The 137968-nt window shown below is 52.3% G+C and overlaps 12 long non-coding RNA genes across 12 annotated transcripts; all 12 read left to right on the forward strand.

The window, feature by feature from the left end:
* The first annotated feature begins 3205 nt into the window (after positions 1-3205).
* LOC129735121 (uncharacterized) lies at positions 3206-7787 on the forward strand. Its single transcript, XR_008730574.1, has 3 exons — positions 3206-3281; positions 4541-4738; positions 7407-7787. It is a non-coding gene; the product is annotated as an uncharacterized LOC129735121 (long non-coding RNA).
* An 8604-nt stretch (positions 7788-16391) lies between these two features.
* Positions 16392-18433, forward strand: LOC129735123 (uncharacterized). Its single transcript, XR_008730577.1, has 3 exons — positions 16392-16540; positions 16716-16860; positions 17849-18433. It is a non-coding gene; the product is annotated as an uncharacterized LOC129735123 (long non-coding RNA).
* A 1169-nt stretch (positions 18434-19602) lies between these two features.
* On the forward strand, positions 19603-24279 carry LOC129735119 (uncharacterized). The gene is made up of 3 exons (XR_008730572.1): positions 19603-19730; positions 20984-21181; positions 23850-24279. It is a non-coding gene; the product is annotated as an uncharacterized LOC129735119 (long non-coding RNA).
* A 15417-nt stretch (positions 24280-39696) lies between these two features.
* On the forward strand, positions 39697-44498 carry LOC129735115 (uncharacterized). Its single transcript, XR_008730568.1, has 3 exons — positions 39697-39772; positions 41026-41223; positions 43886-44498. It is a non-coding gene; the product is annotated as an uncharacterized LOC129735115 (long non-coding RNA).
* Positions 44499-54267: 9769 nt separating this feature from the next.
* On the forward strand, positions 54268-59069 carry LOC129735116 (uncharacterized). Its single transcript, XR_008730569.1, has 3 exons — positions 54268-54343; positions 55597-55794; positions 58457-59069. It is a non-coding gene; the product is annotated as an uncharacterized LOC129735116 (long non-coding RNA).
* A 10213-nt stretch (positions 59070-69282) lies between these two features.
* LOC129735128 (uncharacterized) lies at positions 69283-70993 on the forward strand. The gene is made up of 3 exons (XR_008730582.1): positions 69283-69431; positions 69607-69751; positions 70740-70993. It is a non-coding gene; the product is annotated as an uncharacterized LOC129735128 (long non-coding RNA).
* Positions 70994-72439: 1446 nt separating this feature from the next.
* On the forward strand, positions 72440-77214 carry LOC129735117 (uncharacterized). Its single transcript, XR_008730570.1, has 3 exons — positions 72440-72515; positions 73777-73974; positions 76602-77214. It is a non-coding gene; the product is annotated as an uncharacterized LOC129735117 (long non-coding RNA).
* Positions 77215-87433: 10219 nt separating this feature from the next.
* LOC129735125 (uncharacterized) lies at positions 87434-89320 on the forward strand. Its single transcript, XR_008730579.1, has 3 exons — positions 87434-87582; positions 87758-87902; positions 88891-89320. It is a non-coding gene; the product is annotated as an uncharacterized LOC129735125 (long non-coding RNA).
* A 1324-nt stretch (positions 89321-90644) lies between these two features.
* LOC129735118 (uncharacterized) lies at positions 90645-95751 on the forward strand. Its single transcript, XR_008730571.1, has 3 exons — positions 90645-90772; positions 92026-92223; positions 94892-95751. It is a non-coding gene; the product is annotated as an uncharacterized LOC129735118 (long non-coding RNA).
* A 9944-nt stretch (positions 95752-105695) lies between these two features.
* Positions 105696-107582, forward strand: LOC129735126 (uncharacterized). Its single transcript, XR_008730580.1, has 3 exons — positions 105696-105844; positions 106020-106164; positions 107153-107582. It is a non-coding gene; the product is annotated as an uncharacterized LOC129735126 (long non-coding RNA).
* A 1218-nt stretch (positions 107583-108800) lies between these two features.
* On the forward strand, positions 108801-113414 carry LOC129735120 (uncharacterized). The gene is made up of 3 exons (XR_008730573.1): positions 108801-108928; positions 110188-110385; positions 112972-113414. It is a non-coding gene; the product is annotated as an uncharacterized LOC129735120 (long non-coding RNA).
* Positions 113415-128766: 15352 nt separating this feature from the next.
* LOC129735114 (uncharacterized) lies at positions 128767-134139 on the forward strand. The gene is made up of 3 exons (XR_008730567.1): positions 128767-128894; positions 130155-130352; positions 132980-134139. It is a non-coding gene; the product is annotated as an uncharacterized LOC129735114 (long non-coding RNA).
* Positions 134140-137968: the final 3829 nt, after the last annotated feature.

Below are 137968 nucleotides of genomic sequence, written 5' to 3' on the forward strand. Positions count from 1 at the left end.
TATCTTATTAGTGAGAGCTTTAACTTGATACTTTCTTTCACGTGCCTCAAGGAAGAAAACCTGCGGACAATGCAGAGAAGCCTCCCCACGTGTCATCGCCAGACCTAGATGAATTCATAAAAGAGCTGTATAAAGCAGCACCAGGTGGGTATACGTCCCTCTGAACCAGAGAAGTTGGGAAGCTGAGGGCAGAGGCATGTGTGGAGAAGCCGTAGCCTCCACAAGCAGAAAGGGATTGATCATTTTTTGGACATTTCTAACCTCCTGTGAGATTGCCGTGACTGTGCAGGACTCACTAACGTGCAGATTTTTTCGACAGGAGTAGAAGGCCAGAGCAGCTCAGATGCTGAGGATCATAAAAGTTTCCGGAAGTACTGCATTGAAGGTGCTGTGGCAGTTTTGGGCTCCGTCCTATATGGGATGGTGTTGTGTTGTGTCATCATTGTGTGGAGGAAGAGGAGACGGTGAGTTGTTGGGGTTTTTTTCCCCAAACTTCCATATTAGCTGGCTGCTTTAAGCCATGAAGCATTTCGTGGTAGGGTCTTCTGGAATGCCGAGTTAGTTACTGGCCAAAGTCCGCTGAGAATTCTGCGGTGAGGTGTTTGACCGGGCCTCTCAATTCTTGGGTTAGCTACGTGTTACCTTGCTAACTTGCTAAGCAAGTGTTTGCTAGAAGCAACCCTGCCTCGACAAGAGCAGACCAGGTGACAGATATGGGCAGAGCAAGGTCAGAAAGTCAAAACAACGAGGGATGAGGCTGCCCCAGAAAGGGAGAAATGCCAGAGCGGCATCTCTCTCCCTACCAGTGAGCCTAGGAGAAGAAATCACCCTGCTAGGTGATGCCTTAGATCCCAGGTGTTCACCTCAGCCAAGATGTCCAAGCAACTGGGATTGGTGAGGAAGCTGTCAAGTTTTCTTTGGAGAAAGAGAGTCAATCTGTCCCATGTGCTTTCCAGCACTGCCAGTGTGCGTGTTGTCAGCACGGGCAGGGGTTTTGCCTGCGCAGGGCTCTGGATACGTATTCTGCAGAGAGCATCCTCTCTTCAGAGCACCCCACCGAACAGAGAGCCGAGGCTGTCCCCTTGTCTGGTCAGGGATGGACAGGGGAGCTGAGTGCTGGACTCCACAAGCATGCTGAGAGAGAGAACAGGAGGCTCTCCTAGCCCTGCAGTGCCGTGCCCAGCTTTGCTCCCCTCAGTCTGCTGGAGTCAGGTCTCCTTTCCAGCGTGGGCAGAGCAGGCAGGTCAGGATGGTCAGGGCCGAGAGGAGACAAGCCATGGGCAGGCGAGCAGAGCCCCAGCCGACGGGTGCAGGGAGCCCACTTTTTGAAGAGAGCTCTCTGTGCCCACAGCTCCCATGTGCACCCCACAGTGCACCGGGTACTGCCCCCACCCTAACCCCCATACAGCACCACAGCTGCCGTAGGGTCTCAGCAGCCTCCTCTCTCCACAGGCGCCTCGCTGCGAGAAAACAGGCCAACAGCAGCAGCTGACCCTTGCGCTCAGACAGCCGTCCTGCACATCCCAGCATGTACTGAGAGCCAGACCCGGCACCAGCACCCATCATCCATGCCTGGAAAACTGGACCATCTGCCACAGAGTACCAGGGAACTGGCCCCCTACCAGTTCAGCACAGCCACCAGGCTTCAGTGGTCAACCATGTATTGCTGAAGAACAGCACAAAAATAAACACAGAGCAGTAGCACAATTGCCTCGGTCTTAACAACAACAAAAGCAGGAACTTGCAAGTTGTGGGCTGTAGTCTGGGCTGAGGCATGGGGTTTCTGACAGGCCAGTCAGACATGCTCCCCACACCCATTGTATTGAAATTATGGGTGAGAGCATGTGAGGAAGTTGTGAAGAGGGTCTATACTCCCCCATCTGCAAGAGAGCCCTCGCTCACATTTGGGCTTTGAGCGGGCAGCTCTCCAAGTATAAAGCCATCACCTACCCATGCCGTCTCCCAGCCCGTCAGCCCTGGCACCCCGCTGGGAGGCTGCGTATCCATCGCCTGCAGCCAGGCCTGTAAACAACTTGAAGTGAGAACCACAAACAGAAGTCCTTCCTGGCACCTTCTCTGGTGGAGCTGTGTATGGGTGGTGCCATGGAGCATTTTGGCTCTGGCTGAGTGCACTGCTTTAGCTGCAGCCTCTCCGAGTGATTCTTTATAACTTAATCCTGTCAGCGAGGAGAAGCGTCCAGCTCTGCCACTGAAGGCAGCAGCCTCCAGTCACCAGGCTGCTCCCTACAGGAAGCAATCCCGACTGCCTGGATCTCGCCGCTGAGAGGCTGTATTTAAAAATGAAGTGTTTTCCAGCAAGGGAAACAAGGCTTGAGCACTCATACTCTGGCTGGTGACTCTCCCAGGCAGCTGCATGTTCCCAGTCCCTCAGCAGGACAGGTGTAGCCAGAGCCCCGTCGGAGTCAGCAGAAAAACACGCTAGCCCTATTCCTGCAGGACCTACAGACGCCGGGGCGGCTCCAGGGGGCTCTGCAAGTCGGGGTGCCCGGTGCCCGTGCCCGGGGCACCTGCCGGCGCCTCTTTCCCTCCTTAGCTCTCAGCTCCCCCCCAGGGCTGCCCCGGCCAACCCTGACTCCAGCTGCCCCGGGGCCTGGCACAGCGGGGGGCTGGAACCTCCCCACAGAACCCCCGGGCAGCCAGCAGGCAGCAGACACCCCTGTGCCAGCCCAAGGGGCATCCCTCACCCCACGGCCGGCCACAGGTCCCCTCAGCCGGGCCACAGCCCCAGCACAGGCTGTGCCTGCCCAGCCCAACATGGCTGCCAGGAGGCTGAGGGTGGGCAGTGGCAGCTCCCAGCATGCCCCGGGAACAGCCTGGCCATGGGGTGGTGCCAGGCCTACAGCTCCCAGCATGCCCCGGGAACAGCCTGGCCATGGGGTGGCCCCGGGCCTACAGCTCCCAGCATGCCCCGGGAACAGCCTGGCCATGGGGTGGTGCCAGGCCTACAGCTCCCAGCATGCCCCGGGAACAGCCTGGCCATGGGGTGGTGCCAGGCCTACAGCTCCCAGCATGCCCCGGGAACAACCTGGCCATGGGGTGGCCCCGGGCCTACAGCTCCCAGCATGCCCTGGGGCACGCCTTCTCCCAGCAGGCCATGGGACATCCCTGCCCAGCAGTCAGGCCTTGGGAGGACACCAGCCCCCAGCCCGGGCCCTGTAGGCCCCATGGCCCCTTCCCGGGACTGCCCGAGCACAGGCCCCGGCCCCGGAGCCCCCGTGGGCAGAGACGAGGGGAAGGGAGGCACTGAGCGGCAGGGAGAGGTGGGTCAAGGCGGAGGGGTGGCCGGAGAGGGGCAGGGAGAGCGGGGGGGGCTGGGCAGGGATGGAGAAAGGACAGGGACTGACGAGGAGCGGGCAGAGGGATGCAGCGGGACAGAGACAGAGGGGCAGGGGGGTGCCGCAAGGGATGCAGGATCAGCAGCAGGAGAGAGGGCTAGGGAGAGGAGCGGAGGGGCGGGAAGGGGGACGGAGGCACAGACCAGCAGAGGCAGGGCGAGGGGACAGGATCCGTGAGCGGCTTGTGACTTTGGCAGTGGGCAGCAAAGCTGCTTCTGTGGGTCTTTCCTTTCCCCCTCTGCCCTTATCCCCTCCCCACCCTTCCCCTCGGTGAGGCTGTGTCTGTGGTGTGCCTGCTCTGGTGAAAGGAGCTCCTGCACCAGCCTGAGGGCAAAAGAAGAGGGGCAAGGAGCGAGCTTAGTTTGTCGCAGTCCTTAGTTTGCAGGTTTCATGTATCGGCCCTCTTCAGAAAACACAGCGTGTCTGTGTGTCAGTGGTGCCGGCAGATTTTTATTCTTTATAGCAATTCCTTTAAATACCGGGCTTCATGCAGAAGGTTCACACGGTGCTGTGCTTGTAGTAAACGGAATTGCTTTTATGCATGCTGCATTCTGGAGGTGGCAAGTGCCAGGTTAGAGATGAAGATGGAAATGAAAGCAAGTGACGCACACGCAGTGGTGATCCTGCCACAAGCATGCTGTGTATTGGCCTGGGAGAACGCTGCAGGGACTCTCAGAAGTCAAGGTTTTCAGTGCTGTTTCTGTGTTTGATACCCAAGGGATGGCTTCCCTCTGCATGCGTTTCTGGGCAGGCGTGTGCGTGGAACATAGGGGTGTCTCTGTGCCGTAAGTGGGACTGATGGCAGCTTTTCATTTCATTCCAACTCAAAAGTAAAGAAAGATTGTACCTGCAAAAGAATTCAAACAGCCGTCTTTGTTTCCCAGAGCGAGCATACAAGCATGGGGGAGCGGTTTGCAGGTTCAGAACTTCAGCCAGCTCTGGATGGTAAACCCTCAGGAGAGGAAAGAGAAGCCCCACTTTTTTAACTACAGCTCTGCTTCCCTTAATGTGTCTTCTTGTTAGATTGTGTCGGTAGTCAGATTAAAAGCACATGATTAAACTGTGCTTGTTCATGAAGATATTTGAGGGTTATTTACGGCCTTAAATCCTCTTACGAGTGGGGCACTCTGTTGCCCTGTGGGCAGTACAATGTCGTGACTGGTAATTTTCCTTTTCTTGCCTAGTGTACGGATGCATTTCTGAAGGCGAGTGTTGGGTCTTATTGGCGCCGCACAAGAAACCAACGTGTGAAACCCAGACATTCACTGTTAGAAACAGGAAGAAGCTATGGGCCCTTGCTTCAGATTCTGCAAAAGATGTACCAAGGCTGAGGAAAGTGGCAAAAAGGGAAGAAATGCCGTAGCATAACTTTGGGATGGCAGGTGAGGTTTCCATCAGTGTTCCTCAAACGTAGCAGCCTCATTTGGTTTGCGGATGTGGTATTGAACTCAAACTGCGAGACTGGTTTCCTTTATTGCGGGTGGTACTGTAGCGCACGTACCTTTCATGTCCCAAGGAAGTTGCCAAGGCTGTAGTTAACCTTCCGCAGAACCACCTCAAATTTTCCGTAGCGCGTGATTTCCTTCAACAGTCAAGTCCAGGTCTGTGGCATACAATAACCCCTACCCCGTTTGGGATCTGGATGTGGTTGATTTTTAATTCAGACTTATCTGCTGTTAGAGATGTTTGGGTTTTGGTCCAAATAGGGAAATGCTGATTGTGTGCATTCTTTTGCTTTTTCCATAGTGTTGTTCCATGTTTAGTCATTTGTTCCTTACAAAAATAATGTATGGGTGTCTATGAAGCTGGAGGTGTTTACGTTCTTGTGGCTGAATGTAGCAGTGGAGCTATCTTGCTGTACTTAAAGCAAGAGCAGCTTAATGTAACTTCACTTAAAATCTGGTCTTGGTAGGCAAATCCTACCCTGATAAGCATTTAAAACAAGCAAACAAAAAATTCAAATCTGTGACAAGGTATAGGTGGAGCACCTGAACTGGTGCAAGGCAGCAGTTCTCTCGCTGATACCCACACATTGCAGGTTGCCATCACGACCTTGAAATAGTGCGCCATTAATGTTAACTACTAGCAGCGACCTTGAAATAGTGCGCCATTAATGTTAACTACTAGCAGCGACCTTGAAATAGTGCACCATTAATGTTAACTACTAGCAGCTTGTGAACCTAACAGTCAAGGTAGAAAATAATTTCCCACTGCCACCTTTTTTTAGTTTTCTTTTATGTTTTAAAGTGTCTGATTTGATACTTTCTGATGTATTTGAAACCTGTGTCATATCCTACGTAGTTTGTGACAAGTGTGTGGCAGATGGGACTTTTCTGCTTGGAGAGGTGGTGAGATGGAGAGTGGAGAATGGTTATATGGCACAAGCGCAGAAGTATAAAAAGGGATTAAGAGGCTTGTGTACCTTGCTGCCAGTTCAGTGGCATGAGAATTCCTGTAACGACAAATTCCTTCTGGCTCTGAAGGAAGGAACGTGCCAGCCTGCTGAGTTTCCAACCAGAGCAACACTAGCAACGGATGTTGTTCCCAAATGGTGAGGTGGTTGTAAGCTTCATCAGTAGTAGAAGCTGTGGAGAAAGTCAGGAATCGTCTGCCGTTCTGCAAGTCAAGTGCTTGGCTCTTTTGTCACTAGTGTTGATTTAAGGGTGCATCGCTTATAAAGAGCACTTGACCTTTGTAATTCTTCATACTGCTAAGTTCTGGGTGCCATCAGAGAACCACTGTGCTGTGAAGGCCCTGTAAACATACGGCGATGTTTGTGTTTATCCATTTTGCCTTCCCTTAGATGATGTTATTTTGTCATTTGAAACCTTAGTGGCAGGATTTGGGGCTTTATCCTGATCAGGCATCTAAGGGCCAGCTCTCGGCTGCAGCTGCAGCAGAAGTGTTCAGGTGGTTTGAGCACCAAATGAAACTTCCACTTGGCTGTCATTTTGGCTTTTCCCTTCCTCTTTAAAATTTATATTTTAATTAAGAGTTTTAAGTATTTGGCTTCCTTACAGAAAAAACCCCCAGTGCTATCCTTGTCCTGTTATGATAAGGCCCTAATCTGGAGGGCAGAAAGCGGAGACCACCAGGAAGATGTTGAGAGGAAGGGGAAGAATGTTAGAGCCATGAGTTGGGTGTTCTGAGATCTGAGGAGATGGAAAAGGTGCCTCCCAGGTAGCTAAAGGGAAGCACAGGAGAGCAGCTGGGAGCCAGAAGTGTGGTGTGGGCATATGGAAGTGCTACGCTGTGGTGTGTTAGGCAAATTATTTTTAGGAACTTTCTCATTTGTTGTCATTTCCCAGGCTCCTGAGGTGCAGGAATGCTGGAGGCAAGAAGCTGCCAGCATCAACTACGTGGAAAATGAACACTTCTATCTCCATTTCACTTTCCTCACTTCTGTGTTGCGGTGGCAGGGCAGTACAGACCCTGACCCGGACCCGGACCCTGACCCTGACCCTGCGAGTACGCAGGCAGCTTGTGTGGCCAGTGCCGGTGCGGTTCTGGCACAGAGGATCAAGCGCTTCCTGCTTCAGAGCTGTCAGGCTGACACTCTTCAGCACTCAATGAAGCTCTAAATTACAGCTAAAGGAGGACAGAAATTTTGCTTCAGAGCTTGATAATGTCGTTCTGATCCATCCTTTTGCTTGTTCAGTGGCTACAGAAGGGAACCACTGCCTTGGTAGGAGCATCCATTGAGTTCTTCGTGTGTGATATTAGAGGATCATTGTGTCTGTTTACGCATGAGACCATTACAGCAGGTGTTTTGAAGATGTTCACGTGTGGTACATAAAACCTTTGCCAGTAAAACAGTAAATCCACGCAGTGGGGTCTAAAGCACACAGATCCAGTGCGATCCTCCAAAGAGCTTTGAAAGTGTCTCCCCAAGGGTACAGACCTGGCTGTTGGTGATTCTGTTGAACTGCCAGTTGCTTGGTTGAAGTTGCTATGTCAGAAGTCATCTTCTGGGGGCCGAATGCTGCAAATGGTAGAATGTTTAAGGAAGCAAATGAATAACCTTCAGACTTGATTTTACTCTTTTAACAGATTGTACACAAATGGGAGGCCTGAGCAGGCTGCCTTTAGCAGGGGAACGTGACCTGACTGCACAGGAGGCAAGGAACTCCCTTCTCTCGCTGACCATGAGCCCTCAGTTTCAAGGCAGATGTGAAGAGGAATATTTGACCCGTGGGAAATGCAACTTCAGATACGTAAGCCAGGTGGGACTGCCATGTGAGCCCTGTGATAGGAGCCGTGTATCCCAACCGTGAACGTAGAGGCTGGGCCCAGTTTTTAGCTTGGTTCAATATGAGCTCTGCTGACTGATTCTGTGATCAAGAGCAGGCAAGTCTGCCCCCTGAGAGGATGTTGTCGTGGGTGGAAGGGTTGAAGTGCAGTGACTGCGTCAACAAACAGGTGGTTTGAAAAGTCTTTTGGGCAAGGATCTGGTACGCTGGCGTAATGCCTTTTCCCTTTACAAAGGTGTCCAGTAAACACAAGTGTTCCTGCATGTGTCCAGTAGCGCAGAGACCTCTGTACTTTCTTTGGACTGATTGTTGTGTAAGATCTGGGGGTTTGGGGACAGTTCTGAAAATTGTTCAGAAGGTGTCTTGAATGTTGGGTGAAATGGGTCATCACTTCCATAAACCTCTAGCCTGTAAAGAAGAGCCATGGATGTAAGGAGATTTTCTTTTTTTCTCTCCTTATTGTTACTGGGAGGAAAAGCAGTGATTAACTATTGACCTGTGATACCCCCAGGTGCAGACTGTGCAGTGCATTTGAGGTGGATCGCTCCTGTACTGCCAAGACTGAGCCCAGACTCCTCGATGCTTTGCACACTGGCACTGGAAGTCCTTGTGCAGCTGTGGGTACTGGCTTTCTGTGCTGCAGTGTGAAAAACACAAAACACCGGGGTTGGGGTTTGCAGAGAAGTGGGAAAAAGTTGATTATTTTGTGCTAGGAAGAGAATGTCCTGTAGTTTTCAGACTTTGCACCTCTCCACTTGGAATTTAAAAGCTGCTTTTAACTCTGCTGCTATGTTTCAGTGGGCGGGAAGGTGTCCGGTTGTCACAGATGATGCGTCCCATCAAGAAGGATCTTTCCCTTCTGAGTTGAGCTTTCTTTGCTTGGCGTGGAAAGTGCCTTAAGCTGAACGATTTCAGATGGCAGTGAAGGAATTACATCGACATGGGGATTTAGCAACAAACCCAAAGGTATGTCGTCTTACATTTCAGTATATGATTTTTTAAAATCAGGATTTGCTGGGTTTTGAGCAGGAGACCCATTTTGCATGTGCCTACATAAACCCCATTTTCATGGATAGATGCATGCAGTATGTTTTGTGATGTGATACTCAATTACGTATAAGCTGTTCTATGCTGTGCTCTTCTGGGCTTGTCGTAGTCCTTTGAAACACAGCCCTGTGCATCAAGGGGGCAAGCTGTGTCACCTGCTTTCCCCCACAACATAGAGCAATGTAACTGTCATAAATACAGGCTGAGCAAAACTAGTTGAGAGATTTGTGGGCTACTGTTAGCATCACAGTGGGCCAGGAATTAGCCCATGCTTACTAATAAGTTCCTGTATTTTAATTATCCTACGCCACCCGAGGGGCAGGACAGTGTCAGGGCACTTCCCCAGGGCATAAAACTGGACATGTCTGCTTCTCTCCGAGGGTCCGCTATGTACAAAGCATCCTTCAGCACTATCTGGGTGCCTGGTGTTCTCAAAGGGTCCCAAATGGATAAAGTTCACTCCTGCTGCCTGCTTGTCAGCAGGAACTCTGTCTGCAGCTGTGCTTCTGTGCGGTGAGAAACTTCCTCATGTTCTTTGCTTGGCAGACCTGGCGTGTCTTCTGTCTTCCTTTGCTTCCTTTCGATTCAGTGTTTCAGCGATGGTTAGATATGGAGCAAAGATTTCTTAGGCTTGTGTCTCGCCAGCTTTCAGTAAAGATACTAAACCTATTTAGACTTGGGTAACTGAACAGCTCTTCTGGCTTCCTATCCTCAGGAGTGTCAACAGGGGAGACATAGATGTTCATCTTTGCATACCTCTCGGACCACTGATGGTTGGATTTCCATGCTTGTGCTTGAGAACAGCTTCACGCTCAGGTTCTCAAGGCCAGTGTTTGGGAGGTTAACGGAACATGCTAGCGGGTGGTGTGGCAGGCTCTGTGAGGAAAGCTCAAGACTTAATTGCAGAACTGGTATCTCCAGTGGAGGTATTTCAGTTATGTTGCATTGGAGTTGGTATTGGCATGTGGCATGGGGTACTCACGTATTGAGGTATTTACTGTCAGTGAAGAGGTTCCGTAGTTGCTTTCTTATGGAAAAGACTGGTTTTCCATGCTTGTAATTCTATAAATAAGTCGTATATCTAAACCGCGGCATTTTTATTCAAAAAGAGGACAGATGCAGTCTGCTCTCTGGAAGTCCAAGGGAGCAGTTCTGCTGCCCCCCCTCCTTACTTCTCAAGAATCAAACCTCTTAACATGTCACGATGGCCATGGCCCAGATGGCCTCCAGCCATCACATCACCCACAAGTCCTTCTCTGTTAGCAAACAACAGCTGCAGGGTGCTCCTTCCCTAGCAGGCTCCCTCACCAGCTGGGTCAGGAAGGTCTCGTCCGCACAGCTCAGGAAGCTCCTAGAGCCTTTCCTCTCTGCTGTACTGTATTTCCAGCAGACATCTGGGAAGCTCAATTCCCTCATGAGAACAAGGGTAGCGATGGTGAGATTTCTCCCAGCTGCTGATTGATAGAATATTTCATCTGCCTCTTCATCCTGCTGTGGTGGTCTTAAGAGCCTCCCACCATGACATCTGCATTGCTGGCCTTTCCCCTCGTTCGTACCCATAAACACTCGGCCCTTTCATCACTATCATCAAGCTCTAGACAGTCAAAACACTCCTTAGCGCAGTGTCAGTCTCGGTCTCCACTGGAAGCCCTGCCTTCCTGGGGTGGGGTGTGCCAGGGGGGTGCTTGGGTGGGTGGCAGCATGCCGGGGGCATGGCTGCCCTGAGGAGGCTGGGCTGTGAGGTCACAAGCCCCAGTGTTCCACACCATGATACGTTGTGCCGTGGGCGTGGTCCATCAGTGCCAGCAGCAGCAGCAGCAGTGGTGACTGCAGCAGCAGCAGCAGCAGCAGCAGCAGCAGCAGCATGGTGCAGGCACAGGGGGCTGTGTCCCTCTCCTGCATCCTTATCCTCTTCCTCCTGGTGGCCCTGCAAGCCCAGGACACTTGGGCTGCTCCGTGGCGATTAGGTAGGTTGGCGGGTGAGGGCTGGAACCCAACCCTGGGCAGTGTGGTGTGGCAGCCTTCCCCGGCCTGCGAGTCGGGGCCAGAGCTGCACAGCAGGGCCAGGCATTAGTCCACGGGAGTGCTTGTCCTCTGGCTGGGTCACAGCCGTGCCTGGTGCCGTGACTCCACTGCTCCTGGGCTGCGCTCTGGCTATCAGCTTTGGGGACATCTGTCCTTGGGAGATGTCCATTCAGGAAGGCGGGAGCATTCCTGCTCTAGCCCTGCAGTGCTCTCCTTGGGCAACGCCAGGTCCCCAACACACAGCCCCATCTCGCAGGCCAGGGGAAGTAACAGGGCAGCTGTGGTGCAGCAGACTCTCAGTAGTCTCAGAAGTAGGCACTTCTCCCTGAGACAAAAAAAAAGGTGATTTTTTTTTTCCCTCCAGTCCTTTCCTGTGGGCTTCTTTAGTGCCCAGTAGAGTTGTCCCAGTAAGAATTCCTAAGAGGCTGTATGTTTGTCCACCTGGTCTTTGAAGGGTGTTGCACGTGGCCTGGAAACAGTACTTTGAAAGCTTTCCGGTCCCAGCCAACAGGTGTGTCACATTAAGAAGGGGGATTCCTCAAACCCTTCATATTTGATCAACCTGTCAATTTCCCCAGACAGACGATACCCTCATGGCCGACCAGCTAGCCCGCTACCTGCGTTTTGACAGCCCACTGTAGACGAGAGTGATTCAACTAACCTATTCAACGTCACTGAGCCAGATCCTTATATCAGTTATTCAGATCTCCAGAGACTTACACAAGCTCAAGATTTTTATTATACAAACTGCTAGTTTATGAAAGGATAAGGTTCAAAGACTGCTGGTGATAATATAGTAACTGCAAATCAAGCTTAAAACAACGCACCTAATAAAAGCTGGTATGAGATAGTCACTGAATATAGTTCTTACCCAGTTGGCATCTCTATGTGGGAGAAGACAGGTTCAGCCTGTCGACAGATCCCCGAAGATACGATGGAATCTTCCCACCCTTCCCCCGTCCAGTGCACACTTCTTATACTTCATAGTATATTGAACCTTCCTTATCATACACAGGACTGATTACATGTTTCTTGCTTCTACAGCAAAATTGTACCCATCCTGAGACAGCAGTGCTGAAGGTCTTTATGCATGCTCTCCGGGCAGGGTTTTGCCCTCTTCTGGAGGGACCTATTTGGGTTGGAGGTCATGACCTCCCACTGCCACATTTGTCTTTGTCCTATTTTCACCTAATTTTCTGTTGATGTCAGCGGATGGCAAGGTCTTGTCAGCTTGCATTCTCTCGCGACCAAAACTTTCCTCACTTGAAGGCTTCGATCTGCATTGCTTAGATAACGGTGTTCTTACTGCTCTCTGGTCTTTGTTTCCCGGCTTTTCTAAGGCTGCCTCCCTTCATGAGAAGTCCCTTCATGCATAACTGCTTCAGAGAGTGGGTCAGCTTGACCGGAACTTTGTGCACAGATTTGTTTTACGTGTAGTTACCCTCTAAACCAGAGTGTAGTAATTTGGGAGTTGAGACAACAACTTCCCCCTTTTGGGCTTATTTTGGTCCCAGACCAGTGCGTTTTCTTGACACTCAGGTGGAGCCTGAGTGACTCCAGCCCTACCCATTGTAGTTACTATTGGTATTGCGTGCCCTGTGAGGTGTGGCAGTACCTGGGAGGCGGGTGACTTTGGGGCGGAGGTGTGTGATTTCAGGGGAGCTTCTCTGTTCTGTTTGTTTACAGGCCTGGCTGCAGGCGATGGATATGCAGCTTCCCAGCGGGTTGCCAGGGCTGACGGGCTGGGAGACGGCATGGGTACGTGACGGCTTCTTACTTGGAGAGCTGCCCGCTCCAAGCCCAAATGTGAGCGAGGCGTCCCTTGCAGGTGTGGCAGTATAGACCTTTGTCATTGCGTGTGCCATGTCATGACATGATCCCCTCAAAGGTTCTGCTCTTCCGTTGTGCCAGCGTCTGTCACAGTGCATGTCACAAACTTCTCATGGGTGTTTGGTTGCAGCTGTGGCTCCAGCTCCTGGTCTGGATCCTGTGCTGGAGCTCACCTGGTATGCCAGGGGCGCATCGTCAGTCCTGGCTGAGTTCACAGACGAAGCACTCCTGCTAAGTATCTTATTAGTGAGAGCTTTAACTTGATACTTTCTTTCACGTGCCTCAAGGAAGAAAACGTGTTGGCAATACAGAGAAGCCTCACCACGTGTCATCGCCAGACCTAGAGGAAATCATGAAAGATCTGGATAAAGCAGCACCAGGTGGGTATACGTCCCTCTGAACCAGAGAAGTTGGGAAGCTGAGGGCAGAGGCATGTGTGGAGAAGCCGTAGCCTCCACAAGCAGAAAGGGATCGATCAGAGCCTTGCTGCACTGATGCTGGATTTCATGCCTTGCAAACACTGGTGAGCTGCAGAGATGGTCCGGAGTCTCTGCTGCGGCTTGTGGTTCAGGCTGAGTCCCAGGCACAGCTGCGGCCCTGGTGACACCGTTCCCAGCCAGAGCTGTTGTGGGCAGCTGTTGGTACCCAGCTGGCAGGAACTGGAGATGCTCGTGCCTTGCTGCCAGTTGCCGGAGGGGAGACTGCCCGTGGGTGGCCGAGAGGATGCACAGGCAGCTTGGGGTCACTGAGCCTGGCAGCCTTTGCTGCGTCTGTAGGCATGCCCTGGCCAGGATCGCAGCAGCCCCAGCTTCACAGCCTGGTTCATGCCCGTTGTTGTCCCTGACGGGTAGAAGACTCTCCGTGACACCTTGGGGGCAGGGAGAGGTGGGGGCTGGACACCCAGCTTCAGGCAGGACACCTGACTTGAAGGCAGCTAAACTGAAGGGCTGTGCATTGAGTCAGTGGTGCTTTACCTCTTTCTAGTTGTGGTTCTGGTACCTTGGTCATGCTTTTCCTCTTGTTTTGGGAGACCGTGGGCTCTTCTATGCCTCAGCTAACACTGGTGAAGGACTTTACTAAATACGCGTGCTTCCCAGGCAGGGTTTTGCCCTCTTCTGGAGGGACCTATTTGGGTGGGAGGTCGTGACCTCCCACTGCCACATTTGTCTTTGTCCTATTTTCACCTAATTTTCTGTTGATGTCAGCGGATGGCAAGGTCTTGTCAGCTTGCATTCTCTCGCGACCAAAACTTTCCTCACTTGAAGGCTTCGCTCTGCATTGCTTAGATAATGGTGTTCTTACTGCTCTCTGGTCTTTGTTTCCCGGCTTTCCTAAGGCTGCCTCCCTTCATGAGAAGTCCCTTCATGCATAACTGCTTCAGAGAGTGGGTCAGCTTGACCGGAACTTTGTGCACAGATTTGTTTTACGTGTAGTTACCCTCTAAACCAGAGTGTAGTAATTTGGGAGTTGAGACAACAACTTGCCCCTTTTGGGCTTATTTTGGTCCCAGACCAGTGCGTTTTCTTGACACTCAGGTGGAGCCTGAGTGACTCCAGCCCTACACATTGTAGTCACTATTGGTATTGCGTGCCCTGTGAGGTGTGGCAGTACCTGGGAGGCGGGTGACTTTGGGGCGGAGGTGTGTGATTTCAGGGGAGCTTCTCTGTTCTGTTTGTTTACAGGCCTGGCTGCAGGCGATGGATATGCAGCTTCCCAGCGGGGTGCCAGGGCTGACGGGCTGGGAGACGGCATGGGTATGTGATGGCTTCTTACTTGGAGAGCTGCCCGCTCCAAGCCCAAATGTGAGCGAGGCGTCCCTTGCAGGTGTGGCAGTATAGACCTTTGTCATTGCGTGTGCCATGTCATGACATGATCCCCTCAAAGGTTCTGCTCTTCCGTTGTGCCAGCGTCTGTCACAGTGCATGTCACAAACTTCTCATGGGTGTTTGGTTGCAGCTGTGGCTCCAGCTCCTGGTCTGGATCCTGTGCTGGAGCTCACCTGGTATGCCAGGGGCGCATCGTCAGTCCTGGCTGAGTTCACAGACGAAGCACTCCTGCTAAGTATCTTATTAGTGAGAGCTTTAACTTGATACTTTCTTTCACGTGCCTCAAGGAAGAAAACCTGTTGGCAATACAGAGAAGCCTCCCCACGTGTCATCGCCAGACCTAGAGGAAATCATGAAAGATCTGGATAAAGCAGCACCAGGTGGGTATACGTCCCTCTGAACCAGAGAAGTTGGGAAGCTGAGGGCAGAGGCATGTGTGGAGAAGCCGTAGCCTCCACAAGCAGAAAGGGATCGATCAGAGCCTTGCTGCACTGATGCTGGATTTCATGCCTTGCAAGCACTGGTGAGCTGCAGAGATGGTCCGGAGTCTCTGCTGCGGCTTGTGGTTCAGGCTGAGTCCCAGGCACAGCTGCGGCCCTGGTGACACCGTTCCCGGCCAGAGCTGTTGTGGGCAGCTGTTGGTACCCAGCTGGCAGGAACTGGAGATGCTCGTGCCTTGCTGCCAGTTGCCGGAGGGGAGACTGCCCGTGGGTGGCCGAGAGGATGCACAGGCAGCTTGGGGTCACTGAGCCTGGCAGCCTTTGCTGCGTCTGTAGGCATGCCCTGGCCAGGATCGCAGCAGCCCCAGCTTCACAGCCTCCTTCATGCCCGTTGTTCTCCCTGACGGGTAGAAGACTCTCCGTGACACCTTGGGGGCAGGGAGAGGTGGGGGCTGGACACCCAGCTTCAGGCAGGACGCCTGACTTGAAGGCAGCTAAACTGAAGGGCTGTGCATTGAGTCAGTGGTGCTTTACCTCTTTCTAGTTGTGGTTCTGGTACCTTGGTCATGCTTTTCCTCTTGTTTTGGGAGACCGTGGGCTCTTCTATGCCTCAGCTAACACTGGTGAAGGACTTTACTAAATACGCGTGCTTCCCAGGCAGGGTTTTGCCCTCTTCTGGAGGGACCTATTTGGGTTGGAGGTCGTGACCTCCCACTGCCACATTTGTCTTTGTCCTATTTTCACCTAATTTTCTGTTGATGTCAGCGGATGGCAAGGTCTTGTCAGCTTGCATTCTCTCGCGACCAAAACTTTCCTCACTTGAAGGCTCTGTTCTGCATTGCTTAGATAATGGTGTTCTTACTGCTCTCTGGTCTTTGTTTCCCGGCTTTCCTAAGGCTGCCTCCCTTCATGAGAAGTCCCTTCATGCATAACTGCTTCAGAGAGTGGGTCAGCTTGACCGGAACTTTGTGCACAGATTTGTTTCACGTGTAGTTACCCTCTAAACCAGAGTGTAGTAATTTGGGAGTTGAGACAACAGCTTCCCCCTTTTGGGCTTATTTTGGTCCCAGACCAGTGCGTTTTCTTGACACTCAGGTGGAGCCTGAGTGACTCCAGCCCTACCCATTGTAGTTACTATTGGTATTGCGTGCCCTGTGAGGTGTGGCAGTACCTGGGAGGCGGGTGACTTTGGGGCGGAGGTGTGTGATTTCAGGGGAGCTTCTCTGTTCTGTTTGTTTACAGGCCTGGCTGCAGGCGATGGATATGCAGCTTCCCAGCGGGTTGCCAGGGCTGACGGGCTGGGAGACGGTATGGGTACGTGACGGCTTCTTACTTGGAGAGCTGCCCGCTCCAAGCCCAAATGTGAGCGAGGCGTCCCTTGCAGGTGTGGCAGTATAGACCTTTGTCATTGCGTGTGCCATGTCATGACATGATCCCCTCAAAGGTTCTGCTCTTCCGTTGTGCCAGCGTCTGTCACAGTGCATGTCACAAACTTCTCATGGGTGTTTGGTTGCAGCTGTGGCTCCAGCTCCTGGTCTGGATCCTGTGCTGGAGCTCACCTGGTATGCCAGGGGCGCATCGTCAGTCCTGGCTGAGTTCACAGACGAAGCACTCCTGCTAAGTATCTTATTAGTGAGAGCTTTAACTTGATACTTTCTTTCACGTGCCTCAAGGAAGAAAACCTGCGGACAATGCAGAGAAGCCTCCCCACGTGTCATCGCCAGACCTAGATGAATTCATAAAAGAGCTGTATAAAGCAGCACCAGGTGGGTATACGTCCCTCTGAACCAGAGAAGTTGGGAAGCTGAGGGCAGAGGCATGTGTGGAGAAGCCGTAGCCTCCACAAGCAGAAAGGGATTGATCATTTTTTGGACATTTCTAACCTCCTGTGAGATTGCCGTGACTGTGCAGGACTCACTAACGTGCAGATTTTTTCGACAGGAGTAGAAGGCCAGAGCAGCTCAGATGCTGAGGATCATAAAAGTTTCCGGAAGTACTGCATTGAAGGTGCTGTGGCAGTTTTGGGCTCCGTCCTATATGGGATGGTGTTGTGTTGTGTCATCGTTGTGTGGAGGAAGAGGAGACGGTGAGTTGTTGGGGTTTTTTTCCCCAAACTTCCATATTAGCTGGCTGCTTTAAGCCATGAAGCATTTCGTGGTAGGGTCTTCTGGAATGCCGAGTTAGTTACTGGCCAAAGTCCGCTGAGAATTCTGCGGTGAGGTGTTTGACCGGGCCTCTCAATTCTTGGGTTAGCTACGTGTTACCTTGCTAACTTGCTAAGCAAGTGTTTGCTAGAAGCAACCCTGCCTCGACAAGAGCAGACCAGGTGACAGATATGGGCAGAGCAAGGTCAGAAAGTCAAAACAACGAGGGATGAGGCTGCCCCAGAAAGGGAGAAATGCCAGAGCGGCATCTCTCTCCCTACCAGTGAGCCTAGGAGAAGAAATCACCCTGCTAGGTGATGCCTTAAATCCCAGGTGTTCACCTCAGCCAAGATGTCCAAGCAACTGGGATTGGTGAGGAAGCTGTCAAGTTTTCTTTGGAGAAAGAGAGTCAATCTGTCCCATGTGCTTTCCAGCACTGCCAGTGTGCGTGTTGTCAGCACGGGCAGGGGTTTTGCCTGCGCAGGGCTCTGGATACGTATTCTGCAGAGAGCATCCTCTCTTCAGAGCACCCCACCGAACAGAGAGCCGAGGCTGTCCCCTTGTCTGGTCAGGGATGGACAGGGGAGCTGAGTGCTGGACTCCACAAGCATGCTGAGAGAGAGAACAGGAGGCTCTCCTAGCCCTGCAGTGCCGTGCCCAGCTTTGCTCCCCTCAGTCTGCTGGAGTCAGGTCTCCTTTCCAGCGTGGGCAGAGCAGGCAGGTCAGGATGGTCAGGGCCGAGAGGAGACAAGCCATGGGCAGGCGAGCAGAGCCCCAGCCGACGGGTGCAGGGAGCCCACTTTTTGAAGAGAGCTCTCTGTGCCCACAGCTCCCATGTGCACCCCACAGTGCCCCGGGTACTGCCCCCACCCTAACCCCCATACAGCACCACAGCTGCCGTAGGGTCTCAGCAGCCTCCTCTCTCCACAGGCGCCTCGCTGCGAGAAAACAGGCCAACAGCAGCAGCTGACCCTTGCGCTCAGACAGCCGTCCTGCACATCCCAGCATGTACTGAGAGCCAGACCCGGCACCAGCACCCATCATCCATGCCTGGAAAACTGGACCATCTGCCACAGAGTACCAGGGAACTGGCCCCCTACCAGTTCAGCACAGCCACCAGGCTTCAGTGGTCAACCATGTATTGCTGAAGAACAGCACAAAAATAAACACAGAGCAGTAGCACAATTGCCTCGGTCTTAACAACAACAAAAGCAGGAACTTGCAAGTTGTGGGCTGTAGTCTGGGCTGAGGCATGGGGTTTCTGACAGGCCAGTCAGACATGCTCCCCACACCCATTGTATTGAAATTATGGGTGAGAGCATGTGAGGAAGTTGTGAAGAGGGTCTATACTCCCCCATCTGCAAGAGAGCCCTCGCTCACATTTGGGCTTTGAGCGGGCAGCTCTCCAAGTATAAAGCCATCACCTACCCATGCCGTCTCCCAGCCCGTCAGCCCTGGCACCCCGCTGGGAGGCTGCGTATCCATCGCCTACAGCCAGGCCTGTAAACAACTTGAAGTGAGAACCACAAACAGAAGTCCTTCCTGGCACCTTCTCTGGTGGAGCTGTGTATGGGTGGTGCCATGGAGCATTTTGGCTCTGGCTGAGTGCACTGCTTTAGCTGCAGCCTCTCCGAGTGATTCTTTATAACTTAATCCTGTCAGCGAGGAGAAGCGTCCAGCTCTGCCACTGAAGGCAGCAGCCTCGAGTCACCAGGCTGCTCCCTACAGGAAGCAATCCCGACTGCCTGGATCTCGCCGCTGAGAGGCTGTATTTAAAAATGAAGTGTTTTCCAGCAAGGGAAACAAGGCTTGAGCACTCATACTCTGGCTGGTGACTCTCCCAGGCAGCTGCATGTTCCCAGTCCCTCAGCAGGACAGGTGTAGCCAGAGCCCCGTCAGAGTCAGCAGAAAAACACGCTAGCCCTATTCCTGCAGGACCTACAGACGCCGGGGCGGCTCCAGGGGGCTCTGCAAGTCGGGGTGCCCGGTGCCCGTGCCCGGGGCACCTGCCGGCGCCTCTTTCCCTCCTTAGCTCTCAGCTCCCCCCCAGGGCTGCCCCGGCCAACCCTGACTCCAGCTGCCCCGGGGCCTGGCACAGCGGGGGGCTGGAACCTCCCCACAGAACCCCCGGGCAGCCAGCAGGCAGCAGACACCCCTGTGCCAGCCCAAGGGGCATCCCTCACCCCACGGCCGGCCACAGGTCCCCTCAGCCGGGCCACAGCCCCAGCACAGGCTGTGCCTGCCCAGCCCAACATGGCTGCCAGGAGGCTGAGGGTGGGCAGTGGCAGCTCCCAGCATGCCCCGGGAACAGCCTGGCCATGGGGTGGTGCCAGGCCTACAGCTCCCAGCATGCCCCGGGAACAGCCTGGCCATGGGGTGGTGCCAGGCCTACAGCTCCCAGCATGCCCCGGGAACAGCCTGGCCATGGGGTGGTGCCAGGCCTACAGCTCCCAGCATGCCCTGGGAACAGCCTGGCCATGGGGTGGTGCCAGGCCTACAGCTCCCAGCATGCCCCGGGAACAGCCTGGCCATGGGGCGGCCCCGGGCCTACAGCTCCCAGCATGCCCCGGGAACAACCTGGCCATGGGGTGGCCCCGGGCCTACAGCTCCCAGCATGCCCCGGGGCACGCCTTCTCCCAGCAGGCCATGGGACATCCCTGCCCAGCAGTCAGGCCCTGGGAGGACACCAGCCCCCAGCCCGGGCCCTGTAGGCGCCATGGCCCCTTCCCGGGACTGCCCGAGCACAGGCCCCGGCCCCGGAGCCCCCGTGGGCAGAGACGAGGGGAAGGGAGGCACTGAGCGGCAGGGAGAGGTGGGTCAAGGCGGAGGGGTGGCCGGAGAGGGGCAGGGAGAGCGGGGGGGGCTGGGCAGGGATGGAGAAAGGACAGGGACTGACGAGGAGCGGGCAGAGGGATGCAGCGGGACAGAGACAGAGGGGCAGGGGGGTGCCGCAAGGGATGCAGGATCAGCAGCAGGAGAGAGGGCTAGGGAGAGGAGCGGAGGGGCGGGAAGGGGGACGGAGGCACAGACCAGCAGAGGCAGGGCGAGGGGACAGGATCCGTGAGCGGCTTGTGACTTTGGCAGTGGGCAGCAAAGCTGCTTCTGTGGGTCTTTCCTTTCCCCCTCTGCCCTTATCCCCTCCCCACCCTTCCCCTCGGTGAGGCTGTGTCTGTGGTGTGCCTGCTCTGGTGAAAGGAGCTCCTGCACCAGCCTGAGGGCAAAAGAAGAGGGGCAAGGAGCGAGCTGTCGCAGTCCTTAGTTTGCAGGTTTCATGTATCGGCCCTCTTCAGAAAACACAGCGTGTCTGTGTGTCAGTGGTGCCGGCAGATTTTTATTCTTTATAGCAATTCCTTTAAATACCGGGCTTCATGCAGAAGGTTCACACGGTGCTGTGCTTATAGTAAACGGAATTGCTTTTATGCATGCTGCATTCTGGAGGTGGCAAGTGCCAGGTTAGAGATGAAGATGGAAATGAAAGCAAGTGACGCACACGCAGTGGTGATCCTGCCACAAGCATGCTGTGTATTGGCCTGGGAGAACGCTGCAGGGACTCTCAGAAGTCAAGGTTTTCAGTGCTGTTTCTGTGTTTGATACCCAAGGGATGGCTTCCCTCTGCATGCGTTTCTGGGCAGGCGTGTGCGTGGAACATAGGGGTGTCTCTGTGCCGTAAGTGGGACTGATGGCAGCTTTTCATTTCATTCCAACTCAAAAGTAAAGAAAGATTGTACCTGCAAAAGAATTCAAACAGCCGTCTTTGTTTCCCAGAGCGAGCATACAAGCATGGGGGAGCGGTTTGCAGGTTCAGAACTTCAGCCAGCTCTGGATGGTAAACCCTCAGGAGAGGAAAGAGAAGCCCCACTTTTTTAACTACAGCTCTGCTTCCCTTAATGTGTCTTCTTGTTAGATTGTGTCGGTAGTCAGATTAAAAGCACATGATTAAACTGTGCTTGTTCATGAAGATATTTGAGGGTTATTTACGGCCTTAAATCCTCTTACGAGTGGGGCACTCTGTTGCCCTGTGGGCAGTACAATGTCGTGACTGGTAATTTTCCTTTTCTTGCCTAGTGTACGGATGCATTTCTGAAGGCGAGTGTTGGGTCTTATTGGCGCCGCACAAGAAACCAACGTGTGAAACCCAGACATTCACTGTTAGAAACAGGAAGAAGCTATGGGCCCTTGCTTCAGATTCTGCAAAAGATGTACCAAGGCTGAGGAAAGTGGCAAAAAGGGAAGAAATGCCGTAGCATAACTTTGGGATGGCAGGTGAGGTTTCCATCAGTGTTCCTCAAACGTAGCAGCCTCATTTGGTTTGCGGATGTGGTATTGAACTCAAACTGCGAGACTGGTTTCCTTTATTGCGGGTGGTACTGTAGCGCACGTACCTTTCATGTCCCAAGGAAGTTGCCAAGGCTGTAGTTAACCTTCCGCAGAACCACCTCAAATTTTCCGTAGCGCGTGATTTCCTTCAACAGTCAAGTCCAGGTCTGTGGCATACAATAACCCCTACCCCGTTTGGGATCTGGATGTGGTTGATTTTTAATTCAGACTTATCTGCTGTTAGAGATGTTTGGGTTTTGGTCCAAATAGGGAAATGCTGATTGTGTGCATTCTTTTGCTTTTTCCATAGTGTTGTTCCATGTTTAGTCATTTGTTCCTTACAAAAATAATGTATGGGTGTCTATGAAGCTGGAGGTGTTTACGTTCTTGTGGCTGAATGTAGCAGTGGAGCTATCTTGCTGTACTTAAAGCAAGAGCAGCTTAATGTAACTTCACTTAAAATCTGGTCTTGGTAGGCAAATCCTACCCTGATAAGCATTTAAAACAAGCAAACAAAAAATTCAAATCTGTGACAAGGTATAGGTGGAGCACCTGAACTGGTGCAAGGCAGCAGTTCTCTCGCTGATACCCACACATTGCAGGTTGCCATCACGACCTTGAAATAGTGCGCCATTAATGTTAACTACTAGCAGCGACCTTGAAATAGTGCGCCATTAATGTTAACTACTAGCAGCGACCTTGAAATAGTGCGCCATTAATGTTAACTACTAGCAGCTTGTGAACCTAACAGTCAAGGTAGAAAATAATTTCCCACTGCCACCTTTTTTTAGTTTTCTTTTATGTTTTAAAGTGTCTGATTTGATACTTTCCGGTGTATTTGAAACCTGTGTCATATCCTACGTAGTTTGTGACAAGTGTGTGGCAGATGGGACTTTTCTGCTTGGAGAGGTGGTGAGATGGAGAGTGGAGAATGGTTATATGGCACAAGCGCAGAAGTATAAAAAGGGATTAAGAGGCTTGTGTACCTTGCTGCCAGTTCAGTGGCATGAGAATTCCTGTAACGACAAATTCCTTCTGGCTCTGAAGGAAGGAACGTGCCAGCCTGCTGAGTTTCCAACCAGAGCAACACTAGCAACGGATGTTGTTCCCAAATGGTGAGGTGGTTGTAAGCTTCATCAGTAGTAGAAGCTGTGGAGAAAGTCAGGAATCGTCTGCCGTTCTGCAAGTCAAGTGCTTGGCTCTTTTGTCACTAGTGTTGATTTAAGGGTGCATCGCTTATAGAGAGCACTTGACCTTTGTAATTCTTCATACTGCTAAGTTCTGGGTGCCATCAGAGAACCACTGTGCTGTGAAGGCCCTGTAAACATACGGCGATGTTTGTGTTTATCCATTTTGCCTTCCCTTAGATGATGTTATTTTGTCATTTGAAACCTTAGTGGCAGGATTTGGGGCTTTATCCTGATCAGGCATCTAAGGGCCAGCTCTCGGCTGCAGCTGCAGCAGAAGTGTTCAGGTGGTTTGAGCACCAAATGAAACTTCCACTTGGCTGTCATTTTGGCTTTTCCCTTCCTCTTTAAAATTTATATTTTAATTAAGAGTTTTAAGTATTTGGCTTCCTTACAGAAAAAACCCCCAGTGCTATCCTTGTCCTGTTATGATAAGGCCCTAATCTGGAGGGCAGAAAGCGGAGACCACCAGGAAGATGTTGAGAGGAAGGGGAAGAATGTTAGAGCCGTGAGTTGGGTGTTCTGAGATCTGAGGAGATGGAAAAGGTGCCTCCCAGGTAGCTAAAGGGAAGCACAGGAGAGCAGCTGGGAGCCAGAAGTGTGGTGTGGGCATATGGAAGTGCTACGCTGTGGTGTGTTAGGCAAATTATTTTTAGGAACTTTCTCATTTGTTGTCATTTCCCAGGCTCCTGAGGTGCAGGAATGCTGGAGGCAAGAAGCTGCCAGCATCAACTACGTGGAAAATGAACACTTCTATCTCCATTTCACTTTCCTCACTTCTGTGTTGCGGTGGCAGGGCAGTACAGACCCTGACCCGGACCCGGACCCTGACCCTGACCCTGCGAGTACGCAGGCAGCTTGTGTGGCCAGTGCCGGTGCGGTTCTGGCACAGAGGATCAAGCGCTTCCTGCTTCAGAGCTGTCAGGCTGACACTCTTCAGCACTCAATGAAGCTCTAAATTACAGCTAAAGGAGGACAGAAATTTTGCTTCAGAGCTTGATAATGTCGTTCTGATCCATCCTTTTGCTTGTTCAGTGGCTACAGAAGGGAACCACTGCCTTGGTAGGAGCATCCATTGAGTTCTTCGTGTGTGATATTAGAGGATCATTGTGTCTGTTTACGCATGAGACCATTACAGCAGGTGTTTTGAAGATGTTCACGTGTGGTACATAAAACCTTTGCCAGTAAAACAGTAAATCCACGCAGTGGGGTCTAAAGCACACAGATCCAGTGCGATCCTCCAAAGAGCTTTGAAAGTGTCTCCCCAAGGGTACAGACCTGGCTGTTGGTGATTCTGTTGAACTGCCAGTTGCTTGGTTGAAGTTGCTATGTCAGAAGTCATCTTCTGGGGGCCGAATGCTGCAAATGGTAGAATGTTTAAGGAAGCAAATGAATAACCTTCAGACTTGATTTTACTCTTTTAACAGATTGTACACAAATGGGAGGCCTGAGCAGGCTGCCTTTAGCAGGGGAACGTGACCTGACTGCACAGGAGGCAAGGAACTCCCTTCTCTCGCTGACCATGAGCCCTCAGTTTCAAGGCAGATGTGAAGAGGAATATTTGACCCGTGGGAAATGCAACTTCAGATACGTAAGCCAGGTGGGACTGCCATGTGAGCCCTGTGATAGGAGCCGTGTATCCCAACCGTGAACGTAGAGGCTGGGCCCAGTTTTTAGCTTGGTTCAATATGAGCTCTGCTGACTGATTCTGTGATCAAGAGCAGGCAAGTCTGCCCCCTGAGAGGATGTTGTCGTGGGTGGAAGGGTTGAAGTGCAGTGACTGCGTCAACAAACAGGTGGTTTGAAAAGTCTTTTGGGCAAGGATCTGGTACGCTGGTGTAATGCCTTTTCCCTTTACAAAGGTGTTCAGTAAACACAAGTGTTCCTGCATGTGTCCAGTAGCGCAGAGACCTCTGTACTTTCTTTGGACTGATTGTTGTGTAAGATCTGGGGGTTTGGGGACAGTTCTGAAAATTGTTCAGAAGGTGTCTTGAATGTTGGGTGAAATGGGTCATCACTTCCATAAACCTCTAGCCTGTAAAGAAGAGCCATGGATGTAAGGAGATTTTCTTTTTTTCTCTCCTTATTGTTACTGGGAGGAAAAGCAGTGATTAACTATTGACCTGTGATACCCCCAGGTGCAGACTGTGCAGTGCATTTGAGGTGGATCGCTCCTGTACTGCCAAGACTGAGCCCAGACTCCTCGATGCTTTGCACACTGGCACTGGAAGTCCTTGTGCAGCTGTGGGTACTGGCTTTCTGTGCTGCAGTGTGAAAAACACAAAACACCGGGGTTGGGGTTTGCAGAGAAGTGGGAAAAAGTTGATTATTTTGTGCTAGGAAGAGAATGTCCTGTAGTTTTCAGACTTTGCACCTCTCCACTTGGAATTTAAAAGCTGCTTTTAACTCTGCTGCTATGTTTCAGTGGGCGGGAAGGTGTCCGGTTGTCACAGATGATGCGTCCCATCAAGAAGGATCTTTCCCTTCTGAGTTGAGCTTTCTTTGCTTGGCGTGGAAAGTGCCTTAAGCTGAACGATTTCAGATGGCAGTGAAGGAATTACATCGACATGGGGATTTAGCAACAAACCCAAAGGTATGTCGTCTTACATTTCAGTATATGATTTTTTAAAATCAGGATTTGCTGGGTTTTGAGCAGGAGACCCATTTTGCATGTGCCTACATAAACCCCATTTTCATGGATAGATGCATGCAGTATGTTTTGTGATGTGATACTCAATTACGTATAAGCTGTTCTATGCTGTGCTCTTCTGGGCTTGTCGTAGTCCTTTGAAACACAGCCCTGTGCATCAAGGGGGCAAGCTGTGTCACCTGCTTTCCCCCACAACATAGAGCAATGTAACTGTCATAAATACAGGCTGAGCAAAACTAGTTGAGAGATTTGTGGGCTACTGTTAGCATCACAGTGGGCCAGGAATTAGCCCATGCTTACTAATAAGTTCCTGTATTTTAATTATCCTACGCCACCCGAGGGGCAGGACAGTGTCAGGGCACTTCCCCAGGGCATAAAACTGGACATGTCTGCTTCTCTCCGAGGGTCCGCTATGTACAAAGCATCCTTCAGCACTATCTGGGTGCCTGGTGTTCTCAAAGGGTCCCAAATGGATAAAGTTCACTCCTGCTGCCTGCTTGTCAGCAGGAACTCTGTCTGCAGCTGTGCTTCTGTGCGGTGAGAAACTTCCTCATGTTCTTTGCTTGGCAGACCTGGCGTGTCTTCTGTCTTCCTTTGCTTCCTTTCGATTCAGTGTTTCAGCGATGGTTAGATATGGAGCAAAGATTTCTTAGGCTTGTGTCTCGCCAGCTTTCAGTAAAGATACTAAACCTATTTAGACTTGGGTAACTGAACAGCTCTTCTGGCTTCCTATCCTCAGGAGTGTCAACAGGGGAGACATAGATGTTCATCTTTGCGTACCTCTCGGACCACTGATGGTTGGATTTCCATGCTTGTGCTTGAGAACAGCTTCACGCTCAGGTTCTCAAGGCCAGTGTTTGGGAGGTTAACGGAACATGCTAGCGGGTGGTGTGGCAGGCTCTGTGAGGAAAGCTCAAGACTTAATTGCAGAACTGGTATCTCCAGTGGAGGTATTTCAGTTATGTTGCATTGGAGTTGGTATTGGCATGTGGCATGGGGTACTCACGTATTGAGGTATTTACTGTCAGTGAAGAGGTTCCGTAGTTGCTTTCTTATGGAAAAGACTGGTTTTCCATGCTTGTAATTCTATAAATAAGTCGTATATCTAAACCGCGGCATTTTTATTCAAAAAGAGGACAGATGCAGTCTGCTCTCTGGAAGTCCAAGGGAGCAGTTCTGCTGCCCCCCCTCCTTACTTCTCAAGAATCAAACCTCTTAACATGTCACGATGGCCATGGCCCAGATGGCCTCCAGCCATCACATCACCCACAAGTCCTTCTCTGTTAGCAAACAACAGCTGCAGGGTGCTCCTTCCCTAGCAGGCTCCCTCACCAGCTGGGTCAGGAAGGTCTCGTCCGCACAGCTCAGGAAGCTCCTAGAGCCTTTCCTCTCTGCTGTACTGTATTTCCAGCAGACATCTGGGAAGCTCAATTCCCTCATGAGAACAAGGGTAGCGATGGTGAGATTTCTCCCAGCTGCTGATTGATAGAATATTTCATCTGCCTCTTCATCCTGCTGTGGTGGTCTTAAGAGCCTCCCACCATGACATCTGCATTGCTGGCCTTTCCCCTCGTTCGTACCCATAAACACTCGGCCCTTTCATCACTATCATCAAGCTCTAGACAGTCAAAACACTCCTTAGCGCAGTGTCAGTCTCGGTCTCCACTGGAAGCCCTGCCTTCCTGGGGTGGGGTGTGCCAGGGGGGTGCTTGGGTGGGTGGCAGCATGCCGGGGGCATGGCTGCCCTGAGGAGGCTGGGCTGTGAGGTCACAAGCCCCAGTGTTCCACACCATGATACGTTGTGCCGTGGGCGTGGTCCATCAGTGCCAGCAGCAGCAGCAGCAGTGGTGACTGCAGCAGCAGCAGCAGCAGCAGCAGCAGCAGCAGCATGGTGCAGGCACAGGGGGCTGTGTCCCTCTCCTGCATCCTTATCCTCTTCCTCCTGGTGGCCCTGCAAGCCCAGGACACTTGGGCTGCTCCGTGGCGATTAGGTAGGTTGGCGGGTGAGGGCTGGAACCCAACCCTGGGCAGTGTGGTGTGGCAGCCTTCCCCGGCCTGCGAGTCGGGGCCAGAGCTGCACAGCAGGGCCAGGCATTAGTCCACGGGAGTGCTTGTCCTCTGGCTGGGTCACAGCCGTGCCTGGTGCCGTGACTCCACTGCTCCTGGGCTGCGCTCTGGCTATCAGCTTTGGGGACATCTGTCCTTGGGAGATGTCCATTCAGGAAGGCGGGAGCATTCCTGCTCTAGCCCTGCAGTGCTCTCCTTGGGCAACGCCAGGTCCCCAACACACAGCCCCATCTCGCAGGCCAGGGGAAGTAACAGGGCAGCTGTGGTGCAGCAGACTCTCAGTAGTCTCAGAAGTAGGCACTTCTCCCTGAGACAAAAAAAAAGGTGATTTTTTTTTTCCCTCCAGTCCTTTCCTGTGGGCTTCTTTAGTGCCCAGTAGAGTTGTCCCAGTAAGAATTCCTAAGAGGCTGTATGTTTGTCCACCTGGTCTTTGAAGGGTGTTGCACGTGGCCTGGAAACAGTACTTTGAAAGCTTTCCGGTCCCAGCCAACAGGTGTGTCACATTAAGAAGGGGGATTCCTCAAACCCTTCATATTTGATCAACCTGTCAATTTCCCCAGACAGACGATACCCTCATGGCCGACCAGCTAGCCCGCTACCTGCGTTTTGACAGCCCACTGTAGACGAGAGTGATTCAACTAACCTATTCAACGTCACTGAGCCAGATCCTTATATCAGTTATTCAGATCTCCAGAGACTTACACAAGCTCAAGATTTTTATTATACAAACTGCTAGTTTATGAAAGGATAAGGTTCAAAGACTGCTGGTGATAATATAGTAACTGCAAATCAAGCTTAAAACAACGCACCTAATAAAAGCTGGTATGAGATAGTCACTGAATATAGTTCTTACCCAGTTGGCATCTCTATGTGGGAGAAGACAGGTTCAGCCTGTCGACAGATCCCCGAAGATACGATGGAATCTTCCCACCCTTCCCCCGTCCAGTGCACACTTCTTATACTTCATAGTATATTGAACCTTCCTTATCATACACAGGACTGACTACATGTTTCTTGCTTCTACAGCAAAATTGTACCCATCCTGAGACAGCAGTGCTGAAGGTCTTTATGCATGCTCTCCGGGCAGGGTTTTGCCCTCTTCTGGAGGGACCTATTTGGGTTGGAGGTCGTGACCTCCCACTGCCACATTTGTCTTTGTCCTATTTTCACCTAATTTTCTGTTGATGTCAGCGGATGGCAAGGTCTTGTCAGCTTGTATTCTCTCGCGACCAAAACTTTCCTCACTTGAAGGCTTCGATCTGCATTGCTTAGATAATGGTGTTCTTACTGCTCTCTGGTCTTTGTTTCCCGGCTTTCCTAAGGCTGCCTCCCTTCATGAGAAGTCCCTTCATGCATAACTGCTTCAGAGAGTGGGTCAGCTTGACCTGAACTTTGTGCACAGATTTGTTTCACGTGTAGTTACCCTCTAAACCAGAGTGTAGTAATTTGGGAGTTGAGACAACAACTTCCCCCTTTTGGGCTTATTTTGGTCCCAGACCAGTGCGTTTTCTTGACACTCAGGTGGAGCCTGAGTGACTCCAGCCCTACCCATTGTAGTTACTATTGGTATTGCGTGCCCTGTGAGGTGTGGCAGTACCTGGGAGGCGGGTGACTTTGGGGCGGAGGTGTGTGATTTCAGGGGAGCTTCTCTGTTCTGTTTGTTTACAGGCCTGGCTGCAGGCGATGGATATGCAGCTTCCCAGCGGGGTGCGAGGGCTGACAGGCTGGGAGACGGCATGGGTACGTGATGGCTTCTTACTTGGAGAGCTGCCCGCTCCAAGCCCAAATGTGAGCGAGGCGTCCCTTGCAGGTGTGGCAGTATAGACCTTTGTCATTGCGTGTGCCATGTCATGACATGATCCCCTCAAAGGTTCTGCTCTTCCGTTGTGCCAGCGTCTGTCACAGTGCATGTCACAAACTTCTCATGGGTGTTTGGTTGCAGCTGTGGCTCCAGCTCCTGGTCTGGATCCTGTGCTGGAGCTCACCTGGTATGCCAGGGGCGCATCGTCAGTCCTGGCTGAGTTCACAGACGAAGCACTCCTGCTAAGTATCTTATTAGTGAGAGCTTTAACTTGATACTTTCTTTCACATGCCTCAAGGAAGAAAACCTGTTGGCAATGCAGAGAAGCCTCCCCACGTGTCATCGCCAGACCTAGAGGAAATCATGAAAGATCTGGATAAAGCAGCACCAGGTGGGTATACGTCCCTCTGAACCAGAGAAGTTGGGAAGCTGAGGGCAGAGGCATGTGTGGAGAAGCCGTAGGCTCCACAAGCAGAAAGGGATCGATCAGAGCCTTGCTGCACTGATGCTGGATTTCATGCCTTGCAAGCACTGGTGAGCTGCAGAGATGGTCCGGAGTCTCTGCTGCGGCTTGTGGTTCAGGCTGAGTCCCAGGCACAGCTGCGGCCCTGGTGACACCGTTCCCGGCCAGAGCTGTTGTGGGCAGCTGTTGGTACCCAGCTGGCAGGAACTGGAGATGCTCGTGCCTTGCTGCCAGTTGCCGGAGGGGAGACTGCCCGTGGGTGGCCGAGAGGATGCACAGGCAGCTTGGGGTCACTGAGCCTGGCAGCCTTTGCTGCGTCTGTAGGCATGCCCTGGCCAGGATCGCAGCAGCCCCAGCTTCACAGCCTCCTTCATGCCCGTTGTTCTCCCTGACGGGTAGAAGACTCTCCGTGACACCTTGGGGGCAGGGGGAGGTGGGGGCTGGACACCCAGCTTCAGGCAGGACACCTGACTTGAAGGCAGCTAAACTGAAGGGCTGTGCATTGAGTCAGTGGTGCTTTACCTCTTTCTAGTTGTGGTTTTGGTACCTTGGTCATGCTTTTCCTCTTGTTTTGGGAGACCGTGGGCTCTTCTATGCCTCAGCTAACACTGGTGAAGGACTTTACTAAATACGCGTGCTTCCCAGGCAGGGTTTTGCCCTCTTCTGGAGGGACCTATTTGGGTTGGAGGTCGTGACCTCCCACTGCCACATTTGTCTTTGTCCTATTTTCACCTAATTTTCTGTTGATGTCAGCGGATGGCAAGGTCTTCTCAGCTTGCATTCTCTCGCGACCAAAACTTTCCTCACTTGAAGGCTCTGTTCTGCATTGCTTAGATAATGGTGTTCTTACTGCTCTCTGGTCTTTGTTTCCCGGCTTTCCTAAGGCTGCCTCCCTTCATGAGAAGTCCCTTCATGCATAACTGCTTCAGAGAGTGGGTCAGCTTGACCGGAACTTTGTGCACAGATTTGTTTTACGTGTAGTTACCCTCTAAACCAGAGTGTAGTAATTTGGGAGTTGAGACAACAACTTGCCCCTTTTGGGCTTATTTTGGTCCCAGACCAGTGCGTTTTCTTGACACTCAGGTGGAGCCTGAGTGACTCCAGCCCTACCCATTGTAGTTACTATTGGTATTGCGTGCCCTGTGAGGTGTGGCAGTACCTGGGAGGCGGGTGACTTTGGGGCGGAGGTGTGTGATTTCAGGGGAGCTTCTCTGTTCTGTTTGTTTACAGGCCTGGCTGCAGGCGATGGATATGCAGCTTCCCAGCGGGGTGCCAGGGCTGACGGGCTGGGAGACGGCATGGGTACGTGATGGCTTCTTACTTGGAGAGCTGCCCGCTCCAAGCCCAAATGTGAGCGAGGCGTCCCTTGCAGGTGTGGCAGTATAGACCTTTGTCATTGCGTGTGCCATGTCATGACATGATCCCCTCAAAGGTTCTGCTCTTCCGTTGTGCCAGCGTCTGTCACAGTGCATGTCACAAACTTCTCATGGGTGTTTGGTTGCAGCTGTGGCTCCAGCTCCTGGTCTGGATCCTGTGCTGGAGCTCACCTGGTATGCCAGGGGCGCATCGTCAGCCCTGGCTGAGTTCACAGACGAAGCACTCCTGCTAAGTATCTTATTAGTGAGAGCTTTAACTTGATACTTTCTTTCACGTGCCTCAAGGAAGAAAACCTGTTGGCAATACAGAGAAGCCTCCCCACGTGTCATCGCCAGACCTAGAGGAAATCATGAAAGATCTGGATAAAGCAGCACCAGGTGGGTATACGTCCCTCTGAACCAGAGAAGTTGGGAAGCTGAGGGCAGAGGCATGTGTGGAGAAGCCGTAGCCTCCACAAGCAGAAAGGGATCGATCAGAGCCTTGCTGCACTGATGCTGGATTTCATGCCTTGCAAGCACTGGTGAGCTGCAGAGATGGTCCGGAGTCTCTGCTGCGGCTTGTGGTTCAGGCTGAGTCCCAGGCACAGCTGCGGCCCTGGTGACACCGTTCCCGGCCAGAGCTGTTGTGGGCAGCTGTTGGTACCCAGCTGGCAGGAACTGGAGATGCTCGTGCCTTGCTGCCAGTTGCCGGAGGGGAGACTGCCCGTGGGTGGCCGAGAGGATGCACAGGCAGCTTGGGGTCACTGAGCCTGGCAGCCTTTGCTGCGTCTGTAGGCATGCCCTGGCCAGGATCGCAGCAGCCCCAGCTTCACAGCCTCCTTCATGCCCGTTGTTCTCCCTGACGGGTAGAAGACTCTCCGTGACACCTTGGGGGCAGGGGGAGGTGGGGGCTGGACACCCAGCTTCAGGCAGGACGCCTGACTTGAAGGCAGCTAAACTGAAGGGCTGTGCATTGAGTCAGTGGTGCTTTACCTCTTTCTAGTTGTGGTTCTGGTACCTTGGTCATGCTTTTCCTCTTGTTTTGGGAGACCGTGGGCTCTTCTATGCCTCAGCTAACACTGGTGAAGGACTTTACTAAATACGCGTGCTTCCCAGGCAGGGTTTTGCCCTCTTCTGGAGGGACCTATTTGGGTTGGAGGTCGTGACCTCCCACTGCCACATTTGTCTTTGTCCTATTTTCACCTAATTTTCTGTTGATGTCAGCGGATGGCAAGGTCTTGTCAGCTTGCATTCTCTCGCGACCAAAACTTTCCTCACTTGAAGGCTCTGTTCTGCATTGCTTAGATAATGGTGTTCTTACTGCTCTCTGGTCTTTGTTTCCCGGCTTTCCTAAGGCTGCCTCCCTTCATGAGAAGTCCCTTCATGCATAACTGCTTCAGAGAGTGGGTCAGCTTGACCGGAACTTTGTGCACAGATTTGTTTTACGTGTAGTTACCCTCTAAACCAGAGTGTAGTAATTTGGGAGTTGAGACAACAACTTCCCCCTTTTGGGCTTATTTTGGTCCCAGACCAGTGCGTTTTCTTGACACTCAGGTGGAGCCTGAGTGACTCCAGCCCTACCCATTGTAGTTACTATTGGTATTGCGTGCCCTGTGAGGTGTGGCAGTACCTGGGAGGCGGGTGACTTTGGGGCGGAGGTGTGTGATTTCAGGGGAGCTTCTCTGTTCTGTTTGTTTACAGGCCTGGCTGCAGGCGATGGATATGCAGCTTCCCAGCGGGGTGCCAGGGCTGACGGGCTGGGAGACGGCATGGGTACGTGATGGCTTCTTACTTGGAGAGCTGCCCGCTCCAAGCCCAAATGTGAGCGAGGCGTCCCTTGCAGGTGTGGCAGTATAGACCTTTGTCATTGCGTGTGCCATGTCATGACATGATCCCCTCAAAGGTTCTGCTCTTCCGTTGTGCCAGCGTCTGTCACAGTGCATGTCACAAACTTCTCATGGGTGTTTGGTTGCAGCTGTGGCTCCAGCTCCTGGTCTGGATCCTGTGCTGGAGCTCACCTGGTATGCCAGGGGCGCATCGTCAGTCCTGGCTGAGTTCACAGACGAAGCACTCCTGCTAAGTATCTTATTAGTGAGAGCTTTAACTTGATACTTTCTTTCACGTGCCTCAAGGAAGAAAACCTGTTGGCAATGCAGAGAAGCCTCCCCACGTGTCATCGCCAGACCTAGAGGAAATCATGAAAGATCTGGATAAAGCAGCACCAGGTGGGTATATGTCCCTCTGAACCAGAGAAGTTGGGAAGCTGAGGGCAGAGGCATGTGTGGAGAAGCCGTAGCCTCCACAAGCAGAAAGGGATCGATCAGAGCCTTGCTGCACTGATGCTGGATTTCATGCCTTGCAAGCACTGGTGAGCTGCAGAGATGGTCCGGAGTCTCTGCTGCGGCTTGTGGTTCAGGCTGAGTCCCAGGCACAGCTGCGGCCCTGGTGACACCGTTCCCGGCCAGAGCTGTTGTGGGCAGCTGTTGGTACCCAGCTGGCAGGAACTGGAGATGCTCGTGCCTTGCTGCCAGTTGCCGGAGGGGAGACTGCCCGTGGGTGGCCGAGAGGATGCACAGGCAGCTTGGGGTCACTGAGCCTGGCAGCCTTTGCTGCGTCTGTAGGCATGCCCTGGCCAGGATCGCAGCAGCCCCAGCTTCACAGCCTCCTTCATGCCCGTTGTTGTCCCTGACGGGTAGAAGACTCTCCGTGACACCTTGGGGGCAGGGGGAGGTGGGGGCTGGACACCCAGCTTCAGGCAGGACGCCTGACTTGAAGGCAGCTAAACTGAAGGGCTGTGCATTGAGTCAGTGGTGCTTTACCTCTTTCTAGTTGTGGTTCTGGTACCTTGGTCATGCTTTTCCTCTTGTTTTGGGAGACCGTGGGCTCTTCTATGCCTCAGCTAACACTGGTGAAGGACTTTACTAAATACGCGTGCTTCCCAGGCAGGGTTTTGCCCTCTTCTGGAGGGACCTATTTGGGTTGGAGGTCGTGACCTCCCACTGCCACATTTGTCTTTGTCCTATTTTCACCTAATTTTCTGTTGATGTCAGCGGATGGCAAGGTCTTGTCAGCTTGCATTCTCTCGCGACCAAAACTTTCCTCACTTGAAGGCTCTGTTCTGCATTGCTTAGATAATGGTGTTCTTACTGCTCTCTGGTCTTTGTTTCCCGGCTTTCCTAAGGCTGCCTCCCTTCATGAGAAGTCCCTTCATGCATAACTGCTTCAGAGAGTGGGTCAGCTTGACCGGAACTTTGTGCACAGATTTGTTTCACGTGTAGTTACCCTCTAAACCAGAGTGTAGTAATTTGGGAGTTGAGACAACAACTTCCCCCTTTTGGGCTTATTTTGGTCCCAGACCAGTGCGTTTTCTTGACACTCAGGTGGAGCCTGAGTGACTCCAGCCCTACCCATTGTAGTTACTATTGGTATTGCGTGCCCTGTGAGGTGTGGCAGTACCTGGGAGGCGGGTGACTTTGGGGCGGAGGTGTGTGATTTCAGGGGAGCTTCTCTGTTCTGTTTGTTTACAGGCCTGGCTGCAGGCGATGGATATGCAGCTTCCCAGCGGGGTGCCAGGGCTGACGGGCTGGGAGACGGCATGGGTACGTGATGGCTTCTTACTTGGAGAGCTGCCCGCTCCAAGCCCAAATGTGAGCGAGGCGTCCCTTGCAGGTGTGGCAGTATAGACCTTTGTCATTGCGTGTGCCATGTCATGACATGATCCCCTCAAAGGTTCTGCTCTTCCGTTGTGCCAGCGTCTGTCACAGTGCATGTCACAAACTTCTCATGGGTGTTTGGTTGCAGCTGTGGCTCCAGCTCCTGCTCTGGATCCTGTGCTGGAGCTCACCTGGTATGCCAGGGGCGCATCGTCAGTCCTGGCTGAGTTCACAGACGAAGCACTCCTGCTAAGTATCTTATTAGTGAGAGCTTTAACTTGATACTTTCTTTCACGTGCCTCAAGGAAGAAAACCTGTTGGCAATGCAGAGAAGCCTCCCCACGTGTCATCGCCAGACCTAGAGGAAATCATGAAAGATCTGGATAAAGCAGCACCAGGTGGGTATACGTCCCTCTGAACCAGAGAAGTTGGGAAGCTGAGGGCAGAGGCATGTGTGGAGAAGCCGTAGCCTCCACAAGCAGAAAGGGATCGATCAGAGCCTTGCTGCACTGATGCTGGATTTCATGCCTTGCAAGCACTGGTGAGCTGCAGAGATGGTCCGGAGTCTCTGCTGCGGCTTGTGGTTCAGGCTGAGTCCCAGGCACAGCTGCGGCCCTGGTGACACCGTTCCCGGCCAGAGCTGTTGTGGGCAGCTGTTGGTACCCAGCTGGCAGGAACTGGAGATGCTCGTGCCTTGCTGCCAGTTGCCGGAGGGGAGACTGCCCGTGGGTGGCCGAGAGGATGCACAGGCAGCTTGGGGTCACTGAGCCTGGCAGCCTTTGCTGCGTCTGTAGGCATGCCCTGGCCAGGATCGCAGCAGCCCCAGCTTCACAGCCTCCTTCATGCCCGTTGTTCTCCCTGACGGGTAGAAGACTCTCCGTGACACCTTGGGGGCAGGGAGAGGTGGGGGCTGGACACCCAGCTTCAGGCAGGACGCCTGACTTGAAGGCAGCTAAACTGAAGGGCTGTGCATTGAGTCAGTGGTGCTTTACCTCTTTCTAGTTGTGGTTCTGGTACCTTGGTCATGCTTTTCCTCTTGTTTTGGGAGACCGTGGGCTCTTCTATGCCTCAGCTAACACTGGTGAAGGACTTTACTAAATACGCGTGCTTCCCAGGCAGGGTTTTGCCCTCTTCTGGAGGGACCTATTTGGGTTGGAGGTCGTGACCTCCCACTGCCACATTTGTCTTTGTCCTATTTTCACCTAATTTTCTGTTGATGTCAGCAGATGGCAAGGTCTTGTCAGCTTGCATTCTCTCGCGACCAAAACTTTCCTCACTTGAAGGCTCTGTTCTGCATTGCTTAGATAATGGTGTTCTTACTGCTCTCTGGTCTTTGTTTCCCGGCTTTCCTAAGGCTGCCTCCCTTCATGAGAAGTCCCTTCATGCATAACTGCTTCAGAGAGTGGGTCAGCTTGACCGGAACTTTGTGCACAGATTTGTTTCACGTGTAGTTACCCTCTAAACCAGAGTGTAGTAATTTGGGAGTTGAGACAACAACTTCCCCCTTTTGGGCTTATTTTGGTCCCAGACCAGTGCGTTTTCTTGACACTCAGGTGGAGCCTGAGTGACTCCAGCCCTACACATTGTAGTTACTATTGGTATTGCGTGCCCTGTGAGGTGTGGCAGTACCTGGGAGGCGGGTGACTTTGGGGCGGAGGTGTGTGATTTCAGGGGAGCTTCTCTGTTCTGTTTGTTTACAGGCCTGGCTGCAGGCGATGGATATGCAGCTTCCCAGCAGGGTGCCAGGGCTGACGGGCTGGGAGACGGCATGGGTACGTGACGGCTTCTTACTTGGAGAGCTGCCCGCTCCAAGCCCAAATGTGAGCGAGGCGTCCCTTGCAGGTGTGGGAGTATAGACCTTTGTCATTGCGTGTGCCATGTCATGACATGATCCCCTCAAAGGTTCTGCTCTTCCGTTGTGCCAGCGTCTGTCACAGTGCATGTCACAAACTTCTCATGGGTGTTTGGTTGCAGCTGTGGCTCCAGCTCCTGGTCTGGATCCTGTGCTGGAGCTCACCTGGTATGCCAGGGGCGCATCGTCAGTCCTGGCTGAGTTCACAGACGAAGCACTCCTGCTAAGTATCTTATTAGTGAGAGCTTTAACTTGATACTTTCTTTCACGTGCCTCAAGGAAGAAAACCTGCGGACAATGCAGAGAAGCCTCCCCACGTGTCATCGCCAGACCTAGATGAATTCATAAAAGAGCTGTATAAAGCAGCACCAGGTGGGTATACGTCCCTCTGAACCAGAGAAGTTGGGAAGCTGAGGGCAGAGGCATGTGTGGAGAAGCCGTAGCCTCCACAAGCAGAAAGGGATTGATCATTTTTTGGACATTTCTAACCTCCTGTGAGATTGCCATGACTGTGCAGGACTCCCTAACGTGCAGATTTTTTCGACAGGAGTAGAAGGCCAGAGCAGCTCAGATGCTGAGGATCATAAAAGTTTCCGGAAGTACTGCATTGAAGGTGCTGTGGCAGTTTTGGGCTCCGTCCTATATGGGATGGTGTTGTGTTGTGTCATCATTGTGTGGAGGAAGAGGAGACGGTGAGTTGTTGGGGTTTTTTTCCCCAAACTTCCATATTAGCTGGCTGCTTTAAGCCATGAAGCATTTCGTGGTAGGGTCTTCTGGAATGCCGAGTTAGTTACTGGCCAAAGTCCGCTGAGAATTCTGCGGTGAGGTGTTTGACCGGGCCTCTCAATTCTTGGGTTAGCTACGTGTTACCTTGCTAACTTGCTAAGCAAGTGTTTGCTAGAAGCAACCCTGCCTCGACAAGAGCAGACCAGGTGACAGATATGGGCAGAGCAAGGTCAGAAAGTCAAAACAACGAGGGATGAGGCTGCCCCAGAAAGGGAGAAATGCCAGAGCGGCATCTCTCTCCCTACCAGTGAGCCTAGGAGAAGAAATCACCCTGCTAGGTGATGCCTTAAATCCCAGGTGTTCACCTCAGCCAAGATGTCCAAGCAACTGGGATTGGTGAGGAAGCTGTCAAGTTTTCTTTGGAGAAAGAGAGTCAATCTGTCCCATGTGCTTTCCAGCACTGCCAGTGTGCGTGTTGTCAGCACGGGCAGGGGTTTTGCCTGCGCAGGGCTCTGGATACGTATTCTGCAGAGAGCATCCTCTCTTCAGAGCACCCCACCGAACAGAGAGCCGAGGCTGTCCCCTTGTCTGGTCAGGGATGGACAGGGGAGCTGAGTGCTGGACTCCACAAGCATGCTGAGAGAGAGAACAGGAGGCTCTCCTAGCCCTGCAGTGCCGTGCCCAGCTTTGCTCCCCTCAGTCTGCTGGAGTCAGGTCTCCTTTCCAGCGTGGGCAGAGCAGGCAGGTCAGGATGGTCAGGGCCGAGAGGAGACAAGCCATGGGCAGGCGAGCAGAGCCCCAGCCGACGGGTGCAGGGAGCCCACTTTTTGAAGAGAGCTCTCTGTGCCCACAGCTCCCATGTGCACCCCACAGTGCACCGGGTACTGCCCCCACCCTAACCCCCATACAGCACCACAGCTGCCGTAGGGTCTCAGCAGCCTCCTCTCTCCACAGGCGCCTCGCTGCGAGAAAACAGGCCAACAGCAGCAGCTGACCCTTGCGCTCAGACAGCCGTCCTGCACATCCCAGCATGTACTGAGAGCCAGACCCGGCACCAGCACCCATCATCCATGCCTGGAAAACTGGACCATCTGCCACAGAGTACCAGGGAACTGGCCCCCTACCAGTTCAGCACAGCCACCAGGCTTCAGTGGTCAACCATGTATTGCTGAAGAACAGCACAAAAATAAACACAGAGCAGTAGCACAATTGCCTCGGTCTTAACAACAACAAAAGCAGGAACTTGCAAGTTGTGGGCTGTAGTCTGGGCTGAGGCATGGGGTTTCTGACAGGCCAGTCAGACATGCTCCCCACACCCATTGTATTGAAATTATGGGTGAGAGCATGTGAGGAAGTTGTGAAGAGGGTCTATACTCCCCCATCTGCAAGAGAGCCCTCGCTCACATTTGGGCTTTGAGCGGGCAGCTCTCCAAGTATAAAGCCATCACCTACCCATGCCGTCTCCCAGCCCGTCAGCCCTGGCACCCCGCTGGGAGGCTGCGTATCCATCGCCTGCAGCCAGGCCTGTAAACAACTTGAAGTGAGAACCACAAACAGAAGTCCTTCCTGGCACCTTCTCTGGTGGAGCTGTGTATGGGTGGTGCCATGGAGCATTTTGGCTCTGGCTGAGTGCACTGCTTTAGCTGCAGCCTCTCCGAGTGATTCTTTATAACTTAATCCTGTCAGCGAGGAGAAGCGTCCAGCTCTGCCACTGAAGGCAGCAGCCTCCAGTCACCAGGCTGCTCCCTACAGGAAGCAATCCCGACTGCCTGGATCTCGCCGCTGAGAGGCTGTATTTAAAAATGAAGTGTTTTCCAGCAAGGGAAACAAGGCTTGAGCACTCATACTCTGGCTGGTGACTCTCCCAGGCAGCTGCATGTTCCCAGTCCCTCAGCAGGACAGGTGTAGCCAGAGCCCTGTCAGAGTCAGCAGAAAAACACGCTAGCCCTATTCCTGCAGGACCTACAGACGCCGGGGCGGCTCCAGGGGGCTCTGCAAGTCGGGGTGCCCGGTGCCCGTGCCCGGGGCACCTGCCGGCGCCTCTTTCCCTCCTTAGCTCTCAGCTCCCCCCCAGGGCTGCCCCGGCCAACCCTGACTCCAGCTGCCCCGGGGCCTGGCACAGCGGGGGGCTGGAACCTCCCCACAGAACCCCCGGGCAGCCAGCAGGCAGCAGACACCCCTGTGCCAGCCCAAGGGGCATCCCTCACCCCACGGCCGGCCACAGGTCCCCTCAGCCGGGCCACAGCCCCAGCACAGGCTGTGCCTGCCCAGCCCAACATGGCTGCCAGGAGGCTGAGGGTGGGCAGTGGCAGCTCCCAGCATGCCCCGGGAACAGCCTGGCCATGGGGTGGTGCCAGGCCTACAGCTCCCAGCATGCCCCGGGAACAGCCTGGCCATGGGGTGGCCCCGGGCCTACAGCTCCCAGCATGCCCCGGGAACAGCCTGGCCATGGGGTGGTGCCAGGCCTACAGCTCCCAGCATGCTCTGGGAACAGCCTGGCCATGGGGTGGCCCCGGGCCTACAGCTCCCAGCATGCCCCGGGAACAACCTGGCCATGGGGCGGCCCCGGGCCTACAGCTCCCAGCATGCCCCGGGGCACGCCTTCTCCCAGCAGGCCATGGGACATCCCTGCCCAGCAGTCAGGCCCTGGGAGGACACCAGCCCCCAGCCCGGGCCCTGTAGGCCCCATGGCCCCTTCCCGGGACTGCCCGAGCACAGGCCCCGGCCCCGGAGCCCCCGTGGGCAGAGACGAGGGGAAGGGAGGCACTGAGCGGCAGGGAGAGGTGGGTCAAGGCGGAGGGGTGGCCGGAGAGGGGCAGGGAGAGCGGGGGGGGCTGGGCAGGGATGGAGAAAGGACAGGGACTGACGAGGAGCGGGCAGAGGGATGCAGCGGGACAGAGACAGAGGGGCAGGGGGGTGCCGCAAGGGATGCAGGATCAGCAGCAGGAGAGAGGGCTAGGGAGAGGAGCGGAGGGGCGGGAAGGGGGACGGAGGCACAGACCAGCAGAGGCAGGGCGAGGGGACAGGATCCGTGAGCGGCTTGTGACTTTGGCAGTGGGCAGCAAAGCTGCTTCTGTGGGTCTTTCCTTTCCCCCTCTGCCCTTATCCCCTCCCCACCCTTCCCCTCGGTGAGGCTGTGTCTGTGGTGTGCCTGCTCTGGTGAAAGGAGCTCCTGCGCCAGCCTGAGGGCAAAAGAAGAGGGGCAAGGAGCGAGCTGTCGCAGTCCTTAGTTTGCAGGTTTCATGTATCGGCCCTCTTCAGAAAACACAGCGTGTCTGTGTGTCAGTGGTGCCGGCAGATTTTTATTCTTTATAGCAATTCCTTTAAATACCGGGCTTCATGCAGAAGGTTCACACGGTGCTGTGCTTGTAGTAAACGGAATTGCTTTTATGCATGCTGCATTCTGGAGGTGGCAAGTGCCAGGTTAGAGATGAAGATGGAAATGAAAGCAAGTGACGCACACGCAGTGGTGATCCTGCCACAAGCATGCTGTGTATTGGCCTGGGAGAACGCTGCAGGGACTCTCAGAAGTCAAGGTTTTCAGTGCTGTTTCTGTGTTTGATACCCAAGGGATGGCTTCCCTCTGCATGCATTTCTGGGCAGGCGTGTGCGTGGAACATAGGGGTGTCTCTGTGCCGTAAGTGGGACTGATGGCAGCTTTTCATTTCATTCCAACTCAAAAGTAAAGAAAGATTGTACCTGCAAAAGAATTCAAACAGCCGTCTTTGTTTCCCAGAGCGAGCATACAAGCATGGGGGAGCGGTTTGCAGGTTCAGAACTTCAGCCAGCTCTGGATGGTAAACCCTCAGGAGAGGAAAGAGAAGCCCCACTTTTTTAACTACAGCTCTGCTTCCCTTAATGTGTCTTCTTGTTAGATTGTGTCGGTAGTCAGATTAAAAGCACATGATTAAACTGTGCTTGTTCATGAAGATATTTGAGGGTTATTTACGGCCTTAAATCCTCTTACGAGTGGGGCACTCTGTTGCCCTGTGGGCAGTACAATGTCGTGACTGGTAATTTTCCTTTTCTTGCCTAGTGTACGGATGCATTTCTGAAGGCGAGTGTTGGGTCTTATTGGCGCCGCACAAGAAACCAACGTGTGAAACCCAGACATTCACTGTTAGAAACAGGAAGAAGCTATGGGCCCTTGCTTCAGATTCTGCAAAAGATGTACCAAGGCTGAGGAAAGTGGCAAAAAGGGAAGAAATGCCGTAGCATAACTTTGGGATGGCAGGTGAGGTTTCCATCAGTGTTCCTCAAACGTAGCAGCCTCATTTGGTTTGCGGATGTGGTATTGAACTCAAACTGCGAGACTGGTTTCCTTTATTGCGGGTGGTACTGTAGCGCACGTACCTTTCATGTCCCAAGGAAGTTGCCAAGGCTGTAGTTAACCTTCCGCAGAACCACCTCAAATTTTCCGTAGCGCGTGATTTCCTTCAACAGTCAAGTCCAGGTCTGTGGCATACAATAACCCCTACCCCGTTTGGGATCTGGATGTGGTTGATTTTTAATTCAGACTTATCTGCTGTTAGAGATGTTTGGGTTTTGGTCCAAATAGGGAAATGCTGATTGTGTGCATTCTTTTGCTTTTTCCATAGTGTTGTTCCATGTTTAGTCATTTGTTCCTTACAAAAATAATGTATGGGTGTCTATGAAGCTGGAGGTGTTTACGTTCTTGTGGCTGAATGTAGCAGTGGAGCTATCTTGCTGTATTTAAAGCAAGAGCAGCTTAATGTAACGTCACTTAAAATCTGGTCTTGGTAGGCAAATCCTACCCTGATTTAAAACAAGCAAACAAAAAATTCAAATCTGTGACAAGGTATAGGTGGAGCACCTGAACTGGTGCAAGGCAGCAATTCTCTCGCTGATACCCACACATTGCAGGTTGCCATCACGACCTTGAAATAGTGCGCCATTAATGTTAACTACTAGCAGCGACCTTGAAATAGTGCACCATTAATGTTAACTACTAGCAGCGACCTTGAAATAGTGCACCATTAATGTTAACTACTAGCAGCTTGTGAACCTAACAGTCAAGGTAGAAAATAATTTCCCACTGCCACCTTTTTTTAGTTTTCTTTTATGTTTTAAAGTGTCTGATTTGATACTTTCCGATGTATTTGAAACCTGTGTCATATCCTACGTAGTTTGTGACAAGTGTGTGGCAGATGGGACTTTTCTGCTTGGAGAGGTGGTGAGATGGAGAGTGGAGAATGGTTATATGGCACAAGCGCAGAAGTATAAAAAGGGATTAAGAGGCTTGTGTACCTTGCTGCCAGTTCAGTGGCATGAGAATTCCTGTAACGACAAATTCCTTCTGGCTCTGAAGGAAGGAACGTGCCAGCCTGCTGAGTTTCCAACCAGAGCAACACTAGCAACGGATGTTGTTCCCAAATGGTGAGGTGGTTGTAAGCTTCATCAGTAGTAGAAGCTGTGGAGAAAGTCAGGAATCGTCTGCCGTTCTGCAAGTCAAGTGCTTGGCTCTTTGGTCACTAGTGTTGATTTAAGGGTGCATCGCTTATAAAGAGCACTTGACCTTTGTAATTCTTCATACTGCTAAGTTCTGGGTGCCATCAGAGAACCACTGTGCTGTGAAGGCCCTGTAAACATACGGCGATGTTTGTGTTTATCCATTTTGCCTTCCCTTAGATGATGTTATTTTGTCATTTGAAACCTTAGTGGCAGGATTTGGGGCTTTATCCTGATCAGGCATCTAAGGGCCAGCTCTCGGCTGCAGCTGCAGCAGAAGTGTTCAGGTGGTTTGAGCACCAAATGAAACTTCCACTTGGCTGTCATTTTGGCTTTTCCCTTCCTCTTTAAAATTTATATTTTAATTAAGAGTTTTAAGTATTTGGCTTCCTTACAGAAAAAACCCCCAGTGCTATCCTTGTCCTGTTATGATAAGGCCCTAATCTGGAGGGCAGAAAGCGGAGACCACCAGGAAGATGTTGAGAGGAAGGGGAAGAATGTTAGAGCCATGAGTTGGGTGTTCTGAGATCTGAGGAGATGGAAAAGGTGCCTCCCAGGTAGCTAAAGGGAAGCACAGGAGAGCAGCTGGGAGCCAGAAGTGTGGTGTGGGCATATGGAAGTGCTACGCTGTGGTGTGTTAGGCAAATTATTTTTAGGAACTTTCTCATTTGTTGTCATTTCCCAGGCTCCTGAGGTGCAGGAATGCTGGAGGCAAGAAGCTGCCAGCATCAACTACGTGGAAAATGAACACTTCTATCTCCATTTCACTTTCCTCACTTCTGTGTTGCGGTGGCAGGGCAGTACAGACCCTGACCCGGACCCGGACCCTGACCCTGACCCTGTGAGTACGCAGGCAGCTTGTGTGGCCAGTGCCGGTGTGGTTCTGGCACAGAGGATCAAGCGCTTCCTGCTTCAGAGCTGTCAGGCTGACACTCTTCAGCACTCAATGAAGCTCTAAATTACAGCTAAAGGAGGACAGAAATTTTGCTTCAGAGCTTGATAATGTCGTTCTGATCCATCCTTTTGCTTGTTCAGTGGCTACAGAAGGGAACCACTGCCTTGGTAGGGGCATCCATTGAGTTCTTCGTGTGTGATATTAGAGGATCATTGTGTCTGTTTACGCATGAGACCATTACAGTAGGTGTTTTGAAGATGTTCACGTGTGGTACATAAAACCTTTGCCAGTAAAACAGTAAATCCACGCAGTGGGGTCTAAAGCACACAGATCCAGTGCGATCCTCCAAAGAGCTTTGAAAGTGTCTCCCCAAGGGTACAGACCTGGCTGTTGGTGATTCTGTTGAACTGCCAGTTGCTTGGTTGAAGTTGCTATGTCAGAAGTCATCTTCTGGGGGCCGAATGCTGCAAATGGTAGAATGTTTAAGGAAGCAAATGAATAACCTTCAGACTTGATTTTACTCTTTTAACAGATTGTACACAAATGGGAGGCCTGAGCAGGCTGCCTTTAGCAGGGGAACGTGACCTGACTGCACAGGAGGCAAGGAACTCCCTTCTCTCGCTGACCATGAGCCCTCAGTTTCAAGGCAGATGTGAAGAGGAATATTTGACCCGTGGGAAATGCAACTTCAGATACGTAAGCCAGGTGGGACTGCCATGTGAGCCCTGTGATAGGAGCCGTGTATCCCAACCGTGAACGTAGAGGCTGGGCCCAGTTTTTAGCTTGGTTCAATATGAGCTCTGCTGACTGATTCTGTGATCAAGAGCAGGCAAGTCTGCCCCCTGAGAGGATGTTGTCGTGGGTGGAAGGGTTGAAGTGCAGTGACTGCGTCAACAAACAGGTGGTTTGAAAAGTCTTTTGGGCAAGGATCTGGTACGCTGGTGTAATGCCTTTTCCCTTTACAAAGGTGTCCAGTAAACACAAGTGTTCCTGCATGTGTCCAGTAGCGCAGAGACCTCTGTACTTTCTTTGGACTGATTGTTGTGTAAGATCTGGGGGTTTGGGGACAGTTCTGAAAATTGTTCAGAAGGTGTCTTGAATGTTGGGTGAAATGGGTCATCACTTCCATAAACCTCTAGCCTGTAAAGAAGAGCCATGGATGTAAGGAGATTTTCTTTTTTTCTCTCCTTATTGTTACTGGGAGGAAAAGCAGTGATTAACTATTGACCTGTGATACCCCCAGGTGCAGACTGTGCAGTGCATTTGAGGTGGATCGCTCCTGTACTGCCAAGACTGAGCCCAGACTCCTCGATGCTTTGCACACTGGCACTGGAAGTCCTTGTGCAGCTGTGGGTACTGGCTTTCTGTGCTGCAGTGTGAAAAACACAAAACACCGGGGTTGGGGTTTGCAGAGAAGTGGGAAAAAGTTGATTATTTTGTGCTAGGAAGAGAATGTCCTGTAGTTTTCAGACTTTGCACCTCTCCACTTGGAATTTAAAAGCTGCTTTTAACTCTGCTGCTATGTTTCAGTGGGCGGGAAGGTGTCCGGTTGTCACAGATGATGCGTCCCATCAAGAAGGATCTTTCCCTTCTGAGTTGAGCTTTCTTTGCTTGGCGTGGAAAGTGCCTTAAGCTGAACGATTTCAGATGGCAGTGAAGGAATTACATCGACATGGGGATTTAGCAACAAACCCAAAGGTATGTCGTCTTACATTTCAGTATATGATTTTTTAAAATCAGGATTTGCTGGGTTTTGAGCAGGAGACCCATTTTGCATGTGCCTACATAAACCCCATTTTCATGGATAGATGCATGCAGTATGTTTTGTGATGTGATACTCAATTACGTATAAGCTGTTCTATGCTGTGCTCTTCTGGGCTTGTCGTAGTCCTTTGAAACACAGCCCTGTGCATCAAGGGGGCAAGCTGTGTCACCTGCTTTCCCCCACAACATAGAGCAATGTAACTGTCATAAATACAGGCTGAGCAAAACTAGTTGAGAGATTTGTGGGCTACTGTTAGCATCACAGTGGGCCAGGAATTAGCCCATGCTTACTAATAAGTTCCTGTATTTTAATTATCCTACGCCACCCGAGGGGCAGGACAGTGTCAGGGCACTTCCCCAGGGCATAAAACTGGACATGTCTGCTTCTCTCCGAGGGTCCGCTATGTACAAAGCATCCTTCAGCACTATCTGGGTGCCTGGTGTTCTCAAAGGGTCCCAAATGGATAAAGTTCACTCCTGCTGCCTGCTTGTCAGCAGGAACTCTGTCTGCAGCTGTGCTTCTGTGCGGTGAGAAACTTCCTCATGTTCTTTGCTTGGCAGACCTGGCGTGTCTTCTGTCTTCCTTTGCTTCCTTTCGATTCAGTGTTTCAGCGATGGTTAGATATGGAGCAAAGATTTCTTAGGCTTGTGTCTCGCCAGCTTTCAGTAAAGATACTAAACCTATTTAGACTTGGGTAACTGAACAGCTCTTCTGGCTTCCTATCCTCAGGAGTGTCAACAGGGGAGACATAGATGTTCATCTTTGCATACCTCTCGGACCACTGATGGTTGGATTTCCATGCTTGTGCTTGAGAACAGCTTCACGCTCAGGTTCTCAAGGCCAGTGTTTGGGAGGTTAACGGAACATGCTAGCGGGTGGTGTGGCAGGCTCTGTGAGGAAAGCTCAAGACTTAATTGCAGAACTGGTATCTCCAGTGGAGGTATTTCAGTTATGTTGCATTGGAGTTGGTATTGGCATGTGGCATGGGGTACTCACGTATTGAGGTATTTACTGTCAGTGAAGAGGTTCCGTAGTTGCTTTCTTATGGAAAAGACTGGTTTTCCATGCTTGTAATTCTATAAATAAGTCGTATATCTAAACCGCGGCATTTTTATTCAAAAAGAGGACAGATGCAGTCTGCTCTCTGGAAGTCCAAGGGAGCAGTTCTGCTGCCCCCCCTCCTTACTTCTCAAGAATCAAACCTCTTAACATGTCACGATGGCCATGGCCCAGATGGCCTCCAGCCATCACATCACCCACAAGTCCTTCTCTGTTAGCAAACAACAGCTGCAGGGTGCTCCTTCCCTAGCAGGCTCCCTCACCAGCTGGGTCAGGAAGGTCTCGTCCGCACAGCTCAGGAAGCTCCTAGAGCCTTTCCTCTCTGCTGTACTGTATTTCCAGCAGACATCTGGGAAGCTCAATTCCCTCATGAGAACAAGGGTAGCGATGGTGAGATTTCTCCCAGCTGCTGATTGATAGAATATTTCATCTGCCTCTTCATCCTGCTGTGGTGGTCTTAAGAGCCTCCCACCATGACATCTGCATTGCTGGCCTTTCCCCTCGTTCGTACCCATAAACACTCGGCCCTTTCATCACTATCATCAAGCTCTAGACAGTCAAAACACTCCTTAGCGCAGTGTCAGTCTCGGTCTCCACTGGAAGCCCTGCCTTCCTGGGGTGGGGTGTGCCAGGGGGGTGCTTGGGTGGGTGGCAGCATGACGGGGGCATGGCTGCCCTGAGGAGGCTGGGCTGTGAGGTCACAAGCCCCAGTGTTCCACACCATGATACGTTGTGCCGTGGGCGTGGTCCATCAGTGCCAGCAGCAGCAGCAGCAGTGGTGACTGCAGCAGCAGCAGCAGCAGCAGCAGCAGCAGCAGCAGCAGCAGCAGCAGCATGGTGCAGGCACAGGGGGCTGTGTCCCTCTCCTGCATCCTTATCCTCTTCCTCCTGGTGGCCCTGCAAGCCCAGGACACTTGGGCTGCTCCGTGGCGATTAGGTAGGTTGGCGGGTGAGGGCTGGAACCCAACCCTGGGCAGTGTGGTGTGGCAGCCTTCCCCGGCCTGCGAGTCGGGGCCAGAGCTGCACAGCAGGGCCAGGCATTAGTCCACGGGAGTGCTTGTCCTCTGGCTGGGTCACAGCCGTGCCTGGTGCCGTGACTCCACTGCTCCTGGGCTGCGCTCTGGCTATCAGCTTTGGGGACATCTGTCCTTGGGAGATGTCCATTCAGGAAGGCGGGAGCATTCCTGCTCTAGCCCTGCAGTGCTCTCCTTGGGCAACGCCAGGTCCCCAACACACAGCCCCATCTCGCAGGCCAGGGGAAGTAACAGGGCAGCTGTGGTGCAGCAGACTCTCAGTAGTCTCAGAAGTAGGCACTTCTCCATGAGAAAAAAAAAGGTGATTTTTTTTTTCCCTCCAGTCCTTTCCTGTGGGCTTCTTTAGTGCCCAGTAGAGTTGTCCCAGTAAGAATTCCTAAGAGGCTGTATGTTTGTCCACCTGGTCTTTGAAGGGTGTTGCACGTGGCCTGGAAACAGTACTTTGAAAGCTTTCCGGTCCCAGCCAACAGGTGTGTCACATTAAGAAGGGGGATTCCTCAAACCCTTCATATTTGATCAACCTGTCAATTTCCCCAGACAGACGATACCCTCATGGCCGACCAGCTAGCCCGCTACCTGCGTTTTGACAGCCCACTGTAGATGAGAGTGATTCAACTAACCTATTCAACGTCACTGAGCCAGATCCTTATATCAGTTATTCAGATCTCCAGAGACTTACACAAGCTCAAGATTTTTATTATACAAACTGCTAGTTTATGAAAGGATAAGGTTCAAAGACTGCTGGTGATAATATAGTAACTGCAAATCAAGCTTAAAACAACGCACCTAATAAAAGCTGGTATGAGATAGTCACTGAATATAGTTCTTACCCAGTTGGCATCTCTATGTGGGAGAAGACAGGTTCAGCCTGTCGACAGATCCCCGAAGATACGATGGAATCTTCCCTCCCTTCCCCCGTCCAGTGCACACTTCTTATACTTCATAGTATATTGCACCTTCCTTATCATACACAGGACTGATTACATGTTTCTTGCTTCTACAGCAAAATTGTACCCATCCTGAGACAGCAGTGCTGAAGGTCTTTATGCATGCTCTCCGGGCAGGGTTTTGCCTTCTTCTGGAGGGACCTATTTGGGTTGGAGGTCGTGACCTCCCACTGCCACATTTGTCTTTGTCCTATTTTCACCTAATTTTCTGTTGATGTCAGCGGATGGCAAGGTCTTGTCAGCTTGTATTCTCTCGCGACCAAAACTTTCCTCACTTGAAGGCTCTGTTCTGCATTGCTTAGATAATGGTGTTCTTACTGCTCTCTGGTCTTTGTTTCCCGGCTTTCCTAAGGCTGCCTCCCTTCATGAGAAGTCCCTTCATGCATAACTGCTTCAGAGAGTGGGTCAGCTTGACCTGAACTTTGTGCACAGATTTGTTTCACGTGTAGTTACCCTCTAAACCAGAGTGTAGTAATTTGGGAGTTGAGACAACAACTTCCCCCTTTTGGGCTTATTTTGGTCCCAGACCAGTGCGTTTTCTTGACACTCAGGTGGAGCCTGAGTGACTCCAGCCCTACACGTTGTAGTCACTATTGGTATTGCGTGCCCTGTGAGGTGTGGCAGTACCTGGGAGGCGGGTGACTTTGGGGCGGAGGTGTGTGATTTCAGGGGAGCTTCTCTGTTCTGTTTGTTTACAGGCCTGGCTGCAGGCGATGGATATGCAGCTTCCCAGCGGGGTGCCAGGGCTGACGGGCTGGGAGACGGCATGGGTACGTGATGGCTTCTTACTTGGAGAGCTGCCCGCTCCAAGCCCAAATGTGAGCGAGGCGTCCCTTGCAGGTGTGGCAGTATAGACCTTTGTCATTGCGTGTGCCATGTCATGACATGATCCCCTCAAAGGTTCTGCTCTTCCGTTGTGCCAGCGTCTGTCACAGTGCATGTCACAAACTTCTCATGGGTGTTTGGTTGCAGCTGTGGCTCCAGCTCCTGGTCTGGATCCTGTGCTGGAGCTCACCTGGTATGCCAGGGGCGCATCGTCAGTCCTGGCTGAGTTCACAGACGAAGCACTCCTGCTAAGTATCTTATTAGTGAGAGCTTTAACTTGATACTTTCTTTCACGTGCCTCAAGGAAGAAAACCTGTTGGCAATACAGAGAAGCCTCCCCACGTGTCATCGCCAGACCTAGAGGAAATCATGAAAGATCTGGATAAAGCAGCACCAGGTGGGTATACGTCCCTCTGAACCAGAGAAGTTGGGAAGCTGAGGGCAGAGGCATGTGTGGAGAAGCCGTAGCCTCCACAAGCAGAAAGGGATCGATCAGAGCCTTGCTGCACTGATGCTGGATTTCATGCCTTGCAAGCACTGGTGAGCTGCAGAGATGGTCCGGAGTCTCTGCTGCGGCTTGTGGTTCAGGCTGAGTCCCAGGCACAGCTGCGGCCCTGGTGACACCGTTCCCGGCCAGAGCTGTTGTGGGCAGCTGTTGGTACCCAGCTGGCAGGAACTGGAGATGCTCGTGCCTTGCTGCCAGTTGCCGGAGGGGAGACTGCCCGTGGGTGGCCGAGAGGATGCACAGGCAGCTTGGGGTCACTGAGCCTGGCAGCCTTTGCTGCGTCTGTAGGCATGCCCTGGCCAGGATCGCAGCAGCCCCAGCTTCACAGCCTCCTTCATGCCCGTTGTTGTCCCTGATGGGTAGAAGACTCTCCGTGACACCTTGGGGGCAGGGGGAGGTGGGGGCTGGACACCCAGCTTCAGGCAGGACGCCTGACTTGAAGGCAGCTAAACTGAAGGGCTGTGCATTGAGTCAGTGGTGCTTTACCTCTTTCTAGTTGTGGTTCTGGTACCTTGGTCATGCTTTTCCTCTTGTTTTGGGAGACCGTGGGCTCTTCTATGCCTCAGCTAACACTGGTGAAGGACTTTACTAAATACGCGTGCTTCCCAGGCAGGGTTTTGCCCTCTTCTGGAGGGACCTATTTGGGTTGGAGGTCGTGACCTCCCACTGCCACATTTGTCTTTGTCCTATTTTCACCTAATTTTCTGTTGATGTCAGCGGATGGCAAGGTCTTGTCAGCTTGCATTCTCTCGCGACCAAAACTTTCCTCACTTGAAGGCTCTGTTCTGCATTGCTTAGATAATGGTGTTCTTACTGCTCTCTGGTCTTTGTTTCCCGGCTTTCCTAAGGCTGCCTCCCTTCATGAGAAGTCCCTTCATGCATAACTGCTTCAGAGAGTGGGTCAGCTTGACCTGAACTTTGTGCACAGATTTGTTTCACGTGTAGTTACCCTCTAAACCAGAGTGTAGTAATTTGGGAGTTGAGACAACAACTTGCCCCTTTTGGGCTTATTTTGGTCCCAGACCAGTGCGTTTTCTTGACACTCAGGTGGAGCCTGAGTGACTCCAGCCCTACCCATTGTAGTTACTATTGGTATTGCGTGCCCTGTGAGGTGTGGCAGTACCTGGGAGGCGGGTGACTTTGGGGCGGAGGTGTGTGATTTCATGGGAGCTTCTCTGTTCTGTTTGTTTACAGGCCTGGCTGCAGGCGATGGATATGCAGCTTCCCAGCGGGGTGCCAGGGCTGACGGGCTGGGAGACGGCATGGGTACGTGATGGCTTCTTACTTGGAGAGCTGCCCGCTCCAAGCCCAAATGTGAGCGAGGCGTCCCTTGCAGGTGTGGCAGTATAGACCTTTGTCATTGCGTGTGCCATGTCATGACATGATCCCCTCAAAGGTTCTGCTCTTCCGTTGTGCCAGCGTCTGTCACAGTGCATGTCACAAACTTCTCATGGGTGTTTGGTTGCAGCTGTGGCTCCAGCTCCTGGTCTGGATCCTGTGCTGGAGCTCACCTGGTATGCCAGGGGCGCATCGTCAGTCCTGGCTGAGTTCACAGACGAAGCACTCCTGCTAAGTATCTTATTAGTGAGAGCTTTAACTTGATACTTTCTTTCACGTGCCTCAAGGAAGAAAACCTGCGGACAATGCAGAGAAGCCTCCCCACGTGTCATCGCCAGACCTAGATGAATTCATAAAAGAGCTGTATAAAGCAGCACCAGGTGGGTATACGTCCCTCTGAACCAGAGAAGTTGGGAAGCTGAGGGCAGAGGCATGTGTGGAGAAGCCGTAGCCTCCACAAGCAGAAAGGGATTGATCATTTTTTGGACATTTCTAACCTCCTGTGAGATTGCCATGACTGTGCAGGACTCCCTAACGTGCAGATTTTTTCGACAGGAGTAGAAGGCCAGAGCAGCTCAGATGCTGAGGATCATAAAAGTTTCCGGAAGTACTGCATTGAAGGTGCTGTGGCAGTTTTGGGCTCCGTCCTATATGGGATGGTGTTGTGTTGTGTCATCATTGTGTGGAGGAAGAGGAGACGGTGAGTTGTTGGGGTTTTTTTCCCCAAACTTCCATATTAGCTGGCTGCTTTAAGCCATGAAGCATTTCGTGGTAGGGTCTTCTGGAATGCCGAGTTAGTTACTGGCCAAAGTCCGCTGAGAATTCTGCGGTGAGGTGTTTGACCGGGCCTCTCAATTCTTGGGTTAGCTACGTGTTACCTTGCTAACTTGCTAAGCAAGTGTTTGCTAGAAGCAACCCTGCCTCGACAAGAGCAGACCAGGTGACAGATATGGGCAGAGCAAGGTCAGAAAGTCAAAACAACGAGGGATGAGGCTGCCCCAGAAAGGGAGAAATGCCAGAGCGGCATCTCTCTCCCTACCAGTGAGCCTAGGAGAAGAAATCACCCTGCTAGGTGATGCCTTAAATCCCAGGTGTTCACCTCAGCCAAGATGTCCAAGCAACTGGGATTGGTGAGGAAGCTGTCAAGTTTTCTTTGGAGAAAGAGAGTCAATCTGTCCCATGTGCTTTCCAGCACTGCCAGTGTGCGTGTTGTCAGCACGGGCAGGGGTTTTGCCTGCGCAGGGCTCTGGATACGTATTCTGCAGAGAGCATCCTCTCTTCAGAGCACCCCACCGAACAGAGAGCCGAGGCTGTCCCCTTGTCTGGTCAGGGATGGACAGGGGAGCTGAGTGCTGGACTCCACAAGCATGCTGAGAGAGAGAACAGGAGGCTCTCCTAGCCCTGCAGTGCCGTGCCCAGCTTTGCTCCCCTCAGTCTGCTGGAGTCAGGTCTCCTTTCCAGCGTGGGCAGAGCAGGCAGGTCAGGATGGTCAGGGCCGAGAGGAGACAAGCCATGGGCAGGCGAGCAGAGCCCCAGCCGACGGGTGCAGGGAGCCCACTTTTTGAAGAGAGCTCTCTGTGCCCACAGCTCCCATGTGCACCCCACAGTGCACCGGGTACTGCCCCCACCCTAACCCCCATACAGCACCACAGCTGCCGTAGGGTCTCAGCAGCCTCCTCTCTCCACAGGCGCCTCGCTGCGAGAAAACAGGCCAACAGCAGCAGCTGACCCTTGCGCTCAGACAGCCGTCCTGCACATCCCAGCATGTACTGAGAGCCAGACCCGGCACCAGCACCCATCATCCATGCCTGGAAAACTGGACCATCTGCCACAGAGTACCAGGGAACTGGCCCCCTACCAGTTCAGCACAGCCACCAGGCTTCAGTGGTCAACCATGTATTGCTGAAGAACAGCACAAAAATAAACACAGAGCAGTAGCACAATTGCCTCGGTCTTAACAACAACAAAAGCAGGAACTTGCAAGTTGTGGGCTGTAGTCTGGGCTGAGGCATGGGGTTTCTGACAGGCCAGTCAGACATGCTCCCCACACCCATTGTATTGAAATTATGGGTGAGAGCATGTGAGGAAGTTGTGAAGAGGGTCTATACTCCCCCATCTGCAAGAGAGCCCTCGCTCACATTTGGGCTTTGAGCGGGCAGCTCTCCAAGTATAAAGCCATCACCTACCCATGCCGTCTCCCAGCCCGTCAGCCCTGGCACCCCGCTGGGAGGCTGCGTATCCATCGCCTGCAGCCAGGCCTGTAAACAACTTGAAGTGAGAACCACAAACAGAAGTCCTTCCTGGCACCTTCTCTGGTGGAGCTGTGTATGGGTGGTGCCATGGAGCATTTTGGCTCTGGCTGAGTGCACTGCTTTAGCTGCAGCCTCTCCGAGTGATTCTTTATAACTTAATCCTGTCAGCGAGGAGAAGCGTCCAGCTCTGCCACTGAAGGCAGCAGCCTCCAGTCACCAGGCTGCTCCCTACAGGAAGCAATCCCGACTGCCTGGATCTCGCCGCTGAGAGGCTGTATTTAAAAATGAAGTGTTTTCCAGCAAGGGAAACAAGGCTTGAGCACTCATACTCTGGCTGGTGACTCTCCCAGGCAGCTGCATGTTCCCAGTCCCTCAGCAGGACAGGTGTAGCCAGAGCCCTGTCAGAGTCAGCAGAAAAACACGCTAGCCCTATTCCTGCAGGACCTACAGACGCCGGGGCGGCTCCAGGGGGCTCTGCAAGTCGGGGTGCCCGGTGCCCGTGCCCGGGGCACCTGCCGGCGCCTCTTTCCCTCCTTAGCTCTCAGCTCCCCCCCAGGGCTGCCCCGGCCAACCCTGACTCCAGCTGCCCCGGGGCCTGGCACAGCGGGGGGCTGGAACCTCCCCACAGAACCCCCGGGCAGCCAGCAGGCAGCAGACACCCCTGTGCCAGCCCAAGGGGCATCCCTCACCCCACGGCCGGCCACAGGTCCCCTCAGCCGGGCCACAGCCCCAGCACAGGCTGTGCCTGCCCAGCCCAACATGGCTGCCAGGAGGCTGAGGGTGGGCAGTGGCAGCTCCCAGCATGCCCCGGGAACAGCCTGGCCATGGGGTGGTGCCAGGCCTACAGCTCCCAGCATGCCCCGGGAACAGCCTGGCCATGGGGTGGCCCCGGGCCTACAGCTCCCAGCATGCCCCGGGAACAGCCTGGCCATGGGGTGGTGCCAGGCCTACAGCTCCCAGCATGCTCTGGGAACAGCCTGGCCATGGGGTGGCCCCGGGCCTACAGCTCCCAGCATGCCCCGGGAACAACCTGGCCATGGGGCGGCCCCGGGCCTACAGCTCCCAGCATGCCCCGGGGCACGCCTTCTCCCAGCAGGCCATGGGACATCCCTGCCCAGCAGTCCGGCCCTGGGAGGACACCAGCCCCCAGCCCGGGCCCTGTAGGCCCCATGGCCCCTTCCCGGGACTGCCCGAGCACAGGCCCCGGCCCCGGAGCCCCCGTGGGCAGAGACGAGGGGAAGGGAGGCACTGAGCGGCAGGGAGAGGTGGGTCAAGGCGGAGGGGTGGCCGGAGAGGGGCAGGGAGAGCGGGGGGGGCTGGGCAGGGATGGAGAAAGGACAGGGACTGACGAGGAGCGGGCAGAGGGATGCAGCGGGACAGAGACAGAGGGGCAGGGGGGTGCCGCAAGGGATGCAGGATCAGCAGCAGGAGAGAGGGCTAGGGAGAGGAGCGGAGGGGCGGGAAGGGGGACGGAGGCACAGACCAGCAGAGGCAGGGCGAGGGGACAGGATCCGTGAGCGGCTTGTGACTTTGGCAGTGGGCAGCAAAGCTGCTTCTGTGGGTCTTTCCTTTCCCCCTCTGCCCTTATCCCCTCCCCACCCTTCCCCTCGGTGAGGCTGTGTCTGTGGTGTGCCTGCTCTGGTGAAAGGAGCTCCTGCGCCAGCCTGAGGGCAAAAGAAGAGGGGCAAGGAGCGAGCTGTCGCAGTCCTTAGTTTGCAGGTTTCATGTATCGGCCCTCTTCAGAAAACACAGCGTGTCTGTGTGTCAGTGGTGCCGGCAGATTTTTATTCTTTATAGCAATTCCTTTAAATACCGGGCTTCATGCAGAAGGTTCACACGGTGCTGTGCTTGTAGTAAACGGAATTGCTTTTATGCATGCTGCATTCTGGAGGTGGCAAGTGCCAGGTTAGAGATGAAGATGGAAATGAAAGCAAGTGACGCACACGCAGTGGTGATCCTGCCACAAGCATGCTGTGTATTGGCCTGGGAGAACGCTGCAGGGACTCTCAGAAGTCAAGGTTTTCAGTGCTGTTTCTGTGTTTGATACCCAAGGGATGGCTTCCCTCTGCATGCATTTCTGGGCAGGCGTGTGCGTGGAACATAGGGGTGTCTCTGTGCCGTAAGTGGGACTGATGGCAGCTTTTCATTTCATTCCAACTCAAAAGTAAAGAAAGATTGTACCTGCAAAAGAATTCAAACAGCCGTCTTTGTTTCCCAGAGCGAGCATACAAGCATGGGGGAGCGGTTTGCAGGTTCAGAACTTCAGCCAGCTCTGGATGGTAAACCCTCAGGAGAGGAAAGAGAAGCCCCACTTTTTTAACTACAGCTCTGCTTCCCTTAATGTGTCTTCTTGTTAGATTGTGTCAGTAGTCAGATTAAAAGCACATGATTAAACTGTGCTTGTTCATGAAGATATTTGAGGGTTATTTACGGCCTTAAATCCTCTTACGAGTGGGGCACTCTGTTGCCCTGTGGGCAGTACAATGTCGTGACTGGTAATTTTCCTTTTCTTGCCTAGTGTACGGATGCATTTCTGAAGGCGAGTGTTGGGTCTTATTGGCGCCGCACAAGAAACCAACGTGTGAAACCCAGACATTCACTGTTAGAAACAGGAAGAAGCTATGGGCCCTTGCTTCAGATTCTGCAAAAGATGTACCAAGGCTGAGGAAAGTGGCAAAAAGGGAAGAAATGCCGTAGCATAACTTTGGGATGGCAGGTGAGGTTTCCATCAGTGTTCCTCAAACGTAGCAGCCTCATTTGGTTTGCGGATGTGGTATTGAACTCAAACTGCGAGACTGGTTTCCTTTATTGCGGGTGGTACTGTAGCGCACGTACCTTTCATGTCCCAAGGAAGTTGCCAAGGCTGTAGTTAACCTTCCGCAGAACCACCTCAAATTTTCCGTAGCGCGTGATTTCCTTCAACAGTCAAGTCCAGGTCTGTGGCATACAATAACCCCTACCCCGTTTGGGATCTGGATGTGGTTGATTTTTAATTCAGACTTATCTGCTGTTAGAGATGTTTGGGTTTTGGTCCAAATAGGGAAATGCTGATTGTGTGCATTCTTTTGCTTTTTCCATAGTGTTGTTCCATGTTTAGTCATTTGTTCCTTACAAAAATAATGTATGGGTGTCTATGAAGCTGGAGGTGTTTACGTTCTTGTGGCTGAATGTAGCAGTGGAGCTATCTTGCTGTATTTAAAGCAAGAGCAGCTTAATGTAACGTCACTTAAAATCTGGTCTTGGTAGGCAAATCCTACCCTGATTTAAAACAAGCAAACAAAAAATTCAAATCTGTGACAAGGTATAGGTGGAGCACCTGAACTGGTGCAAGGCAGCAATTCTCTCGCTGATACCCACACATTGCAGGTTGCCATCACGACCTTGAAATAGTGCGCCATTAATGTTAACTACTAGCAGCGACCTTGAAATAGTGCACCATTAATGTTAACTACTAGCAGCGACCTTGAAATAGTGCACCATTAATGTTAACTACTAGCAGCTTGTGAACCTAACAGTCAAGGTAGAAAATAATTTCCCACTGCCACCTTTTTTTAGTTTTCTTTTATGTTTTAAAGTGTCTGATTTGATACTTTCCGATGTATTTGAAACCTGTGTCATATCCTACGTAGTTTGTGACAAGTGTGTGGCAGATGGGACTTTTCTGCTTGGAGAGGTGGTGAGATGGAGAGTGGAGAATGGTTATATGGCACAAGCGCAGAAGTATAAAAAGGGATTAAGAGGCTTGTGTACCTTGCTGCCAGTTCAGTGGCATGAGAATTCCTGTAACGACAAATTCCTTCTGGCTCTGAAGGAAGGAACGTGCCAGCCTGCTGAGTTTCCAACCAGAGCAACACTAGCAACGGATGTTGTTCCCAAATGGTGAGGTGGTTGTAAGCTTCATCAGTAGTAGAAGCTGTGGAGAAAGTCAGGAATCGTCTGCCGTTCTGCAAGTCAAGTGCTTGGCTCTTTGGTCACTAGTGTTGATTTAAGGGTGCATCGCTTATAAAGAGCACTTGACCTTTGTAATTCTTCATACTGCTAAGTTCTGGGTGCCATCAGAGAACCACTGTGCTGTGAAGGCCCTGTAAACATACGGCGATGTTTGTGTTTATCCATTTTGCCTTCCCTTAGATGATGTTATTTTGTCATTTGAAACCTTAGTGGCAGGATTTGGGGCTTTATCCTGATCAGGCATCTAAGGGCCAGCTCTCGGCTGCAGCTGCAGCAGAAGTGTTCAGGTGGTTTGAGCACCAAATGAAACTTCCACTTGGCTGTCATTTTGGCTTTTCCCTTCCTCTTTAAAATTTATATTTTAATTAAGAGTTTTAAGTATTTGGCTTCCTTACAGAAAAAACCCCCAGTGCTATCCTTGTCCTGTTATGATAAGGCCCTAATCTGGAGGGCAGAAAGCGGAGACCACCAGGAAGATGTTGAGAGGAAGGGGAAGAATGTTAGAGCCATGAGTTGGGTGTTCTGAGATCTGAGGAGATGGAAAAGGTGCCTCCCAGGTAGCTAAAGGGAAGCACAGGAGAGCAGCTGGGAGCCAGAAGTGTGGTGTGGGCATACGGAAGTGCTACGCTGTGGTGTGTTAGGCAAATTATTTTTAGGAACTTTCTCATTTGTTGTCATTTCCCAGGCTCCTGAGGTGCAGGAATGCTGGAGGCAAGAAGCTGCCAGCATCAACTACGTGGAAAATGAACACTTCTATCTCCATTTCACTTTCCTCACTTCTGTGTTGCGGTGGCAGGGCAGTACAGACCCTGACCCGGACCCGGACCCTGACCCTGACCCTGTGAGTACGCAGGCAGCTTGTGTGGCCAGTGCCGGTGTGGTTCTGGCACAGAGGATCAAGCGCTTCCTGCTTCAGAGCTGTCAGGCTGACACTCTTCAGCACTCAATGAAGCTCTAAATTACAGCTAAAGGAGGACAGAAATTTTGCTTCAGAGCTTGATAATGTCGTTCTGATCCATCCTTTTGCTTGTTCAGTGGCTACAGAAGGGAACCACTGCCTTGGTAGGGGCATCCATTGAGTTCTTCGTGTGTGATATTAGAGGATCATTGTGTCTGTTTACGCATGAGACCATTACAGTAGGTGTTTTGAAGATGTTCACGTGTGGTACATAAAACCTTTGCCAGTAAAACAGTAAATCCACGCAGTGGGGTCTAAAGCACACAGATCCAGTGCGATCCTCCAAAGAGCTTTGAAAGTGTCTCCCCAAGGGTACAGACCTGGCTGTTGGTGATTCTGTTGAACTGCCAGTTGCTTGGTTGAAGTTGCTATGTCAGAAGTCATCTTCTGGGGGCCGAATGCTGCAAATGGTAGAATGTTTAAGGAAGCAAATGAATAACCTTCAGACTTGATTTTACTCTTTTAACAGATTGTACACAAATGGGAGGCCTGAGCAGGCTGCCTTTAGCAGGGGAACGTGACCTGACTGCACAGGAGGCAAGGAACTCCCTTCTCTCGCTGACCATGAGCCCTCAGTTTCAAGGCAGATGTGAAGAGGAATATTTGACCCGTGGGAAATGCAACTTCAGATACGTAAGCCAGGTGGGACTGCCATGTGAGCCCTGTGATAGGAGCCGTGTATCCCAACCGTGAACGTAGAGGCTGGGCCCAGTTTTTAGCTTGGTTCAATATGAGCTCTGCTGACTGATTCTGTGATCAAGAGCAGGCAAGTCTGCCCCCTGAGAGGATGTTGTCGTGGGTGGAAGGGTTGAAGTGCAGTGACTGCGTCAACAAACAGGTGGTTTGAAAAGTCTTTTGGGCAAGGATCTGGTACGCTGGTGTAATGCCTTTTCCCTTTACAAAGGTGTCCAGTAAACACAAGTGTTCCTGCATGTGTCCAGTAGCGCAGAGACCTCTGTACTTTCTTTGGACTGATTGTTGTGTAAGATCTGGGGGTTTGGGGACAGTTCTGAAAATTGTTCAGAAGGTGTCTTGAATGTTGGGTGAAATGGGTCATCACTTCCATAAACCTCTAGCCTGTAAAGAAGAGCCATGGATGTAAGGAGATTTTCTTTTTTTCTCTCCTTATTGTTACTGGGAGGAAAAGCAGTGATTAACTATTGACCTGTGATACCCCCAGGTGCAGACTGTGCAGTGCATTTGAGGTGGATCGCTCCTGTACTGCCAAGACTGAGCCCAGACTCCTCGATGCTTTGCACACTGGCACTGGAAGTCCTTGTGCAGCTGTGGGTACTGGCTTTCTGTGCTGCAGTGTGAAAAACACAAAACACCGGGGTTGGGGTTTGCAGAGAAGTGGGAAAAAGTTGATTATTTTGTGCTAGGAAGAGAATGTCCTGTAGTTTTCAGACTTTGCACCTCTCCACTTGGAATTTAAAAGCTGCTTTTAACTCTGCTGCTATGTTTCAGTGGGCGGGAAGGTGTCCGGTTGTCACAGATGATGCGTCCCATCAAGAAGGATCTTTCCCTTCTGAGTTGAGCTTTCTTTGCTTGGCGTGGAAAGTGCCTTAAGCTGAACGATTTCAGATGGCAGTGAAGGAATTACATCGACATGGGGATTTAGCAACAAACCCAAAGGTATGTCGTCTTACATTTCAGTATATGATTTTTTAAAATCAGGATTTGCTGGGTTTTGAGCAGGAGACCCATTTTGCATGTGCCTACATAAACCCCATTTTCATGGATAGATGCATGCAGTATGTTTTGTGATGTGATACTCAATTACGTATAAGCTGTTCTATGCTGTGCTCTTCTGGGCTTGTCGTAGTCCTTTGAAACACAGCCCTGTGCATCAAGGGGGCAAGCTGTGTCACCTGCTTTCCCCCACAACATAGAGCAATGTAACTGTCATAAATACAGGCTGAGCAAAACTAGTTGAGAGATTTGTGGGCTACTGTTAGCATCACAGTGGGCCAGGAATTAGCCCATGCTTACTAATAAGTTCCTGTATTTTAATTATCCTACGCCACCCGAGGGGCAGGACAGTGTCAGGGCACTTCCCCAGGGCATAAAACTGGACATGTCTGCTTCTCTCCGAGGGTCCGCTATGTACAAAGCATCCTTCAGCACTATCTGGGTGCCTGGTGTTCTCAAAGGGTCCCAAATGGATAAAGTTCACTCCTGCTGCCTGCTTGTCAGCAGGAACTCTGTCTGCAGCTGTGCTTCTGTGCGGTGAGAAACTTCCTCATGTTCTTTGCTTGGCAGACCTGGCGTGTCTTCTGTCTTCCTTTGCTTCCTTTCGATTCAGTGTTTCAGCGATGGTTAGATATGGAGCAAAGATTTCTTAGGCTTGTGTCTCGCCAGCTTTCAGTAAAGATACTAAACCTATTTAGACTTGGGTAACTGAACAGCTCTTCTGGCTTCCTATCCTCAGGAGTGTCAACAGGGGAGACATAGATGTTCATCTTTGCATACCTCTCGGACCACTGATGGTTGGATTTCCATGCTTGTGCTTGAGAACAGCTTCACGCTCAGGTTCTCAAGGCCAGTGTTTGGGAGGTTAACGGAACATGCTAGCGGGTGGTGTGGCAGGCTCTGTGAGGAAAGCTCAAGACTTAATTGCAGAACTGGTATCTCCAGTGGAGGTATTTCAGTTATGTTGCATTGGAGTTGGTATTGGCATGTGGCATGGGGTACTCACGTATTGAGGTATTTACTGTCAGTGAAGAGGTTCCGTAGTTGCTTTCTTATGGAAAAGACTGGTTTTCCATGCTTGTAATTCTATAAATAAGTCGTATATCTAAACCGCGGCATTTTTATTCAAAAAGAGGACAGATGCAGTCTGCTCTCTGGAAGTCCAAGGGAGCAGTTCTGCTGCCCCCCCTCCTTACTTCTCAAGAATCAAACCTCTTAACATGTCACGATGGCCATGGCCCAGATGGCCTCCAGCCATCACATCACCCACAAGTCCTTCTCTGTTAGCAAACAACAGCTGCAGGGTGCTCCTTCCCTAGCAGGCTCCCTCACCAGCTGGGTCAGGAAGGTCTCGTCCGCACAGCTCAGGAAGCTCCTAGAGCCTTTCCTCTCTGCTGTACTGTATTTCCAGCAGACATCTGGGAAGCTCAATTCCCTCATGAGAACAAGGGTAGCGATGGTGAGATTTCTCCCAGCTGCTGATTGATAGAATATTTCATCTGCCTCTTCATCCTGCTGTGGTGGTCTTAAGAGCCTCCCACCATGACATCTGCATTGCTGGCCTTTCCCCTCGTTCGTACCCATAAACACTCGGCCCTTTCATCACTATCATCAAGCTCTAGACAGTCAAAACACTCCTTAGCGCAGTGTCAGTCTCGGTCTCCACTGGAAGCCCTGCCTTCCTGGGGTGGGGTGTGCCAGGGGGGTGCTTGGGTGGGTGGCAGCATGACGGGGGCATGGCTGCCCTGAGGAGGCTGGGCTGTGAGGTCACAAGCCCCAGTGTTCCACACCATGATACGTTGTGCCGTGGGCGTGGTCCATCAGTGCCAGCAGCAGCAGCAGCAGTGGTGACTGCAGCAGCAGCAGCAGCAGCAGCAGCAGCAGCAGCAGCAGCAGCAGCAGCATGGTGCAGGCACAGGGGGCTGTGTCCCTCTCCTGCATCCTTATCCTCTTCCTCCTGGTGGCCCTGCAAGCCCAGGACACTTGGGCTGCTCCGTGGCGATTAGGTAGGTTGGCGGGTGAGGGCTGGAACCCAACCCTGGGCAGTGTGGTGTGGCAGCCTTCCCCGGCCTGCGAGTCGGGGCCAGAGCTGCACAGCAGGGCCAGGCATTAGTCCACGGGAGTGCTTGTCCTCTGGCTGGGTCACAGCCGTGCCTGGTGCCGTGACTCCACTGCTCCTGGGCTGCGCTCTGGCTATCAGCTTTGGGGACATCTGTCCTTGGGAGATGTCCATTCAGGAAGGCGGGAGCATTCCTGCTCTAGCCCTGCAGTGCTCTCCTTGGGCAACGCCAGGTCCCCAACACACAGCCCCATCTCGCAGGCCAGGGGAAGTAACAGGGCAGCTGTGGTGCAGCAGACTCTCAGTAGTCTCAGAAGTAGGCACTTCTCCATGAGACAAAAAAAAAGGTGATTTTTTTTTTCCCTCCAGTCCTTTCCTGTGGGCTTCTTTAGTGCCCAGTAGAGTTGTCCCAGTAAGAATTCCTAAGAGGCTGTATGTTTGTCCACCTGGTCTTTGAAGGGTGTTGCACGTGGCCTGGAAACAGTACTTTGAAAGCTTTCCGGTCCCAGCCAACAGGTGTGTCACATTAAGAAGGGGGATTCCTCAAACCCTTCATATTTGATCAACCTGTCAATTTCCCCAGACAGACGATACCCTCATGGCCGACCAGCTAGCCCGCTACCTGCGTTTTGACAGCCCACTGTAGACGAGAGTGATTCAACTAACCTATTCAACGTCACTGAGCCAGATCCTTATATCAGTTATTCAGATCTCCAGAGACTTACACAAGCTCAAGATTTTTATTATACAAACTGCTAGTTTATGAAAGGATAAGGTTCAAAGACTGCTGGTGATAATATAGTAACTGCAAATCAAGCTTAAAACAACGCACCTAATAAAAGCTGGTATGAGATAGTCACTGAATATAGTTCTTACCCAGTTGGCATCTCTATGTGGGAGAAGACAGGTTCAGCCTGTCGACAGATCCCCGAAGATACGATGGAATCTTCCCTCCCTTCCCCCGTCCAGTGCACACTTCTTATACTTCATAGTATATTGCACCTTCCTTATCATACACAGGACTGATTACATGTTTCTTGCTTCTACAGCAAAATTGTACCCATCCTGAGACAGCAGTGCTGAAGGTCTTTATGCATGCTCTCCGGGCAGGGTTTTGCCTTCTTCTGGAGGGACCTATTTGGGTTGGAGGTCGTGACCTCCCACTGCCACATTTGTCTTTGTCCTATTTTCACCTAATTTTCTGTTGATGTCAGCGGATGGCAAGGTCTTGTCAGCTTGTATTCTCTCGCGACCAAAACTTTCCTCACTTGAAGGCTCTGTTCTGCATTGCTTAGATAACGGTGTTCTTACTGCTCTCTGGTCTTTGTTTCCCGGCTTTCCTAAGGCTGCCTCCCTTCATGAGAAGTCCCTTCATGCATAACTGCTTCAGAGAGTGGGTCAGCTTGACCTGAACTTTGTGCACAGATTTGTTTCACGTGTAGTTACCCTCTAAACCAGAGTGTAGTAATTTGGGAGTTGAGACAACAACTTCCCCCTTTTGGGCTTATTTTGGTCCCAGACCAGTGCGTTTTCTTGACACTCAGGTGGAGCCTGAGTGACTCCAGCCCTACACGTTGTAGTCACTATTGGTATTGCGTGCCCTGTGAGGTGTGGCAGTACCTGGGAGGCGGGTGACTTTGGGGCGGAGGTGTGTGATTTCAGGGGAGCTTCTCTGTTCTGTTTGTTTACAGGCCTGGCTGCAGGCGATGGATATGCAGCTTCCCAGCGGGGTGCCAGGGCTGACGGGCTGGGAGACGGCATGGGTACGTGATGGCTTCTTACTTGGAGAGCTGCCCGCTCCAAGCCCAAATGTGAGCGAGGCGTCCCTTGCAGGTGTGGCAGTATAGACCTTTGTCATTGCGTGTGCCATGTCATGACATGATCCCCTCAAAGGTTCTGCTCTTCCGTTGTGCCAGCGTCTGTCACAGTGCATGTCACAAACTTCTCATGGGTGTTTGGTTGCAGCTGTGGCTCCAGCTCCTGGTCTGGATCCTGTGCTGGAGCTCACCTGGTATGCCAGGGGCGCATCGTCAGTCCTGGCTGAGTTCACAGACGAAGCACTCCTGCTAAGTATCTTATTAGTGAGAGCTTTAACTTGATACTTTCTTTCACGTGCCTCAAGGAAGAAAACCTGTTGGCAATACAGAGAAGCCTCCCCACGTGTCATCGCCAGACCTAGAGGAAATCATGAAAGATCTGGATAAAGCAGCACCAGGTGGGTATACGTCCCTCTGAACCAGAGAAGTTGGGAAGCTGAGGGCAGAGGCATGTGTGGAGAAGCCGTAGCCTCCACAAGCAGAAAGGGATCGATCAGAGCCTTGCTGCACTGATGCTGGATTTCATGCCTTGCAAGCACTGGTGAGCTGCAGAGATGGTCCGGAGTCTCTGCTGCGGCTTGTGGTTCAGGCTGAGTCCCAGGCACAGCTGCGGCCCTGGTGACACCGTTCCCGGCCAGAGCTGTTGTGGGCAGCTGTTGGTACCCAGCTGGCAGGAACTGGAGATGCTCGTGCCTTGCTGCCAGTTGCCGGAGGGGAGACTGCCCGTGGGTGGCCGAGAGGATGCACAGGCAGCTTGGGGTCACTGAGCCTGGCAGCCTTTGCTGCGTCTGTAGGCATGCCCTGGCCAGGATCGCAGCAGCCCCAGCTTCACAGCCTCCTTCATGCCCGTTGTTCTCCCTGATGGGTAGAAGACTCTCCGTGACACCTTGGGGGCAGGGGGAGGTGGGGGCTGGACACCCAGCTTCAGGCAGGACGCCTGACTTGAAGGCAGCTAAACTGAAGGGCTGTGCATTGAGTCAGTGGTGCTTTACCTCTTTCTAGTTGTGGTTTTGGTACCTTGGTCATGCTTTTCCTCTTGTTTTGGGAGACCGTGGGCTCTTCTATGCCTCAGCTAACACTGGTGAAGGACTTTACTAAATACGCGTGCTTCCCAGGCAGGGTTTTGCCCTCTTCTGGAGGGACCTATTTGGGTTGGAGGTCGTGACCTCCCACTGCCACATTTGTCTTTGTCCTATTTTCACCTAATTTTCTGTTGATGTCAGCGGATGGCAAGGTCTTGTCAGCTTGCATTCTCTCGCGACCAAAACTTTCCTCACTTGAAGGCTCTGTTCTGCATTGCTTAGATAATGGTGTTCTTACTGCTCTCTGGTCTTTGTTTCCCGGCTTTCCTAAGGCTGCCTCCCTTCATGAGAAGTCCCTTCATGCATAACTGCTTCAGAGAGTGGGTCAGCTTGACCGGAACTTTGTGCACAGATTTGTTTCACGTGTAGTTACCCTCTAAACCAGAGTGTAGTAATTTGGGAGTTGAGACAACAACTTGCCCCTTTTGGGCTTATTTTGGTCCCAGACCAGTGCGTTTTCTTGACACTCAGGTGGAGCCTGAGTGACTCCAGCCCTACCCATTGTAGTTACTATTGGTATTGCGTGCCCTGTGAGGTGTGGCAGTACCTGGGAGGCGGGTGACTTTGGGGCGGAGGTGTGTGATTTCATGGGAGCTTCTCTGTTCTGTTTGTTTACAGGCCTGGCTGCAGGCGATGGATATGCAGCTTCCCAGCGGGGTGCCAGGGCTGACGGGCTGGGAGACGGCATGGGTACGTGATGGCTTCTTACTTGGAGAGCTGCCCGCTCCAAGCCCAAATGTGAGCGAGGCGTCCCTTGCAGGTGTGGCAGTATAGACCTTTGTCATTGCGTGTGCCATGTCATGACATGATCCCCTCAAAGGTTCTGCTCTTCCGTTGTGCCAGCGTCTGTCACAGTGCATGTCACAAACTTCTCATGGGTGTTTGGTTGCAGCTGTGGCTCCAGCTCCTGGTCTGGATCCTGTGCTGGAGCTCACCTGGTATGCCAGGGGCGCATCGTCAGTCCTGGCTGAGTTCACAGACGAAGCACTCCTGCTAAGTATCTTATTAGTGAGAGCTTTAACTTGATACTTTCTTTCACGTGCCTCAAGGAAGAAAACCTGTTGGCAATACAGAGAAGCCTCCCCACGTGTCATCGCCAGACCTAGAGGAAATCATGAAAGATCTGGATAAAGCAGCACCAGGTGGGTATACGTCCCTCTGAACCAGAGAAGTTGGGAAGCTGAGGGCAGAGGCATGTGTGGAGAAGCCGTAGCCTCCACAAGCAGAAAGGGATCGATCAGAGCCTTGCTGCACTGATGCTGGATTTCATGCCTTGCAAGCACTGGTGAGCTGCAGAGATGGTCCGGAGTCTCTGCTGCGGCTTGTGGTTCAGGCTGAGTCCCAGGCACAGCTGCGGCCCTGGTGACACCGTTCCCGGCCAGAGCTGTTGTGGGCAGCTGTTGGTACCCAGCTGGCAGGAACTGGAGATGCTCGTGCCTTGCTGCCAGTTGCCGGAGGGGAGACTGCCCGTGGGTGGCCGAGAGGATGCACAGGCAGCTTGGGGTCACTGAGCCTGGCAGCCTTTGCTGCGTCTGTAGGCATGCCCTGGCCAGGATCGCAGCAGCCCCAGCTTCACAGCCTCCTTCATGCCCGTTGTTCTCCCTGACGGGTAGAAGACTCTCCGTGACACCTTGGGGGCAGGGAGAGGTGGGGGCTGGACACCCAGCTTCAGGCAGGACGCCTGACTTGAAGGCAGCTAAACTGAAGGGCTGTGCATTGAGTCAGTGGTGCTTTACCTCTTTCTAGTTGTGGTTCTGGTACCTTGGTCATGCTTTTCCTCTTGTTTTGGGAGACCGTGGGCTCTTCTATGCCTCAGCTAACACTGGTGAAGGACTTTACTAAATACGCGTGCTTCCCAGGCAGGGTTTTGCCCTCTTCTGGAGGGACCTATTTGGGTTGGAGGTCGTGACCTCCCACTGCCACATTTGTCTTTGTCCTATTTTCACCTAATTTTCTGTTGATGTCAGCGGATGGCAAGGTCTTGTCAGCTTGCATTCTCTCGCGACCAAAACTTTCCTCACTTGAAGGCTCTGTTCTGCATTGCTTAGATAATGGTGTTCTTACTGCTCTCTGGTCTTTGTTTCCCGGCTTTCCTAAGGCTGCCTCCCTTCATGAGAAGTCCCTTCATGCATAACTGCTTCAGAGAGTGGGTCAGCTTGACCGGAACTTTGTGCACAGATTTGTTTTACGTGTAGTTACCCTCTAAACCAGAGTGTAGTAATTTGGGAGTTGAGACAACAACTTGCCCCTTTTGGGCTTATTTTGGTCCCAGACCAGTGCGTTTTCTTGACACTCAGGTGGAGCCTGAGTGACTCCAGCCCTACCCATTGTAGTCACTATTGGTATTGCGTGCCCTGTGAGGTGTGGCAGTACCTGGGAGGCGGGTGACTTTGGGGCGGAGGTGTGTGATTTCAGGGGAGCTTCTCTGTTCTGTTTGTTTACAGGCCTGGCTGCAGGCGATGGATATGCAGCTTCCCAGCGGGGTGCCAGGGCTGACGGGCTGGGAGACGGCATGGGTACGTGATGGCTTCTTACTTGGAGAGCTGCCCGCTCCAAGCCCAAATGTGAGCGAGGCGTCCCTTGCAGGTGTGGCAGTATAGACCTTTGTCATTGCGTGTGCCATGTCATGACATGATCCCCTCAAAGGTTCTGCTCTTCCGTTGTGCCAGCGTCTGTCACAGTGCATGTCACAAACTTCTCATGGGTGTTTGGTTGCAGCTGTGGCTCCAGCTCCTGGTCTGGATCCTGTGCTGGAGCTCACCTGGTATGCCAGGGGCGCATCGTCAGCCCTGGCTGAGTTCACAGACGAAGCACTCCTGCTAAGTATCTTATTAGTGAGAGCTTTAACTTGATACTTTCTTTCACGTGCCTCAAGGAAGAAAACCTGTTGGCAATACAGAGAAGCCTCCCCACGTGTCATCGCCAGACCTAGAGGAAATCATGAAAGATCTGGATAAAGCAGCACCAGGTGGGTATACGTCCCTCTGAACCAGAGAAGTTGGGAAGCTGAGGGCAGAGGCATGTGTGGAGAAGCCGTAGCCTCCACAAGCAGAAAGGGATCGATCAGAGCCTTGCTGCACTGATGCTGGATTTCATGCCTTGCAAGCACTGGTGAGCTGCAGAGATGGTCCGGAGTCTCTGCTGCGGCTTGTGGTTCAGGCTGAGTCCCAGGCACAGCTGCGGCCCTGGTGACACCGTTCCCGGCCAGAGCTGTTGTGGGCAGCTGTTGGTACCCAGCTGGCAGGAACTGGAGATGCTCGTGCCTTGCTGCCAGTTGCCGGAGGGGAGACTGCCCGTGGGTGGCCGAGAGGATGCACAGGCAGCTTGGGGTCACTGAGCCTGGCAGCCTTTGCTGCGTCTGTAGGCATGCCCTGGCCAGGATCGCAGCAGCCCCAGCTTCACAGCCTCCTTCATGCCCGTTGTTCTCCCTGACGGGTAGAAGACTCTCCGTGACACCTTGGGGGCAGGGAGAGGTGGGGGCTGGACACCCAGCTTCAGGCAGGACGCCTGACTTGAAGGCAGCTAAACTGAAGGGCTGTGCATTGAGTCAGTGGTGCTTTACCTCTTTCTAGTTGTGGTTCTGGTACCTTGGTCATGCTTTTCCTCTTGTTTTGGGAGACCGTGGGCTCTTCTATGCCTCAGCTAACACTGGTGAAGGACTTTACTAAATACGCGTGCTTCCCAGGCAGGGTTTTGCCCTCTTCTGGAGGGACCTATTTGGGTTGGAGGTCGTGACCTCCCACTGCCACATTTGTCTTTGTCCTATTTTCACCTAATTTTCTGTTGATGTCAGCGGATGGCAAGGTCTTGTCAGCTTGCATTCTCTCGCGACCAAAACTTTCCTCACTTGAAGGCTCTGTTCTGCATTGCTTAGATAATGGTGTTCTTACTGCTCTCTGGTCTTTGTTTCCCGGCTTTCCTAAGGCTGCCTCCCTTCATGAGAAGTCCCTTCATGCATAACTGCTTCAGAGAGTGGGTCAGCTTGACCGGAACTTTGTGCACAGATTTGTTTCACGTGTAGTTACCCTCTAAACCAGAGTGTAGTAATTTGGGAGTTGAGACAACAGCTTCCCCCTTTTGGGCTTATTTTGGTCCCAGACCAGTGCGTTTTCTTGACACTCAGGTGGAGCCTGAGTGACTCCAGCCCTACCCATTGTAGTTACTATTGGTATTGCGTGCCCTGTGAGGTGTGGCAGTACCTGGGAGGCGGGTGACTTTGGGGCGGAGGTGTGTGATTTCAGGGGAGCTTCTCTGTTCTGTTTGTTTACAGGCCTGGCTGCAGGCGATGGATATGCAGCTTCCCAGCGGGTTGCCAGGGCTGACGGGCTGGGAGACGGTATGGGTACGTGACGGCTTCTTACTTGGAGAGCTGCCCGCTCCAAGCCCAAATGTGAGCGAGGCGTCCCTTGCAGGTGTGGCAGTATAGACCTTTGTCATTGCGTGTGCCATGTCATGACATGATCCCCTCAAAGGTTCTGCTCTTCCGTTGTGCCAGCGTCTGTCACAGTGCATGTCACAAACTTCTCATGGGTGTTTGGTTGCAGCTGTGGCTCCAGCTCCTGGTCTGGATCCTGTGCTGGAGCTCACCTGGTATGCCAGGGGCGCATCGTCAGTCCTGGCTGAGTTCACAGACGAAGCACTCCTGCTAAGTATCTTATTAGTGAGAGCTTTAACTTGATACTTTCTTTCACGTGCCTCAAGGAAGAAAACCTGCGGACAATGCAGAGAAGCCTCCCCACGTGTCATCGCCAGACCTAGATGAATTCATAAAAGAGCTGTATAAAGCAGCACCAGGTGGGTATACGTCCCTCTGAACCAGAGAAGTTGGGAAGCTGAGGGCAGAGGCATGTGTGGAGAAGCCGTAGCCTCCACAAGCAGAAAGGGATTGATCATTTTTTGGACATTTCTAACCTCCTGTGAGATTGCCGTGACTGTGCAGGACTCACTAACGTGCAGATTTTTTCGACAGGAGTAGAAGGCCAGAGCAGCTCAGATGCTGAGGATCATAAAAGTTTCCGGAAGTACTGCATTGAAGGTGCTGTGGCAGTTTTGGGCTCCGTCCTATATGGGATGGTGTTGTGTTGTGTCATCGTTGTGTGGAGGAAGAGGAGACGGTGAGTTGTTGGGGTTTTTTTCCCCAAACTTCCATATTAGCTGGCTGCTTTAAGCCATGAAGCATTTCGTGGTAGGGTCTTCTGGAATGCCGAGTTAGTTACTGGCCAAAGTCCGCTGAGAATTCTGCGGTGAGGTGTTTGACCGGGCCTCTCAATTCTTGGGTTAGCTACGTGTTACCTTGCTAACTTGCTAAGCAAGTGTTTGCTAGAAGCAACCCTGCCTCGACAAGAGCAGACCAGGTGACAGATATGGGCAGAGCAAGGTCAGAAAGTCAAAACAACGAGGGATGAGGCTGCCCCAGAAAGGGAGAAATGCCAGAGCGGCATCTCTCTCCCTACCAGTGAGCCTAGGAGAAGAAATCACCCTGCTAGGTGATGCCTTAGATCCCAGGTGTTCACCTCAGCCAAGATGTCCAAGCAACTGGGATTGGTGAGGAAGCTGTCAAGTTTTCTTTGGAGAAAGAGAGTCAATCTGTCCCATGTGCTTTCCAGCACTGCCAGTGTGCGTGTTGTCAGCACGGGCAGGGGTTTTGCCTGCGCAGGGCTCTGGATACGTATTCTGCAGAGAGCATCCTCTCTTCAGAGCACCCCACCGAACAGAGAGCCGAGGCTGTCCCCTTGTCTGGTCAGGGATGGACAGGGGAGCTGAGTGCTGGACTCCACAAGCATGCTGAGAGAGAGAACAGGAGGCTCTCCTAGCCCTGCAGTGCCGTGCCCAGCTTTGCTCCCCTCAGTCTGCTGGAGTCAGGTCTCCTTTCCAGCGTGGGCAGAGCAGGCAGGTCAGGATGGTCAGGGCCGAGAGGAGACAAGCCATGGGCAGGCGAGCAGAGCCCCAGCCGACGGGTGCAGGGAGCCCACTTTTTGAAGAGAGCTCTCTGTGCCCACAGCTCCCATGTGCACCCCACAGTGCCCCGGGTACTGCCCCCACCCTAACCCCCATACAGCACCACAGCTGCCGTAGGGTCTCAGCAGCCTCCTCTCTCCACAGGCGCCTCGCTGCGAGAAAACAGGCCAACAGCAGCAGCTGACCCTTGCGCTCAGACAGCCGTCCTGCACATCCCAGCATGTACTGAGAGCCAGACCCGGCACCAGCACCCATCATCCATGCCTGGAAAACTGGACCATCTGCCACAGAGTACCAGGGAACTGGCCCCCTACCAGTTCAGCACAGCCACCAGGCTTCAGTGGTCAACCATGTATTGCTGAAGAACAGCACAAAAATAAACACAGAGCAGTAGCACAATTGCCTCGGTCTTAACAACAACAAAAGCAGGAACTTGCAAGTTGTGGGCTGTAGTCTGGGCTGAGGCATGGGGTTTCTGACAGGGCAGTCAGACATGCTCCCCACACCCATTGTATTGAAATTATGGGTGAGAGCATGTGAGGAAGTTGTGAAGAGGGTCTATACTCCCCCATCTGCAAGAGAGCCCTCGCTCACATTTGGGCTTTGAGCGGGCAGCTCTCCAAGTATAAAGCCATCACCTACCCATGCCGTCTCCCAGCCCGTCAGCCCTGGCACCCCGCTGGGAGGCTGCGTATCCATCGCCTACAGCCAGGCCTGTAAACAACTTGAAGTGAGAACCACAAACAGAAGTCCTTCCTGGCACCTTCTCTGGTGGAGCTGTGTATGGGTGGTGCCATGGAGCATTTTGGCTCTGGCTGAGTGCACTGCTTTAGCTGCAGCCTCTCCGAGTGATTCTTTATAACTTAATCCTGTCAGCGAGGAGAAGCGTCCAGCTCTGCCACTGAAGGCAGCAGCCTCGAGTCACCAGGCTGCTCCCTACAGGAAGCAATCCCGACTGCCTGGATCTCGCCGCTGAGAGGCTGTATTTAAAAATGAAGTGTTTTCCAGCAAGGGAAACAAGGCTTGAGCACTCATACTCTGGCTGGTGACTCTCCCAGGCAGCTGCATGTTCCCAGTCCCTCAGCAGGACAGGTGTAGCCAGAGCCCCGTCAGAGTCAGCAGAAAAACACGCTAGCCCTATTCCTGCAGGACCTACAGACGCCGGGGCGGCTCCAGGGGGCTCTGCAAGTCGGGGTGCCCGGTGCCCGTGCCCGGGGCACCTGCCGGCGCCTCTTTCCCTCCTTAGCTCTCAGCTCCCCCCCAGGGCTGCCCCGGCCAACCCTGACTCCAGCTGCCCCGGGGCCTGGCACAGCGGGGGGCTGGAACCTCCCCACAGAACCCCCGGGCAGCCAGCAGGCAGCAGACACCCCTGTGCCAGCCCAAGGGGCATCCCTCACCCCACGGCCGGCCACAGGTCCCCTCAGCCGGGCCACAGCCCCAGCACAGGCTGTGCCTGCCCAGCCCAACATGGCTGCCAGGAGGCTGAGGGTGGGCAGTGGCAGCTCCCAGCATGCCCCGGGAACAGCCTGGCCATGGGGTGGTGCCAGGCCTACAGCTCCCAGCATGCCCCGGGAACAGCCTGGCCATGGGGTGGTGCCAGGCCTACAGCTCCCAGCATGCCCTGGGAACAGCCTGGCCATGGGGTGGCCCCGGGCCTACAGCTCCCAGCATGCCCCGGGAACAACCTGGCCATGGGGTGGCCCCGGGCCTACAGCTCCCAGCATGCCCCGGGGCACGCCTTCTCCCAGCAGGCCATGGGACATCCCTGCCCAGCAGTCAGGCCCTGGGAGGACACCAGCCCCCAGCCCGGGCCCTGTAGGCCCCATGGCCCCTTCCCGGGACTGCCCGAGCACAGGCCCCGGCCCCGGAGCCCCCGTGGGCAGAGACGAGGGGAAGGGAGGCACTGAGCGGCAGGGAGAGGTGGGTCAAGGCGGAGGGGTGGCCGGAGAGGGGCAGGGAGAGCGGGGGGGGGGCTGGGCAGGGATGGAGAAAGGACAGGGACTGACGAGGAGCGGGCAGAGGGATGCAGCGGGACAGAGACAGAGGGGCAGGGGGGTGCCGCAAGGGATGCAGGATCAGCAGCAGGAGAGAGGGCTAGGGAGAGGAGCGGAGGGGCGGGAAGGGGGACGGAGGCACAGACCAGCAGAGGCAGGGCGAGGGGACAGGATCCGTGAGCGGCTTGTGACTTTGGCAGTGGGCAGCAAAGCTGCTTCTGTGGGTCTTTCCTTTCCCCCTCTGCCCTTATCCCCTCCCCACCCTTCCCCTCGGTGAGGCTGTGTCTGTGGTGTGCCTGCTCTGGTGAAAGGAGCTCCTGCACCAGCCTGAGGGCAAAAGAAGAGGGGCAAGGAGCGAGCTTAGTTTGTCGCAGTCCTTAGTTTGCAGGTTTCATGTATCGGCCCTCTTCAGAAAACACAGCGTGTCTGTGTGTCAGTGGTGCCGGCAGATTTTTATTCTTTATAGCAATTCCTTTAAATACCGGGCTTCATGCAGAAGGTTCACACGGTGCTGTGCTTGTAGTAAACGGAATTGCTTTTATGCATGCTGCATTCTGGAGGTGGCAAGTGCCAGGTTAGAGATGAAGATGGAAATGAAAGCAAGTGACGCACACGCAGTGGTGATCCTGCCACAAGCATGCTGTGTATTGGCCTGGGAGAACGCTGCAGGGACTCTCAGAAGTCAAGGTTTTCAGTGCTGTTTCTGTGTTTGATACCCAAGGGATGGCTTCCCTCTGCATGCGTTTCTGGGCAGGCGTGTGCGTGGAACATAGGGGTGTCTCTGTGCCGTAAGTGGGACTGATGGCAGCTTTTCATTTCATTCCAACTCAAAAGTAAAGAAAGATTGTACCTGCAAAAGAATTCAAACAGCCGTCTTTGTTTCCCAGAGCGAGCATACAAGCATGGGGGAGCGGTTTGCAGGTTCAGAACTTCAGCCAGCTCTGGATGGTAAACCCTCAGGAGAGGAAAGAGAAGCCCCACTTTTTTAACTACAGCTCTGCTTCCCTTAATGTGTCTTCTTGTTAGATTGTGTCGGTAGTCAGATTAAAAGCACATGATTAAACTGTGCTTGTTCATGAAGATATTTGAGGGTTATTTACGGCCTTAAATCCTCTTACGAGTGGGGCACTCTGTTGCCCTGTGGGCAGTACAATGTCGTGACTGGTAATTTTCCTTTTCTTGCCTAGTGTACGGATGCATTTCTGAAGGCGAGTGTTGGGTCTTATTGGCGCCGCACAAGAAACCAACGTGTGAAACCCAGACATTCACTGTTAGAAACAGGAAGAAGCTATGGGCCCTTGCTTCAGATTCTGCAAAAGATGTACCAAGGCTGAGGAAAGTGGCAAAAAGGGAAGAAATGCCGTAGCATAACTTTGGGATGGCAGGTGAGGTTTCCATCAGTGTTCCTCAAACGTAGCAGCCTCATTTGGTTTGCGGATGTGGTATTGAACTCAAACTGCGAGACTGGTTTCCTTTATTGCGGGTGGTACTGTAGCGCACGTACCTTTCATGTCCCAAGGAAGTTGCCAAGGCTGTAGTTAACCTTCCGCAGAACCACCTCAAATTTTCCGTAGCGCGTGATTTCCTTCAACAGTCAAGTCCAGGTCTGTGGCATACAATAACCCCTACCCCGTTTGGGATCTGGATGTGGTTGATTTTTAATTCAGACTTATCTGCTGTTAGAGATGTTTGGGTTTTGGTCCAAATAGGGAAATGCTGATTGTGTGCATTCTTTTGCTTTTTCCATAGTGTTGTTCCATGTTTAGTCATTTGTTCCTTACAAAAATAATGTATGGGTGTCTATGAAGCTGGAGGTGTTTACGTTCTTGTGGCTGAATGTAGCAGTGGAGCTATCTTGCTGTATTTAAAGCAAGAGCAGCTTAATGTAACGTCACTTAAAATCTGGTCTTGGTAGGCAAATCCTACCCTGATAAGCATTTAAAACAAGCAAACAAAAAATTCAAATCTGTGACAAGGTATAGGTGGAGCACCTGAACTGGTGCAAGGCAGCAGTTCTCTCGCTGATACCCACACATTGCAGGTTGCCATCACGACCTTGAAATAGTGCGCCATTAATGTTAACTACTAGCAGCGACCTTGAAATAGTGCGCCATTAATGTTAACTACTAGCAGCTTGTGAACCTAACAGTCAAGGTAGAAAATAATTTCCCACTGCCACCTTTTTTTAGTTTTCTTTTATGTTTTAAAGTGTCTGATTTGATACTTTCCGGTGTATTTGAAACCTGTGTCATATCCTACGTAGTTTGTGACAAGTGTGTGGCAGATGGGACTTTTCTGCTTGGAGAGGTGGTGAGATGGAGAGTGGAGAATGGTTATATGGCACAAGCGCAGAAGTATAAAAAGGGATTAAGAGGCTTGTGTACCTTGCTGCCGGTTCAGTGGCATGAGAATTCCTGTAACGACAAATTCCTTCTGGCTCTGAAGGAAGGAACGTGCCAGCCTGCTGAGTTTCCAACCAGAGCAACACTAGCAACGGATGTTGTTCCCAAATGGTGAGGTGGTTGTAAGCTTCATCAGTAGTAGAAGCTGTGGAGAAAGTCAGGAATCGTCTGCCGTTCTGCAAGTCAAGTGCTTGGCTCTTTTGTCACTAGTGTTGATTTAAGGGTGCATCGCTTATAGAGAGCACTTGACCTTTGTAATTCTTCATACTGCTAAGTTCTGGGTGCCATCAGAGAACCACTGTGCTGTGAAGGCCCTGTAAACATACGGCGATGTTTGTGTTTATCCATTTTGCCTTCCCTTAGATGATGTTATTTTGTCATTTGAAACCTTAGTGGCAGGATTTGGGGCTTTATCCTGATCAGGCATCTAAGGGCCAGCTCTCGGCTGCAGCTGCAGCAGAAGTGTTCAGGTGGTTTGAGCACCAAATGAAACTTCCACTTGGCTGTCATTTTGGCTTTTCCCTTCCTCTTTAAAATTTATATTTTAATTAAGAGTTTTAAGTATTTGGCTTCCTTACAGAAAAAACCCCCAGTGCTATCCTTGTCCTGTTATGATAAGGCCCTAATCTGGAGGGCAGAAAGCGGAGACCACCAGGAAGATGTTGAGAGGAAGGGGAAGAATGTTAGAGCCATGAGTTGGGTGTTCTGAGATCTGAGGAGATGGAAAAGGTGCCTCCCAGGTAGCTAAAGGGAAGCACAGGAGAGCAGCTGGGAGCCAGAAGTGTGGTGTGGGCATATGGAAGTGCTACGCTGTGGTGTGTTAGGCAAATTATTTTTAGGAACTTTCTCATTTGTTGTCATTTCCCAGGCTCCTGAGGTGCAGGAATGCTGGAGGCAAGAAGCTGCCAGCATCAACTACGTGGAAAATGAACACTTCTATCTCCATTTCACTTTCCTCACTTCTGTGTTGCGGTGGCAGGGCAGTACAGACCCTGACCCGGACCCGGACCCTGACCCTGACCCTGCGAGTACGCAGGCAGCTTGTGTGGCCAGTGCCGGTGTGGTTCTGGCACAGAGGATCAAGCGCTTCCTGCTTCAGAGCTGTCAGGCTGACACTCTTCAGCACTCAATGAAGCTCTAAATTACAGCTAAAGGAGGACAGAAATTTTGCTTCAGAGCTTGATAATGTCGTTCTGATCCATCCTTTTGCTTGTTCAGTGGCTACAGAAGGGAACCACTGCCTTGGTAGGGGCATCCATTGAGTTCTTCGTGTGTGATATTAGAGGATCATTGTGTCTGTTTACGCATGAGACCATTACAGCAGGTGTTTTGAAGATGTTCACGTGTGGTACATAAAACCTTTGCCAGTAAAACAGTAAATCCACGCAGTGGGGTCTAAAGCACACAGATCCAGTGCGATCCTCCAAAGAGCTTTGAAAGTGTCTCCCCAAGGGTACAGACCTGGCTGTTGGTGATTCTGTTGAACTGCCAGTTGCTTGGTTGAAGTTGCTATGTCAGAAGTCATCTTCTGGGGGCCGAATGCTGCAAATGGTAGAATGTTTAAGGAAGCAAATGAATAACCTTCAGACTTGATTTTACTCTTTTAACAGATTGTACACAAATGGGAGGCCTGAGCAGGCTGCCTTTAGCAGGGGAACGTGACCTGACTGCACAGGAGGCAAGGAACTCCCTTCTCTCGCTGACCATGAGCCCTCAGTTTCAAGGCAGATGTGAAGAGGAATATTTGACCCGTGGGAAATGCAACTTCAGATACGTAAGCCAGGTGGGACTGCCATGTGAGCCCTGTGATAGGAGCCGTGTATCCCAACCGTGAACGTAGAGGCTGGGCCCAGTTTTTAGCTTGGTTCAATATGAGCTCTGCTGACTGATTCTGTGATCAAGAGCAGGCAAGTCTGCCCCCTGAGAGGATGTTGTCGTGGGTGGAAGGGTTGAAGTGCAGTGACTGCGTCAACAAACAGGTGGTTTGAAAAGTCTTTTGGGCAAGGATCTGGTACGCTGGTGTAATGCCTTTTCCCTTTACAAAGGTGTCCAGTAAACACAAGTGTTCCTGCATGTGTCCAGTAGCGCAGAGACCTCTGTACTTTCTTTGGACTGATTGTTGTGTAAGATCTGGGGGTTTGGGGACAGTTCTGAAAATTGTTCAGAAGGTGTCTTGAATGTTGGGTGAAATGGGTCATCACTTCCATAAACCTCTAGCCTGTAAAGAAGAGCCATGGATGTAAGGAGATTTTCTTTTTTTCTCTCCTTATTGTTACTGGGAGGAAAAGCAGTGATTAACTATTGACCTGTGATACCCCCAGGTGCAGACTGTGCAGTGCATTTGAGGTGGATCGCTCCTGTACTGCCAAGACTGAGCCCAGACTCCTCGATGCTTTGCACACTGGCACTGGAAGTCCTTGTGCAGCTGTGGGTACTGGCTTTCTGTGCTGCAGTGTGAAAAACACAAAACACCGGGGTTGGGGTTTGCAGAGAAGTGGGAAAAAGTTGATTATTTTGTGCTAGGAAGAGAATGTCCTGTAGTTTTCAGACTTTGCACCTCTCCACTTGGAATTTAAAAGCTGCTTTTAACTCTGCTGCTATGTTTCAGTGGGCGGGAAGGTGTCCGGTTGTCACAGATGATGCGTCCCATCAAGAAGGATCTTTCCCTTCTGAGTTGAGCTTTCTTTGCTTGGCGTGGAAAGTGCCTTAAGCTGAACGATTTCAGATGGCAGTGAAGGAATTACATCGACATGGGGATTTAGCAACAAACCCAAAGGTATGTCGTCTTACATTTCAGTATATGATTTTTTAAAATCAGGATTTGCTGGGTTTTGAGCAGGAGACCCATTTTGCATGTGCCTACATAAACCCCATTTTCATGGATAGATGCATGCAGTATGTTTTGTGATGTGATACTCAATTACGTATAAGCTGTTCTATGCTGTGCTCTTCTGGGCTTGTCGTAGTCCTTTGAAACACAGCCCTGTGCATCAAGGGGGCAAGCTGTGTCACCTGCTTTCCCCCACAACATAGAGCAATGTAACTGTCATAAATACAGGCTGAGCAAAACTAGTTGAGAGATTTGTGGGCTACTGTTAGCATCACAGTGGGCCAGGAATTAGCCCATGCTTACTAATAAGTTCCTGTATTTTAATTATCCTACGCCACCCGAGGGGCAGGACAGTGTCAGGGCACTTCCCCAGGGCATAAAACTGGACATGTCTGCTTCTCTCCGAGGGTCCGCTATGTACAAAGCATCCTTCAGCACTATCTGGGTGCCTGGTGTTCTCAAAGGGTCCCAAATGGATAAAGTTCACTCCTGCTGCCTGCTTGTCAGCAGGAACTCTGTCTGCAGCTGTGCTTCTGTGCGGTGAGAAACTTCCTCATGTTCTTTGCTTGGCAGACCTGGCGTGTCTTCTGTCTTCCTTTGCTTCCTTTCGATTCAGTGTTTCAGCGATGGTTAGATATGGAGCAAAGATTTCTTAGGCTTGTGTCTCGCCAGCTTTCAGTAAAGATACTAAACCTATTTAGACTTGGGTAACTGAACAGCTCTTCTGGCTTCCTATCCTCAGGAGTGTCAACAGGGGAGACATAGATGTTCATCTTTGCGTACCTCTCGGACCACTGATGGTTGGATTTCCATGCTTGTGCTTGAGAACAGCTTCACGCTCAGGTTCTCAAGGCCAGTGTTTGGGAGGTTAACGGAACATGCTAGCGGGTGGTGTGGCAGGCTCTGTGAGGAAAGCTCAAGACTTAATTGCAGAACTGGTATCTCCAGTGGAGGTATTTCAGTTATGTTGCATTGGAGTTGGTATTGGCATGTGGCATGGGGTACTCACGTATTGAGGTATTTACTGTCAGTGAAGAGGTTCCGTAGTTGCTTTCTTATGGAAAAGACTGGTTTTCCATGCTTGTAATTCTATAAATAAGTCGTATATCTAAACCGCGGCATTTTTATTCAAAAAGAGGACAGATGCAGTCTGCTCTCTGGAAGTCCAAGGGAGCAGTTCTGCTGCCCCCCCTCCTTACTTCTCAAGAATCAAACCTCTTAACATGTCACGATGGCCATGGCCCAGATGGCCTCCAGCCATCACATCACCCACAAGTCCTTCTCTGTTAGCAAACAACAGCTGCAGGGTGCTCCTTCCCTAGCAGGCTCCCTCACCAGCTGGGTCAGGAAGGTCTCGTCCGCACAGCTCAGGAAGCTCCTAGAGCCTTTCCTCTCTGCTGTACTGTATTTCCAGCAGACATCTGGGAAGCTCAATTCCCTCATGAGAACAAGGGTAGCGATGGTGAGATTTCTCCCAGCTGCTGATTGATAGAATATTTCATCTGCCTCTTCATCCTGCTGTGGTGGTCTTAAGAGCCTCCCACCATGACATCTGCATTGCTGGCCTTTCCCCTCGTTCGTACCCATAAACACTCGGCCCTTTCATCACTATCATCAAGCTCTAGACAGTCAAAACACTCCTTAGCGCAGTGTCAGTCTCGGTCTCCACTGGAAGCCCTGCCTTCCTGGGGTGGGGTGTGCCAGGGGGGTGCTTGGGTGGGTGGCAGCATGCCGGGGGCATGGCTGCCCTGAGGAGGCTGGGCTGTGAGGTCACAAGCCCCAGTGTTCCACACCATGATACGTTGTGCCGTGGGCGTGGTCCATCAGTGCCAGCAGCAGCAGCAGCAGTGGTGACTGCAGCAGCAGCAGCAGCAGCAGCAGCAGCAGCAGCAGCAGCAGCAGCAGCAGCAGCATGGTGCAGGCACAGGGGGCTGTGTCCCTCTCCTGCATCCTTATCCTCTTCCTCCTGGTGGCCCTGCAAGCCCAGGACACTTGGGCTGCTCCGTGGCGATTAGGTAGGTTGGCGGGTGAGGGCTGGAACCCAACCCTGGGCAGTGTGGTGTGGCAGCCTTCCCCGGCCTGCGAGTCGGGGCCAGAGCTGCACAGCAGGGCCAGGCATTAGTCCACGGGAGTGCTTGTCCTCTGGCTGGGTCACAGCCGTGCCTGGTGCCGTGACTCCACTGCTCCTGGGCTGCGCTCTGGCTATCAGCTTTGGGGACATCTGTCCTTGGGAGATGTCCATTCAGGAAGGCGGGAGCATTCCTGCTCTAGCCCTGCAGTGCTCTCCTTGGGCAACCCCAGGTCCCCAACACACAGCCCCATCTCGCAGGCCAGGGGAAGTAACAGGGCAGCTGTGGTGCAGCAGACTCTCAGTAGTCTCAGAAGTAGGCACTTCTCCCTGAGACAAAAAAAAAGGTGATTTTTTTTTTCCCTCCAGTCCTTTCCTGTGGGCTTCTTTAGTGCCCAGTAGAGTTGTCCCAGTAAGAATTCCTAAGAGGCTGTATGTTTGTCCACCTGGTCTTTGAAGGGTGTTGCACGTGGCCTGGAAACAGTACTTTGAAAGCTTTCCGGTCCCAGCCAACAGGTGTGTCACATTAAGAAGGGGGATTCCTCAAACCCTTCATATTTGATCAACCTGTCAATTTCCCCAGACAGACGATACCCTCATGGCCGACCAGCTAGCCCGCTACCTGCGTTTTGACAGCCCACTGTAGACGAGAGTGATTCAACTAACCTATTCAACGTCACTGAGCCAGATCCTTATATCAGTTATTCAGATCTCCAGAGACTTACACAAGCTCAAGATTTTTATTATACAAACTGCTAGTTTATGAAAGGATAAGGTTCAAAGACTGCTGGTGATAATATAGTAACTGCAAATCAAGCTTAAAACAACGCACCTAATAAAAGCTGGTATGAGATAGTCACTGAATATAGTTCTTACCCAGTTGGCATCTCTATGTGGGAGAAGACAGGTTCAGCCTGTCGACAGATCCCCGAAGATACGATGGAATCTTCCCTCCCTTCCCCCGTCCAGTGCACACTTCTTATACTTCATAGTATATTGAACCTTCCTTATCATACACAGGACTGATTACATGTTTCTTGCTTCTACAGCAAAATTGTACCCATCCTGAGACAGCAGTGCTGAAGGTCTTTAGGCATGCTCTCCGGGCAGGGTTTTGCCCTCTTCTGGAGGGACCTATTTGGGTTGGAGGTCGTGACCTCCCACTGCCACATTTGTCTTTGTCCTATTTTCACCTAATTTTCTGTTGATGTCAGCGGATGGCAAGGTCTTGTCAGCTTGCATTCTCTCGCGACCAAAACTTTCCTCACTTGAAGGCTCTGTTCTGCATTGCTTAGATAATGGTGTTCTTACTGCTCTCTGGTCTTTGTTTCCTGGCTTTCCTAAGGCTGCCTCCCTTCATGAGAAGTCCCTTCATGCATAACTGCTTCAGAGAGTGGGTCAGCTTGACCTGAACTTTGTGCACAGATTTGTTTTACGTGTAGTTACCCTCTAAACCAGAGTGTAGTAATTTGGGAGTTGAGACAACGACTTCCCCCTTTTGGGCTTATTTTGGTCCCAGACCAGTGCGTTTTCTTGACACTCAGGTGGAGCCTGAGTGACTCCAGCCCTACCCATTGTAGTCACTATTGGTATTGCGTGCCCTGTGAGGTGTGGCAGTACCTGGGAGGCGGGTGACTTTGGGGCGGAGGTGTGTGATTTCAGGGGAGCTTCTCTGTTCTGTTTGTTTACAGGCCTGGCTGCAGGCGATGGATATGCAGCTTCCCAGCGGGGTGCCAGGGCTGACGGGCTGGGAGACGGCATGGGTACGTGATGGCTTCTTACTTGGAGAGCTGCCCGCTCCAAGCCCAAATGTGAGCGAGGCGTCCCTTGCAGGTGTGGCAGTATAGACCTTTGTCATTGCGTGTGCCATGTCATGACATGATCCCCTCAAAGGTTCTGCTCTTCCGTTGTGCCAGCGTCTGTCACAGTGCATGTCACAAACTTCTCATGGGTGTTTGGTTGCAGCTGTGGCTCCAGCTCCTGGTCTGGATCCTGTGCTGGAGCTCACCTGGTATGCCAGGGGCGCATCGTCAGCCCTGGCTGAGTTCACAGACGAAGCACTCCTGCTAAGTATCTTATTAGTGAGAGCTTTAACTTGATACTTTCTTTCACGTGCCTCAAGGAAGAAAACCTGTTGGCAATACAGAGAAGCCTCCCCACGTGTCATCGCCAGACCTAGAGGAAATCATGAAAGATCTGGATAAAGCAGCACCAGGTGGGTATACGTCCCTCTGAACCAGAGAAGTTGGGAAGCTGAGGGCAGAGGCATGTGTGGAGAAGCCGTAGCCTCCACAAGCAGAAAGGGATCGATCAGAGCCTTGCTGCACTGATGCTGGATTTCATGCCTTGCAAGCACTGGTGAGCTGCAGAGATGGTCCGGAGTCTCTGCTGCGGCTTGTGGTTCAGGCTGAGTCCCAGGCACAGCTGCGGCCCTGGTGACACCGTTCCCGGCCAGAGCTGTTGTGGGCAGCTGTTGGTACCCAGCTGGCAGGAACTGGAGATGCTCGTGCCTTGCTGCCAGTTGCCAGAGGGGAGACTGCCCGTGGGTGGCCGAGAGGATGCACAGGCAGCTTGGGGTCACTGAGCCTGGCAGCCTTTGCTGCGTCTGTAGGCATGCCCTGGCCAGGATCGCAGCAGCCCCAGCTTCACAGCCTCCTTCATGCCCGTTGTTGTCCCTGACGGGTAGAAGACTCTCCGTGACACCTTGGGGGCAGGGAGAGGAGGGGGCTGGACACCCAGCTTCAGGCAGGACGCCTGACTTGAAGGCAGCTAAACTTAAGGGCTGTGCATTGAGTCAGTGGTGCTTTACCTCTTTCTAGTTGTGGTTCTGGTACCTTGGTCATGCTTTTCCTCTTGTTTTGGGAGACCGTGGGCTCTTCTATGCCTCAGCTAACACTGGTGAAGGACTTTACTAAATACGCGTGCTTCCCAGGCAGGGTTTTGCCCTCTTCTGGAGGGACCTATTTGGGTTGGAGGTTGTGACCTCCCACTGCCACATTTGTCTTTGTCCTATTTTCACCTAATTTTCTGTTGATGTCAGCGGATGGCAAGGTCTTGTCAGCTTGCATTCTCTCGCGACCAAAACTTTCCTCACTTGAAGGCTTCATTCTGCATTGCTTAGATAATGGTGTTCTTACTGCTCTCTGGTCTTTGTTTCCCGGCTTTCCTAAGGCTGCCTCCCTTCATGAGAAGTCCCTTCATGCATAACTGCTTCAGAGAGTGGGTCAGCTTGACCGGAACTTTGTGCACAGATTTGTTTTACGTGTAGTTACCCTCTAAACCAGAGTGTAGTAATTTGGGAGTTGAGACAACAACTTGCCCCTTTTGGGCTTATTTTGGTCCCAGACCAGTGCGTTTTCTTGACACTCAGGTGGAGCCTGAGTGACTCCAGCCCTACCCATTGTAGTCACTATTGGTATTGCGTGCCCTGTGAGGTGTGGCAGTACCTGGGAGGCGGGTGACTTTGGGGCGGAGGTGTGTGATTTCAGGGGAGCTTCTCTGTTCTGTTTGTTTACAGGCCTGGCTGCAGGCGATGGATATGCAGCTTCCCAGCGGGGTGCGAGGGCTGACGGGCTGGGAGACGGCATGGGTACGTGACGGCTTCTTACTTGGAGAGCTGCCCGCTCCAAGCCCAAATGTGAGCGAGGCGTCCCTTGCAGGTGTGGGAGTATAGACCTTTGTCATTGCGTGTGCCATGTCATGACATGATCCCCTCAAAGGTTCTGCTCTTCCGTTGTGCCAGCGTCTGTCACAGTGCATGTCACAAACTTCTCATGGGTGTTTGGTTGCAGCTGTGGCTCCAGCTCCTGGTCTGGATCCTGTGCTGGAGCTCACCTGGTATGCCAGGGGCGCATCGTCAGCCCTGGCTGAGTTCACAGACGAAGCACTCCTGCTAAGTATCTTATTAGTGAGAGCTTTAACTTGATACTTTCTTTCACGTGCCTCAAGGAAGAAAACCTGTTGGCAATACAGAGAAGCCTCCCCACGTGTCATCGCCAGACCTAGAGGAAATCATGAAAGATCTGGATAAAGCAGCACCAGGTGGGTATACGTCCCTCTGAACCAGAGAAGTTGGGAAGCTGAGGGCAGAGGCATGTGTGGAGAAGCCGTAGCCTCCACAAGCAGAAAGGGATCGATCAGAGCCTTGCTGCACTGATGCTGGATTTCATGCCTTGCAAGCACTGGTGAGCTGCAGAGATGGTCCGGAGTCTCTGCTGCGGCTTGTGGTTCAGGCTGAGTCCCAGGCACAGCTGCGGCCCTGGTGACACCGTTCCCGGCCAGAGCTGTTGTGGGCAGCTGTTGGTACCCAGCTGGCAGGAACTGGAGATGCTCGTGCCTTGCTGCCAGTTGCCGGAGGGGAGACTGCCCGTGGGTGGCCGAGAGGATGCACAGGCAGCTTGGGGTCACTGAGCCTGGCAGCCTTTGCTGCGTCTGTAGGCATGCCCTGGCCAGGATCGCAGCAGCCCCAGCTTCACAGCCTCCTTCATGCCCGTTGTTCTCCCTGACGGGTAGAAGACTCTCCGTGACACCTTGGGGGCAGGGAGAGGTGGGGGCTGGACACCCAGCTTCAGGCAGGACGCCTGACTTGAAGGCAGCTAAACTGAAGGGCTGTGCATTGAGTCAGTGGTGCTTTACCTCTTTCTAGTTGTGGTTTTGGTACCTTGGTCATGCTTTTCCTCTTGTTTTGGGAGACCGTGGGCTCTTCTATGCCTCAGCTAACACTGGTGAAGGACTTTACTAAATACGCGTGCTTCCCAGGCAGGGTTTTGCCCTCTTCTGGAGGGACCTATTTGGGTTGGAGGTCGTGACCTCCCACTGCCACATTTGTCTTTGTCCTATTTTCACCTAATTTTCTGTTGATGTCAGCGGATGGCAAGGTCTTGTCAGCTTGCATTCTCTCGCGACCAAAACTTTCCTCACTTGAAGGCTTCATTCTGCATTGCTTAGATAATGGTGTTCTTACTGCTCTCTGGTCTTTGTTTCCCGGCTTTCCTAAGGCTGCCTCCCTTCATGAGAAGTCCCTTCATGCATAACTGCTTCAGAGAGTGGGTCAGCTTGACCGGAACTTTGTGCACAGATTTGTTTTACGTGTAGTTACCCTCTAAACCAGAGTGTAGTAATTTGGGAGTTGAGACAACAACTTGCCCCTTTTGGGCTTATTTTGGTCCCAGACCAGTGCGTTTTCTTGACACTCAGGTGGAGCCTGAGTGACTCCAGCCCTACCCATTGTAGTCACTATTGGTATTGCGTGCCCTGTGAGGTGTGGCAGTACCTGGGAGGCGGGTGACTTTGGGGCGGAGGTGTGTGATTTCAGGGGAGCTTCTCTGTTCTGTTTGTTTACAGGCCTGGCTGCAGGCGATGGATATGCAGCTTCCCAGCGGGGTGCGAGGGCTGACGGGCTGGGAGACGGCATGGGTACGTGACGGCTTCTTACTTGGAGAGCTGCCCGCTCCAAGCCCAAATGTGAGCGAGGCGTCCCTTGCAGGTGTGGCAGTATAGACCTTTGTCATTGCGTGTGCCATGTCATGACATGATCCCCTCAAAGGTTCTGCTCTTCCGTTGTGCCAGCGTCTGTCACAGTGCATGTCACAAACTTCTCATGGGTGTTTGGTTGCAGCTGTGGCTCCAGCTCCTGGTCTGGATCCTGTGCTGGAGCTCACCTGGTATGCCAGGGGCGCATCGTCAGCCCTGGCTGAGTTCACAGACGAAGCACTCCTGCTAAGTATCTTATTAGTGAGAGCTTTAACTTGATACTTTCTTTCACGTGCCTCAAGGAAGAAAACCTGTTGGCAATACAGAGAAGCCTCCCCACGTGTCATCGCCAGACCTAGAGGAAATCATGAAAGATCTGGATAAAGCAGCACCAGGTGGGTATACGTCCCTCTGAACCAGAGAAGTTGGGAAGCTGAGGGCAGAGGCATGTGTGGAGAAGCCGTAGCCTCCACAAGCAGAAAGGGATCGATCAGAGCCTTGCTGCACTGATGCTGGATTTCATGCCTTGCAAGCACTGGTGAGCTGCAGAGATGGTCCGGAGTCTCTGCTGCGGCTTGTGGTTCAGGCTGAGTCCCAGGCACAGCTGCGGCCCTGGTGACACCGTTCCCGGCCAGAGCTGTTGTGGGCAGCTGTTGGTACCCAGCTGGCAGGAACTGGAGATGCTCGTGCCTTGCTGCCAGTTGCCGGAGGGGAGACTGCCCGTGGGTGGCCGAGAGGATGCACAGGCAGCTTGGGGTCACTGAGCCTGGCAGCCTTTGCTGCGTCTGTAGGCATGCCCTGGCCAGGATCGCAGCAGCCCCAGCTTCACAGCCTCCTTCATGCCCGTTGTTCTCCCTGACGGGTAGAAGACTCTCCGTGACACCTTGGGGGCAGGGAGAGGTGGGGGCTGGACACCCAGCTTCAGGCAGGACGCCTGACTTGAAGGCAGCTAAACTGAAGGGCTGTGCATTGAGTCAGTGGTGCTTTACCTCTTTCTAGTTGTGGTTTTGGTACCTTGGTCATGCTTTTCCTCTTGTTTTGGGAGACCGTGGGCTCTTCTATGCCTCAGCTAACACTGGTGAAGGACTTTACTAAATACGCGTGCTTCCCAGGCAGGGTTTTGCCCTCTACTGGAGGAACCTATTTGGGTTGGAGGTCGTGACCTCCCACTGCCACATTTGTCTTTGTCCTATTTTCACCTAATTTTCTGTTGATGTCAGCGGATGGCAAGGTCTTGTCAGCTTGCATTCTCTCGCGACCAAAACTTTCCTCACTTGAAGGCTCTGTTCTGCATTGCTTAGATAATGGTGTTCTTACTGCTCTCTGGTCTTTGTTTCCCGGCTTTCCTAAGGCTGCCTCCCTTCATGAGAAGTCCCTTCATGCATAACTGCTTCAGAGAGTGGGTCAGCTTGACCGGAACTTTGTGCACAGATTTGTTTCACGTGTAGTTACCCTCTAAACCAGAGTGTAGTAATTTGGGAGTTGAGACAACAACTTCCCCCTTTTGGGCTTATTTTGGTCCCAGACCAGTGCGTTTTCTTGACACTCAGGTGGAGCCTGAGTGACTCCAGCCCTACACATTGTAGTTACTATTGGTATTGCGTGCCCTGTGAGGTGTGGCAGTACCTGGGAGGCGGGTGACTTTGGGGCGGAGGTGTGTGATTTCAGGGGAGCTTCTCTGTTCTGTTTGTTTACAGGCCTGGCTGCAGGCGATGGATATGCAGCTTCCCAGCGGGGTGCCAGGGCTGACGGGCTGGGAGACGGCATGGGTACGTGATGGCTTCTTACTTGGAGAGCTGCCCGCTCCAAGCCCAAATGTGAGCGAGGCGTCCCTTGCAGGTGTGGCAGTATAGACCTTTGTCATTGCGTGTGCCATGTCATGACATGATCCCCTCAAAGGTTCTGCTCTTCCGTTGTGCCAGCGTCTGTCACAGTGCATGTCACAAACTTCTCATGGGTGTTTGGTTGCAGCTGTGGCTCCAGCTCCTGGTCTGGATCCTGTGCTGGAGCTCACCTGGTATGCCAGGGGCGCATCGTCAGTCCTGGCTGAGTTCACAGACGAAGCACTCCTGCTAAGTATCTTATTAGTGAGAGCTTTAACTTGATACTTTCTTTCACGTGCCTCAAGGAAGAAAACCTGCGGACAATGCAGAGAAGCCTCCCCACGTGTCATCGCCAGACCTAGATGAATTCATAAAAGAGCTGTATAAAGCAGCACCAGGTGGGTATACGTCCCTCTGAACCAGAGAAGTTGGGAAGCTGAGGGCAGAGGCATGTGTGGAGAAGCCGTAGCCTCCACAAGCAGAAAGGGATTGATCATTTTTTGGACATTTCTAACCTCCTGTGAGATTGCCGTGACTGTGCAGGACTCACTAACGTGCAGATTTTTTCGACAGGAGTAGAAGGCCAGAGCAGCTCAGATGCTGAGGATCATAAAAGTTTCCGGAAGTACTGCATTGAAGGTGCTGTGGCAGTTTTGGGCTCCGTCCTATATGGGATGGTGTTGTGTTGTGTCATCGTTGTGTGGAGGAAGAGGAGACGGTGAGTTGTTGGGGTTTTTTTCCCCAAACTTCCATATTAGCTGGCTGCTTTAAGCCATGAAGCATTTCGTGGTAGGGTCTTCTGGAATGCCGAGTTAGTTACTGGCCAAAGTCCGCTGAGAATTCTGCGGTGAGGTGTTTGACCGGGCCTCTCAATTCTTGGGTTAGCTACGTGTTACCTTGCTAACTTGCTAAGCAAGTGTTTGCTAGAAGCAACCCTGCCTCGACAAGAGCAGACCAGGTGACAGATATGGGCAGAGCAAGGTCAGAAAGTCAAAACAACGAGGGATGAGGCTGCCCCAGAAAGGGAGAAATGCCAGAGCGGCATCTCTCTCCCTACCAGTGAGCCTAGGAGAAGAAATCACCCTGCTAGGTGATGCCTTAAATCCCAGGTGTTCACCTCAGCCAAGATGTCCAAGCAACTGGGATTGGTGAGGAAGCTGTCAAGTTTTCTTTGGAGAAAGAGAGTCAGTCTGTCCCATGTGCTTTCCAGCACTGCCAGTGTGCGTGTTGTCAGCACGGGCAGGGGTTTTGCCTGCGCAGGGCTCTGGATACGTATTCTGCAGAGAGCATCCTCTCTTCAGAGCACCCCACCGAACAGAGAGCCGAGGCTGTCCCCTTGTCTGGTCAGGGATGGACAGGGGAGCTGAGTGCTGGACTCCACAAGCATGCTGAGAGAGAGAACAGGAGGCTCTCCTAGCCCTGCAGTGCCGTGCCCAGCTTTGCTCCCCTCAGTCTGCTGGAGTCAGGTCTCCTTTCCAGCGTGGGCAGAGCAGGCAGGTCAGGATGGTCAGGGCCGAGAGGAGACAAGCCATGGGCAGGCGAGCAGAGCCCCAGCCGATGGGTGCAGGGAGCCCACTTTTTGAAGAGAGCTCTCTGTGCCCACAGCTCCCATGTGCACCCCACAGTGCCCCGGGTACTGCCCCCACCCTAACCCCCATACAGCACCACAGCTGCCGTAGGGTCTCAGCAGCCTCCTCTCTCCACAGGCGCCTCGCTGCGAGAAAACAGGCCAACAGCAGCAGCTGACCCTTGCGCTCAGACAGCCGTCCTGCACATCCCAGCATGTACTGAGAGCCAGACCCGGCACCAGCACCCATCATCCATGCCTGGAAAACTGGACCATCTGCCACAGAGTACCAGGGAACTGGCCCCCTACCAGTTCAGCACAGCCACCAGGCTTCAGTGGTCAACCATGTATTGCTGAAGAACAGCACAAAAATAAACACAGAGCAGTAGCACAATTGCCTCGGTCTTAACAACAACAAAAGCAGGAACTTGCAAGTTGTGGGCTGTAGTCTGGGCTGAGGCATGGGGTTTCTGACAGGCCAGTCAGACATGCTCCCCACACCCATTGTATTGAAATTATGGGTGAGAGCATGTGAGGAAGTTGTGAAGAGGGTCTATACTCCCCCATCTGCAAGAGAGCCCTCGCTCACATTTGGGCTTTGAGCGGGCAGCTCTCCAAGTATAAAGCCATCACCTACCCATGCCGTCTCCCAGCCCGTCAGCCCTGGCACCCCGCTGGGAGGCTGCGTATCCATCGCCTGCAGCCAGGCCTGTAAACAACTTGAAGTGAGAACCACAAACAGAAGTCCTTCCTGGCACCTTCTCTGGTGGAGCTGTGTATGGGTGGTGCCATGGAGCATTTTGGCTCTGGCTGAGTGCACTGCTTTAGCTGCAGCCTCTCCGAGTGATTCTTTATAACTTAATCCTGTCAGCGAGGAGAAGCGTCCAGCTCTGCCACTGAAGGCAGCAGCCTCCAGTCACCAGGCTGCTCCCTACAGGAAGCAATCCCGACTGCCTGGATCTCGCCGCTGAGAGGCTGTATTTAAAAATGAAGTGTTTTCCAGCAAGGGAAACAAGGCTTGAGCACTCATACTCTGGCTGGTGACTCTCCCAGGCAGCTGCATGTTCCCAGTCCCTCAGCAGGACAGGTGTAGCCAGAGCCCTGTCAGAGTCAGCAGAAAAACACGCTAGCCCTATTCCTGCAGGACCTACAGACGCCGGGGCGGCTCCAGGGGGCTCTGCAAGTCGGGGTGCCCGGTGCCCGTGCCCGGGGCACCTGCCGGCGCCTCTTTCCCTCCTTAGCTCTCAGCTCCCCCCCAGGGCTGCCCCGGCCAACCCTGACTCCAGCTGCCCCGGGGCCTGGCACAGCGGGGGGCTGGAACCTCCCCACAGAACCCCCGGGCAGCCAGCAGGCAGCAGACACCCCTGTGCCAGCCCAAGGGGCATCCCTCACCCCACGGCCGGCCACAGGTCCCCTCAGCCGGGCCACAGCCCCAGCACAGGCTGTGCCTGCCCAGCCCAACATGGCTGCCAGGAGGCTGAGGGTGGGCAGTGGCAGCTCCCAGCATGCCCCGGGAACAGCCTGGCCATGGGGTGGTGCCAGGCCTACAGCTCCCAGCATGCCCCGGGAACAGCCTGGCCATGGGGTGGTGCCAGGCCTACAGCTCCCAGCATGCCCCGGGAACAGCCTGGCCATGGGGTGGTGCCAGGCCTACAGCTCCCAGCATGCCCCGGGAACAGCCTGGCCATGGGGTGGTGCCAGGCCTACAGCTCCCAGCATGCCCTGGGAACAGCCTGGCCATGGGGTGGTGCCAGGCCTACAGCTCCCAGCATGCCCCGGGAACAACCTGGCCATGGGGTGGCCCCGGGCCTACAGCTCCCAGCATGCCCCGGGGCACGCCTTCTCCCAGCAGGCCATGGGACATCCCTGCCCAGCAGTCAGGCCCTGGGAGGACACCAGCCCCCAGCCCGGGCCCTGTAGGCGCCATGGCCCCTTCCCGGGACTGCCCGAGCACAGGCCCCGGCCCCGGAGCCCCCGTGGGCAGAGACGAGGGGAAGGGAGGCACTGAGCGGCAGGGAGAGGTGGGTCAAGGCGGAGGGGTGGCCGGAGAGGGGCAGGGAGAGCGGGGGGGGCTGGGCAGGGATGGAGAAAGGACAGGGACTGACGAGGAGCGGGCAGAGGGATGCAGCGGGACAGAGACAGAGGGGCAGTGGGGTGCCGCAAGGGATGCAGGATCAGCAGCAGGAGAGAGGGCTAGGGAGAGGAGCGGAGGGGCGGGAAGGGGGACGGAGGCACAGACCAGCAGAGGCAGGGCGAGGGGACAGGATCCGTGAGCGGCTTGTGACTTTGGCAGTGGGCAGCAAAGCTGCTTCTGTGGGTCTTTCCTTTCCCCCTCTGCCCTTATCCCCTCCCCACCCTTCCCCTCGGTGAGGCTGTGTCTGTGGTGTGCCTGCTCTGGTGAAAGGAGCTCCTGCACCAGCCTGAGGGCAAAAGAAGAGGGGCAAGGAGCGAGCTGTCGCAGTCCTTAGTTTGCAGGTTTCATGTATCGGCCCTCTTCAGAAAACACAGCGTGTCTGTGTGTCAGTGGTGCCGGCAGATTTTTATTCTTTATAGCAATTCCTTTAAATACCGGGCTTCATGCAGAAGGTTCACACGGTGCTGTGCTTGTAGTAAACGGAATTGCTTTTATGCATGCTGCATTCTGGAGGTGGCAAGTGCCAGGTTAGAGATGAAGATGGAAATGAAAGCAAGTGACGCACACGCAGTGGTGATCCTGCCACAAGCATGCTGTGTATTGGCCTGGGAGAACGCTGCAGGGACTCTCAGAAGTCAAGGTTTTCAGTGCTGTTTCTGTGTTTGATACCCAAGGGATGGCTTCCCTCTGCATGCATTTCTGGGCAGGCGTGTGCGTGGAACATAGGGGTGTCTCTGTGCCGTAAGTGGGACTGATGGCAGCTTTTCATTTCATTCCAACTCAAAAGTAAAGAAAGATTGTACCTGCAAAAGAATTCAAACAGCCGTCTTTGTTTCCCAGAGCGAGCATACAAGCATGGGGGAGCGGTTTGCAGGTTCAGAACTTCAGCCAGCTCTGGATGGTAAACCCTCAGGAGAGGAAAGAGAAGCCCCACTTTTTTAACTACAGCTCTGCTTCCCTTAATGTGTCTTCTTGTTAGATTGTGTCGGTAGTCAGATTAAAAGCACATGATTAAACTGTGCTTGTTCATGAAGATATTTGAGGGTTATTTACGGCCTTAAATCCTCTTACGAGTGGGGCACTCTGTTGCCCTGTGGGCAGTACAATGTCGTGACTGGTAATTTTCCTTTTCTTGCCTAGTGTACGGATGCATTTCTGAAGGCGAGTGTTGGGTCTTATTGGCGCCGCACAAGAAACCAACGTGTGAAACCCAGACATTCACTGTTAGAAACAGGAAGAAGCTATGGGCCCTTGCTTCAGATTCTGCAAAAGATGTACCAAGGCTGAGGAAAGTGGCAAAAAGGGAAGAAATGCCGTAGCATAACTTTGGGATGGCAGGTGAGGTTTCCATCAGTGTTCCTCAAACGTAGCAGCCTCATTTGGTTTGCGGATGTGGTATTGAACTCAAACTGCGAGACTGGTTTCCTTTATTGCGGGTGGTACTGTAGCGCACGTACCTTTCATGTCCCAAGGAAGTTGCCAAGGCTGTAGTTAACCTTCCGCAGAACCACCTCAAATTTTCCGTAGCGCGTGATTTCCTTCAACAGTCAAGTCCAGGTCTGTGGCATACAATAACCCCTACCCCGTTTGGGATCTGGATGTGGTTGATTTTTAATTCAGACTTATCTGCTGTTAGAGATGTTTGGGTTTTGGTCCAAATAGGGAAATGCTGATTGTGTGCATTCTTTTGCTTTTTCCATAGTGTTGTTCCATGTTTAGTCATTTGTTCCTTACAAAAATAATGTATGGGTGTCTATGAAGCTGGAGGTGTTTACGTTCTTGTGGCTGAATGTAGCAGTGGAGCTATCTTGCTGTACTTAAAGCAAGAGCAGCTTAATGTAACTTCACTTAAAATCTGGTCTTGGTAGGCAAATCCTACCCTGATAAGCATTTAAAACAAGCAAACAAAAAATTCAAATCTGTGACAAGGTATAGGTGGAGCACCTGAACTGGTGCAAGGCAGCAGTTCTCTCGCTGATACCCACACATTGCAGGTTGCCATCACGACCTTGAAATAGTGCGCCATTAATGTTAACTACTAGCAGCGACCTTGAAATAGTGCGCCATTAATGTTAACTACTAGCAGCGACCTTGAAATAGTGCGCCATTAATGTTAACTACTAGCAGCTTGTGAACCTAACAGTCAAGGTAGAAAATAATTTCCCACTGCCACCTTTTTTTAGTTTTCTTTTATGTTTTAAAGTGTCTGATTTGATACTTTCCGGTGTATTTGAAACCTGTGTCATATCCTACGTAGTTTGTGACAAGTGTGTGGCAGATGGGACTTTTCTGCTTGGAGAGGTGGTGAGATGGAGAGTGGAGAATGGTTATATGGCACAAGCGCAGAAGTATAAAAAGGGATTAAGAGGCTTGTGTACCTTGCTGCCGGTTCAGTGGCATGAGAATTCCTGTAACGACAAATTCCTTCTGGCTCTGAAGGAAGGAACGTGCCAGCCTGCTGAGTTTCCAACCAGAGCAACACTAGCAACGGATGTTGTTCCCAAATGGTGAGGTGGTTGTAAGCTTCATCAGTAGTAGAAGCTGTGGAGAAAGTCAGGAATCGTCTGCCGTTCTGCAAGTCAAGTGCTTGGCTCTTTTGTCACTAGTGTTGATTTAAGGGTGCATCGCTTATAAAGAGCACTTGACCTTTGTAATTCTCCATACTGCTAAGTTCTGGGTGCCATCAGAGAACCACTGTGCTGTGAAGGCCCTGTAAACATACGGCGATGTTTGTGTTTATCCATTTTGCCTTCCCTTAGATGATGTTATTTTGTCATTTGAAACCTTAGTGGCAGGATTTGGGGCTTTATCCTGATCAGGCATCTAAGGGCCAGCTCTCGGCTGCAGCTGCAGCAGAAGTGTTCAGGTGGTTTGAGCACCAAATGAAACTTCCACTTGGCTGTCATTTTGGCTTTTCCCTTCCTCTTTAAAATTTATATTTTAATTAAGAGTTTTAAGTATTTGGCTTCCTTACAGAAAAAACCCCCAGTGCTATCCTTGTCCTGTTATGATAAGGCCCTAATCTGGAGGGCAGAAAGCGGAGACCACCAGGAAGATGTTGAGAGGAAGGGGAAGAATGTTAGAGCCGTGAGTTGGGTGTTCTGAGATCTGAGGAGATGGAAAAGGTGCCTCCCAGGTAGCTAAAGGGAAGCACAGGAGAGCAGCTGGGAGCCAGAAGTGTGGTGTGGGCATATGGAAGTGCTACGCTGTGGTGTGTTAGGCAAATTATTTTTAGGAACTTTCTCATTTGTTGTCATTTCCCAGGCTCCTGAGGTGCAGGAATGCTGGAGGCAAGAAGCTGCCAGCATCAACTACGTGGAAAATGAACACTTCTATCTCCATTTCACTTTCCTCACTTCTGTGTTGCGGTGGCAGGGCAGTACAGACCCTGACCCGGACCCGGACCCTGACCCTGACCCTGCGAGTACGCAGGCAGCTTGTGTGGCCAGTGCCGGTGCGGTTCTGGCACAGAGGATCAAGCGCTTCCTGCTTCAGAGCTGTCAGGCTGACACTCTTCAGCACTCAATGAAGCTCTAAATTACAGCTAAAGGAGGACAGAAATTTTGCTTCAGAGCTTGATAATGTCGTTCTGATCCATCCTTTTGCTTGTTCAGTGGCTACAGAAGGGAACCACTGCCTTGGTAGGAGCATCCATTGAGTTCTTCGTGTGTGATATTAGAGGATCATTGTGTCTGTTTACGCATGAGACCATTACAGCAGGTGTTTTGAAGATGTTCACGTGTGGTACATAAAACCTTTGCCAGTAAAACAGTAAATCCACGCAGTGGGGTCTAAAGCACACAGATCCAGTGCGATCCTCCAAAGAGCTTTGAAAGTGTCTCCCCAAGGGTACAGACCTGGCTGTTGGTGATTCTGTTGAACTGCCAGTTGCTTGGTTGAAGTTGCTATGTCAGAAGTCATCTTCTGGGGGCCGAATGCTGCAAATGGTAGAATGTTTAAGGAAGCAAATGAATAACCTTCAGACTTGATTTTACTCTTTTAACAGATTGTACACAAATGGGAGGCCTGAGCAGGCTGCCTTTAGCAGGGGAACGTGACCTGACTGCACAGGAGGCAAGGAACTCCCTTCTCTCGCTGACCATGAGCCCTCAGTTTCAAGGCAGATGTGAAGAGGAATATTTGACCCGTGGGAAATGCAACTTCAGATACGTAAGCCAGGTGGGACTGCCATGTGAGCCCTGTGATAGGAGCCGTGTATCCCAACCGTGAACGTAGAGGCTGGGCCCAGTTTTTAGCTTGGTTCAATATGAGCTCTGCTGACTGATTCTGTGATCAAGAGCAGGCAAGTCTGCCCCCTGAGAGGATGTTGTCGTGGGTGGAAGGGTTGAAGTGCAGTGACTGCGTCAACAAACAGGTGGTTTGAAAAGTCTTTTGGGCAAGGATCTGGTACGCTGGTGTAATGCCTTTTCCCTTTACAAAGGTGTCCAGTAAACACAAGTGTTCCTGCATGTGTCCAGTAGCGCAGAGACCTCTGTACTTTCTTTGGACTGATTGTTGTGTAAGATCTGGGGGTTTTGGGACAGTTCTGAAAATTGTTCAGAAGGTGTCTTGAATGTTGGGTGAAATGGGTCATCACTTCCATAAACCTCTAGCCTGTAAAGAAGAGCCATGGATGTAAGGAGATTTTCTTTTTTTCTCTCCTTATTGTTACTGGGAGGAAAAGCAGTGATTAACTATTGACCTGTGATACCCCCAGGTGCAGACTGTGCAGTGCGTTTGAGGTGGATCGCTCCTGTACTGCCAAGACTGAGCCCAGACTCCTCGATGCTTTGCACACTGGCACTGGAAGTCCTTGTGCAGCTGTGGGTACTGGCTTTCTGTGCTGCAGTGTGAAAAACACAAAACACCGGGGTTGGGGTTTGCAGAGAAGTGGGAAAAAGTTGATTATTTTGTGCTAGGAAGAGAATGTCCTGTAGTTTTCAGACTTTGCACCTCTCCACTTGGAATTTAAAAGCTGCTTTTAACTCTGCTGCTATGTTTCAGTGGGCGGGAAGGTGTCCGGTTGTCACAGATGATCCGTTCCCTTGAGAAGGATCTTTCCCTTCTGAGTTGAGCTTTCTTTGCTTGGCGTGGAAAGTGCCTTAAGCTGAACGATTTCAGATGGCAGTGAAGGAATTACATCGACATGGGGATTTAGCAACAAACCCAAAGGTATGTCGTCTTACATTTCAGTATATGATTTTTTAAAATCAGGATTTGCTGGGTTTTGAGCAGGAGACCCATTTTGCATGTGCCTACATAAACCCCATTTTCATGGATAGATGCATGCAGTATGTTTTGTGATGTGATACTCAATTACGTATAAGCTGTTCTATGCTGTGCTCTTCTGGGCTTGTCGTAGTCCTTTGAAACACAGCCCTCTGCATCAAGGGGGCAAGCTGTGTCACCTGCTTTCCCCCACAACATAGAGCAATGTAACTGTCATAAATACAGGCTGAGCAAAACTAGTTGAGAGATTTGTGGGCTACTGTTAGCATCACAGTGGGCCAGGAATTAGCCCATGCTTACTAATAAGTTCCTGTATTTTAATTATCCTACGCCACCCGAGGGGCAGGACAGTGTCAGGGCACTTCCCCAGGGCATAAAACTGGACATGTCTGCTTCTCTCCGAGGGTCCGCTGTGTACAAAGCATCCTTCAGCACTATCTGGGTGCCTGGTGTTCTCAAAGGGTCCCAAATGGATAAAGTTCACTCCTGCTGCCTGCTTGTCAGCAGGAACTCTGTCTGCAGCTGTGCTTCTGTGCGGTGAGAAACTTCCTCATGTTCTTTGCTTGGCAGACCTGGCGTGTCTTCTGTCTTCCTTTGCTTCCTTTCGATTCAGTGTTTCAGCGATGGTTAGATATGGAGCAAAGATTTCTTAGGCTTGTGTCTCGCCAGCTTTCAGTAAAGATACTAAACCTATTTAGACTTGGGTAACTGAACAGCTCTTCTGGCTTCCTATCCTCAGGAGTGTCAACAGGGGAGACATAGATGTTCATCTTTGCGTACCTCTCGGACCACTGATGGTTGGATTTCCATGCTTGTGCTTGAGAACAGCTTCACGCTCAGGTTCTCAAGGCCAGTGTTTGGGAGGTTAACGGAACATGCTAGCGGGTGGTGTGGCAGGCTCTGTGAGGAAAGCTCAAGACTTAATTGCAGAACTGGTATCTCCAGTGGAGGTATTTCAGTTATGTTGCATTGGAGTTGGTATTGGCATGTGGCATGGGGTACTCACGTATTGAGGTATTTACTGTCAGTGAAGAGGTTCCGTAGTTGCTTTCTTATGGAAAAGACTGGTTTTCCATGCTTGTAATTCTATAAATAAGTCGTATATCTAAACCGCGGCATTTTTATTCAAAAAGAGGACAGATGCAGTCTGCTCTCTGGAAGTCCAAGGGAGCAGTTCTGCTGCCCCCCCTCCTTACTTCTCAAGAATCAAACCTCTTAACATGTCACGATGGCCATGGCCCAGATGGCCTCCAGCCATCACATCACCCACAAGTCCTTCTCTGTTAGCAAACAACAGCTGCAGGGTGCTCCTTCCCTAGCAGGCTCCCTCACCAGCTGGGTCAGGAAGGTCTCGTCCGCACAGCTCAGGAAGCTCCTAGAGCCTTTCCTCTCTGCTGTACTGTATTTCCAGCAGACATCTGGGAAGCTCAATTCCCTCATGAGAACAAGGGTAGCGATGGTGAGATTTCTCCCAGCTGCTGATTGATAGAATATTTCATCTGCCTCTTCATCCTGCTGTGGTGGTCTTAAGAGCCTCCCACCATGACATCCGCATTGCTGGCCTTTCCCCTCGTTCGTACCCATAAACACTCGGCCCTTTCATCACTATCATCAAGCTCTAGACAGTCAAAACACTCCTTAGCGCAGTGTCAGTCTCGGTCTCCACTGGAAGCCCTGCCTTCCTGGGGTGGGGTGTGCCAGGGGGGTGCTTGGGTGGGTGGCAGCATGCCGGGGGCATGGCTGCCCTGAGGAGGCTGGGCTGTGAGGTCACAAGCCCCAGTGTTCCACACCATGATACGTTGTGCCGTGGGCGTGGTCCATCAGTGCCAGCAGCAGCAGCAGCAGTGGTGACTGCAGCAGCAGCAGCAGCAGCAGCAGCATGGTGCAGGCACAGGGGGCTGTGTCCCTCTCCTGCATCCTTATCCTCTTCCTCCTGGTGGCCCTGCAAGCCCAGGACACTTGGGCTGCTCCGTGGCGATTAGGTAGGTTGGCGGGTGAGGGCTGGAACCCAACCCTGGGCAGTGTGGTGTGGCAGCCTTCCCCGGCCTGCGAGTCGGGGCCAGAGCTGCACAGCAGGGCCAGGCATTAGTCCACGGGAGTGCTTGTCCTCTGGCTGGGTCACAGCCGTGCCTGGTGCCGTGACTCCACTGCTCCTGGGCTGCGCTCTGGCTATCAGCTTTGGGGACATCTGTCCTTGGGAGATGTCCATTCAGGAAGGCGGGAGCATTCCTGCTCTAGCCCTGCAGTGCTCTCCTTGGGCAACCCCAGGTCCCCAACACACAGCCCCATCTCGCAGGCCAGGGGAAGTAACAGGGCAGCTGTGGTGCAGCAGACTCTCAGTAGTCTCAGAAGTAGGCACTTCTCCATGAGACAAAAAAAAAGGTGATTTTTTTTTTCCCTCCAGTCCTTTCCTGTGGGCTTCTTTAGTGCCCAGTAGAGTTGTCCCAGTAAGAATTCCTAAGAGGCTGTATGTTTGTCCACCTGGTCTTTGAAGGGTGTTGCACGTGGCCTGGAAACAGTACTTTGAAAGCTTTCCGGTCCCAGCCAACAGGTGTGTCACATTAAGAAGGGGGATTCCTCAAACCCTTCATATTTGATCAACCTGTCAATTTCCCCAGACAGACGATACCCTCATGGCCGACCAGCTAGCCCGCTACCTGCGTTTTGACAGCCCACTGTAGACGAGAGTGATTCAACTAACCTATTCAACGTCACTGAGCCAGATCCTTATATCAGTTATTCAGATCTCCAGAGACTTACACAAGCTCAAGATTTTTATTATACAAACTGCTAGTTTATGAAAGGATAAGGTTCAAAGACTGCTGGTGATAATATAGTAACTGCAAATCAAGCTTAAAACAACGCACCTAATAAAAGCTGGTATGAGATAGTCACTGAATATAGTTCTTACCCAGTTGGCATCTCTATGTGGGAGAAGACAGGTTCAGCCTGTCGACAGATCCCCGAAGATACGATGGAATCTTCCCTCCCTTCCCCCGTCCAGTGCACACTTCTTATACCTCATAGTATATTGCACCTTCCTTATCATACACAGGACTGATTACATGTTTCTTGCTTCTACAGCAAAATTGTACCCATCCTGAGACAGCAGTGCTGAAGGTCTTTATGCATGCTCTCCGGGCAGGGTTTTGCCCTCTTCTGGAGGGACCTATTTGGGTTGGAGGTCGTGACCTCCCACTGCCACATTTGTCTTTGTCCTATTTTCACCTAATTTTCTGTTGATGTCAGCGGATGGCAAGGTCTTGTCAGCTTGCATTCTCTCGCGACCAAAACTTTCCTCACTTGAAGGCTCTGTTCTGCATTGCTTAGATAATGGTGTTCTTACTGCTCTCTGGTCTTTGTTTCCCGGCTTTCCTAAGGCTGCCTCCCTTCATGAGAAGTCCCTTCATGCATAACTGCTTCAGAGAGTGGGTCAGCTTGACCTGAACTTTGTGCACAGATTTGTTTCACGTGTAGTTACCCTCTAAACCGGAGTGTAGTAATTTGGGAGTTGAGACAACAACTTCCCCCTTTTGGGCTTATTTTGGTCCCAGACCAGTGCGTTTTCTTGACACTCAGGTGGAGCCTGAGTGACTCCAGCCCTACCCATTGTAGTCACTATTGGTATTGCGTGCCCTGTGAGGTGTGGCAGTACCTGGGAGGCGGGTGACTTTGGGGCGGAGGTGTGTGATTTCATGGGAGCTTCTCTGTTCTGTTTGTTTACAGGCCTGGCTGCAGGCGATGGATATGCAGCTTCCCAGCGGGGTGCCAGGGCTGACGGGCTGGGAGACGGCATGGGTACGTGATGGCTTCTTACTTGGAGAGCTGCCCGCTCCAAGCCCAAATGTGAGCGAGGCGTCCCTTGCAGGTGTGGCAGTATAGACCTTTGTCATTGCGTGTGCCATGTCATGACATGATCCCCTCAAAGGTTCTGCTCTTCCGTTGTGCCAGCGTCTGTCACAGTGCATGTCACAAACTTCTCATGGGTGTTTGGTTGCAGCTGTGGCTCCAGCTCCTGGTCTGGATCCTGTGCTGGAGCTCACCTGGTATGCCAGGGGCGCATCGTCAGCCCTGGCTGAGTTCACAGACGAAGCACTCCTGCTAAGTATCTTATTAGTGAGAGCTTTAACTTGATACTTTCTTTCACGTGCCTCAAGGAAGAAAACCTGTTGGCAATACAGAGAAGCCTCCCCACGTGTCATCGCCAGACCTAGAGGAAATCATGAAAGATCTGGATAAAGCAGCACCAGGTGGGTATACGTCCCTCTGAACCAGAGAAGTTGGGAAGCTGAGGGCAGAGGCATGTGTGGAGAAGCCGTAGCCTCCACAAGCAGAAAGGGATCGATCAGAGCCTTGCTGCACTGATGCTGGATTTCATGCCTTGCAAGCACTGGTGAGCTGCAGAGATGGTCCGGAGTCTCTGCTGCGGCTTGTGGTTCAGGCCGAGTCCCAGGCACAGCTGCGGCCCTGGTGACACCGTTCCCGGCCAGAGCTGTTGTGGGCAGCTGTTGGTACCCAGCTGGCAGGAACTGGAGATGCTCGTGCCTTGCTGCCAGTTGCCGGAGGGGAGACTGCCCGTGGGTGGCCGAGAGGATGCACAGGCAGCTTGGGGTCACTGAGCCTGGCAGCCTTTGCTGCGTCTGTAGGCATGCCCTGGCCAGGATTGCAGCAGCCCCAGCTTCACAGCCTCCTTCATGCCCGTTGTTCTCCCTGACGGGTAGAAGACTCTCCGTGACACCTTGGGGGCAGGGAGAGGTGGGGGCTGGACACCCAGCTTCAGGCAGGACGCCTGACTTGAAGGCAGCTAAACTGAAGGGCTGTGCATTGAGTCAGTGGTGCTTTACCTCTTTCTAGTTGTGGTTCTGGTACCTTGGTCATGCTTTTCCTCTTGTTTTGGGAGACCGTGGGCTCTTCTATGCCTCAGCTAACACTGGTGAAGGACTTTACTAAATACGCGTGCTTCCCAGGCAGGGTTTTGCCCTCTTCTGGAGGGACCTATTTGGGTTGGAGGTCGTGACCTCCCACTGCCACATTTGTCTTTGTCCTATTTTCACCTAATTTTCTGTTGATGTCAGCGGATGGCAAGGTCTTGTCAGCTTGTATTCTCTCGCGACCAAAACTTTCCTCACTTGAAGGCTTCGATCTGCATTGCTTAGATAATGGTGTTCTTACTGCTCTCTGGTCTTTGTTTCCCGGCTTTCCTAAGGCTGCCTCCCTTCATGAGAAGTCCCTTCATGCATAACTGCTTCAGAGAGTGGGTCAGCTTGACCGGAACTTTGTGCACAGATTTGTTTCACGTGTAGTTACCCTCTAAACCAGAGTGTAGTAATTTGGGAGTTGAGACAACAACTTCCCCCTTTTGGGCTTATTTTGGTCCCAGACCAGTGCGTTTTCTTGACACTCAGGTGGAGCCTGAGTGACTCCAGCCCTACACGTTGTAGTTACTATTGGTATTGCGTGCCCTGTGAGGTGTGGCAGTACCTGGGAGGCGGGTGACTTTGGGGCGGAGGTGTGTGATTTCATGGGAGCTTCTCTGTTCTGTTTGTTTACAGGCCTGGCTGCAGGCGATGGATATGCAGCTTCCCAGCGGGGTGCGAGGGCTGACAGGCTGGGAGACGGCATGGGTACGTGATGGCTTCTTACTTGGAGAGCTGCCCGCTCCAAGCCCAAATGTGAGCGAGGCGTCCCTTGCAGGTGTGGCAGTATAGACCTTTGTCATTGCGTGTGCCATGTCATGACATGATCCCCTCAAAGGTTCTGCTCTTCCGTTGTGCCAGCGTCTGTCACAGTGCATGTCACAAACTTCTCATGGGTGTTTGGTTGCAGCTGTGGCTCCAGCTCCTGGTCTGGATCCTGTGCTGGAGCTCACCTGGTATGCCAGGGGCGCATCGTCAGTCCTGGCTGAGTTCACAGACGAAGCACTCCTGCTAAGTATCTTATTAGTGAGAGCTTTAACTTGATACTTTCTTTCACGTGCCTCAAGGAAGAAAACCTGTTGGCAATACAGAGAAGCCTCCCCACGTGTCATCGCCAGACCTAGAGGAAATCATGAAAGATCTGGATAAAGCAGCACCAGGTGGGTATACGTCCCTCTGAACCAGAGAAGTTGGGAAGCTGAGGGCAGAGGCATGTGTGGAGAAGCCGTAGCCTCCACAAGCAGAAAGGGATCGATCAGAGCCTTGCTGCACTGATGCTGGATTTCATGCCTTGCAAGCACTGGTGAGCTGCAGAGATGGTCCGGAGTCTCTGCTGCGGCTTGTGGTTCAGGCTGAGTCCCAGGCACAGCTGCGGCCCTGGTGACACCGTTCCCGGCCAGAGCTGTTGTGGGCAGCTGTTGGTACCCAGCTGGCAGGAACTGGAGATGCTCGTGCCTTGCTGCCAGTTGCCGGAGGGGAGACTGCCCGTGGGTGGCCGAGAGGATGCACAGGCAGCTTGGGGTCACTGAGCCTGGCAGCCTTTGCTGCGTCTGTAGGCATGCCCTGGCCAGGATCGCAGCAGCCCCAGCTTCACAGCCTCCTTCATGCCCGTTGTTGTCCCTGACGGGTAGAAGACTCTCCGTGACACCTTGGGGGCAGGGAGAGGTGGGGGCTGGACACCCAGCTTCAGGCAGGACGCCTGACTTGAAGGCAGCTAAACTGAAGGGCTGTGCATTGAGTCAGTGGTGCTTTACCTCTTTCTAGTTGTGGTTCTGGTACCTTGGTCATGCTTTTCCTCTTGTTTTGGGAGACCGTGGGCTCTTCTATGCCTCAGCTAACACTGGTGAAGGACTTTACTAAATACGCGTGCTTCCCAGGCAGGGTTTTGCCCTCTTCTGGAGGGACCTATTTGGGTTGGAGGTCGTGACCTCCCACTGCCACATTTGTCTTTGTCCTATTTTCACCTAATTTTCTGTTGATGTCAGCGGATGGCAAGGTCTTGTCAGCTTGCATTCTCTCGCGACCAAAACTTTCCTCACTTGAAGGCTCTGTTCTGCATTGCTTAGATAATGGTGTTCTTACTGCTCTCTGGTCTTTGTTTCCCGGCTTTCCTAAGGCTGCCTCCCTTCATGAGAAGTCCCTTCATGCATAACTGCTTCAGAGAGTGGGTCAGCTTGACCGGAACTTTGTGCACAGATTTGTTTTACGTGTAGTTACCCTCTAAACCAGAGTGTAGTAATTTGGGAGTTGAGACAACAACTTCCCCCTTTTGGGCTTATTTTGGTCCCAGACCAGTGCGTTTTCTTGACACTCAGGTGGAGCCTGAGTGACTCCAGCCCTACACGTTGTAGTCACTATTGGTATTGCGTGCCCTGTGAGGTGTGGCAGTACCTGGGAGGCGGGTGACTTTGGGGCGGAGGTGTGTGATTTCAGGGGAGCTTCTCTGTTCTGTTTGTTTACAGGCCTGGCTGCAGGCGATGGATATGCAGCTTCCCAGCGGGGTGCCAGGGCTGACGGGCTGGGAGACGGCATGGGTACGTGACGGCTTCTTACTTGGAGAGCTGCCCGCTCCAAGCCCAAATGTGAGCGAGGCGTCCCTTGCAGGTGTGGCAGTATAGACCTTTGTCATTGCGTGTGCCATGTCATGACATGATCCCCTCAAAGGTTCTGCTCTTCCGTTGTGCCAGCGTCTGTCACAGTGCATGTCACAAACTTCTCATGGGTGTTTGGTTGCAGCTGTGGCTCCAGCTCCTGGTCTGGATCCTGTGCTGGAGCTCACCTGGTATGCCAGGGGCGCATCGTCAGCCCTGGCTGAGTTCACAGACGAAGCACTCCTGCTAAGTATCTTATTAGTGAGAGCTTTAACTTGATACTTTCTTTCACGTGCCTCAAGGAAGAAAACCTGTTGGCAATACAGAGAAGCCTCCCCACGTGTCATCGCCAGACCTAGAGGAAATCATGAAAGATCTGGATAAAGCAGCACCAGGTGGGTATACGTCCCTCTGAACCAGAGAAGTTGGGAAGCTGAGGGCAGAGGCATGTGTGGAGAAGCCGTAGCCTCCACAAGCAGAAAGGGATCGATCAGAGCCTTGCTGCACTGATGCTGGATTTCATGCCTTGCAAGCACTGGTGAGCTGCAGAGATGGTCCGGAGTCTCTGCTGCGGCTTGTGGTTCAGGCCGAGTCCCAGGCACAGCTGCGGCCCTGGTGACACCGTTCCCGGCCAGAGCTGTTGTGGGCAGCTGTTGGTACCCAGCTGGCAGGAACTGGAGATGCTCGTGCCTTGCTGCCAGTTGCCGGAGGGGAGACTGCCCGTGGGTGGCCGAGAGGATGCACAGGCAGCTTGGGGTCACTGAGCCTGGCAGCCTTTGCTGCGTCTGTAGGCATGCCCTGGCCAGGATCGCAGCAGCCCCAGCTTCACAGCCTCCTTCATGCCCGTTGTTCTCCCTGACGGGTAGAAGACTCTCCGTGACACCTTGGGGGCAGGGAGAGGTGGGGGCTGGACACCCAGCTTCAGGCAGGACGCCTGACTTGAAGGCAGCTAAACTGAAGGGCTGTGCATTGAGTCAGTGGTGCTTTACCTCTTTCTAGTTGTGGTTCTGGTACCTTGGTCATGCTTTTCCTCTTGTTTTGGGAGACCGTGGGCTCTTCTATGCCTCAGCTAACACTGGTGAAGGACTTTACTAAATACGCGTGCTTCCCAGGCAGGGTTTTGCCCTCTTCTGGAGGGACCTATTTGGGTTGGAGGTCGTGACCTCCCACTGCCACATTTGTCTTTGTCCTATTTTCACCTAATTTTCTGTTGATGTCAGCGGATGGCAAGGTCTTGTCAGCTTGTATTCTCTCTCGCGACCAAAACTTTCCTCACTTGAAGGCTTCGTTCTGCATTGCTTAGATAACGGTGTTCTTACTGCTCTCTGGTCTTTGTTTCCCGGCTTTCCTAAGGCTGCCTCCCTTCATGAGAAGTCCCTTCATGCATAACTGCTTCAGAGAGTGGGTCAGCTTGACCGGAACTTTGTGCACAGATTTGTTTTACGTGTAGTTACCCTCTAAACCAGAGTGTAGTAATTTGGGAGTTGAGACAACAACTTGCCCCTTTTGGGCTTATTTTGGTCCCAGACCAGTGCGTTTTCTTGACACTCAGGTGGAGCCTGAGTGACTCCAGCCCTACCCATTGTAGTCACTATTGGTATTGCGTGCCCTGTGAGGTGTGGCAGTACCTGGGAGGCGGGTGACTTTGGGGCGGAGGTGTGTGATTTCAGGGGAGCTTCTCTGTTCTGTTTGTTTACAGGCCTGGCTGCAGGCGATGGATATGCAGCTTCCCAGCGGGTTGCCAGGGCTGACGGGCTGGGAGACGGCATGGGTACGTGACGGCTTCTTACTTGGAGAGCTGCCCGCTCCAAGCCCAAATGTGAGCGAGGCGTCCCTTGCAGGTGTGGGAGTATAGACCTTTGTCATTGCGTGTGCCATGTCATGACATGATCCCCTCAAAGGTTCTGCTCTTCCGTTGTGCCAGCGTCTGTCACAGTGCATGTCACAAACTTCTCATGGGTGTTTGGTTGCAGCTGTGGCTCCAGCTCCTGGTCTGGATCCTGTGCTGGAGCTCACCTGGTATGCCAGGGGCGCATCGTCAGTCCTGGCTGAGTTCACAGACGAAGCACTCCTGCTAAGTATCTTATTAGTGAGAGCTTTAACTTGATACTTTCTTTCACGTGCCTCAAGGAAGAAAACCTGCGGACAATGCAGAGAAGCCTCCCCACGTGTCATCGCCAGACCTAGATGAATTCATAAAAGAGCTGTATAAAGCAGCACCAGGTGGGTATACGTCCCTCTGAACCAGAGAAGTTGGGAAGCTGAGGGCAGAGGCATGTGTGGAGAAGCCGTAGCCTCCACAAGCAGAAAGGGATTGATCATTTTTTGGACATTTCTAACCTCCTGTGAGATTGCCGTGACTGTGCAGGACTCACTAACGTGCAGATTTTTTCGACAGGAGTAGAAGGCCAGAGCAGCTCAGATGCTGAGGATCATAAAAGTTTCCGGAAGTACTGCATTGAAGGTGCTGTGGCAGTTTTGGGCTCCGTCCTATATGGGATGGTGTTGTGTTGTGTCATCGTTGTGTGGAGGAAGAGGAGACGGTGAGTTGTTGGGGTTTTTTTCCCCAAACTTCCATATTAGCTGGCTGCTTTAAGCCATGAAGCATTTCGTGGTAGGGTCTTCTGGAATGCCGAGTTAGTTACTGGCCAAAGTCCGCTGAGAATTCTGCGGTGAGGTGTTTGACCGGGCCTCTCAATTCTTGGGTTAGCTACGTGTTACCTTGCTAACTTGCTAAGCAAGTGTTTGCTAGAAGCAACCCTGCCTCGACAAGAGCAGACCAGGTGACAGATATGGGCAGAGCAAGGTCAGAAAGTCAAAACAACGAGGGATGAGGCTGCCCCAGAAAGGGAGAAATGCCAGAGCGGCATCTCTCTCCCTACCAGTGAGCCTAGGAGAAGAAATCACCCTGCTAGGTGATGCCTTAAATCCCAGGTGTTCACCTCAGCCAAGATGTCCAAGCAACTGGGATTGGTGAGGAAGCTGTCAAGTTTTCTTTGGAGAAAGAGAGTCAATCTGTCCCATGTGCTTTCCAGCACTGCCAGTGTGCGTGTTGTCAGCACGGGCAGGGGTTTTGCCTGCGCAGGGCTCTGGATACGTATTCTGCAGAGAGCATCCTCTCTTCAGAGCACCCCACCGAACAGAGAGCCGAGGCTGTCCCCTTGTCTGGTCAGGGATGGACAGGGGAGCTGAGTGCTGGACTCCACAAGCATGCTGAGAGAGAGAACAGGAGGCTCTCCTAGCCCTGCAGTGCCGTGCCCAGCTTTGCTCCCCTCAGTCTGCTGGAGTCAGGTCTCCTTTCCAGCGTGGGCAGAGCAGGCAGGTCAGGATGGTCAGGGCCGAGAGGAGACAAGCCATGGGCAGGCGAGCAGAGCCCCAGCCAACGGGTGCAAGGAGCCCACTTTTTGAAGAGAGCTCTCTGTGCCCACAGCTCCCATGTGCACCCCACAGTGCACCGGGTACTGCCCCCACCCTAACCCCCATACAGCACCACAGCTGCCGTAGGGTCTCAGCAGCCTCCTCTCTCCACAGGCGCCTCGCTGCGAGAAAACAGGCCAACAGCAGCAGCTGACCCTTGCGCTCAGACAGCCGTCCTGCACATCCCAGCATGTACTGAGAGCCAGACCCGGCACCAGCACCCATCATCCATGCCTGGAAAACTGGACCATCTGCCACAGAGTACCAGGGAACTGGCCCCCTACCAGTTCAGCACAGCCACCAGGCTTCAGTGGTCAACCATGTATTGCTGAAGAACAGCACAAAAATAAACACAGAGCAGTAGCACAATTGCCTCGGTCTTAACAACAACAAAAGCAGGAACTTGCAAGTTGTGGGCTGTAGTCTGGGCTGAGGCATGGGGTTTCTGACAGGCCAGTCAGACATGCTCCCCACACCCATTGTATTGAAATTATGGGTGAGAGCATGTGAGGAAGTTGTGAAGAGGGTCTATACTCCCCCATCTGCAAGAGAGCCCTCGCTCACATTTGGGCTTTGAGCGGGCAGCTCTCCAAGTATAAAGCCATCACCTACCCATGCCGTCTCCCAGCCCGTCAGCCCTGGCACCCCGCTGGGAGGCTGCGTATCCATCGCCTGCAGCCAGGCCTGTAAACAACTTGAAGTGAGAACCACAAACAGAAGTCCTTCCTGGCACCTTCTCTGGTGGAGCTGTGTATGGGTGGTGCCATGGAGCATTTTGGCTCTGGCTGAGTGCACTGCTTTAGCTGCAGCCTCTCCGAGTGATTCTTTATAACTTAATCCTGTCAGCGAGGAGAAGCGTCCAGCTCTGCCACTGAAGGCAGCAGCCTCCAGTCACCAGGCTGCTCCCTACAGGAAGCAATCCCGACTGCCTGGATCTCGCCGCTGAGAGGCTGTATTTAAAAATGAAGTGTTTTCCAGCAAGGGAAACAAGGCTTGAGCACTCATACTCTGGCTGGTGACTCTCCCAGGCAGCTGCATGTTCCCAGTCCCTCAGCAGGACAGGTGTAGCCAGAGCCCCGTCGGAGTCAGCAGAAAAACACGCTAGCCCTATTCCTGCAGGACCTACAGACGCCGGGGCGGCTCCAGGGGGCTCTGCAAGTCGGGGTGCCCGGTGCCCGTGCCCGGGGCACCTGCCGGCGCCTCTTTCCCTCCTTAGCTCTCAGCTCCCCCCCAGGGCTGCCCCGGCCAACCCTGACTCCAGCTGCCCCGGGGCCTGGCACAGCGGGGGGCTGGAACCTCCCCACAGAACCCCCGGGCAGCCAGCAGGCAGCAGACACCCCTGTGCCAGCCCAAGGGGCATCCCTCACCCCACGGCCGGCCACAGGTCCCCTCAGCCGGGCCACAGCCCCAGCACAGGCTGTGCCTGCCCAGCCCAACATGGCTGCCAGGAGGCTGAGGGTGGGCAGTGGCAGCTCCCAGCATGCCCCGGGAACAGCCTGGCCATGGGGTGGTGCCAGGCCTACAGCTCCCAGCATGCCCCGGGAACCCCCTGGCCATGGGGTGGTGCCAGGCCTACAGCTCCCAGCATGCCCTGGGAACAGCCTGGCCATGGGGTGGTGCCAGGCCTACAGCTCCCAGCATGCCCCGGGAACAACCTGGCCATGGGGTGGCCCCGGGCCTACAGCTCCCAGCATGCCCCGGGGCACGCCTTCTCCCAGCAGGCCATGGGACATCCCTGCCCAGCAGTCAGGCCCTGGGAGGACACCAGCCCCCAGCCCGGGCCCTGTAGGCGCCATGGCCCCTTCCCGGGACTGCCCGAGCACAGGCCCCGGCCCCGGAGCCCCCGTGGGCAGAGACGAGGGGAAGGGAGGCACTGAGCGGCAGGGAGAGGTGGGTCAAGGCGGAGGGGTGGCCGGAGAGGGGCAGGGAGAGCGGGGGGGGCTGGGCAGGGATGGAGAAAGGACAGGGACTGACGAGGAGCGGGCAGAGGGATGCAGCGGGACAGAGACAGAGGGGCAGGGGGGTGCCGCAAGGGATGCAGGATCAGCAGCAGGAGAGAGGGCTAGGGAGAGGAGCGGAGGGGCGGGAAGGGGGACGGAGGCACAGACCAGCAGAGGCAGGGCGAGGGGACAGGATCCGTGAGCGGCTTGTGACTTTGGCAGTGGGCAGCAAAGCTGCTTCTGTGGGTCTTTCCTTTCCCCCTCTGCCCTTATCCCCTCCCCACCCTTCCCCTCGGTGAGGCTGTGTCTGTGGTGTGCCTGCTCTGGTGAAAGGAGCTCCTGCACCAGCCTGAGGGCAAAAGAAGAGGGGCAAGGAGCGAGCTTAGTTTGTCGCAGTCCTTAGTTTGCAGGTTTCATGTATCGGCCCTCTTCAGAAAACACAGCGTGTCTGTGTGTCAGTGGTGCCGGCAGATTTTTATTCTTTATAGCAATTCCTTTAAATACCGGGCTTCATGCAGAAGGTTCACACGGTGCTGTGCTTGTAGTAAACGGAATTGCTTTTATGCATGCTGCATTCTGGAGGTGGCAAGTGCCAGGTTAGAGATGAAGATGGAAATGAAAGCAAGTGACGCACACGCAGTGGTGATCCTGCCACAAGCATGCTGTGTATTGGCCTGGGAGAACGCTGCAGGGACTCTCAGAAGTCAAGGTTTTCAGTGCTGTTTCTGTGTTTGATACCCAAGGGATGGCTTCCCTCTGCATGCATTTCTGGGCAGGCGTGTGCGTGGAACATAGGGGTGTCTCTGTGCCGTAAGTGGGACTGATGGCAGCTTTTCATTTCATTCCAACTCAAAAGTAAAGAAAGATTGTACCTGCAAAAGAATTCAAACAGCCGTCTTTGTTTCCCAGAGCGAGCATACAAGCATGGGGGAGCGGTTTGCAGGTTCAGAACTTCAGCCAGCTCTGGATGGTAAACCCTCAGGAGAGGAAAGAGAAGCCCCACTTTTTTAACTACAGCTCTGCTTCCCTTAATGTGTCTTCTTGTTAGATTGTGTCGGTAGTCAGATTAAAAGCACATGATTAAACTGTGCTTGTTCATGAAGATATTTGAGGGTTATTTACGGCCTTAAATCCTCTTACGAGTGGGGCACTCTGTTGCCCTGTGGGCAGTACAATGTCGTGACTGGTAATTTTCCTTTTCTTGCCTAGTGTACGGATGCATTTCTGAAGGCGAGTGTTGGGTCTTATTGGCGCCGCACAAGAAACCAACGTGTGAAACCCAGACATTCACTGTTAGAAACAGGAAGAAGCTATGGGCCCTTGCTTCAGATTCTGCAAAAGATGTACCAAGGCTGAGGAAAGTGGCAAAAAGGGAAGAAATGCCGTAGCATAACTTTGGGATGGCAGGTGAGGTTTCCATCAGTGTTCCTCAAACGTAGCAGCCTCATTTGGTTTGCGGATGTGGTATTGAACTCAAACTGCGAGACTGGTTTCCTTTATTGCGGGTGGTACTGTAGCGCACGTACCTTTCATGTCCCAAGGAAGTTGCCAAGGCTGTAGTTAACCTTCCGCAGAACCACCTCAAATTTTCCGTAGCGCGTGATTTCCTTCAACAGTCAAGTCCAGGTCTGTGGCATACAATAACCCCTACCCCGTTTGGGATCTGGATGTGGTTGATTTTTAATTCAGACTTATCTGCTGTTAGAGATGTTTGGGTTTTGGTCCAAATAGGGAAATGCTGATTGTGTGCATTCTTTTGCTTTTTCCATAGTGTTGTTCCATGTTTAGTCATTTGTTCCTTACAAAAATAATGTATGGGTGTCTATGAAGCTGGAGGTGTTTACGTTCTTGTGGCTGAATGTAGCAGTGGAGCTATCTTGCTGTATTTAAAGCAAGAGCAGCTTAATGTAACTTCACTTAAAATCTGGTCTTGGTAGGCAAATCCTACCCTGATAAGCATTTAAAACAAGCAAACAAAAAATTCAAATCTGTGACAAGGTATAGGTGGAGCACCTGAACTGGTGCAAGGCAGCAGTTCTCTCGCTGATACCCACACATTGCAGGTTGCCATCACGACCTTGAAATAGTGCGCCATTAATGTTAACTACTAGCAGCTTGTGAACCTAACAGTCAAGGTAGAAAATAATTTCCCACTGCCACCTTTTTTTAGTTTTCTTTTATGTTTTAAAGTGTCTGATTTGATACTTTCCGGTGTATTTGAAACCTGTGTCATATCCTACGTAGTTTGTGACAAGTGTGTGGCAGATGGGACTTTTCTGCTTGGAGAGGTGGTGAGATGGAGAGTGGAGAATGGTTATATGGCACAAGCGCAGAAGTATAAAAAGGGATTAAGAGGCTTGTGTACCTTGCTGCCGGTTCAGTGGCATGAGAATTCCTGTAACGACAAATTCCTTCTGGCTCTGAAGGAAGGAACGTGCCAGCCTGCTGAGTTTCCAACCAGAGCAACACTAGCAACGGATGTTGTTCCCAAATGGTGAGGTGGTTGTAAGCTTCATCAGTAGTAGAAGCTGTGGAGAAAGTCAGGAATCGTCTGCCGTTCTGCAAGTCAAGTGCTTGGCTCTTTTGTCACTAGTGTTGATTTAAGGGTGCATCGCTTATAAAGAGCACTTGACCTTTGTAATTCTCCATACTGCTAAGTTCTGGGTGCCATCAGAGAACCACTGTGCTGTGAAGGCCCTGTAAACATACGGCGATGTTTGTGTTTATCCATTTTGCCTTCCCTTAGATGATGTTATTTTGTCATTTGAAACCTTAGTGGCAGGATTTGGGGCTTTATCCTGATCAGGCATCTAAGGGCCAGCTCTCGGCTGCAGCTGCAGCAGAAGCGTTCAGGTGGTTTGAGCACCAAATGAAACTTCCACTTGGCTGTCATTTTGGCTTTTCCCTTCCTCTTTAAAATTTATATTTTAATTAAGAGTTTTAAGTATTTGGCTTCCTTACAGAAAAAAACCCCAGTGCTATCCTTGTCCTGTTATGATAAGGCCCTAATCTGGAGGGCAGAAAGCGGAGACCACCAGGAAGATGTTGAGAGGAAGGGGAAGAATGTTAGAGCCATGAGTTGGGTGTTCTGAGATCTGAGGAGATGGAAAAGGTGCCTCCCAGGTAGCTAAAGGGAAGCACAGGAGAGCAGCTGGGAGCCAGAAGTGTGGTGTGGGCATATGGAAGTGCTACGCTGTGGTGTGTTAGGCAAATTATTTTTAGGAACTTTCTCATTTGTTGTCATTTCCCAGGCTCCTGAGGTGCAGGAATGCTGGAGGCAAGAAGCTGCCAGCATCAACTACGTGGAAAATGAACACTTCTATCTCCATTTCACTTTCCTCACTTCTGTGTTGCGGTGGCAGGGCAGTACAGACCCTGACCCGGACCCGGACCCTGACCCTGACCCTGTGAGTACGCAGGCAGCTTGTGTGGCCAGTGCCGGTGTGGTTCTGGCACAGAGGATCAAGCGCTTCCTGCTTCAGAGCTGTCAGGCTGACACTCTTCAGCACTCAATGAAGCTCTAAATTACAGCTAAAGGAGGACAGAAATTTTGCTTCAGAGCTTGATAATGTCGTTCTGATCCATCCTTTTGCTTGTTCAGTGGCTACAGAAGGGAACCACTGCCTTGGTAGGGGCATCCATTGAGTTCTTCGTGTGTGATATTAGAGGATCATTGTGTCTGTTTACGCATGAGACCATTACAGCAGGTGTTGTGAAGATGTTCACGTGTGGTACATAAAACCTTTGCCAGTAAAACAGTAAATCCACGCAGTGGGGTCTAAAGCACACAGATCCAGTGCGATCCTCCAAAGAGCTTTGAAAGTGTCTCCCCAAGGGTACAGACCTGGCTGTTGGTGATTCTGTTGAACTGCCAGTTGCTTGGTTGAAGTTGCTATGTCAGAAGTCATCTTCTGGGGGCCGAATGCTGCAAATGGTAGAATGTTTAAGGAAGCAAATGAATAACCTTCAGACTTGATTTTACTCTTTTAACAGATTGTACACAAATGGGAGGCCTGAGCAGGCTGCCTTTAGCAGGGGAACGTGACCTGACTGCACAGGAGGCAAGGAACTCCCTTCTCTCGCTGACCATGAGCCCTCAGTTTCAAGGCAGATGTGAAGAGGAATATTTGACCCGTGGGAAATGCAACTTCAGATACGTAAGCCAGGTGGGACTGCCATGTGAGCCCTGTGATAGGAGCCGTGTATCCCAACCGTGAACGTAGAGGCTGGGCCCAGTTTTTAGCTTGGTTCAATATGAGCTCTGCTGACTGATTCTGTGATCAAGAGCAGGCAAGTCTGCCCCCTGAGAGGATGTTGTCGTGGGTGGAAGGGTTGAAGTGCAGTGACTGCGTCAACAAACAGGTGGTTTGAAAAGTCTTTTGGGCAAGGATCTGGTACGCTGGTGTAATGCCTTTTCCCTTTACAAAGGTGTTCAGTAAACACAAGTGTTCCTGCATGTGTCCAGTAGCGCAGAGACCTCTGTACTTTCTTTGGACTGATTGTTGTGTAAGATCTGGGGGTTTTGGGACAGTTCTGAAAATTGTTCAGAAGGTGTCTTGAATGTTGGGTGAAATGGGTCATCACTTCCATAAACCTCTAGCCTGTAAAGAAGAGCCATGGATGTAAGGAGATTTTCTTTTTTTCTCTCCTTATTGTTACTGGGAGGAAAAGCAGTGATTAACTATTGACCTGTGATACCCCCAGGTGCAGACTGTGCAGTGCGTTTGAGGTGGATCGCTCCTGTACTGCCAAGACTGAGCCCAGACTCCTCGATGCTTTGCACACTGGCACTGGAAGTCCTTGTGCAGCTGTGGGTACTGGCTTTCTGTGCTGCAGTGTGAAAAACACAAAACACCGGGGTTGGGGTTTGCAGAGAAGTGGGAAAAAGTTGATTATTTTGTGCTAGGAAGAGAATGTCCTGTAGTTTTCAGACTTTGCACCTCTCCACTTGGAATTTAAAAGCTGCTTTTAACTCTGCTGCTATGTTTCAGTGGGCGGGAAGGTGTCCGGTTGTCACAGATGATGCGTCCCATCAAGAAGGATCTTTCCCTTCTGAGTTGAGCTTTCTTTGCTTGGCGTGGAAAGTGCCTTAAGCTGAACGATTTCAGATGGCAGTGAAGGAATTACATCGACATGGGGATTTAGCAACAAACCCAAAGGTATGTCGTCTTACATTTCAGTATATGATTTTTTAAAATCAGGATTTGCTGGGTTTTGAGCAGGAGACCCATTTTGCATGTGCCTACATAAACCCCATTTTCATGGATAGATGCATGCAGTATGTTTTGTGATGTGATACTCAATTACGTATAAGCTGTTCTATGCTGTGCTCTTCTGGGCTTGTCGTAGTCCTTTGAAACACAGCCCTGTGCATCAAGGGGGCAAGCTGTGTCACCTGCTTTCCCCCACAACATAGAGCAATGTAACTGTCATAAATACAGGCTGAGCAAAACTAGTTGAGAGATTTGTGGGCTACTGTTAGCATCACAGTGGGCCAGGAATTAGCCCATGCTTACTAATAAGTTCCTGTATTTTAATTATCCTACGCCACCCGAGGGGCAGGACAGTGTCAGGGCACTTCCCCAGGGCATAAAACTGGACATGTCTGCTTCTCTCCGAGGGTCCGCTATGTACAAAGCATCCTTCAGCACTATCTGGGTGCCTGGTGTTCTCAAAGGGTCCCAAATGGATAAAGTTCACTCCTGCTGCCTGCTTGTCAGCAGGAACTCTGTCTGCAGCTGTGCTTCTGTGCGGTGAGAAACTTCCTCATGTTCTTTGCTTGGCAGACCTGGCGTGTCTTCTGTCTTCCTTTGCTTCCTTTCGATTCAGTGTTTCAGCGATGGTTAGATATGGAGCAAAGATTTCTTAGGCTTGTGTCTCGCCAGCTTTCAGTAAAGATACTAAACCTATTTAGACTTGGGTAACTGAACAGCTCTTCTGGCTTCCTATCCTCAGGAGTGTCAACAGGGGAGACATAGATGTTCATCTTTGCATACCTCTCGGACCACTGATGGTTGGATTTCCATGCTTGTGCTTGAGAACAGCTTCACGCTCAGGTTCTCAAGGCCAGTGTTTGGGAGGTTAACGGAACATGCTAGCGGGTGGTGTGGCAGGCTCTGTAAGGAAAGCTCAAGACTTAATTGCAGAACTGGTATCTCCAGTGGAGGTATTTCAGTTATGTTGCATTGGAGTTGGTATTGGCATGTGGCATGGGGTACTCACGTATTGAGGTATTTACTGTCAGTGAAGAGGTTCCGTAGTTGCTTTCTTATGGAAAAGACTGGTTTTCCATGCTTGTAATTCTATAAATAAGTCGTATATCTAAACCGCGGCATTTTTATTCAAAAAGAGGACAGATGCAGTCTGCTCTCTGGAAGTCCAAGGGAGCAGTTCTGCTGCCCCCCCTCCTTACTTCTCAAGAATCAAACCTCTTAACATGTCACGATGGCCATGGCCCAGATGGCCTCCAGCCATCACATCACCCACAAGTCCTTCTCTGTTAGCAAACAACAGCTGCAGGGTGCTCCTTCCCTAGCAGGCTCCCTCACCAGCTGGGTCAGGAAGGTCTCGTCCGCACAGCTCAGGAAGCTCCTAGAGCCTTTCCTCTCTGCTGTACTGTATTTCCAGCAGACATCTGGGAAGCTCAATTCCCTCATGAGAACAAGGGTAGCGATGGTGAGATTTCTCCCAGCTGCTGATTGATAGAATATTTCATCTGCCTCTTCATCCTGCTGTGGTGGTCTTAAGAGCCTCCCACCATGACATCTGCATTGCTGGCCTTTCCCCTCGTTCGTACCCATAAACACTCGGCCCTTTCATCACTATCATCAAGCTCTAGACAGTCAAAACACTCCTTAGCGCAGTGTCAGTCTCGGTCTCCACTGGAAGCCCTGCCTTCCTGGGGTGGGGTGTGCCAGGGGGGTGCTTGGGTGGGTGGCAGCATGCCGGGGGCATGGCTGCCCTGAGGAGGCTGGGCTGTGAGGTCACAAGCCCCAGTGTTCCACACCATGATACGTTGTGCCGTGGGCGTGGTCCATCAGTGCCAGCAGCAGCAGCAGCAGTGGTGACTGCAGCAGCAGCAGCAGCAGCAGCAGCAGCAGCAGCATGGTGCAGGCACAGGGGGCTGTGTCCCTCTCCTGCATCCTTATCCTCTTCCTCCTGGTGGCCCTGCAAGCCCAGGACACTTGGGCTGCTCCGTGGCGATTAGGTAGGTTGGCGGGTGAGGGCTGGAACCCAACCCTGGGCAGTGTGGTGTGGCAGCCTTCCCCGGCCTGCGAGTCGGGGCCAGAGCTGCACAGCAGGGCCAGGCATTAGTCCACGGGAGTGCTTGTCCTCTGGCTGGGTCACAGCCGTGCCTGGTGCCGTGACTCCACTGCTCCTGGGCTGCGCTCTGGCTATCAGCTTTGGGGACATCTGTCCTTGGGAGATGTCCATTCAGGAAGGCGGGAGCATTCCTGCTCTAGCCCTGCAGTGCTCTCCTTGGGCAACCCCAGGTCCCCAACACACAGCCCCATCTCGCAGGCCAGGGGAAGTAACAGGGCAGCTGTGGTGCAGCAGACTCTCAGTAGTCTCAGAAGTAGGCACTTCTCCATGAGACAAAAAAAAAGGTGATTTTTTTTTTCCCTCCAGTCCTTTCCTGTGGGCTTCTTTAGTGCCCAGTAGAGTTGTCCCAGTAAGAATTCCTAAGAGGCTGTATGTTTGTCCACCTGGTCTTTGAAGGGTGTTGCACGTGGCTTGGAAACAGTACTTTGAAAGCTTTCCGGTCCCAGCCAACAGGTGTGTCACATTAAGAAGGGGGATTCCTCAAACCCTTCATATTTGATCAACCTGTCAATTTCCCCAGACAGACGATACCCTCATGGCCGACCAGCTAGCCCGCTACCTGCGTTTTGACAGCCCACTGTAGACGAGAGTGATTCAACTAACCTATTCAACGTCACTGAGCCAGATCCTTATATCAGTTATTCAGATCTCCAGAGACTTACACAAGCTCAAGATTTTTATTATACAAACTGCTAGTTTATGAAAGGATAAGGTTCAAAGACTGCTGGTGATAATATAGTAACTGCAAATCAAGCTTAAAACAACGCACCTAATAAAAGCTGGTATGAGATAGTCACTGAATATAGTTCTTACCCAGTTGGCATCTCTATGTGGGAGAAGACAGGTTCAGCCTGTCGACAGATCCCCGAAGATACGATGGAATCTTCCCTCCCTTCCCCCGTCCAGTGCACACTTCTTATACTTCATAGTATATTGAACCTTCCTTATCATACACAGGACTGATTACATGTTTCTTGCTTCTACAGCAAAATTGTACCCATCCTGAGACAGCAGTGCTGAAGGTCTTTATGCATGCTCTCCGGGCAGGGTTTTGCCCTCTTCTGGAGGGACCTATTTGGGTGGGAGGTCGTGACCTCCCACTGCCACATTTGTCTTTGTCCTATTTTCACCTAATTTTCTGTTGATGTCAGCGGATGGCAAGGTCTTGTCAGCTTGTATTCTCTCGCGACCAAAACTTTCCTCACTTGAAGGCTCTGTTCTGCATTGCTTAGATAATGGTGTTCTTACTGCTCTCTGGTCTTTGTTTCCCGGCTTTCCTAAGGCTGCCTCCCTTCATGAGAAGTCCCTTCATGCATAACTGCTTCAGAGAGTGGGTCAGCTTGACCTGAACTTTGTGCACAGATTTGTTTCACGTGTAGTTACCCTCTAAACCAGAGTGTAGTAATTTGGGAGTTGAGACAACAACTTCCCCCTTTTGGGCTTATTTTGGTCCCAGACCAGTGTGTTTTCTTGACACTCAGGTGGAGCCTGAGTGACTCCAGCCCTACCCATTGTAGTCACTATTGGTATTGCGTGCCCTGTGAGGTGTGGCAGTACCTGGGAGGCGGGTGACTTTGGGGCGGAGGTGTGTGATTTCATGGGAGCTTCTCTGTTCTGTTTGTTTACAGGCCTGGCTGCAGGCGATGGATATGCAGCTTCCCAGCGGGGTGCCAGGGCTGACGGGCTGGGAGACGGCATGGGTACGTGATGGCTTCTTACTTGGAGAGCTGCCCGCTCCAAGCCCAAATGTGAGCGAGGCGTCCCTTGCAGGTGTGGCAGTATAGACCTTTGTCATTGCGTGTGCCATGTCATGACATGATCCCCTCAAAGGTTCTGCTCTTCCGTTGTGCCAGCGTCTGTCACAGTGCATGTCACAAACTTCTCATGGGTGTTTGGTTGCAGCTGTGGCTCCAGCTCCTGCTCTGGATCCTGTGCTGGAGCTCACCTGGTATGCCAGGGGCGCATCGTCAGTCCTGGCTGAGTTCACAGACGAAGCACTCCTGCTAAGTATCTTATTAGTGAGAGCTTTAACTTGATACTTTCTTTCACGTGCCTCAAGGAAGAAAACCTGTTGGCAATACAGAGAAGCCTCCCCACGTGTCATCGCCAGACCTAGAGGAAATCATGAAAGATCTGGATAAAGCAGCACCAGGTGGGTATACGTCCCTCTGAACCAGAGAAGTTGGGAAGCTGAGGGCAGAGGCATGTGTGGAGAAGCCGTAGCCTCCACAAGCAGAAAGGGATCGATCAGAGCCTTGCTGCACTGATGCTGGATTTCATGCCTTGCAAGCACTGGTGAGCTGCAGAGATGGTCCGGAGTCTCTGCTGCGGCTTGTGGTTCAGGCTGAGTCCCAGGCACAGCTGCGGCCCTGGTGACACCGTTCCCAGCCAGAGCTGTTGTGGGCAGCTGTTGGTACCCAGCTGGCAGGAACTGGAGATGCTCGTGCCTTGCTGCCAGTTGCCGGAGGGGAGACTGCCCGTGGGTGGCCGAGAGGATGCACAGGCAGCTTGGGGTCACTGAGCCTGGCAGCCTTTGCTGCGTCTGTAGGCATGCCCTGGCCAGGATCGCAGCAGCCCCAGCTTCACAGCCTCCTTCATGCCCGTTGTTGTCCCTGATGGGTAGAAGACTCTCCGTGACACCTTGGGGGCAGGGAGAGGTGGGGGCTGGACACCCAGCTTCAGGCAGGACACCTGACTTGAAGGCAGCTAAACTGAAGGGCTGTGCATTGAGTCAGTGGTGCTTTACCTCTTTCTAGTTGTGGTTCTGGTACCTTGGTCATGCTTTTCCTCTTGTTTTGGGAGACCGTGGGCTCTTCTATGCCTCAGCTAACACTGGTGAAGGACTTTACTAAATACGCGTGCTTCCCAGGCAGGGTTTTGCCCTCTTCTGGAGGGACCTATTTGGGTTGGAGGTCGTGACCTCCCACTGCCACATTTGTCTTTGTCCTATTTTCACCTAATTTTCTGTTGATGTCAGCGGATGGCAAGGTCTTGTCAGCTTGCATTCTCTCGCGACCAAAACTTTCCTCACTTGAAGGCTTCGTTCTGCATTGCTTAGATAATGGTGTTCTTACTGCTCTCTGGTCTTTGTTTCCCGGCTTTCCTAAGGCTGCCTCCCTTCATGAGAAGTCCCTTCATGCATAACTGCTTCAGAGAGTGGGTCAGCTTGACCTGAACTTTGTGCACAGATTTGTTTCACGTGTAGTTACCCTCTAAACCAGAGTGTAGTAATTTGGGAGTTGAGACAACAACTTCCCCCTTTTGGGCTTATTTTGGTCCCAGACCAGTGCGTTTTCTTGACACTCAGGTGGAGCCTGAGTGACTCCAGCCCTACCCGTTGTAGTTACTATTGGTATTGCGTGCCCTGTGAGGTGTGGCAGTACCTGGGAGGCGGGTGACTTTGGGGCGGAGGTGTGTGATTTCAGGGGAGCTTCTCTGTTCTGTTTGTTTACAGGCCTGGCTGCAGGTGATGGATATGCAACTTCCCAGCGGGGTGCGAGGGCTGACAGGCTGGGAGACGGCATGGGTACGTGATGGCTTCTTACTTGGAGAGCTGCCCGCTCCAAGCCCAAATGTGAGCGAGGCGTCCCTTGCAGGTGTGGCAGTATAGACCTTTGTCATTGCGTGTGCCATGTCATGACATGATCCCCTCAAAGGTTCTGCTCTTCCGTTGTGCCAGCGTCTGTCACAGTGCATGTCACAAACTTCTCATGGGTGTTTGGTTGCAGCTGTGGCTCCAGCTCCTGGTCTGGATCCTGTGCTGGAGCTCACCTGGTATGCCAGGGGCGCATCGTCAGCCCTGGCTGAGTTCACAGACGAAGCACTCCTGCTAAGTATCTTATTAGTGAGAGCTTTAACTTGATACTTTCTTTCACGTGCCTCAAGGAAGAAAACCTGTTGGCAATACAGAGAAGCCTCCCCACGTGTCATCGCCAGACCTAGAGGAAATCATGAAAGATCTGGATAAAGCAGCACCAGGTGGGTATACGTCCCTCTGAACCAGAGAAGTTGGGAAGCTGAGGGCAGAGGCATGTGTGGAGAAGCCGTAGCCTCCACAAGCAGAAAGGGATCGATCAGAGCCTTGCTGCACTGATGCTGGATTTCATGCCTTGCAAGCACTGGTGAGCTGCAGAGATGGTCCGGAGTCTCTGCTGCGGCTTGTGGTTCAGGCTGAGTCCCAGGCACAGCTGCGGCCCTGGTGACACCGTTCCCGGCCAGAGCTGTTGTGGGCAGCTGTTGGTACCCAGCTGGCAGGAACTGGAGATGCTCGTGCCTTGCTGCCAGTTGCCGGAGGGGAGACTGCCCGTGGGTGGCCGAGAGGATGCACAGGCAGCTTGGGGTCACTGAGCCTGGCAGCCTTTGCTGCGTCTGTAGGCATGCCCTGGCCAGGATCGCAGCAGCCCCAGCTTCACAGCCTCCTTCATGCCCGTTGTTCTCCCTGACGGGTAGAAGACTCTCCGTGACACCTTGGGGGCAGGGAGAGGTGGGGGCTGGACACCCAGCTTCAGGCAGGACGCCTGACTTGAAGGCAGCTAAACTGAAGGGCTGTGCATTGAGTCAGTGGTGCTTTACCTCTTTCTAGTTGTGGTTCTGGTACCTTGGTCATGCTTTTCCTCTTGTTTTGGGAGACCGTGGGCTCTTCTATGCCTCAGCTAACACTGGTGAAGGACTTTACTAAATACGCGTGCTTCCCAGGCAGGGTTTTGCCCTCTTCTGGAGGGACCTATTTGGGTTGGAGGTCGTGACCTCCCACTGCCACATTTGTCTTTGTCCTATTTTCACCTAATTTTCTGTTGATGTCAGCGGATGGCAAGGTCTTGTCAGCTTGTATTCTCTCGCGACCAAAACTTTCCTCACTTGAAGGCTTCGATCTGCATTGCTTAGATAATGGTGTTCTTACTGCTCTCTGGTCTTTGTTTCCCGGCTTTCCTAAGGCTGCCTCCCTTCATGAGAAGTCCCTTCATGCATAACTGCTTCAGAGAGTGGGTCAGCTTGACCTGAACTTTGTGCACAGATTTGTTTCACGTGTAGTTACCCTCTAAACCAGAGTGTAGTAATTTGGGAGTTGAGACAACAACTTCCCCCTTTTGGGCTTATTTTGGTCCCAGACCAGTGCGTTTTCTTGACACTCAGGTGGAGCCTGAGTGACTCCAGCCCTACACGTTGTAGTTACTATTGGTATTGCGTGCCCTGTGAGGTGTGGCAGTACCTGGGAGGCGGGTGACTTTGGGGCGGAGGTGTGTGATTTCATGGGAGCTTCTCTGTTCTGTTTGTTTACAGGCCTGGCTGCAGGCGATGGATATGCAGCTTCCCAGCGGGGTGCCAGGGCTGACGGGCTGGGAGACGGCATGGGTACGTGACGGCTTCTTACTTGGAGAGCTGCCCGCTCCAAGCCCAAATGTGAGCGAGGCGTCCCTTGCAGGTGTGGCAGTATAGACCTTTGTCATTGCGTGTGCCATGTCATGACATGATCCCCTCAAAGGTTCTGCTCTTCCGTTGTGCCAGCGTCTGTCACAGTGCATGTCACAAACTTCTCATGGGTGTTTGGTTGCAGCTGTGGCTCCAGCTCCTGCTCTGGATCCTGTGCTGGAGCTCACCTGGTATGCCAGGGGCGCATCGTCAGTCCTGGCTGAGTTCACAGACGAAGCACTCCTGCTAAGTATCTTATTAGTGAGAGCTTTAACTTGATACTTTCTTTCACGTGCCTCAAGGAAGAAAACCTGTTGGCAATACAGAGAAGCCTCCCCACGTGTCATCGCCAGACCTAGAGGAAATCATGAAAGATCTGGATAAAGCAGCACCAGGTGGGTATACGTCCCTCTGAACCAGAGAAGTTGGGAAGCTGAGGGCAGAGGCATGTGTGGAGAAGCCGTAGCCTCCACAAGCAGAAAGGGATCGATCAGAGCCTTGCTGCACTGATGCTGGATTTCATGCCTTGCAAGCACTGGTGAGCTGCAGAGATGGTCCGGAGTCTCTGCTGCGGCTTGTGGTTCAGGCTGAGTCCCAGGCACAGCTGCGGCCCTGGTGACACCGTTCCCGGCCAGAGCTGTTGTGGGCAGCTGTTGGTACCCAGCTGGCAGGAACTGGAGATGCTCGTGCCTTGCTGCCAGTTGCCGGAGGGGAGACTGCCCGTGGGTGGCCGAGAGGATGCACAGGCAGCTTGGGGTCACTGAGCCTGGCAGCCTTTGCTGCGTCTGTAGGCATGCCCTGGCCAGGATCGCAGCAGCCCCAGCTTCACAGCCTCCTTCATGCCCGTTGTTCTCCCTGACGGGTAGAAGACTCTCCGTGACACCTTGGGGGCAGGGAGAGGTGGGGGCTGGACACCCAGCTTCAGGCAGGACGCCTGACTTGAAGGCAGCTAAACTGAAGGGCTGTGCATTGAGTCAGTGGTGCTTTACCTCTTTCTAGTTGTGGTTCTGGTACCTTGGTCATGCTTTTCCTCTTGTTTTGGGAGACCGTGGGCTCTTCTATGCCTCAGCTAACACTGGTGAAGGACTTTACTAAATACGCGTGCTTCCCAGGCAGGGTTTTGCCCTCTTCTGGAGGGACCTATTTGGGTTGGAGGTCGTGACCTCCCACTGCCACATTTGTCTTTGTCCTATTTTCACCTAATTTTCTGTTGATGTCAGCGGATGGCAAGGTCTTGTCAGCTTGCATTCTCTCGCGACCAAAACTTTCCTCACTTGAAGGCTCTGTTCTGCATTGCTTAGATAATGGTGTTCTTACTGCTCTCTGGTCTTTGTTTCCCGGCTTTCCTAAGGCTGCCTCCCTTCATGAGAAGTCCCTTCATGCATAACTGCTTCAGAGAGTGGGTCAGCTTGACCTGAACTTTGTGCACAGATTTGTTTCACGTGTAGTTACCCTCTAAACCAGAGTGTAGTAATTTGGGAGTTGAGACAACAACTTCCCCCTTTTGGGCTTATTTTGGTCCCAGACCAGTGCGTTTTCTTGACACTCAGGTGGAGCCTGAGTGACTCCAGCCCTACACATTGTAGTCACTATTGGTATTGCGTGCCCTGTGAGGTGTGGCAGTACCTGGGAGGCGGGTGACTTTGGGGCGGAGGTGTGTGATTTCAGGGGAGCTTCTCTGTTCTGTTTGTTTACAGGCCTGGCTGCAGGCGATGGATATGCAGCTTCCCAGCGGGGTGCGAGGGCTGACGGGCTGGGAGACGGCATGGGTACGTGACGGCTTCTTACTTGGAGAGCTGCCCGCTCCAAGCCCAAATGTGAGCGAGGCGTCCCTTGCAGGTGTGGCAGTATAGACCTTTGTCATTGCGTGTGCCATGTCATGACATGATCCCCTCAAAGGTTCTGCTCTTCCGTTGTGCCAGCGTCTGTCACAGTGCATGTCACAAACTTCTCATGGGTGTTTGGTTGCAGCTGTGGCTCCAGCTCCTGCTCTGGATCCTGTGCTGGAGCTCACCTGGTATGCCAGGGGCGCATCGTCAGTCCTGGCTGAGTTCACAGACGAAGCACTCCTGCTAAGTATCTTATTAGTGAGAGCTTTAACTTGATACTTTCTTTCACGTGCCTCAAGGAAGAAAACCTGTTGGCAATACAGAGAAGCCTCCCCACGTGTCATCGCCAGACCTAGAGGAAATCATGAAAGATCTGGATAAAGCAGCACCAGGTGGGTATACGTCCCTCTGAACCAGAGAAGTTGGGAAGCTGAGGGCAGAGGCATGTGTGGAGAAGCCGTAGGCTCCACAAGCAGAAAGGGATCGATCAGAGCCTTGCTGCACTGATGCTGGATTTCATGCCTTGCAAGCACTGGTGAGCTGCAGAGATGGTCCGGAGTCTCTGCTGCGGCTTGTGGTTCAGGCCGAGTCCCAGGCACAGCTGCGGCCCTGGTGACACCGTTCCCGGCCAGAGCTGTTGTGGGCAGCTGTTGGTACCCAGCTGGCAGGAACTGGAGATGCTCGTGCCTTGCTGCCAGTTGCCGGAGGGGAGACTGCCCGTGGGTGGCCGAGAGGATGCACAGGCAGCTTGGGGTCACTGAGCCTGGCAGCCTTTGCTGCGTCTGTAGGCATGCCCTGGCCAGGATCGCAGCAGCCCCAGCTTCACAGCCTCCTTCATGCCCGTTGTTCTCCCTGACGGGTAGAAGACTCTCCGTGACACCTTGGGGGCAGGGAGAGGTGGGGGCTGGACACCCAGCTTCAGGCAGGACGCCTGACTTGAAGGCAGCTAAACTGAAGGGCTGTGCATTGAGTCAGTGGTGCTTTACCTCTTTCTAGTTGTGGTTCTGGTACCTTGGTCATGCTTTTCCTCTTGTTTTGGGAGACCGTGGGCTCTTCTATGCCTCAGCTAACACTGGTGAAGGACTTTACTAAATACGCGTGCTTCCCAGGCAGGGTTTTGCCCTCTTCTGGAGGGACCTATTTGGGTTGGAGGTCGTGACCTCCCACTGCCACATTTGTCTTTGTCCTATTTTCACCTAATTTTCTGTTGATGTCAGCGGATGGCAAGGTCTTGTCAGCTTGCATTCTCTCGCGACCAAAACTTTCCTCACTTGAAGGCTCTGTTCTGCATTGCTTAGATAATGGTGTTCTTACTGCTCTCTGGTCTTTGTTTCCCGGCTTTCCTAAGGCTGCCTCCCTTCATGAGAAGTCCCTTCATGCATAACTGCTTCAGAGAGTGGGTCAGCTTGACCGGAACTTTGTGCACAGATTTGTTTTACGTGTAGTTACCCTCTAAACCAGAGTGTAGTAATTTGGGAGTTGAGACAACAACTTCCCCCTTTTGGGCTTATTTTGGTCCCAGACCAGTGCGTTTTCTTGACACTCAGGTGGAGCCTGAGTGACTCCAGCCCTACACGTTGTAGTCACTATTGGTATTGCGTGCCCTGTGAGGTGTGGCAGTACCTGGGAGGCGGGTGACTTTGGGGCGGAGGTGTGTGATTTCAGGGGAGCTTCTCTGTTCTGTTTGTTTACAGGCCTGGCTGCAGGCGATGGATATGCAGCTTCCCAGCGGGGTGCCAGGGCTGACGGGCTGGGAGACGGCATGGGTACGTGACGGCTTCTTACTTGGAGAGCTGCCCGCTCCAAGCCCAAATGTGAGCGAGGCGTCCCTTGCAGGTGTGGGAGTATAGACCTTTGTCATTGCGTGTGCCATGTCATGACATGATCCCCTCAAAGGTTCTGCTCTTCCGTTGTGCCAGCGTCTGTCACAGTGCATGTCACAAACTTCTCATGGGTGTTTGGTTGCAGCTGTGGCTCCAGCTCCTGGTCTGGATCCTGTGCTGGAGCTCACCTGGTATGCCAGGGGCGCATCGTCAGTCCTGGCTGAGTTCACAGACGAAGCACTCCTGCTAAGTATCTTATTAGTGAGAGCTTTAACTTGATACTTTCTTTCACGTGCCTCAAGGAAGAAAACCTGTTGGCAATACAGAGAAGCCTCCCCACGTGTCATCGCCAGACCTAGAGGAAATCATGAAAGATCTGGATAAAGCAGCACCAGGTGGGTATACGTCCCTCTGAACCAGAGAAGTTGGGAAGCTGAGGGCAGAGGCATGTGTGGAGAAGCCGTAGCCTCCACAAGCAGAAAGGGATTGATCATTTTTTGGACATTTCTAACCTCCTGTGAGATTGCCGTGACTGTGCAGGACTCACTAACGTGCAGATTTTTTCGACAGGAGTAGAAGGCCAGAGCAGCTCAGATGCTGAGGATCATAAAAGTTTCCGGAAGTACTGCATTGAAGGTGCTGTGGCAGTTTTGGGCTCCGTCCTATATGGGATGGTGTTGTGTTGTGTCATCATTGTGTGGAGGAAGAGGAGACGGTGAGTTGTTGGGGTTTTTTTCCCCAAACTTCCATATTAGCTGGCTGCTTTAAGCCATGAAGCATTTCGTGGTAGGGTCTTCTGGAATGCCGAGTTAGTTACTGGCCAAAGTCCGCTGAGAATTCTGCGGTGAGGTGTTTGACCAGGCCTCTCAATTCTTGGGTTAGCTACGTGTTACCTTGCTAACTTGCTAAGCAAGTGTTTGCTAGAAGCAACCCTGCCTCGACAAGAGCAGACCAGGTGACAGATATGGGCAGAGCAAGGTCAGAAAGTCAAAACAACGAGGGATGAGGCTGCCCCAGAAAGGGAGAAATGCCAGAGCGGCATCTCTCTCCCTACCAGTGAGCCTAGGAGAAGAAATCACCCTGCTAGGTGATGCCTTAGATCCCAGGTGTTCACCTCAGCCAAGATGTCCAAGCAACTGGGATTGGTGAGGAAGCTGTCAAGTTTTCTTTGGAGAAAGAGAGTCAATCTGTCCCATGTGCTTTCCAGCACTGCCAGTGTGCGTGTTGTCAGCACGGGCAGGGGTTTTGCCTGCGCAGGGCTCTGGATACGTATTCTGCAGAGAGCATCCTCTCTTCAGAGCACCCCACCGAACAGAGAGCCGAGGCTGTCCCCTTGTCTGGTCAGGGATGGACAGGGGAGCTGAGTGCTGGACTCCACAAGCATGCTGAGAGAGAGAACAGGAGGCTCTCCTAGCCCTGCAGTGCCGTGCCCAGCTTTGCTCCCCTCAGTCTGCTGGAGTCAGGTCTCCTTTCCAGCGTGGGCAGAGCAGGCAGGTCAGGATGGTCAGGGCCGAGAGGAGACAAGCCATGGGCAGGCGAGCAGAGCCCCAGCCGACGGGTGCAGGGAGCCCACTTTTTGAAGAGAGCTCTCTGTGCCCACAGCTCCCATGTGCACCCCACAGTGCACCGGGTACTGCCCCCACCCTAACCCCCATACAGCACCACAGCTGCCGTAGGGTCTCAGCAGCCTCCTCTCTCCACAGGCGCCTCGCTGCGAGAAAACAGGCCAACAGCAGCAGCTGACCCTTGCGCTCAGACAGCCGTCCTGCACATCCCAGCATGTACTGAGAGCCAGACCCGGCACCAGCACCCATCATCCATGCCTGGAAAACTGGACCATCTGCCACAGAGTACCAGGGAACTGGCCCCCTACCAGTTCAGCACAGCCACCAGGCTTCAGTGGTCAACCATGTATTGCTGAAGAACAGCACAAAAATAAACACAGAGCAGTAGCACAATTGCCTCGGTCTTAACAACAACAAAAGCAGGAACTTGCAAGTTGTGGGCTGTAGTCTGGGCTGAGGCATGGGGTTTCTGACAGGCCAGTCAGACATGCTCCCCACACCCATTGTATTGAAATTATGGGTGAGAGCATGTGAGGAAGTTGTGAAGAGGGTCTATACTCCCCCATCTGCAAGAGAGCCCTCGCTCACATTTGGGCTTTGAGCGGGCAGCTCTCCAAGTATAAAGCCATCACCTACCCATGCCGTCTCCCAGCCCGTCAGCCCTGGCACCCCGCTGGGAGGCTGCGTATCCATCGCCTGCAGCCAGGCCTGTAAACAACTTGAAGTGAGAACCACAAACAGAAGTCCTTCCTGGCACCTTCTCTGGTGGAGCTGTGTATGGGTGGTGCCATGGAGCATTTTGGCTCTGGCTGAGTGCACTGCTTTAGCTGCAGCCTCTCCGAGTGATTCTTTATAACTTAATCCTGTCAGCGAGGAGAAGCGTCCAGCTCTGCCACTGAAGGCAGCAGCCTCCAGTCACCAGGCTGCTCCCTACAGGAAGCAATCCCGACTGCCTGGATCTCGCCGCTGAGAGGCTGTATTTAAAAATGAAGTGTTTTCCAGCAAGGGAAACAAGGCTTGAGCACTCATACTCTGGCTGGTGACTCTCCCAGGCAGCTGCATGTTCCCAGTCCCTCAGCAGGACAGGTGTAGCCAGAGCCCTGTCAGAGTCAGCAGAAAAACACGCTAGCCCTATTCCTGCAGGACCTACAGACGCCGGGGCGGCTCCAGGGGGCTCTGCAAGTCGGGGTGCCCGGTGCCCGTGCCCGGGGCACCTGCCGGCGCCTCTTTCCCTCCTTAGCTCTCAGCTCCCCCCCAGGGCTGCCCCGGCCAACCCTGACTCCAGCTGCCCCGGGGCCTGGCACAGCGGGGGGCTGGAACCTCCCCACAGAACCCCCGGGCAGCCAGCAGGCAGCAGACACCCCTGTGCCAGCCCAAGGGGCATCCCTCACCCCATGGCCGGCCACAGGTCCCCTCAGCCGGGCCACAGCCCCAGCACAGGCTGTGCCTGCCCAGCCCAACATGGCTGCCAGGAGGCTGAGGGTGGGCAGTGGCAGCTCCCAGCATGCCCCGGGAACAGCCTGGCCATGGGGTGGTGCCAGGCCTACAGCTCCCAGCATGCTCTGGGAACAGCCTGGCCATGGGGTGGTGCCAGGCCTACAGCTCCCAGCATGCCCTGGGAACAGCCTGGCCATAAGGTGGCCCCGGGCCTACAGCTCCCAGCATGCCCTGGGAACAGCCTGGCCATGGGGTGGCCCCGGGCCTACAGCTCCCAGCATGCCCCGGGAACAACCTGGCCATGGGGCGGCCCCGGGCCTACAGCTCCCAGCATGCCCCGGGGCACGCCTTCTCCCAGCAGGCCATGGGACATCCCTGCCCAGCAGTCAGGCCCTGGGAGGACACCAGCCCCCAGCCCGGGCCCTGTAGGCGCCATGGCCCCTTCCCGGGACTGCCCGAGCACAGGCCCCGGCCCCGGAGCCCCCGTGGGCAGAGACGAGGGGAAGGGAGGCACTGAGCGGCAGGGAGAGGTGGGTCAAGGCGGAGGGGTGGCCGGAGAGGGGCAGGGAGAGCGGGGGGGGGCTGGGCAGGGATGGAGAAAGGACAGGGACTGACGAGGAGCGGGCAGAGGGATGCAGCGGGACAGAGACAGAGGGGCAGGGGGGTGCCGCAAGGGATGCAGGATCAGCAGCAGGAGAGAGGGCTAGGGAGAGGAGCGGAGGGGCGGGAAGGGGGACGGAGGCACAGACCAGCAGAGGCAGGGCGAGGGGACAGGATCCGTGAGCGGCTTGTGACTTTGGCAGTGGGCAGCAAAGCTGCTTCTGTGGGTCTTTCCTTTCCCCCTCTGCCCTTATCCCCTCCCCACCCTTCCCCTCGGTGAGGCTGTGTCTGTGGTGTGCCTGCTCTGGTGAAAGGAGCTCCTGCACCAGCCTGAGGGCAAAAGAAGAGGGGCAAGGAGCGAGCTTAGTTTGTCGCAGTCCTTAGTTTGCAGGTTTCATGTATCGGCCCTCTTCAGAAAACACAGCGTGTCTGTGTGTCAGTGGTGCCGGCAGATTTTTATTCTTTATAGCAATTCCTTTAAATACCGGGCTTCATGCAGAAGGTTCACACGGTGCTGTGCTTGTAGTAAACGGAATTGCTTTTATGCATGCTGCATTCTGGAGGTGGCAAGTGCCAGGTTAGAGATGAAGATGGAAATGAAAGCAAGTGACGCACACGCAGTGGTGATCCTGCCACAAGCATGCTGTGTATTGGCCTGGGAGAACGCTGCAGGGACTCTCAGAAGTCAAGGTTTTCAGTGCTGTTTCTGTGTTTGATACCCAAGGGATGGCTTCCCTCTGCATGCGTTTCTGGGCAGGCGTGTGCGTGGAACATAGGGGTGTCTCTGTGCCGTAAGTGGGACTGATGGCAGCTTTTCATTTCATTCCAACTCAAAAGTAAAGAAAGATTGTACCTGCAAAAGAATTCAAACAGCCGTCTTTGTTTCCCAGAGCGAGCATACAAGCATGGGGGAGCGGTTTGCAGGTTCAGAACTTCAGCCAGCTCTGGATGGTAAACCCTCAGGAGAGGAAAGAGAAGCCCCACTTTTTTAACTACAGCTCTGCTTCCCTTAATGTGTCTTCTTGTTAGATTGTGTCGGTAGTCAGATTAAAAGCACATGATTAAACTGTGCTTGTTCATGAAGATATTTGAGGGTTATTTACGGCCTTAAATCCTCTTACGAGTGGGGCACTCTGTTGCCCTGTGGGCAGTACAATGTCGTGACTGGTAATTTTCCTTTTCTTGCCTAGTGTACGGATGCATTTCTGAAGGCGAGTGTTGGGTCTTATTGGCGCCGCACAAGAAACCAACGTGTGAAACCCAGACATTCACTGTTAGAAACAGGAAGAAGCTATGGGCCCTTGCTTCAGATTCTGCAAAAGATGTACCAAGGCTGAGGAAAGTGGCAAAAAGGGAAGAAATGCCGTAGCATAACTTTGGGATGGCAGGTGAGGTTTCCATCAGTGTTCCTCAAACGTAGCAGCCTCATTTGGTTTGCGGATGTGGTATTGAACTCAAACTGCGAGACTGGTTTCCTTTATTGCGGGTGGTACTGTAGCGCACGTACCTTTCATGTCCCAAGGAAGTTGCCAAGGCTGTAGTTAACCTTCCGCAGAACCACCTCAAATTTTCCGTAGCGCGTGATTTCCTTCAACAGTCAAGTCCAGGTCTGTGGCATACAATAACCCCTACCCCGTTTGGGATCTGGATGTGGTTGATTTTTAATTCAGACTTATCTGCTGTTAGAGATGTTTGGGTTTTGGTCCAAATAGGGAAATGCTGATTGTGTGCATTCTTTTGCTTTTTCCATAGTGTTGTTCCATGTTTAGTCATTTGTTCCTTACAAAAATAATGTATGGGTGTCTATGAAGCTGGAGGTGTTTACGTTCTTGTGGCTGAATGTAGCAGTGGAGCTATCTTGCTGTACTTAAAGCAAGAGCAGCTTAATGTAACTTCACTTAAAATCTGGTCTTGGTAGGCAAATCCTACCCTGATAAGCATTTAAAACAAGCAAACAAAAAATTCAAATCTGTGACAAGGTATAGGTGGAGCACCTGAACTGGTGCAAGGCAGCAGTTCTCTCGCTGATACCCACACATTGCAGGTTGCCATCACGACCTTGAAATAGTGCGCCATTAATGTTAACTACTAGCAGCGACCTTGAAATAGTGCGCCATTAATGTTAACTACTAGCAGCTTGTGAACCTAACAGTCAAGGTAGAAAATAATTTCCCACTGCCACCTTTTTTTAGTTTTCTTTTATGTTTTAAAGTGTCTGATTTGATACTTTCCGGTGTATTTGAAACCTGTGTCATATCCTACGTAGTTTGTGACAAGTGTGTGGCAGATGGGACTTTTCTGCTTGGAGAGGTGGTGAGATGGAGAGTGGAGAATGGTTATATGGCACAAGCGCAGAAGTATAAAAAGGGATTAAGAGGCTTGTGTACCTTGCTGCCGGTTCAGTGGCATGAGAATTCCTGTAACGACAAATTCCTTCTGGCTCTGAAGGAAGGAACGTGCCAGCCTGCTGAGTTTCCAACCAGAGCAACACTAGCAACGGATGTTGTTCCCAAATGGTGAGGTGGTTGTAAGCTTCATCAGTAGTAGAAGCTGTGGAGAAAGTCAGGAATCGTCTGCCGTTCTGCAAGTCAAGTGCTTGGCTCTTTTGTCACTAGTGTTGATTTAAGGGTGCATCGCTTATAGAGAGCACTTGACCTTTGTAATTCTTCATACTGCTAAGTTCTGGGTGCCATCAGAGAACCACTGTGCTGTGAAGGCCCTGTAAACATACGGCGATGTTTGTGTTTATCCATTTTGCCTTCCCTTAGATGATGTTATTTTGTCATTTGAAACCTTAGTGGCAGGATTTGGGGCTTTATCCTGATCAGGCATCTAAGGGCCAGCTCTCGGCTGCAGCTGCAGCAGAAGTGTTCAGGTGGTTTGAGCACCAAATGAAACTTCCACTTGGCTGTCATTTTGGCTTTTCCCTTCCTCTTTAAAATTTATATTTTAATTAAGAGTTTTAAGTATTTGGCTTCCTTACAGAAAAAACCCCCAGTGCTATCCTTGTCCTGTTATGATAAGGCCCTAATCTGGAGGGCAGAAAGCGGAGACCACCAGGAAGATGTTGAGAGGAAGGGGAAGAATGTTAGAGCCATGAGTTGGGTGTTCTGAGATCTGAGGAGATGGAAAAGGTGCCTCCCAGGTAGCTAAAGGGAAGCACAGGAGAGCAGCTGGGAGCCAGAAGTGTGGTGTGGGCATATGGAAGTGCTACGCTGTGGTGTGTTAGGCAAATTATTTTTAGGAACTTTCTCATTTGTTGTCATTTCCCAGGCTCCTGAGGTGCAGGAATGCTGGAGGCAAGAAGCTGCCAGCATCAACTACGTGGAAAATGAACACTTCTATCTCCATTTCACTTTCCTCACTTCTGTGTTGCGGTGGCAGGGCAGTACAGACCCTGACCCGGACCCGGACCCTGACCCTGACCCTGCGAGTACGCAGGCAGCTTGTGTGGCCAGTGCCGGTGTGGTTCTGGCACAGAGGATCAAGCGCTTCCTGCTTCAGAGCTGTCAGGCTGACACTCTTCAGCACTCAATGAAGCTCTAAATTACAGCTAAAGGAGGACAGAAATTTTGCTTCAGAGCTTGATAATGTCGTTCTGATCCATCCTTTTGCTTGTTCAGTGGCTACAGAAGGGAACCACTGCCTTGGTAGGGGCATCCATTGAGTTCTTCGTGTGTGATATTAGAGGATCATTGTGTCTGTTTACGCATGAGACCATTACAGCAGGTGTTTTGAAGATGTTCACGTGTGGTACATAAAACCTTTGCCAGTAAAACAGTAAATCCACGCAGTGGGGTCTAAAGCACACAGATCCAGTGCGATCCTCCAAAGAGCTTTGAAAGTGTCTCCCCAAGGGTACAGACCTGGCTGTTGGTGATTCTGTTGAACTGCCAGTTGCTTGGTTGAAGTTGCTATGTCAGAAGTCATCTTCTGGGGGCCGAATGCTGCAAATGGTAGAATGTTTAAGGAAGCAAATGAATAACCTTCAGACTTGATTTTACTCTTTTAACAGATTGTACACAAATGGGAGGCCTGAGCAGGCTGCCTTTAGCAGGGGAACGTGACCTGACTGCACAGGAGGCAAGGAACTCCCTTCTCTCGCTGACCATGAGCCCTCAGTTTCAAGGCAGATGTGAAGAGGAATATTTGACCCGTGGGAAATGCAACTTCAGATACGTAAGCCAGGTGGGACTGCCATGTGAGCCCTGTGATAGGAGCCGTGTATCCCAACCGTGAACGTAGAGGCTGGGCCCAGTTTTTAGCTTGGTTCAATATGAGCTCTGCTGACTGATTCTGTGATCAAGAGCAGGCAAGTCTGCCCCCTGAGAGGATGTTGTCGTGGGTGGAAGGGTTGAAGTGCAGTGACTGCGTCAACAAACAGGTGGTTTGAAAAGTCTTTTGGGCAAGGATCTGGTACGCTGGTGTAATGCCTTTTCCCTTTACAAAGGTGTCCAGTAAACACAAGTGTTCCTGCATGTGTCCAGTAGCGCAGAGACCTCTGTACTTTCTTTGGACTGATTGTTGTGTAAGATCTGGGGGTTTGGGGACAGTTCTGAAAATTGTTCAGAAGGTGTCTTGAATGTTGGGTGAAATGGGTCATCACTTCCATAAACCTCTAGCCTGTAAAGAAGAGCCATGGATGTAAGGAGATTTTCTTTTTTTCTCTCCTTATTGTTACTGGGAGGAAAAGCAGTGATTAACTATTGACCTGTGATACCCCCAGGTGCAGACTGTGCAGTGCGTTTGAGGTGGATCGCTCCTGTACTGCCAAGACTGAGCCCAGACTCCTCGATGCTTTGCACACTGGCACTGGAAGTCCTTGTGCAGCTGTGGGTACTGGCTTTCTGTGCTGCAGTGTGAAAAACACAAAACACCGGGGTTGGGGTTTGCAGAGAAGTGGGAAAAAGTTGATTATTTTGTGCTAGGAAGAGAATGTCCTGTAGTTTTCAGACTTTGCACCTCTCCACTTGGAATTTAAAAGCTGCTTTTAACTCTGCTGCTATGTTTCAGTGGGCGGGAAGGTGTCCGGTTGTCACAGATGATGCGTCCCATCAAGAAGGATCTTTCCCTTCTGAGTTGAGCTTTCTTTGCTTGGCGTGGAAAGTGCCTTAAGCTGAACGATTTCAGATGGCAGTGAAGGAATTACATCGACATGGGGATTTAGCAACAAACCCAAAGGTATGTCGTCTTACATTTCAGTATATGATTTTTTAAAATCAGGATTTGCTGGGTTTTGAGCAGGAGACCCATTTTGCATGTGCCTACATAAACCCCATTTTCATGGATAGATGCATGCAGTATGTTTTGTGATGTGATACTCAATTACGTATAAGCTGTTCTATGCTGTGCTCTTCTGGGCTTGTCGTAGTCCTTTGAAACACAGCCCTGTGCATCAAGGGGGCAAGCTGTGTCACCTGCTTTCCCCCACAACATAGAGCAATGTAACTGTCATAAATACAGGCTGAGCAAAACTAGTTGAGAGATTTGTGGGCTACTGTTAGCATCACAGTGGGCCAGGAATTAGCCCATGCTTACTAATAAGTTCCTGTATTTTAATTATCCTACGCCACCCGAGGGGCAGGACAGTGTCAGGGCACTTCCCCAGGGCATAAAACTGGACATGTCTGCTTCTCTCCGAGGGTCCGCTATGTACAAAGCATCCTTCAGCACTATCTGGGTGCCTGGTGTTCTCAAAGGGTCCCAAATGGATAAAGTTCACTCCTGCTGCCTGCTTGTCAGCAGGAACTCTGTCTGCAGCTGTGCTTCTGTGCGGTGAGAAACTTCCTCATGTTCTTTGCTTGGCAGACCTGGCGTGTCTTCTGTCTTCCTTTGCTTCCTTTCGATTCAGTGTTTCAGCGATGGTTAGATATGGAGCAAAGATTTCTTAGGCTTGTGTCTCGCCAGCTTTCAGTAAAGATACTAAACCTATTTAGACTTGGGTAACTGAACAGCTCTTCTGGCTTCCTATCCTCAGGAGTGTCAACAGGGGAGACATAGATGTTCATCTTTGCGTACCTCTCGGACCACTGATGGTTGGATTTCCATGCTTGTGCTTGAGAACAGCTTCACGCTCAGGTTCTCAAGGCCAGTGTTTGGGAGGTTAACGGAACATGCTAGCGGGTGGTGTGGCAGGCTCTGTGAGGAAAGCTCAAGACTTAATTGCAGAACTGGTATCTCCAGTGGAGGTATTTCAGTTATGTTGCATTGGAGTTGGTATTGGCATGTGGCATGGGGTACTCACGTATTGAGGTATTTACTGTCAGTGAAGAGGTTCCGTAGTTGCTTTCTTATGGAAAAGACTGGTTTTCCATGCTTGTAATTCTATAAATAAGTCGTATATCTAAACCGCGGCATTTTTATTCAAAAAGAGGACAGATGCAGTCTGCTCTCTGGAAGTCCAAGGGAGCAGTTCTGCTGCCCCCCCTCCTTACTTCTCAAGAATCAAACCTCTTAACATGTCACGATGGCCATGGCCCAGATGGCCTCCAGCCATCACATCACCCACAAGTCCTTCTCTGTTAGCAAACAACAGCTGCAGGGTGCTCCTTCCCTAGCAGGCTCCCTCACCAGCTGGGTCAGGAAGGTCTCGTCCGCACAGCTCAGGAAGCTCCTAGAGCCTTTCCTCTCTGCTGTACTGTATTTCCAGCAGACATCTGGGAAGCTCAATTCCCTCATGAGAACAAGGGTAGCGATGGTGAGATTTCTCCCAGCTGCTGATTGATAGAATATTTCATCTGCCTCTTCATCCTGCTGTGGTGGTCTTAAGAGCCTCCCACCATGACATCTGCATTGCTGGCCTTTCCCCTCGTTCGTACCCATAAACACTCGGCCCTTTCATCACTATCATCAAGCTCTAGACAGTCAAAACACTCCTTAGCACAGTGTCAGTCTCGGTCTCCACTGGAAGCCCTGCCTTCCTGGGGTGGGGTGTGCCAGGGGGGTGCTTGGGTGGGTGGCAGCATGACGGGGGCATGGCTGCCCTGAGGAGGCTGGGCTGTGAGGTCACAAGCCCCAGTGTTCCACACCATGATACGTTGTGCCGTGGGCGTGGTCCATCAGTGCCAGCAGCAGCAGCAGCAGTGGTGACTGCAGCAGCAGCAGCAGCAGCAGCAGCAGCAGCAGCAGCAGCAGCAGCAGCATGGTGCAGGCACAGGGGGCTGTGTCCCTCTCCTGCATCCTTATCCTCTTCCTCCTGGTGGCCCTGCAAGCCCAGGACACTTGGGCTGCTCCGTGGCGATTAGGTAGGTTGGCGGGTGAGGGCTGGAACCCAACCCTGGGCAGTGTGGTGTGGCAGCCTTCCCCGGCCTGCGAGTCGGGGCCAGAGCTGCACAGCAGGGCCAGGCATTAGTCCACGGGAGTGCTTGTCCTCTGGCTGGGTCACAGCCGTGCCTGGTGCCGTGACTCCACTGCTCCTGGGCTGCGCTCTGGCTATCAGCTTTGGGGACATCTGTCCTTGGGAGATGTCCATTCAGGAAGGCGGGAGCATTCCTGCTCTAGCCCTGCAGTGCTCTCCTTGGGCAACCCCAGGTCCCCAACACACAGCCCCATCTCGCAGGCCAGGGGAAGTAACAGGGCAGCTGTGGTGCAGCAGACTCTCAGTAGTCTCAGAAGTAGGCACTTCTCCCTGAGACAAAAAAAAAGGTGATTTTTTTTTTCCCTCCAGTCCTTTCCTGTGGGCTTCTTTAGTGCCCAGTAGAGTTGTCCCAGTAAGAATTCCTAAGAGGCTGTATGTTTGTCCACCTGGTCTTTGAAGGGTGTTGCACGTGGCCTGGAAACAGTACTTTGAAAGCTTTCCGGTCCCAGCCAACAGGTGTGTCACATTAAGAAGGGGGATTCCTCAAACCCTTCATATTTGATCAACCTGTCAATTTCCCCAGACAGACGATACCCTCATGGCCGACCAGCTAGCCCGCTACCTGCGTTTTGACAGCCCACTGTAGACGAGAGTGATTCAACTAACCTATTCAACGTCACTGAGCCAGATCCTTATATCAGTTATTCAGATCTCCAGAGACTTACACAAGCTCAAGATTTTTATTATACAAACTGCTAGTTTATGAAAGGATAAGGTTCAAAGACTGCTGGTGATAATATAGTAACTGCAAATCAAGCTTAAAACAACGCACCTAATAAAAGCTGGTATGAGATAGTCACTGAATATAGTTCTTACCCAGTTGGCATCTCTATGTGGGAGAAGACAGGTTCAGCCTGTCGACAGATCCCCGAAGATACGATGGAATCTTCCCACCCTTCCCCCGTCCAGTGCACACTTCTTATACTTCATAGTATATTGAACCTTCCTTATCATACACAGGACTGATTACATGTTTCTTGCTTCTACAGCAAAATTGTACCCATCCTGAGACAGCAGTGCTGAAGGTCTTTAGGCATGCTCTCCGGGCAGGGTTTTGCCCTCTTCTGGAGGGACCTATTTGGGTTGGAGGTCGTGACCTCCCACTGCCACATTTGTCTTTGTCCTATTTTCACCTAATTTTCTGTTGATGTCAGCGGATGGCAAGGTCTTGTCAGCTTGCATTCTCTCGCGACCAAAACTTTCCTCACTTGAAGGCTCTGTTCTGCATTGCTTAGATAATGGTGTTCTTACTGCTCTCTGGTCTTTGTTTCCCGGCTTTCCTAAGGCTGCCTCCCTTCATGAGAAGTCCCTTCATGCATAACTGCTTCAGAGAGTGGGTCAGCTTGACCTGAACTTTGTGCACAGATTTGTTTTACGTGTAGTTACCCTCTAAACCAGAGTGTAGTAATTTGGGAGTTGAGACAACGACTTCCCCCTTTTGGGCTTATTTTGGTCCCAGACCAGTGCGTTTTCTTGACACTCAGGTGGAGCCTGAGTGACTCCAGCCCTACCCATTGTAGTCACTATTGGTATTGCGTGCCCTGTGAGGTGTGGCAGTACCTGGGAGGCGGGTGACTTTGGGGCGGAGGTGTGTGATTTCAGGGGAGCTTCTCTGTTCTGTTTGTTTACAGGCCTGGCTGCAGGCGA

This window comes from Falco cherrug, unplaced genomic scaffold (genome assembly GCF_023634085.1).
Source record: "Falco cherrug isolate bFalChe1 unplaced genomic scaffold, bFalChe1.pri scaffold_35, whole genome shotgun sequence".
In the NCBI taxonomy this organism is placed as follows: domain Eukaryota; kingdom Metazoa; phylum Chordata; class Aves; order Falconiformes; family Falconidae; genus Falco; species Falco cherrug.